Source organism: Ambystoma mexicanum, chromosome 8 (assembly GCF_040938575.1).
Source record: "Ambystoma mexicanum isolate Mex_15411 chromosome 8, UKY_AmexF1_1, whole genome shotgun sequence".
Classification (NCBI taxonomy): domain Eukaryota; kingdom Metazoa; phylum Chordata; class Amphibia; order Caudata; family Ambystomatidae; genus Ambystoma; species Ambystoma mexicanum.
In genome coordinates this window covers 379741837-379886015 of record NC_090929.1, presented here as the reverse complement: position 1 = coordinate 379886015, position 144179 = coordinate 379741837, and the positions used below count along the sequence as shown (strand labels likewise).

At 45.6% G+C, this 144179-nt stretch overlaps 1 protein-coding gene across 2 annotated transcripts; it reads left to right on the top strand.

The window, feature by feature from the left end:
• The first annotated feature begins 43221 nt into the window (after positions 1-43221).
• On the top strand, positions 43222-110326 carry RNF208 (ring finger protein 208). 2 transcript variants are annotated; one of them, XM_069609842.1, is made up of 2 exons: positions 43222-43411; positions 103183-110326. In XM_069609842.1, exon 2 carries the CDS (start codon positions 104144-104146, stop codon positions 104945-104947), a length of 804 nt encoding a protein of 267 aa, XP_069465943.1. In that variant the 5' UTR covers positions 43222-43411; positions 103183-104143; the 3' UTR covers positions 104948-110326. The 2 variants fall into 2 exon arrangements, with proteins under 2 accessions (XP_069465943.1, XP_069465944.1); XM_069609843.1 differs by lacking the exon at positions 43222-43411 and adding an exon at positions 44530-44892.
• Positions 110327-144179: the final 33853 nt, after the last annotated feature.

Genomic DNA, 144179 nt, shown 5'->3' with positions numbered 1-144179 from the left:
GGCTCTTGCATTGCAACAGGGAGCAGGGGCGGATAGAGATGAGGTCCGCTGGGAAAGAGAGACTCCTGACCATAACCGCAGGAGCCCTAACACCAGGGGCCTTCATCTCCCCCAGTCCCTGGACTCTACCACCCCCATGTCCCCTGGCGCACATGAGCACAGGGCCGCAGGGATGGCAGATTACTATCCAGCTAAGAGTATGGGGCTCATAGGCAAGTACCACTCAGGAATGGAGGGGTGGGCATCCGGGTATGGGCACCCAAGTCCAGTACAGTTCAATGGGGAACCCCAGGAGAGTAGGCCCATTAAGGGCATCCTGAAAACCTCTGCCCAGTTAGGTCAGTGGAGGGGGTACCCATCAAATCCTGGCAGCAAGGAGGAATCTGAAGACTCCTCTGAACTGCGCAGGACACAGGAGACCAGGTCCCCACATTCGGCCAGCCATTCCCAGGCTCGCAGAATCCGGGAAAACCTGGAAGAACAGACGGGAACCTCTGGGAGCAGTGCCTCTGAGTCCGAGGAAGAATGGACAAGGGTTACCCGAACTAAAAAGGCCAATAAGGCAAAAAGGGCCTTGCTTAAGGACCCCTTAAAGCAGATTAAGGCGATCAGGAGCGTCATCACGCCTTACCATAAGAACGCTAAGTATTCTGTTTGGGAGCACTTAGAGTTGTTTGAACAAATGATGGAGACTTTCCATTTGAAGGACAGCCAAAGCTGTATTCAATATGTAAAGTGGACCTTCTCCCCGGAATACTCCAGTTTCTTTGCGGGGCTGGAGGACCAAAATCATTCAAGATGGTCCACCTATAAGGCGGCCATCTTGAAACATTTTTCTGTTCACAGAAATCCTCAAGAGGCTCGCAAGGCAGCCTACAATTTGCAATGTGGGGAGGATCAGGCCCCACAAGAATTTGTGCAGGAGTTAAAGCGTGCACAGACCACAAGAAGGGTGCGCACGGATAGCAGGGAATTTATTAATACGTTTTTCCATGCCTTGCCCAAATATATCATGACCCAGCTCGTGAGGGATTTTCACGAGAAAAGATCTTTAGACTGGGTCATTGAACAGGCTACCCGGATCTATGAGGTGCAGAAACCGGTAGATAGCAAAAGTAATGCCCAGAAAAACCCCAAAGCCAACAGCACCCCTGCTGCTGCCAAGGTGGCAGAGGTAAAGGTCACCCCCGTTTTGGATTTGGAGATGGGGGGGCCCAAAAACCTACCTGCACCTAATAATGCTAGGCCCAGAAGGTCCTCGGGCCAGTCACAGACAGGGAGCCAGGGAGGCAGCCCCACAAATGGGGTCCCTCGCTCTCCTGATTATGTAAGTCCCCGTTACAAGGGAAATCGACCCATCCTGGGTTATGTGTGGACTCCTCCAGCCCAAGGGGGGGGATCCAGCCAAGCACCTAACCCAGGGAACCTCCCTCCAAACTTCCCACAGGAGGGCAGAAATTTACCAAACCCTGGGCAGAACTTTTTCCCCAGATATCCACCCGACTTTCAGCCCCAAAACCATCCATCCTTCTTTCCCCAATTCCCTGAGCCCAGACCACTGAATCCGGGAGAGGGGAGGCCAAGGGTGGAGGGGTACCCAAATCTTCCCAACCCGGGGTATTACCAGAGGAGGGACAGCTACCCTTCCCGGGATCAGCCCAGGGGAGAAAACAGGGCCCCGTATCAGCCTGAGCGGGTTTCCCAGTTAGAGCGCCAGGTTCAAAACATGGCGCGGGATCTGGGTCACATACTGAGGGCTCAGCAGAACCCTCAGATGGGCGTGCCGGCGCAGAACGCACCCAACTCTGGACCTGGTGCTCCAGAACAATGACGGGGGCAGCACCCCGATAACTCACCGGTTCCCAGGGAGGAGGCACAAAGGGAAGGGGGGTGTAAAGCCTTGGAGGAAGCTTCCTTCCTCACTTGTAAACAGCCCCTGGAAACCCAGGAACCGGAAACAAAATCTCTTGCCCCTGAAAGTCTGCCTCCTAAGGAGCAGAGGGGGGGTAGGAGAAACAAAAGACCCAAACAGACTCAGTTTGAGGAGGAGGTACAGATCTTCCAATTTGAGGGAGAGGGATCCTCAGAGGATCCTGGGAAAAGGATCTTCTCCTTCAGAGAGGGGGGAACTCCTCCCAAAGAAAAATGGGTCCCTAGGGATGTCAATCCAGACTGGGGAGAGGTGGAGACTGAGCTACCGCCGCCCACCATCTCATCCCAGAACCAACAGCAAGAAAATCCCCTGGTTCAAATTCATCCTGGTGACTGCCTCCAAAAAGGGGGGGGGCGGCCCAGAACCGGAGCCAGGGGAACCCACAATGGCTCTGATCTCCAGTTGCCAAATTTTTCTTTCAGATTCCCAAGGCTCTCCCCCGAATTCTGCCCAAATCTCTTCTCTCGCCATGTCCAAGACCAGAAAGTCAGCCCACCAGTTGTCCAAAAATGTACATTATCTGTGCCCCCTTGAGGAGAAGGAGGGAAGATATTATGCCCCGGTACAAGTACAGGGGCAGGGTACAATCTCAGCGCTGGTGGACACTGGATCTCAAGCTACCCTTCTGTCCAGAAGGGCCTTTGACGAACTGAATGCAGGAAGGGGAGAGAATTACCAAATTCCTCTCACCTCTCTTCCTGGACAACTCCAGAACTTTGACGGGAAGGAAATTCCCGTTGAGGGGACTGCAGACTTGGACATTAAAATTGGGCGACATAAGTTGAAACACCCGGTCATAGTTGTGACCCCAGAGGGCACCCCTTGTTTACTAGGGAATGACCTCCTGAGAAGGTTGTCACCCCTAATAGATTGCGTAAACAAGGTCCTCTGGACCCAGACTAGCCGACCGATAAAATTAAAACAGAGTGTCAACCATGTTAGTTTAAACGGCACCTGCCACATGGTTGAACAAAAATCTGACCAAGTAGAATTTCACTTCCAGAACAACCAAATTCCAGACGTGACAGTCATAGCAGTAGGACAACAGACTGGTGATGGGGGGTCCTCTCTATTTCTGAAAATCAACCTTCCTTCCAGTCTAAAGTGGTATTCCACGCTGGAAGGAAACACTTTGAAATTCTATACCAATCCACAATCTGAAACTCCCACTCCTATAGTCCAGAAAGATGTGAAATCAGCTCAAAGCCTGGCTGATCTTCAGCAAATTGGAGAGCAGTTGTTCATCCCTGTCCAGTTAAATGATGGGAAGGACTCTGTTCTCGCTCGAGTGTGTGTGAAAAACGGTAAGAGCTTCATCAGCGAAGCCATGTTTCGCCAACTCCCAAAAGATCCAGCCATTCCCACCTTCAAACTGATAGACAAATGGGAAATGGACCTGGAAGCACCTAATTCCAAACATCTCCTGCCAAGCAGGTGTATGCTCAAAATCTCCATTGGCAACAAGAGCATAGTCCATAATTGTTGGGTCGTGCGAGACGTCACTGCCGCCTTTTACTTAGGCAGTGACATTCTCAATCGCTTTGCCATTAGTTTGGACCTAATAAACTTCAAAGCTTGGTCCCGATTAGCGGATAATCCCATGGGCTTTGATGATCCAGAAAAAACATTTAGGTCAGCTCAATTGCTACCTTATGCAGTTGAAATTCAGATTAAAGAGGAAGTCACCATCCCAGAAAGGACCCGACAATTCTCCCTGGAAGTGAAAGTTAAAAGGGGACAAGAGTTGAAAAACCCTGATGCTTACATACATCTAAATGCTTCTCTCCAACAGCAAGGGTTAGGGGTAAACCCAACACCATTAGTCAACATAGAACATGACACCATTCTAATAGAGGTGGATAACAGCGACTTAAAGAGTATTACTCTAGCCGCAGGCACCATTATTGGAATGGCGGTTGATGACCGACATTTCTCCATTGATCTTGTAAATGAACTGTTAGGGCCAATCCCCAAGGACTGCGTTGACAGTGACAGTGATGACAATACAACACCAGACAGGATTTTTACCCGGCATGGGGGGAACATCCTGGTGTACACTTCCTGCCCCTATGGTAAGGAAGATGTGACGTGTGACTTCAGGAGGGATGAGGTGATTTTCCAGGTACATGAGGGCTGCCTTTCCCACCTGAAGCCTCCGGTCCAAATCAGCACTCTGACCAGGGACTTCTCCACCCAGCTGGAGGAGGCCGCGGAGATAGCCAAACCAGAAGTCTTTCCAGGCTTCAGGCAGATGGTGGAAGAGAGAGTCAACCTAGCTGATGCCTGTGTGACTCTGGAGCAAAAGCAAAAGTTGAAACAAGTTTTCTTGGATTTCCAAGATCTCTTTGCGGTAGACTCATATGACTGTGGTCGCACTGACATCCACACAACAACAATCCCCACGGACCCTGGCATGACTCCTGTGTTTGTGAAGCAATATCGCTTGCCTCTCGCATCAATGGAGTCCCTTACTGAAATAATTAAGAACCTTGAGTCCCGGGGAATAATCCGTCCCGTCCACAGCACCTTCAATAATCCGGTGCTGGGAATATTGAAGCCAAACGGCCAGTGGAGACTCTGCGCCGACCTCAGGGAGCTCAAAAACGGGTCCATACTTCCCGATGGCCTCTTCCCTACATTGACCAAGGGCTGGCCCAGATTCAGGGGTCACAGGTATTCACTGCAATAGACCTGACCAATGGATACTGGACCGTGCCTGTCAGCAGGGAGGACCAATACAAACTGGCTTTTACCTTTGGGGGCCAGCAGTACACATGGACCCGGACTCCCTTCGGATACCTCAACTCCGGCAATGAATTCAACATTTTCCTACATAAGGCCATGCCCGACCTGGGTGCAAGGGGTAACCTGGCTTATGTAGATGATGTCCTCATCAAAAGTTCATCTGTGGAGGAACACATAGCGGAGATCCGTTATGTTCTGACACAGTTGAGGGCCGCCGGAGCAAAACTTTCCTTTCAGAAAGCACAGTGGTGTAGAACCCGTGTTAATTTCTTGGGGCATGAGATTACTCCTCAGGGCCTCTGTCCCCAGGAAAAGAAAGTGGAAGCACTTCAGAAACTGAAAGACCCCACAACTCTCCGGGAACTAAGGAGCCTCCTTGGACTGACTAATTACAGCAAAAAGTTCATTGAGGGCTACGCAGAGATCACCAGACCCCTGATTCATCTCCTGAAGGGGGGGGTCAAGTGGGAATGGGGTCCAGAACAAGCCGAGGCAGTAAAACAACTCAAAAGAAGCCTCTCACAAGCGCCTTGCCTAGCTTACCCTATCAGAAACAAGGAGTTCTTCCTGGAGACGGGGTTCTCTAATACGTGCTTGACGGCAGTATTATATCAAAAGCATGACAAGGTCAATAAAGTAATCTCCTATGCGAGCAAAACTTTATCCTCTGTGGAGGAAAAATTCAACGATTGTGAGAAGGCACTCCTGGCAACGGTGTGGGCATTGAAGAATTACCGCCCGTTTATCCAGGGGGAACACATCATAGTGGAGACTCCACACCAGCCTCTGCAATATCTCCAAAGTGACAGAATCCGGGCCGGAAATGTGAGTAATTCCCGAATTACTTCCTGGATTCTGTCAATGCAAGGCTTTCCTGTGGAGGTCCGATATGGCCAAAACAAGAAGAGTCCCCTCGCGCAAGGTCTGGCTGACTTGCATGATTGTGCCAGAGAAAACTGCCTCGAGGACGAAAGTCTAAAAATCAAGGACAACATGGAGGCATACCTTAATTCCCCACACAAGGTCTTTGAAGAAGACAAGTGTGAGGGAATGCCCACTGTCTATGTGGATGGATGCTCTTACCATGTTGACAACAACGGGGAGAAAGAACTGGTGGCCGGCGTAGGGAATGCATGGGTGAATGAGTCCCCAGAACCCTCCGCTGGATACAAAATTGGTCCCCGAAGTAGTCAGGTGGCAGAATTGATGGCTGTGCATCAGGCCATCCTCACTGCTGTCCAACATCAACTCCACGAACTGGTCATAATCACAGATTCGGATTATGTACGGAACGGGTTCGTGGAGCACCTGGTTAATTGGAAAACCAGAGGCATGTTATGTGCTAACAACAAACCCTTGAAACATGGGAAGTTGATCCAAAACATTGATGATCTGGTCACCTCGAACGAGATGACCATCTATTGGAAGAAGATCAAGGGTCATTCCAAAGTAGAGGGACCAGACAAAACTGGAAATGACTTAGCTGATCAGTTGGCCAAGACCGGGGCCATCCAAGGGGATCTAATTGAGATTGAGTCCCTGTTGGGGGAAATCCAGGTCACTGCTATCACTAGGTCCCAGACAAATGCTCACAACGACCTTTCAATTGCACAATGGAGTAAGGAGACCCCTGATGCTGATTTGATTACCGCTCAGAAGGGGGATCCAATTATTGGTAAATTTTACCAGCACCTTGAGGACCCTGAGAACTTTCCCCTGACGGATACCGATTACATTGGGAAAGAGGACCTAAGAGTGTTGATGAAATGTCCAAAAATGTTCCGAATCCAAGACGGTTTGCTGGTAAGGAAATCCAAAGCTGGCCACGATCAGTGGGTGGTTCCTACCTCATTCCGAAGCCTGATGTTAAGTCACGCCCATGATGCGGCCACCGCCGGTCATAGGGGGTTTCACACAACATTGGAAATCTTAAGAGAGGTTGCATACTGGCCACACATGGGCCAGGACCTCAACCAATATTTGAAGGGTTGTCTTGTGTGTGCACAATTTCAGCCGACATCCCTCACACACCGGGCGCCTTTACAAAAGAGGGGAATGACACTGCCATGGTCAGATTTACAAATCGACTTTGTAGGCCCTGTGATTCGCTCGGCTAGGGGGAATAAGTACATGTTGACTGTGACATGCTTGTTTACCAAGTGGGTGGAATGTCTCCCAGCCCCAAATTGCAAGGCAGAAACTGCAGCTGCCTTGATGATTAACCACATCTTTTCCCGTTTTGGTCTACCTCAAAGGATTGAGTCAGACAGAGGTAGCCACTTCACCAGTGAAGTAATGACAAAGATGTGGGAGATACTGGGGGTCAAGAGAAAGCTGCATATTGCTTATAGACCAGCTTCTTCTGGGGCAGTAGAGAGATATAACCGGACAATTGTGAGCATATTAAAGAAGTTTGTGGCAGATTCTGGGCCAAGTTGGGATATCCGATTACCTCTGGTCCTAATGGCCATCAGATCTACCCCTTCATCTGCAACCAAAATGTCACCATTTGAGTTGATGACTGGACGCAAGATGGTGCTTCCTCAGCATTTGCTCTACAGGACCCAAGAGCAGACACTGATAAATGCCTCCACTACTCATGAGTATGTAGAGAATTTAAGGAAACACCTCCAACATGCTTTTGCTTATGCTCAGCGGAATCTAGAAAGATCGGCTGATAGCATGAAGACCCATTATGACCTGAAAACTTCCAGGAAGGAATATCAGGTGGGAGACCGGGTCTATCTATACAACTTCCAAAGGAACCAGGCCAAGCAGCGCAAATTTTTGCCTACATGGAAGGGACCCTTTGAGATCGTCGATAAGATCTCCCCTGTGGCCTACAAGATCCGCATCCCCAAAGGCGGTTCGGCAGAGGGGGAAGACAAGTGGGTACACATAAACCAGTTGAAGTGTTGCCATCCCAGGCACACTCTGCAACAACTGGAGGAATCCTCTGGAATCCTAGCGGGTACTGTCTCAGACTAATTCTGTTCCAATCATAAAACATACCACATCTAGTCTCTAAAATATTGTGATTTGCATGAAACTGTCTCTTAGTTATACTGTTTTTTTTTTCAAAATAAGAATGTAATGTTTCGTGATGATGAAATGCATATGCTGCCCCACTATCTCAACGGTGGTGGAAAAACGTCTATGAATAGGTATTGCCGCTCTTCCTTTGTCGTCCTAGGAGAAAGAAAACCTTGAGACGGGCCAAGGAGGACGATCCGGAGACCGGGAGCTGAGACGCAACCGGCTCGGGGTACCGCCCAATATTCCCATCAGGACCGGCGAGGAGAACCGATCGATCCGACCGGATGGAGGAAAAGATGCTGAACTGTGCCATCTATTGGAAGAAGATGAGGAAACATCCCAGATCTTGCGGTTCCCACCAGTGAAGGATCAGATGGCCACCGCAAGAAGGGGGGCTTGTGGGATGTATTTACCCATGCATCCGAGCCCTACCTCAAAACTGTGCAGTACTGACATGGAAAACCTCAGGATGGCCAGAGCTTCCCAGAAAATGCACAGGGAAATGCATGAAGAATAGGCTGCCACTCATTTTTGCCGATGTTATGGGCACAGAAGGACGCTGCCTAAAACCACCATTGGACTACCCGCACAGTAGTCTGAAACCATTGGGAATGGCAATGCTGATTGCCAAATGCAACCTAGAATTGTGGGGAATTCATTTCTTAAATCCCAAAAATGGGTGCAGTACCAGTACTCACCACTATCCAAAAGCCGGCGTTTTAAAACCACTCTGTTTCCCTGAAGGCAAGTCAAAATGCCTATTTTCAAACATTGCAATATGTGCAAAATATTTACTGAACACCAGCAGACATTTGGCAGAATGGAATTTTGTGTGCCTACAAAATCTGGGAAATGAAGATCATAAGACAAGGTTTATAACAAGACTGGCTGAGCTGTGGATTGCAGCAGTTTAAGTTGCACTGGATTTAAAGACACTAAAATCGAAAATGTTTAGATTAAATGAGTGACCTATGTTTGGTATCACATGCCTTTGTAACTGTTGAAATGTCATAGTTTTGCACTTAGACTCAGCATCCTAGTTGCATGTGTAAAATTGCAAGTTAAGTTAAAAAGCAACAAAAAACCTGCCAGTTAGCTGAAGGTCTGGCTTAAGGAACTTGATTTTGCTTGGCAGCTACCCCCATCAGGAGTGAAACTTGAGTCACCACTGTGTTCCCAGGCCAACCTTCCTTTTGCTGCCCACACTAAGGATATGCCATCTATCTGATAATTGAATTACCTGTGCTCTGCAGGAGAGTGAACAAAGCCCTCTTCACTCAGGCAAAGGTTTTATTACGCAGTCGTAAAATGTAGCTTCCTCTTGGCAGGAGCTGGGAGGGGCACTGCCTGTGAGAGCAAGCTGGCTTGGCAGAACTGGATTAACCAGTATTTCTACCTTGTGCTGAGAGAAAACCACACCCCTTTGTAGCCAGAACATTGTTTAGAAAAAGATTAATAACTCATGGTGCGGACATGTGAAAATTTTATAAATGATACCATAATTCTTGTGATTTTTCTGCCCACAGTTTAAGAGGTTTTTAGAACCGGTGGTATGTACAGGGGGGTGTCAGCGGAAAAGTGGATATTACTCTAAATGTGTGCATGTTAAAAATCTGAAACTTCATCAGTTAATGTCCCTACTCCCTGCGCACATGTATGTAAAGTTGGGTCCATGTCAGAAATTGAAAAATCAGTTAAAAAGTCCATTATGTGCCATCTCTGAATGCAAGCTCCTAGAAAGAGCAGATTTGGACAGAGACATGGCTAAATTCAGCCACACCATGTATATGTAATTTCAAGCAACTGTGTAACTGTGAAATATGTTTTTTATTATCAAATATAGAATGTGTGCAATCTGACAAGGGAGTGCCCTCTTGGCAAGCCATAAAATGACATCACTCTGACTCACAGTTCATTCCCCAATCAAGTGATGAATGAAAGCTGGACCAATGACAAGTGAGAGGGGCAAGTCTAGTGATGCTGCATACACACCCACTCTAAAAACACATAAAAGCAGAGAGTCAGGACAGATAGGGACCTTCAAAATCCATCTGCCGCTGGAAGCTCTGCCGGAAAAATCCATACTTTACCTCCATCAACCTCCAGAGAGCCAAACTAGAGACTTCAATTTATCCAGAACTAAGAGACCAGACCAGAGAGAAAGCAGTGCTGTACCCAGAGAGACCCAGACCAGCAGAGAGAGCTGACCCAGATCACTGTGAAGTGCAGAGGCCAGACCAGACCAGACCAGAGTCCAGTCTAAAACCCTGACCAGATCCGTGATGAGGCCCATTTCACTCAAGAATATAGTGTGAGTACATAGCAAACTGTGCAGAACCAATCTCTTAGTTAAAATAATATAATTCAATCCTATTTTAATCTAAGTAGAACTGCAGCTTAGAAATTGTGTTATTCTGCCATCATTTGTAAAGCTGAAAAAGTGTTGCGTTTAAAATTTGCAAAACTAAAAACGACCTCTACTAAATCGCTCATATCTCCGCAACCGTTTGTGCTAGAGACTTGCAGTAACTTTCATTTTGAAGCTGAGATCCTAGGCTTTCCTAGGACCCCAAAACGATAGATAGATGTGGTTCCTCTGTAATAGCACTCGGCGCATCCGCGAATTTTGCCGCGATTTGCAAATTTCTCCACATGTAAAATCAGCTGCTGCTTGCCTTCCATTTGCCAGAAATTCGTTTAACCTGCTAACTATCCCTGCATCCTTGCTAGTGTGAGCCGGGACTAATATTAACTAGATACCACTCACCCTGAACCTCTGAAAGGGAATTAAAAAGCATTTCCAGCATATTTCTCATCCATTGCTAGCACATATCAAAGCATTTGGGCCTGTGTTTTCAAAACTCCTATCTGTGTTTTAAACTTCTGTAGTCTAAGCTTGCTGGGGTGAACTGATTTACATTGATTGCAATTCTGAGAACTGTGTGTTTTCCTTCCATTTCCTTGCATTGCATAAAGAGGGGGGGAGTGAATAGCCAGAGAAAAGTGATTACATGGTTTGGTTGAAATCATATTGAGTATTTTCTGTACTGCATTCATTGAATATTGCATCCACCTGAGCTTACATAAAGCATCCTCTACCACATTATACTTTTGTTCCTATTTACCAGTGTGCTACCTTATCCATTTCATGTCAACTCATTAGTGATTATAAGAAGTGTGCTAGTGCCAGATTCTCCGTTGTTGATCTTTATCATATCAGATTAAGTGTGCTATTCAATTATTAATTTATTATAAAGTGTGATATATATATATTTTAAATTATCAAATAAATCTTTTAAACTTGCAAAACAGAACTACTTCTTGGCTCAGTGGGGTCAGGGGGATTCCAAGAGAGGGGTGTTATACAGGGGTAGTCATCCGGAACGCATGAACTGGACCTAAAGATATATCAATAAGGGTTTTCATTCAGTATTCTAGACTAGGCGTTAACTTAGCTGTAGTGCTGAATTGAATCCTCTTACAAAGAAGGATGTGATAAGAGAATAATTATGAAGATTGAACAATGGCTAACGCTACATTGGTGTTAATCAATCTCAAACATGCTATTATATCTACTGCATTCTGATGTTGACAACAATCGAAATACCACAAAAGTTTGAATTGGTGTTAGTTATCTATGCTTATGTGGTGGATGGTCCAATCAATTTATTGTAGCTGGTGGGCCGGTGAACATTTTCCGGACTGACAGTAGTTTAACAGATGTTCCACCCTTGTTTACAGTTACACATCATACACAGCATTCTCCGGTTCATATATCATCAGTATACTCTTCTGTAGTTATCTTTTGGTCCACACCCCATAGCACCTGTCTAAGTGTCAGTATTAAAATCGTCATCAGATGAAGCATTTGAGGGACAATTCTTCATGGAGCCCCTTCGAGTTCTAAGTGTCTAAAAGGTCTATCCAGAATTTCTCCCTGCGTGAGAGGATGGACTGGTAATCTTCACCTCTGTACGGTTTCTTGACAACTTCCAAGACTTGGAATTTGACCTGGGCTACTGTATGGTGGTTTTCAGTGAAGTGTCTTGCTAGGGGAGATTTTGTGTTCTTGCATCTGATGTTCGATTTGTGTTCAGTGATCCTGTTCTTTACTGGTCTTGTAGTCTGGCCCATTCATAGTTTGCCACAAGGGCATTTGATCAAGTAGATAACACCTGTAGAGATGCATGTGGCAAATCTCTCAATTTGAATTTTCTACCCATTTGGGGGTGTGCAATGGTTTCTCCTTTTGTCACATTGTTGCAATGCTTACACCCTGAACAGGGGTAGGTGCTCTTCCTACGCGTCTTTGGCAGCAGTTGTTTCTCCTTTGGAGGTTTCTCAGCTCTAATCAATTTATCTCTTAAATTGCGGCCTCTTTTAAAAGCCATCATTGGTGTCTTTGGAAAAGGTTTATGGGGGAGTGGATCACTCTGTAGAATACCCCAGTGTTTCTTGATAGTTTTCCCCACTTGGAAACTCTGTCTTGAGTATTTGGATATATAGAGCAGTGGAATCTCTTTGTCCTTTACTCTTGAGGTGAGCACGTGTTCTTTACTAACACTGGATGACCTGTCTTTAGCCTCCTCTAGGACCGAGTGTGGATAACCTCTCCTACCAAATGTATCCAATAATTTTGTGCATTCAACATCAAGTCCGGCTGGATCGGAAATGATCCTCTTGAGTCTCAGGAGTTGACTATATGGTTGGCTACCTAGCATGGATTTAGGGTGGAAGCTTGTGAAGTGTAGGAGATTGATCACATCTGTGGGTTTATGGTAGACGTTGGTACTGATCTGGTTATTTTTTATCTCTAGGCAGACATCAAGAAAGTGCAAGGATGGTGTTCCAGTTTCCATTGTGAATTTAATGCTCTGGTGCACTGAGTTCAGATAATTGAAAAAGGTGGTCAATATTTCCATTTTCCTGCACCAGACACCGAAAATGTCATCTATGAAAAGCGTCCATATAAGTATCTTGCTCGACCATTCTGGATTCTCTAACACATACATGTGCTCAAATCTGTACACAAAGCTGTTTGCGTACACCGGGTCCATTTCTGAACCCATTGAAGTACCTGTTGCCTGGAGGTAGAAGTTTCAAAGGAATCTGAAGTAGTTGTTCAGTATTAAGCTCAAGAGTTTCATAATGAACTGTGGGTCTCCTCTGGTAGCTGGTGACTTGAGTAAAAGCCATTCTGCTGGCTGCTTGAATTCCTGGTATGGATGTGTACAAGTTGCAGACATCCATGCTGAATAATATACATTCTGGACTTAATGCTGTAATTTCCTCAATACAATTGAGGAAATCAGTAGTGTCTTTAAGATACGTTGAAATGTTCTGAATGACTGGTTGTAGTAATTGATGAACGTATATTTTTTTTTAATAAAACATTTTATTGTTTTTCATGACATAATCAGAACAACCACAAAACAAGAAAGCAAAAACAAATCGAAAACAAAAGCACTCCAGGACAGCGTCTTCAATCTTAAGTCAACATAATATTAGTATCACCGACCACCAAGATCCTCTCCCCTAACCTTCTCTCCATCTGTTCATGCAGTGATCACCATTGTCCTTGGCCATCAAGGCCCAGTCTCTTCCCATTTCCCCAATATTTTAGATGCTTTGGTTGGACGGCCTCTTGCGCCATAAATCCAGCGTTCCATCATAGCACATGAGTCCATGTCCAATACCCACTGTTCCAGTGTTGGGGGGTCTGGCACTCCCCATTTTTGTGCGATGTTGCGCTTCATTAGGGCCGCCGCTGTGTTTAAGAGCAGTTTTTCACATTTATTAGAATCCGACTCGTCTGACACACCCGGGACTAGGACCCTCGGGTCCAGTTCAATAGAACGAGTGAGTGCCCTGGACAGTTCTGTACAGCAAGCGTTCCAGAAGGCACGGATCCGGGCATGACCACAGGATATGAAAGAAGGTTCCTTCTTCCTCTCCACATCGGAGACAGTTCGAGTCCGTTGCCCTCTTCCAGCCATACAATGTAGTTCTAGGGTAGTACACTCTGTGCAAGATTTTAAGTTGCACCAGCCTGAGCCTAGAGGAAATGGCCACCTCCCGCGGGTGTATTAGAACCTGGATCCAGTCTTCTGGGTCTATCTCTCCTACGTCCCTTTCCCATTTAGTCTTTAGTCCCTAAATCTTGGGGGTAGCAAAGGATGTGATGGCGTTGTAAAGGGTGGATGTACATTTGGTAGGGATGTACGCTGGAAGCATATTACGTTCTATCAGTGTGTAGTCGGGGACCATGTCCTCTGAAGGTATATGGGCTCTCAGGGCATGGGTCAGTTGCATGAAGTGGTATCGTTCGGTATTAGGCACTTGGAATTTACACTGCATGTCTTCGAACGAGGTTAGTTTTCCATCCCTCAGAATATCTTCTTCCTTCAGAATTCCCGCTCTCACCCAGCGCGGCCACGGTTCAAGTTTCTCGATTTCCTTTAAGTTGCTATTTTGCCATAGGGGTTGCGCTGCGGTTATTTTGTTTCCCCACCTAACAAACACGTGTGCCTGTCTCCAAATGGTGGTGGTGTAGGTCATAGTTGGTAGAAGGAGGGGCCGCTGTGGGGACTGGTATAGTAAATGTAATGGATATGTACCCTGCATGGCATCCACTTCGGCCCTGATGTGAGGTAGTGCCCGGTCTCCATGAAGCAGGTCATTGACCACCGCAAGTTGTGAGGCCCAGTAATAGGTTTGGAGGTAGGTTAACCCTATACAACCCTTCCAAATCGACCTCTGCAATGTTCTCAGTGCTATACGTGATTGGCCTCCACCCCAAATGAGTTCCCTGAGAAGAGTTTCTATACGGTTGAATTCAGAGGTGGGGATCATGGACATAGAGGAATCTTGGAAGTGCCATCATTTTAAAGAGTGCAGCTCTACCCATGAAAGTCAGAGGGAGAAGTTTCCAATGATGGACGTCATAAACAAACCGATCAATAATCGGTTGAAGATTGTGCATTGCATATTTAGTGAGATCAGTTGTTATCCAGATTCCCAAGTACCTAAAGCCCTGCCTCTCCATCCGGTACGGGCATCCCGGTGGGTTGGCCTGCTCTCCCCCCTTCACCGGGAAGAGTATGGATTTCTTCCAGTTGATTCTCAATCAGCTAAACTCCCCATAACAAACAAGCATCTGGGTTACTATAGGGCAGTTCCGAGTCCGTTCGGCCAGATATAACAGGAGGTTGTCGGCATACAGGGAAGTTCGGTCTTCGTGTCCCTCAGGCCATCTAAATCCCATCCAGGCCGCGCTCTGCCGAAGCCACAGGGCCAGTGGTTCAATCGCAAGGGCAACGAGGAGGGGGGAAAGGGGACACCCCTGTCGTGTACCCCTGCCCAAGGGAAAGGATCAGGAGGTCCACCCGTTCACCTTGACCTCTGCCTGGATATTTGTATACAACAGTTTTACCCATCCCAGAAAACCTTCTCCGAACCCCATACGTGTCATGATTTCGCAAAGGCTGTCCCATCGGATTGAATCAAATGCCTTTTCAAAATCAATTTCCAAAAGGGCCAGTGGAGTGTCGAGAATAGGAGCCCGTTCTAGCGCCGGGTGGAGCCGGCGCAGATTCATTCGGGTTGATTTATGTGGCATGAAGCCACATTGGTCCGGATGTATCAAAGTGTCCGCTACGGGTTGGAGCCGATTAGCTAAGAGCTTAGCCAGGACTTTGGCTTTGCCGTTAATTAACGAGATAGGCCTGTAAGAGGCGCATTTCTCCTGGGGTTTATCAGGTTTAGGGATAACTACAATAGTAGCCTTGCACAGGTCCGGTGCGAGGGAGCACGGTTCCCGGGTGCTCCACAGCATCTAATGCAGGGGAGGCGCTATGTTGTTACCTCCTAGTTTCTGCCAGATTTCAACTGGGAACCCGTTAGGGCCCGGAGGTTTCCCCGGTTGCAATTGTGCAAGGGCTTCTACTATTTCAGCTTCCAAAAGGTCGGAGTCCAGTACTGCCCTCTGTTGCTCCGACATGGTAGGGATTCCTATGTCGTCAAGGAGGGTTGGGTCAAACGACAAGGTTGGGGCTTGATATAGTGCGGTATAGAATTGGGCAAAAGCTTCTGCTATCTCAGCATCTGACCAGCATCTCTCTCCCTGAAGGGGTGATGATCTCCCGGACACAGCGCTGTACCTCATGTCTCCTCTCTAGCCAAGCCAGCATTTTCCCTGCTTTGTCCCCTATCTCATATATCCTTGCTCTGGATTCCCAATGGGCTTGCTTGGCGTTATCAAACATAAGGTTCCGGAGGTGTTCAGTGGCACGTTTAAGGGATGTTTGGGTCTGAGGGGTTGGGTCAAGGGTATGTTCATTCTCCCGGTGGGTCACCTCCGCTTCTGCCTCACTTATTTTTCAAAGCCTTTCCCTCCTCCTATTCGGCATCCAGGAGATTATTTCTCCCTGCAGCACGGTCTTATAGGACTCTCATATCACTATCGGGTTATTTTCGCCAGTATCGTTAATCTCGAAGTACTCGGTTGAGACTTCCATGAGGTGATCCAGTGGTTCCGGGCAGCCCAGCTAATAGTTATTCAGCCGCCACATTCTAGGGGGGGTAGTTCCCTGCAGCACGACTCCACCATCAGAGGTGAGTGGTCCGAGATTCCCCGTGGAAGTAAGTCTGCTGAGAGTATTCTGAAGAGGTCTGTGTGCGGACAAATAGATAGTCAAGCCTGGAGAGGGAGCCATGGGCTCCCGAATGGAATTAATAACCTCTGGTTCCCAGATGCAGTTCCTGCCACACGTCACAAAGTCCTAAGGCGGATAGAAAGTTGGACAGCCTCGTGGGGATGTTCGGATTACGTTGTCTAAAATGAGATCGGTCCATAGTGTTGCACATGCCATCATTAAAGTCGCCACCCAGAAACCACTAATCAGGTTTATGCTTGCCCATAAGGGTGGTCAGCTCATCCATAAGTTCTTGCCCCAGTCCAGGTGGGGAATAGATTGAGATAAACCCAAAGTTTTCCCCCCAGAGTGTCCCTAGGACTAACACATACCGACCCCGAGGGTCCCGCTCCAATTCCTGCAAGGCAAATGGGACACGTTTATGTAGAAGAATAAGGGTGCCCCTGGATCCCATGGTATATCCCGCATGAAAGGCAGCCCTGTAGTTGGTCCTCTGGAAGAAATTACAGTATGATCCCGCTAGGTGTGTTTCGGTAAGCAAGGCCACATCGGGGGAGTGTCTACAGAGTAGATGTTTAATCAAACGCTGTTTGATGGCGGACCCCATCCCGTTCACATTCAAGGTGAGGACCTTAAGGGACCTGGGACGTGCAGTCAGTGGCGATTGAGATTGGTCAGGTGCCATCTAGCAAGATTGTTAGAGGGGCAGGCAAATGACTTGCGGGGATACAATCCCGGTGTGTGGTGGTGTGGTATAAAACAAACAAAGATTGGTGACTGAATCGCTGTCCGAGCGTGCTATGGTCCCAACTGACCAGGAACCATACCATCCCCTGAGATCTACAGGAGCAGACTGGTCCTGGGTAACAAGGAACTCCTCCCAACTAGCCCATCCCTCCCCCTCCCCATACTCCACTCCAAGTCGAAGTACCTGTCACCCAAACATTGCTGACACTCAAAAAAGGTAGGGTGCCAGCTTTAACAGTCCCTACTGCAGTTCAACTAGAACAGTTGAGGGGGGTTATTTCCCCAAGTGCGAGGGTAGCAATCCTCCGCTTACCGCATTGTAAGTATGTGAAACGCCTTATGTAGGCTGCCGAGGGCCTGCTGTGGTGTTATCCATAAGGTGGTTTCATGTCAGCCAGGAGGTTGAACCTTCATCGGGGATCAGGGCGGAACCCCGTCTCCCCCGTCCGCCGGTAGGTCCGGTACTGGTGGCTGGTCCGGCATTCAACGTTGCTCCGGTGGTCTAGGGTTTCTATTCCTATTACTTCGGGGTGTCGACCAGTCCCCCGCAATGTATTGCTCCACCCAGCGCCATGCCTCACCGGGGTCGTCAAAGTGGATCGTTGTGCCCTTATGGTAAATCTTCAGCTGTGCAGGAAAAAGCAGGCCGTATTTGACTCCTAGTGTTTGCAATAGTCTTTTAAGCTTCCCAAAGGATTGCTTCGTTTTCTGTACTTCCCTTGTATAGTTGGGGAAAAAGGCAAGCCTGGACCTGCTGGAGGTGATCGTGCCCTTGGTTCGTGCCTGTTGTAAGAGTGCATCCCGGTCTCAGTAGTTTAACAACTTTGCTATCACAGTGCGTGGAGGAGCGCCAGGCAGCGGCCTACCTACCTGTGGGCATACGGTGTGCTCTTTCTATAGAGAAAAATTTAGAGAAGGAATGCGAGTCGAACAGGTCCGTTAGCAGTTGTTCTAGGAAAAGTTCAATGCAAGGCCTTTCCTCTTTCTCGGGAATGCTGAGTATGCGAACGTTATTACGCCTGGACCTTCCTTCGCCTTCCTTGTCCCTAGCCTCCAGAGTCTTGAGTTTGGCCGAGACTCCTTGGAGTTGCTGTTGCACATTATGTAGCCCATCCTCAGTAATTGAGATGCGCTGCTCTGCTTCTCCAGTGCGCACAGACAATTTCTGTGAATCGTGTCTGAGGAGGGATACATCCAGACTTATTCGGTCTATCTTCTGCTCCATAGATGAGCGAGAGTCCGCGATGGCGGCCATGACGTCCTTGAGGGAAAGCGTGTGTGTGGATTCCGTGTCTCCAGAGAGGTGTGGTTGAAGATCCGTAGGTTTTGATGAAGGAACAGTATATTGTTCAATCCTATTCTGCATAATTGTCTTCTTCGTTTTTTCTTTGCCCATGGTTGCCACCCAGCCCGGCGGATGTGGTTTTATGGCGGAGTTCCTGCCTTTCGGTTTCACAGGTTATTACCCTGGACAATCTCCCCTCAGAAGTGCAATGTCAAAACAGTGGGGTTACCCCAGCCCCGAGAAGGGGGAGGAGGGGTGCATTGCAGTTCACTACTTGTTGTCAGTCCGTGGATGTTTGCAGGCTATGGTGCCAAGCCGGAGCTCGCACCTATGCTGGCGAGTGGACCCCCTGTCTCAGACTTGTCAGCCTCACCGGGTGTCTGTGCTTCTCAGGTGGTATTCTCCAGGTATTGCTCGTGGGGGTCTCTTCGATGATGTTGTTGACCAGGGCGTCCTGAGGCTAAGGTTCCGTGTATTAGTCCTAGACCCTCTGTCGCCCATCGTGATACCAGGAAAAATATGAATAGGTATTGTGGTGGAATAGCTCAGCGCCCTACCTATCCCTGCACCCTACTCAGCTCAGCAATGTCACAGGTGATATGTGAGGGATGGTCACCCTCAATTTGTATGGGGACGCCTCTTGCCCCCTCTGGACAGCTCCAGGTCAGCCTGGCGTGCGCTGCGCACTGTTTTCCCGGGTGAACTCAGTTCACTCACCCAGACACCCAGCCTTCCACCTTGCCCGAGATCCAGGGGACAAGTTTGTGCTGCTCCGTACCTTGTGGCTGACGGTCTGCCGTGTCTCACTTACGTCTGTTCCGGTCAGAGGGGCTCCCTGCCAACCCGCTTCGGGGAAGCACTGTTATGGTGTGTGTGCATATAATTGGCTATCCCTCCAGCTCCCTGGGTTGGGGCCAGGGCGTTGCGGGCAGTCCGCTCCGAATCCACTTCCCACTCACAGCACCGTGGTCGTGGTCCCGCTTACCGTCGTCCCCAGACAGCGCTTACAGGCGCAGCCCACCTCCAACACCGGAAGGGTCCCGGGACGCGGTCTCAAACCACACAGTCCACACCGCTCCTCTATCCCCGATGCACCTCACAGTTTATGACTCCTTGGACGCCCCCTGCAGGGTCGTCAGGGACCACAGGTTGCCCCTTGCGCAGGTCCAGAAAGGGCGACGGTTGTCACTGGTGTGGACAGTTGTATGGTAGGGCAGCGCAGCAGGCACAGGCGTCTTGCCAGTATCCCAGCCTGTGTAGGAGTCACGCCGACACTTCCCCGCCACGGCCAGCGCTGCTGCTCTTCGTTGCCGCGTGTGGGTGTACGGTGTAAAAATCTCAGCGGCCGCACCGGGGCACTCTTGGCAAGCTCGGGCAGCTCTGGTCCGGTGCTAAGTACAAAGCCCCAGAGGCGGTCACCGTCTCTGCAGCCCCGCCGCACCTCTCAGCTCCACTGCAGTCGCGTCTCCGACTCCCCACCAGCTCGGCTTCATGGTCCTGGTCGTGGGCGCAAAGATCCGTTAGCGGCCATCTTGTTTCGGAGGCACAGCTCGGAACACCAATTTTCAACCCACCAGGGTTCAACACAGCAGGTGCCCTCGGCACTCTAACTGCACACAGTTGTGCCACAGAGATTCAGCTTTCATAAAGTCCCTTTTGGCACAGCTAGCAATCACATAACAGGCTATAATTACAGGATGTAGAATTCGGCAGCGGGAGCCGAAGGGACTAAAGTCTGCATCGCCTCGCCGTTGGACACGCCCCTCGATTAACGTATATTGACAAGGGATCAAATATGCTATCAGTACCCGCCACTATAGGTCTCAGTGGTGGGTCCATTTGGTTCTTATGTATTTTAGGCAAGCCATAAAATACTAGCGCGTTGGGATGTTGATTAATTAGGAATTGACACGTTTTGCTGCTGATCCAATGCTTCATCTACTGTCTTTTCAATGAGTGCTATTATCCTCATGATTGGATCCCCATCCAATCTGACATATGTGTCTAATAGATTTAGTAATTCCAAGCATTTTCTTGTGTAGTTCTCTGTGTCCATAACCACAATCGCCCCTCCCTTGCCCCCTGGTTTCATGATAAGATCTTCATCTTTAGCTAGTGCCTCGATTTGGTCCAGTTGGCATTTCTTCACATTGAAGGGTGAGGTTATCTGGTAATTAATTATTTTTAAATCCACCAACACTTTTTTTCCCAAAGAGGTTGAGGCTTGAGTTCTGTATATGTGGATCAAAGTTACTTCAGAGTATAAGGTTTCAAGATTTTTTTATCGGCTATTATTTTCCTATGCAGGCAAATTTTCTCATCAAACAGTGTTGTATTGTTGGTGGTGACAAATGACAATACACGGTTCAGCATTTCTAGTTGGCCACTCGTGAGGATCTTTTTAGAAATATTGACGACCAGGTTCTCACGCATTTGTTCCTTCTTTTTTGTACTGCCTTTCCCTCACCTCATTTATTTCTTTGTTTGTCTCTGAGTCCTAAAAAGCCCTGGTACCATGTGGTCTAGGTGATGTAGAGGGCAATCTGGTTTCTATGGGTTCCGTTGGTCGCAATCCCTCTCCTGCTGGTGCTCTTCTTTCTGTGTCAGTGGTCAGGCCTGAAGTTCCCGGTTGTATCGGGTCTCCTACACTGCTAGCACTGCTGTTGTTTCCTGAGTTTGAAGAATCTGGATGTCTTGGTTTCGTTTTATTTAAGTTACAATGATAGTAATATTCTTGCAAGCTGTACACAATATCATTCAGATAATCAAAAGTGTCTCTTTTGAATTTTCTTAAGTTTCCTTTGTTCTATGTCTGACTTGTACGTTGCTAATTTTTCATTAATATCTAACAGTAATTGTGTTAGTTCTTCAGATAACATAAATTCACTCAGTTGTGTTTTCAGAGTGACACTCTGTGTGTCTTTTGAGGTTAGGGATGTAGATAGTTCTTCGATAGTCAAAAGAATCAAATCCAAGGAGCACTTATTCAATATCCGGTCCCACTTTTCCACAAAGGACTTGCTCTCACTGCACAGTGTCGGTGTAAGGTAGACTCTTAATCCCCTCAGGATCTTTTTAGATTTAAAGTATTCCACTAAAGTACTCACATGTAGTTTCTGTGCAATTTCCTAATTAGCTTCTGTAGTTAGAATATCAGGCAATTTGGGCTGACCTTACTCTGTAAGGAATTTTCAGTGTTTTTAATCAGCGACAAGATCCGTTTGGCTTCTTCTGCATCAAATGCTAATGTTGAAGCATGTTTATCCGTAAGTTCATTTATACATGAAGAAGACGTTCTTGTGAGTATCAAATTAAAGAAAATCAGGTGCTTCCTACAAGTTATGCCACACTGATCAGGCATCAGTGGTCAAAACAAATTTCCCCCCTGTGCCCATAGTGAGCCAAGAACCAGGCAGGGTATAGAAAGAATATATATTTATTTTAGTTATAAGCTCAATGATTAATAATTTGTTCAATCACAGCAACAACCTACTTTGTGGCAGAAAACACAGGTTCAATAACAAACACACTTTTCTACATATACTTTTGTCTCACCAACAATGAACACAGGCTAAATAAACTGGTCAAAACTCTTTTCCTCTGAATCTTATTGTATGTCAAACTTCAATAATAATAATATGGCACACCGCTAGAACATAATCTTCAAGGTTTGAGAGGTTCAGGATCAAAACATAAGCACCATTTTCGTTTTTGTGGAAACTAGTTTACCTTCAAGGCTTGCTACATGGAGTTCCTTGCACACTGAAAATGCTAGCAGTTTAAATCACAGATTTGTAAAAATGCATATGGCAACAAGGACTTGACCAGATTTTAGCTTAGAAATAGACACAGGGCTAATTTAAAAACAAGACATACATCACACGTTCAGTGTTGGTTACATGAGGTCTCACTTTAGCAAAGCACTTCTCCCCAGACCCAAAAATCCAAGCATTAATGACATGCAGCACCCTTCTGTTCAAAGGCCAGGTCTAGGGTGTGGGAACAATTTAGAAGTTTGTTTTTTATGAGCCCCCCCACTTTATTTAAAGGCCTGTGTTGGTGAAGTTAAACAGTAAAATGGGGATAATTATGAATTTTGGTTTTCAGACACCCCTTCGCTTAAAGGCCTGTATTGGGGAAGTTGGACAGTATAAAATTTTCTATTTTGTGTGCCCAAGAGGGCCCCTTGGTTAAATAAAATTTTGAAAGAGTGGTGACAGTTGGGAATTTTGGAGAATGGGTTTCAGTGGGGAATTTCTGTTTTAGGGACAAGGATCTTGTGGTTTGAAAGGCAAGGTTTGGGGATGGTGACTGTTGTTAATTTCGTTTTTTGTGGCAAGTATATATTTTGTTTAAAAACAAGTTTTGGCTGGGGTTCAGTTGTGAGTTTTCATTTTCGTAAGGAACACCCTGCCCCATTAGAGAAGTCAGGGGTGAACAGGAACATCAAGGCACCCCAATTACTTGAAATGACTGGCTTGTATTTTCCAGCTAGGAGGGAGGGTGAATGTTTTGAATTCTTCCAAGCTCCCCCCTGTGTCAATTTATTTGGGAGTTCATTAAATTAATATACAGTCAAATATGCTAAGGCGCTACACATTTTTCCACCATCCACTATTGGACGAGAACCCACTAGGAAAGGGACTCGGTGGATTAAATAGATCCCCACACTGACATTTTGTTGGACAGTCTACTTACTTTTGGAAATATCTGGGCTGGCACTCATGGACTGATCAGGTCACTCAAAGGGTTCTGCCCAGCACTTTAGTCAATGGTCCACAGCAATCTTACCTCTATGGTTCCAAGGAAGTCTCACAACTTCAGTTTTCTAGTCTCCAAAGCAATATTTCCACTCACATGAAATTTCAGCAGATCTCCTTTGGTAATTTTTGGCAGCTGTCCCTTAGTAATTTTTTTCCAGCTCTTTTTTTCCATGGTGCAAGACCTTTTTACCCTTTTAAGCCCATCTCCTGGACAATTAACATTAGGCTGTGCTAATTTATGATCTCACAACCCGGATTGGACATTTACATTTCTCTCCATCCCCAAGTCCAGCCTCTCTATAAGGATTGTTTTGGAGTCTAGAACAGAAATATTGTAACTTTCATTTGAAATTCCCCCTTTTTTCCTCATGTTAGCTTTTTGCTAAAATGTACCTACATGGCAAACTTCATAATTTACTAATAACTGCCTCGAGATATATATATTCTGCATCAGCTAGTCATGAGAAATGTAATAAAACAACAGCCTTTTCGCACCATGTTGCCTGTGCAATTGGTGTTTTTTCTCAATTACATGGAAATGATAGCAGTGATTATGAGCAAACTTTACCACCAGTCATGTGATACATTTGGCACCTATTGTCCCAGCTTTCAGCTTCTTCCCACTTTCTGGGGAGCTCTGGTCATTTTTTGCTAGGTACCAGAGTACTGCAATTCTGACTTTTATGCAAATTACCCTATCCCCCAGAACCTCCTTGAAATTAGCTTTCAGGTGCATCTCATGATGATGGAGAAAATCACAAAAGTGTGGTTTTATGTGCCATTCAATAACAGCATACATGGTACATATTATCTCACTCATTCCACAGCTAGTTTCACTTTAGCTATGAGGAGTTAATTTCTTGGTACTCACATGACACAGAGTCTGTTAGGCAGCAATATTGATACTGTCTGCAATAAATACTCTAGCATTTTGCACTTTGAAAGTTAATGGGCTGCTGATCCTAAATAGTTGGGATGCATCAGCCACATAGAGATCTTCCATTGCAGATAAGCAGCCAGGCCGGCCCTGTGATGACCATGCTGACATCTGCCATTCTGCCCTGTTATCTGGAGTTCACCACAATTTTAATCTCAAATCCTTCTATTTTGTGTGTATTTCCCGCACCCTGGGCTAGTTGTCACTTTATTACAGTTGTAACTGGTATGCAGGAGCTTCAAAGGAATTCCCTTTCCAGAAACAGAGGCCAACAGGCCTGAGTGGGGGAAGTCATTTGCAAATTCCACATTTAGACCCAGACATTGTTCTTGGCTGAAATTAACTTACATTTTGCATTTTCAAACATCAGCCTTTATCCTTTGAAATACTTTGGGGGTCATTACGAGTCGGGCGGTAAGGGATACCGGGCACCGGTAAGGAGACCGGTGCCGGTAATCCCTTACTGCCCGATTCTGAGGTCCCTTAGAGGGAACCGTAAGGAACGTGTGGTCTGACCACACGTCCCTTATGGGTCCCGCTAAGGGACCAGGGTGCTAATAACGGGCTTGCCATTCGCGAGCCCATTATTAGCTCCCTCCCCATTCCCATTGAGCTCTATGGGGGCTCAAATGGGAAAGGGGAATGGTTTGTTCAATGGGTACTTACCGGTCCCACCAGGGTCGGACTGCACCGGTAAGTCCCCATTGAACGAGACCGGACACTGGCACGGTATGGGAGGCAGCCATGGTGCTAATAGCACCATGGCTACCACCCATCTCGTAATGAGGCCCTGTGTATTTTACTGATCATGATTCACTTTGCTTTTCCATCAGCGGATTTCTTATTTCTTTGCACACAGCATTGGTTTTTAAATGTGACAGCTGAAAGTAGAGGGTTGTTTATTTTATATTTTTAATTATCTGCTGCCCGTTTCTTTGCTGAAAAGTGGGTCTGAGTTTTCGTAGTGGATCGCCTTTTGATCGGTGGCAGTTTCACTGAAACATGCTGCCTTTCAGTTCGACCTTTCCATTTGTAATGAAAGATAAGCTTTTTCGATTTCCAATGTTTGGCCATTCACATAGCTCTTCCTTGTGCTACTTGCAGAAACCCACATATTCTGCCTTAATAGGGCCCTTTTCAATGTGAAGGTTTTTGAAGACTGTCAGGTCATTTTCCAGTGTGCCTTTCAGTTATGTTTGTTTGTGCCTTTGATTAAACCCCACATGTAATTCCCCATGGTTCTTCTATGATTCTCTCATGGGGAAGAGCAGGGCAGAGGGGGGTTTTCTTCCAAAGTGCTTTTTTTTCTTCCTTTTTATATTTTTTCTCTTGGTTGGAGTCTGTCTCGCTCACTTTCCTTCCTTAGGGAGTGGGCACTGTGGCCTCCATGCCCTTCTTTCTGGTTGAGGGTTGCAGAACATTACACCCTCCTTCTCCTTCCTTTGGGAGTGGGTGCTCCAGCCTCCACCTCTGTCTTTGGGTTGGTGGGTGTAACACAGAACCCCCTTTTCTTCCTTCTTCCCAGGGTCCGTGGGGTCCTCCCCGGAGTCCCCTCTTGCTCCCAGGCTACAAGTGAAGGAAGTTAATTATCTAGCAATAGAAAGAAAAGAACGGTTCAGTAACTTTAAGAAACATATATCCCCAGAAGTTAGGACATTGCATTTGAGACAAATGTTTTACAAAGAAATAGATATAACATTTCAAAACAGAAATATAACACATTTTTCTTAGCATTTCCAAAGAATATTACTTGAACTTTTCATCTTTTATAAGTCTCCATCCGAGGTTTACACCCTTTCCTTTCACTCCTCGGTTGGTTCCTCTGCTCCATTTTCATTTGGCTCCTCAATCAGTCATAAAGCTTGTCTGGGCTGACAACTTTTCAACTGATTGATGTGGACCAATATTTCTTCTATCTGTTCTCCTTTTGGGATGCGGATCTTGTAGGCGACAGGTGATATTTTATCTACAATTTCAAAGGCACCATACCAAGACGGGAGATATTTCCACTCCTTGGTCTGATTTCTTTTGAAATTGTACGGGTACACCTTGTCCTCTACGTCGCACTCCTTCTTGGTGGTCTTTAGATCGTAATATGTTTTCACCCCTTTCAGCTGACTTTTCTAACTTGGGCTCAGCATAAGCAAAATCACGTTGCGGGTGCTTCCTTAAGTTTTCAATTTACTCATGAGCGTTGGACACATTTATCAGTGTCTGCTCCTGTGTTCTGTGGAACAGATTCTGAGCTAACACCATTTTTTGTCTGTCATGATCGCAAATGGAGACCTTTTAGTTGCAGAAGATGGTGTATACCTAATGTCCATCAGGACAAGCGGTAATTGAGTGTCCCAACTGGGTCCAGAGTCTGCCACAAACTTCTTTAAGATGCTAGCAATTGTCTTGTTGTATCTCTCTTTCCCCCGCTCGAGGCTGGATGGTAGGCAATGTGGAGTTTTCATTTTACCCCTAGAATTTCCCACATTTTCACCATCACCTCAATGGTAAAATGATTTCTTCGATCCAACTCAATCCTTTACAGAAGGTCAAATAGAGAGAAGATGTGGTTGATCGTTAATGCTGCAGCTGTCTCCACCTTACAATAGGGGACTGGAAGACACTCTACCCACTTTGTGAAAAAGCATGCCACAGTCAACATGCACATGTTTCCTCTAGAGGAGCGAATCACTGGCACAATGAAATCGATTTGTAAATCTCATCAAAGTAGTGTAATTTCCCTTTTTTGTAGCGGATTTGTGTGTGAGTGAAATCGGTTAGGACTGAGCACACACACGACACATCTTTAGGTAAAAGTTGAGGTCCTGGCCCATGTGTGGCCAGTAGACAACCTCACGCAAGATGTCTAATGTTGTATGAAACCCCCTATGACTGGCAGTGGCTGCTTCATGGCCGTGGTTCAACATCAGGCTACAGAATGAGGTAGTTACCACCCACTGGTCACATCCAGATAGGGCTTTCATACCAACAAACCGTCTTGGATCCGGAACATCTTGGAAAACATCATCAACACCCGGAGATCCCCTTTACCGGCCTAATCCGATTCATTTAGAGGAAAACCCACTGGGTCTTCAATGTGTCGATAGAATTTTTGAATAATCGGATCCTCTTTCTGCCCAGTGATCAAATCTGCATCTGGGGTTTCTTTGCTCCACTAGGCAGTCGAGAGTGCACTATTTGCACGGGTTTGTGACCTGGTGACAGTGACCATGTGGATTTCTCCCAGCAGGGATTCTGTTTCTATGAAATCCCCATGCAGAGCTCTGGTTTTAAAAAGCTAGTCAGTTAGGTCATTCCCAGCTTTATCTGGCCCCTCTATTTTGGAATGGCCTTTTATCTTCTTCCAATGGATTCCCATCTCATTGGAAGTCAACAGATTACCAACTGACTGGATCAGTTTGGCGTGCTTTAAGGGTTTATTTTTGGCACACAGAATGCCTCGATTCATCACAGTTAATCTCCACAAACCCATTCCTGACAAATTATTATCAGTGATTTCGACCAGCTTTTTGAGTTGGTGGTGCACTGCAGTGAGGATGGAGGATGGCTTGATGAATGGCCATTAACTCTGCAACCTGACTACTTTGGGGTCCTATTTTGTAACCAGCAGAGGGTTTCGGGGTATCGTTCACCCAGGCATTTCCAATGCCAGCCACTAGTTCTTTTTACCCGTTGTTATCAACATGGTAGGAACACCCATCCACATAAACTGTGGGTATCTCCTGACACAAATCTTCTTCATAGACCTTGTATGGGGAAGTTAGGTATGTCTCCAAGTTGTTGTTGGTCATTAGACTTTCATCCTTGAGACAGGTTTCTTGACCACAATCATGCATGTCCGCCAACCCTTGAGTTAGGGGAATCTTCTTGCTTTGGCCACATATCTTCTTCATAGACCTTGTATGGGGAAGTTAGGTATGTCTCCAAGTTGTTGTTGGTCATTAGACTTTTGTCCTTGAGACAGGTTTCTTGAGCACAATCATGCACGTCTGCCAACCCTTGAGCTAGGGGACTCTTCTTGTTTTGGCCATATCTGACCTCCACAGGAAAGCCTTGCATGGACAGAATCCAGGAAGTAATTCTAGAATTACTGACGTTCCCTGCCCGGATTCTTCACTTTGTAAATATTGCAAGGGTTGGTGAGGAGTCTTGACAATGATGTGCTCCCCCTTTTTTCTTCCTGCACTTATCAGACCTACCCTGTCTGCTGCCTTAAACTCAGCACTTGCCAATTGTTGGCTGCACTACCAATGTTTGTTGCCTTTATTATTTACTTATTTATTTATTTATTTATTTATTTATTTATTTATTTATTTATTTATTATTATTTATCTTTTTCTCCCCCCCTTCTGTGCACTTTTCCCCTCCCCCTTTCCCATGCACTTGTGCGTTCTCAATGTGACGGCCTAGTAAGATCATTGTTTTGTTCTCCCCTGCTTCCCTACCTTACCTTGTCGTGCTCTGAAACACTTGTGTACGAGCACGATAGAAATAAAATATCAATATCAATATAGCTCAATCCAGATGCCACTCCCAATTGACTCTGGCCTTTAATAGATGGACCAAAGGTCAAGTGACCTCTGCGTAGTCTTCAATGAACTTCCGACAATAATTAGTAAGCCCAAGAAGGCTTCTTAAATCTCGAAGAGTAGTCTGGTCTTTTCATTTCAATAAGGCTTCCACCTTATTAGCTTGAGGATTAAGACCCTCAGGGGTGATCTTGTGCCCCAAGTAGTTCACTCGGGTCTTACACCACTGTGCCTCTGATAGGTAAGTTTTGCTCTGGTTTTCTGCAACTGGGTCAGAACATAGCGCATCTCTGCTATATGTTCCTACACTGTTGAGCTCTTGATCAGAACATTGTCTACATAGGCCAGGTTTCCCCAAGTCAGGCATGGCCTTATGTAGAAAGATGTTGAACTCATTGCCGGAATGTATGTATCCAAAGGGGGTTTGGATCCACGTGCTGCCTTTCGCAGGTAAAAGCAAGCTTGTACTGGTCTTCCCTGCACATGGGTACTGTCCAGTAGTCATTGGTCAGGTCAATGTCAGTGTACACCTTTGACCCTTGGATCTGTGCCAGCCCCTGATCGATGTAGGGAAGTGGCCATCTTGACATGGAGACCAGTTTGTTCAACTTTCTCATTTCTGCACATAGCCTCTCTAACCTGTTTGGTTTGAGTATCACTACACACGATGCAATTCACAATGAACTGTGCAACGTGTTCCAATAGATTGGGAACAAACCAGTGCTCTGCAAAAGTGGCAGCAAGACTTTCTCAGGTTACATGCGCTGGGTAATGCAGCTGCTCAAGTGTGAATTTTAGTCACACTGCTGGCATCACTGACTTTCCAGTGCTTTCGTGTCTCCATAATGCTTCCGTGGGGGATAAAGAACACCCCCTTCGTTTCCATAGTGCCTGCTCTTCTCATGGGGCTCTGCCTTGTATCTCTATTAGTTGCACGATTGACAGTATACAAAACCCCTCACATACTAACATGCTTCTAGTTGATACTTCTTTGACATTTTCAGTTTTGAAACTTGAGATTTCTTACAAATACACATATCTTTTAGCTTCTAAATCTGCAGCTTTATTTCCGCGAGAAATAAAGTCTGTTTGTTTAGTGTGCGCTGCATATTGTATGACTTCTATGGCCACTGGGTGTTGTAGTGCCTTAATGAGCTTGTCCAATAAAGATGTATGTTGCACTGGAGTGCCATCTGTGCAGAGGTAACCCCTTCTTTTCCAATGTGACAGCCTTGCTTGTATGGTTGACATGACATAGGCGGAGTCACTGTACACCATCACTTCCTGATCTTCGTGTTTCTCTAACGCAACAATAAGCGCTACCAATTCTGCTGCCTGTGCTGAAATATGGGATGGTAGTCTTGCACTCACCACTACCTCAACTTCTCCATTTAATCTGTATCTTACAACTGCAAATCCGCTATGGCTCTCCCCACGGGTTTGATAAATTTTTGATGAAACATCAACAAAAATAATCTCCCCTCCCTCTAAAGCGTGAGGGGAGATTACATGGGGTATATCATCATAAAATTCAACATAGTTAGTGCAATCTTGTACATGATCACCTTCTTCTATAGGTTCAGCTACAAACATGGCTGGGTCCACTCTTTTACATCTCACAATTCTAATTGCTTGATTAGAAATCATTACTTCATATGCAGATGCTCTTTGTGTCGTCAATGTACTTTTAGGTTTCTCTAAAGTGGCAAATAAGGCACGCTCCACAGGTAGCGTCATTGCACAGCCCATAGTAATACTTGTGAACTTCTCAATCGCAAATGAAGCAGCAGCCGAAGATTTCTCGCATGGAATAGGTCCTCACATAACAGGATCTAAAATCCCATTGTAATACACCAAAGGTTTATACCCTAGTATTAATGTTTGTGTGAGACCTTCTGTCATTACTGATCCATTCGTGTGTGAAAACAAATAAAACTCTTCACTATAATTGGGAATTCCCAAAACTGGAGCTGCCCCAATTGCTCTTTTTAATTCCTCAAATCCTTCCTCCATTTCTTCAATACAGTCTATCTTTTCATTACCAATTGATGCTTTCTTAAGTGCTTGCAAAAGTGGTTTTGTGTATGTGCTGTAGTCGAACACCCAGGCCCTACAATAATTGCATAAACTCAGAGATTGCTGTATTTGCCTCGCTGCATTTGGCTTTGGTGTTTTCATGATGGCCTCAGCTCTCTCAGGTGTACTTTCTTTCCTTCATGTGAAATTAACTGGCCTATGTACAACACCTCTTCCTGGCAATACTGTAATGTCTTCTTATCTACTTTGTATCCCTTGTCTGCCAATACAGTCATTAACTAAACAGAGTCATGCCTACATTCATCATCTCTTTCACTACAGATTAATATGTCATCTACGTACTGAATTACTACACTTTTGAGTTCAATATTACCTAAATCCATCTGTAGGGCACTATTAAGAATTGACAGGGACTCACAGTACTCTGAGGCAAACTAGTATGTTTTCGTCTTTTTTGTCTGAACGTAAAGGTACAAGGTCCTGTGAGTGTGCAACGGGATCGAGAAAAACACATTTTTCTAATCAATCACTGTGAAGTATTTAGCTTCAACTGGGATACTACACAATATTGCCGCAGGGTTCGGAACTAATGGACAATCCGCTTCTACAATCTGATTAAGAGGGCGCAATTCCTGGATAAATCTCCATGAACCCCCTTTTGATTTGTTACTTGGATACATTGTAGTATTGCATGAGGAGTCCGATGGCACTAGGATTCCCTGTTTCATTGATGCTGAGGTAGCCTCTAATATGCCTTCATCAGCTTCTCGATACACGGGGTAATGTTTTGCTCAGGGTAAAATTTCTCCTGGCATCAGTTTTATTTGAACTTCCCCTATTCCATTCAATAGGCCAACGTCATATGGGCCCGTAGCCCAAAGGACACTTGGCACCTTTTCTATGTCTTCCTGAAAGAACACTGGTCTTTGCTGCATCAGTGCCATTTGCTGTGGGACGTCCATTTTCTCAATCTTTTTCCAGTATGTAATACTTATAAAATAAACACTACCTCCTCATCTATACGTTCATCTCTAAACATATGTTCATCTGCTATATCAGTCTATCTATATCCCTCCTCAAGTGCTATCACTCTTCCCCATGCTCTGCCTTTGTCATCTACTCCTTCAAGCATTGCTATTTTCCCTCATACTATAGCTGCTTCCAATTCTATGGGAATAATCTGCCCGTCTTCCACATCCATAGGTACTTGTGGTCTAAATAAAAATGCATCAGGTATCCTCACACTTTTCCCCACTAATCCATGTAGCCATGTTAGTAAAATGCTCACCCCATACATGAAGACTTCCGGATCTGCTGGAACCCCTCGTGGAGCCACTTGTTCTGTAAATGCCAGTATAAACTCTTCTCCATTTAAATAGTGTATTCCTGGAGTGGAGCACACTATTCCTTGATCAGTGAATGAAATCGTCATGTTATGTTTCATCATCAAATCTCTACCAGAATGTTATCTGACGTTTGTCGCGAATATAACAAGGGGACAGACATGTCACATTCTCTATAGAAACAGGTAATTTATCAGTAAAGGGAACTACATTCATAGCTCCAGAGACCCCTTGAGCATTCATGGGAATACCTGACATTGGGTATTTTCCAACCCTTATATAAGAGTGAGTCACGCCAGTGTCTACAAGAAAAGAAAATGATGTACCTCCTATCATCAAATTGACCCTTGGTTCCGCTTGGGGGTCTGGTGATACTGATAGTACTGAACACATAAAGTCACCCTGTGAGCTGTCCTATTGGGGGCTACAAATTCATCCCTGTCCCTGTAAAAGGGTTTCCTCCTACCACTGTGACACCCCCTATCCTAGGTGCTAGTGTTTGCCCTCTGTTCACATTCCATTGTGCCTACATAGGTGTTTTTGAAATTTCCCTTACGGTGGGTGCATTTACACTGGCCCCTGCTGTGGTGCCTGCTGTGCTTGTGGTGTGTGTCCGATAGGATGTCTGATCATGGCCACAGCCCTGTTATGTTTGTGTGATGCATGGCATTGGATAAACTGTTCCCCCACTTGAATTTTGTACATTTTGTTGCATGTTTCCTCGGCTTCTACATACACACTCAATATGCCCTACTATCCCGCAATTCCAGCTCAATGGGGGTGGCCCTCTGGCAGACCCACAATTAAATCCTCTCTGAGTGTTCTGACTTCCACCCTGGGTATTTTGAAATCCACCTTGGTTGTTCTGAAGTCCATCTTGAGTGTTCTGAAATCCACCTCCTCTTCCTCGTAGCCAAAACCCATACCCACTTTGATCCACTGGGTGTACATTATTCACCTGTGATGCACATGTTGTTTCTTGCATTTCTTCTCCTTCTCCATTTGCCAGGACTGCCCCTTCCATAGCAAATTTTGACAATTTCTTCTGAACTAACTTGGCTTCCTCAACTTTCCTGTTCTCATCTTTCTTTCAATTCTTCTCTTATAACAATCAACAATGATGCACAATAGTAAATTGTATCTCAGCCCATGGCCACACTTCTATTCCTACTTGTTTTTTTTTATTTGTCTCTGTACTTACTTTTTATGGCAATCCCTGACACTGTTTTTTCCCAAGGCTCACGGGTCCCTAGCTGCCATCTCTCTTGAATATCCTGAATAGGGTCTTCAGTTTCTTTTGTTTATGTGTCATATTTGCACCCATATCTGACATATTGAGATACTAGTCCTCCAAACATCCACCCTACAATTATTAAATGGTGCTCCATCATGTCCTGTGTTTTGTGCTGTCACACTTCCATATCCCGCTCATTTCCAAAAGTCATCATCACTCTCTCCATGAATAGCTGCCAACAGACCTTTTATGTCCCCTATGGCCAACGTATTTCCCCTGTCATTTTCTCTAATTTGTATATCCATGTTCCAGCCCCCGAGGCCAAACTAGATAACTTGCCTTTTAATTTATCCTTATCCATCTGAAGCCATGGAATATATTGTGGTCTTGCCCGCCCCCACATCCCATAACTGGACCCAATTATTCAGTTATTCAATGCAGGTGTAATCACCCCTGTTTGTCTTCGTGTTGGTAATGACCTTAACCTACTCACATAGGTTCCTCTCACACTACATGATCATCTTTGAGAAGGTTTGGGATATGGCATAGGATCTGGGGATCTTTCCTTAGGGTTTTCCAGAACTGATCATCTTGTCTCTTTATCCAGATTTTGACATCCCAAGGGGGCGCATACACTCTCCCCTTCTATCTTACGATCTGACTCCCTATTTTCATCTGAAATTGCTACACCCCAACTGGTGTGACTATCATCCTCCTCTTCACTATCTAAATCTAATCTACTCAAAGACAATGCTGTGCGTTTATCAATTAGTATATTTTCCTCCTCATCCCATGTTTTTGGTATCAGGGATCTTCTGCCGCTCCCCTGAGTCCCATGCTCATTTTCCTGCCTTATTTGCTGATATACATTATCAATCCGCTCTCCAATACCTTCTGCATCATACCTTTCCTCTTCATGTGCTACTTTAGGTATTTCTTGAGCCACTTCTTTCATCAGGAAGATTTCTCTTATAGTTTCGCATAGACCATGTATTTCGTCTCTCTGTCATATTCATTCTTTAAGAACAAGACTGAATTCAAAATCTCGCTGCCTTCTATTCTGTTTTTTCCTTCTTCCACTTCCTTTCTCTTGCATCTCTTCTCACCCTCTCTTCTTCTTGTTTTCGTGCTTCCCTTCTTATTTCTTCTCTTTGTTCTTCTTCTTATCTTCTTCTCTGCAATCTTTTTTCCTTCACTCGTTGTGCCTCTTCGTCCTCTCTCTTTCTCTCCTATCCCTTTCTTCTATTTCTTTCTTCCGACTTTCAGACTTCCTTTGTTCCTCTGCCCGCTTTTTGTCTTTCTCTTGTACTTGTTCTTCTCTATGTATCTTTTCCCGTTGTTCCCTGCTTTTCCTTCCTTGCTCATCCTCTCTAAACCGCTTCTCTTATTCCCTATCCTTCTTTTCTTGCTCGTCTTTGTCTTCCATTTGCCTAACCTCCTCGATGTTTCTCCTATCTAACTTGAGTAATATTTGTCCTCCCATCCCTTTGTTCTGTACAAGAGTAATCTCATAGGCCCTATCCTTCTCTCATTTCCATCTCTTAATGTCCTTGTCTATATCTGTTGATATATTCAATCTCTTGTGTTATTCCTCTTTACCTCTTATGAACGTACACGCGTCTTCCTTCTTTTTGCTCTCTTCTGGACTGTCATTACTACTATAAGCAGGGGGTGCATATATATGGTTACTAAACCCTGCCACTGTTTTTAATACTTTTATAGGATAAGATACTGTCTTCTTTGCGTCTACATTCTTAGTTTCAGTTGGAGTAACAGGAGCCGAGGACTCGATGCCCTCCCTTTTATGTTGATTAATAATCCACTCCTCCGGTGGCGGGTCCTATTTCTCCTCTTGATACATTTTCCAGAGTTCTAAAACTGCCAGTCTTTTCTATAATTTCTTTCCTGTGTACGCAGCGTAAACATATGTAGTCATGCATTGTAATGCTGCCTTTGACAATGATTCCCCTTGTGGTCATGGCATAAACATTTTATCAGCTTTCCCCTTTACCCATTCTGCACTGTACTGTTTGAGCTTGGGCGCATGTCGTGGTATGTTTTACAAAGGAGCATGAGAGGAGTGTCCTCCATAATGACAAGTCAAAATTAACTGTCAATACTTACCAGATCGTTACCTTGTTATATTTAATAGATCTCTCCTTATCTCAAGGCTTATTGCTCATCACTTTTAATCTCAAAAACAATAAATATGAGCAAGCACCATCAATCGCCGCTCAACCCTTTTTTGTCTCAACAACCTATCTGTATTCTGACTAGCACCAATCGTTTACTACACTTAACTCAAAACAACTTCAATTCCAAATTTCACAATATATCTTTTCAGAACTTCATACATCAAATAATAATCACAATAATAACACAGTACACATTAAAAACCCTTGTGATCACCTTCTATTTTCTAGTAAGAGGTATCTTCCTATGCCTCCAATTATATTACCCTGTACAGAGTTTAAGGCGTCCCCTTCCACGATCCTGACCGTGGGTATACTATCTCTTAATATTCCAACTGGAATTTGAGACGTCTTCTGCTATCTCCCTTGAAATAGGATTACCTAAGCGTTCCTTTATATATGCGAAATTCCTGTTACCAATTTATTTTCATAAAATATCACTATCCCGCCCCTTTATATTGCCATTTCCCTTAGTCTACTTACATCCATTTAATCGACTTGAGGCCTTCAGGATCGCCTCCTCCTCTTCCAATCCGACCTCTTCACCTTCTGTCCGCGGAGCACCTGTGGATACCAAGCAGTCTTGGTTTTTCTTGCAAGTTTATTTCTATCGGCCGGTCTCCACAGGAAAATCCATGATCTTCCAGCTAATGGCAGAGGATGCCTGATCATCCAAAGCTCTGAATTCAAACTAGTTGAGATCTAAACCATCTGCACCACTACCACATGAGCTAATGGCCCTTGGAAACATGCATCTGTTACTGGATGGGATTACACTAGAATAATTCTGAGTCCAAATAACTGGACAAACTCAAGAAGATGGCAATTTACTGTTTTATTAGCAATTATAAAACGGAGTTTACAACGAACCTCAACAGACGTAGGCTCATTCTCAGTGATTTCCACATGAAATACAAGTATATACTTCTTTATGCATTTGATTGACATCATGCTATGTGGCAATAGTAAAACTCCTATTAAGGGTTGGAATTGGTTAAGAGGCATATCTTAATATGTCTCTTATAATGAATCATTTAGGAGCTAGGTTTGTTGTTGGCTGTCAAATATCAGGTGGACAACTTGTGACTACCTCTTCATACGTGTCATTTATGAAGAATCCGTTACACAGTGCTTCATTGGTTTCTCGAGCTATAAGGTCCTTTGTTCTATGGACTTATACAATTGGTTTGGCACACGTGTGTCATGTTAGAACATTTAGTACAATTAGCAGCACATAAGCCAAGGGCCAGGCGCAAGTAGATAGGACATGAAGCTGCCCTACCACCCAATTAGCCCAGCATCTCTCATCACCCATGCTTCTGCCATGAAATTCTTTTTGTACTTGGCCTTGCAGAGCATTCTTGTCCTTGGAATGCAACTGGAGTGAGGGCACTCATTATCATGTCTGGAACTCCCAGTTCAAGCCTATTTTCAGCCTCGACTCACGTAACAAGAGACCATGATTCTGTTCATTCTGCAAGCTTCTAAATGTTTTAGTGAATCAAGACTTGGCATCTTCTGTGTTCTTTCTTACACCTTAACGTGAGAGGATTCATCCTGTGGACTCATGTTCCTCTTCAGCATAGATAGTTGACCTCGACTTCTCAGTTCTTGACTTCGGGACATACAGCCTCCCAACAGAACTCCAACAACCTGCTATTCTAGTGTGACACAACCTTTCATTTTCTCTTCACGATTCTTTGCCTTACTTCTTTCATGATACCAATTTCCAGTTTCTGTACAATGGCGGCTCTGCTTCCATCCTATTCACTGCTAGTAGCTAGCCTATGCCATAACTTGATCTATCTTGCATTTCAGCGTATGCAGATTCATTATACTTCTAATTTTTGCAGCACTCTTATACTGTGTAATCTTTTTCTTTTACACTTTTAAGGTTCACTTGATTCTTTGTCATTTCTCCTTTAGGATTCATACATTGTATTCATTCCATATTTCAGGAATTTGTGCACACTTTCTTGTGATGTCATCAGTCCATTATCTTAGCTCTTTCTCATATTCCTTCAGAAATCTCCACCTGCAGGCTGTCATCAATTCAAGGGTACATTCGATATGGTTGTTTTAATGGATACCGTCTTCCAAATACTCGCTGTGGTATTGTACATAGCTGGTGTTAGACAGGGCACAGTCTCATGTCTCCAATACAGGGGATTTAGGGGGGTAGGATCTCCTGCGGATCTGTATGTCTGCTCCTCTACACTTTTATGCTGAATCTTCTGAAGGATGGGCTTCTCGTGTGTGAGAGCTCTGCTTAGGAACACATTTGGGAGTTTCCTGGGCTAGCTCATGGGCCCCTCGATGGAGCAGCGCTCCTGAAAGACACATTTTGCTGGAGCTCTGATCTGTCTTGGCCCACTTCATTTATATTTGATTTAATTGATGGGAAAAAACATCGAGGGGTACTCAATATCTTTTTTCACCCACTGAACACCCTTCCCAACATATTTACGGACTGGTACAATTATATAAAAAAACTTTAGCTCTAGAATATTTGGGGAAAGTGTTGGATAGTAGTTAAAAAGAAATATCGAGTGCCTCTCTATTTTTTTTCAGCATTAAAATCACTGGGTACCCACATTCCCTACCTTGTATGCTGCTCATGTCATACCACAAACAAGAGTCACACAAAAAAGTGGTTGTGCTAACTGTGGTTGATGAATACAAAGATTATTTTTAGCACCACCCATTTCAAATTTAGCAACTTTGGGATTTCTAAACACCACCACCGGTGTATGAATGAGCCGTGCATGCATTTTGGAGACCCACCACTGTCGTATGTCGGATGTTCTGAAATATTTGAACACCACCTTTCTTGGAACATAATAGAAGGCCTGGGACATTTAATCACACCTAATGACTTATTTGATCAAACCTTACAGGTTTTAATACCACAAGCGACATGTATGATAGGCTCTGGAATATGTGAGCATCACTCATGGCATGTCTGAAGAGTTCTAGTATATTTTAACACCACATCTAGCACCTATAAACAGCCTTAGATGTTTTGAACACCACAGTGGCACATATGAGCTGCTCTGCACATGTGATTGCTACCCCTGACACATATGTGTAGTCCAGACTTATCTGAGAAGTACTCATGGCCCAATTGAGCAACTGTTGAATATTTTCCGCGCAACCTCTGGCATATACAAGCCAGTAAGATAGCTCATCACCCCAAGCATCTGCGTTCATCTGCAAGTCTCAGGATTGAACCCTGGCAGGGTTGACGCAACGGTTCTATGATAGCACGTAGGAGAGGTGTTCTGGAATCCTGAATGAAGCAATACATGAAGATGTGATATAAGAAACAACGACTAACCAGAGAATTGCTCTTGGGTAATGGGCAGATAGTGTCGTAATTTCTGCCGTTAAGTATTAAACACAATATTTTCATTAATGACAACACTCTTTCTTTTTATAAAGATACAAAGTAATCTTGTAGTTTGCGTGTGTGTGTGTGTGTGTTTCTTTGAAATGTATACTTTTATATACACTTCAGCTTCCCCACTAACAAAATATTGTGCGAAATGTTAACTTGCCAAAAGGAAATGTCAAATGTACTGCAAAATACATTAAGAAAAACATCTGCCGGCTGCAACATACACATGCCTTATCAGTTGTGCAGAAGTATTGGATGGACAAAATGAAATGAAAAATATACAGCAAAAAGAAAGATAGTCTGTGAAATGTGTGGGGTGCATTTAGAGGCCCTAAACAGAAGTCCCTTTCACATGAATAGCACAATTTTAAACACTGAAACAAAAACAGCCTGGCCTTTGTTGTTGTTTTTCAAGTAAAATTAAAGAGCCATGTGGAAAGGGGCCGACCTGTCATTACCAATGGGTAAGCAGCATTTTAATTTACAAAAGAAGGAGGAATCAAAGATCCCAGTATCATGGAAAACAGAATTCTTGCACAATTAAAACAAAAACGGCCTGCGCTTGTGTGTGCAAATAAAAACAGGTTGAAAAAGTAAAAGTGAAAAAAATATCACTGCTCACAGAAAAATATCAGGAAAACAAAACATGATGTGTGGCTGACAAAGAGCAATCTATATTATGTTTCACACACAGCTCTCCAGTGACACTTGAAGAGCCACTTTGTCATCATAAAAAATGTCAGCCCAAGGCAGACCCTTTTGCTGGCTGTGGGCAAACTTCATAAAGACATCTCCGACTTCCAGCCTGGATTTCACATCTCCCATCTAATGACCAACCACAATAAAATGTCCAGCTAAAAGGTGCTGAAATTCAATGGTCTCCAGACCTGCTGGCTCTGAAAGCATTGCCTCCAAGATAAGTTACCACTTAGCTGGAGCATGACTAAAATGTGTGAAAATGGGGGCACCCACTTCAAAGAGCAAGCTTCCAACACAATGTAGACTGACAAAAGCAGAGGCTGACCCAGTGAAAACAAATTAGAGCACTATTATCATATAGGCCTTTTTCTCAGCCATCATAAGGGGCATGGATTTCCTCTATGTGGCATTTTTTATGTAATTTCTAGGCGATTTTGGGGGTACACAGTTCATCTTCATGTGACTCTGGGAACTGTAATGGCCAGTTAAACTAGGTTTCTGGCTGATCTGAACATGTTCCAAATGTGAGAGTTGGTGATCAGGTGGAACATTTAATTAGGGATGTGCTTAATAACTTACATTGTCATAACTTGTGCTTTTAATGGAAATGGCAGAAAGGTGTCAAATGGCTGTGCTACATTATACGGATGTGGTGGTCATCTTATCTAATTCCCCATGATTAGTGGAAACAGAAAATAGTGTGGCAGTTGCTAGTAAAATTATGAAGTTGTGATACATAACTAGTTTTAACCAAAATGTTGAAAGGAGAACAAAGGGGTGATTACAAATGGCAATTGCCATATGTTGCTTCAGACCCCTAAACCAATCCTGGCTTGGAGGCTGGGTTTGGAGGAGAGAGAAGAGTAACTGTCCAATCCTAGTGGCAGGAATTATTGCTGAGTACCTCCACAAGATTGTGAAATTGGTGGTGTCATCACTGCTATATAAGGGGGACTTCACTAGCACGGGGGACACACAGACACAAAACAACAGACAAAAAGACAGACAGGAGTCAGAGAGGTCTGCTGAAAATGACCATCTGGCAGCTGTAAGGAGACACTAGAGGAGATTGCTGAGAGTGCATCTGGGTGGAGCTGTCTATTTCTAGGAATGCCTCAAAGCTGACTGGATCCTATGGTGGAGAGCGGGAAGCTATCTTTGAGAATGGAGTGACCAGACGCCTGCACTTTCTTTCAAGAGTGTGCTGAGATGCAGCTGTCTTTCCTGAACCTTAAACAGTGGCTTGCTATGTAAGTAAAACCGAGCCCTGGGAAACCAAAATGTGGGGGAGTCTGCTTGCCTCGAAATCATTTCCCTTTATAGTGGGTGGGGGGGGCAAGACTGTGTAGATCCTTAGCCTATTTAACAAAAAAATATTAATTTAATTAATTCCCCATTTGGCAGAACACTAATGGGTGAATTTTGTTAAAATTTGAAATTAACATAGTTCACTTGCCAGTATGCGCTGAAAACTATAGCCTATAATTGAATTGGGCAATCCTTGTTGTCCAGCTGATCCCGACTTCTTAAGGAAGAGGGGTGTCTTTGTTCTTAAATCAGTCCAACCTTTTTTTCCAGCTTCCCCAAAGCATTCCAATTTTTCTGTCTGACTTTGCAACATAGACCAAAGCAAGGGGCGCCTGAAAAACAAAGAGATAAATCACCCTGTGTTTATTTTAAAGCAGAAATGTGGGGGAAATTATAATTGGCATATGTATTTTTACCAATCTTGAAATCCTACTGTTCGCCTTTTCAGCCAACAGGAAAATCAAAATGGCACAGCATCAGATGATAACTGCCTTTATTATTGATCAGTGTAATTATTTTGTGAAGTGAAATTTTCAGAAAGTTAAGAATTGTGATTGTGTTCTTTTTAACTCACTTTTGTGATTTATTTATGCTGAGAGAAGTTGATTGTGTTGTGCCATGGATAAAGTGTTTTTGACATTTTTATTCATATTGCTATTACTTTTAATTTAAATAAAGACCAATATATTTCTTGTACACCGGCCAGGTTCTTGGCTCATTGTTAGCTCAGGGAACGGGATCCAAGGGGCATGATATGTGTCGGAGATAGGGCTAAAAAAGAATTGGTTAAGCAGTTTGTTTCATAACCACATGAGTTGGGAGGGAAGGAACTCCCGGTGTTGAGGGTGGCTTCTCAATAAGCTGTCACAAATGCAAAAGATGATCTGCCTCACCCAACACACAGTAGGCTTGGTGCACATGCTCTGTAAGCTCGGAAGGACAAAACAAAATGAAAAATATGCAACACAATGAAATATATACCCTAAAACACTCTGACACACGCAATAACATTCTGATAATGTAATTCAAACACAAATCATACAATACCCTATTAGGAAAACAAAGAAATCAGTGGATAAAAACGAAAAAGATTTATGAATACTAACTATAAAAGTTAAAGTAGAAAAGCATTGGGCATGCTGGCAACACCATGCCATCTGTTGGCAGCACAATGCCATATAAAGGCAGACTAGATACCGGCCTAGTTTATTTTTCTACCATGGAATTCTTATAGAATGGAATACTTATCGGCCTATGGACATGGATTCTGAGACTATCCCCTGAGAATCTAAATCTGGTGTTATTTATCCTGGCACTTGTTTAATGGTGGTCATGTTTCGCTCTGTCGCATCGTGAAGTAGCTTGAATGCTCCTTGCACCCAATCAAAAACGTTCATGGACCCATACTGCAATTGCATTTTTTGTTTTACTTTATTGTGTTTTTCGTTAAAAAAGACAAACTTTACACAATAGTTACTTCACAAACGTTACACAATAGTTACTTCATAAACATTACCAGGGGAACTGGTATCAAAGAGAACATTTTAAAATCACATTAAATATAGATTCCATCCAGCTCATGAACTTATACATGGTTAATATCATTAAAAAAAATAATTAATGAATTAATGTTCATTTCCTTAAACATTAATCTCAAAAAGCGTTTGCACTACTCATGCGATGGAGACAGACTCTCCTTTGGCGAATTATCCAAATATACTAAGAAACCGTTGCCTGGGAGGTGCTTGCAGGGCTGGGGCAGTGGCAGTCCCAAGTGAATCAAGCCATGGTTAACGGTCCTGCCTCGTGCAGCAGAATCCGCAGTATTTGGATAGTCCATGACTTTAGTGTCTCCAGACATGTTATGCTGGTGTGTTAGGTGATGTGTGTGAGAAGAGGCATCCGGCCCGTGGTGTTGCGGCTAACTTGGTGCAGCCTGAGGCCGCCCGCAGGCGCACATATTTCGGGAGCAGCCTTTAGTTCCTAATCTGGCCCTGTCCAATCCCAGAGAACACAAATCAAAGAAGACCGGCCCAGTGAGGCATGGACACAGAAAGCCCACTGGTGCACGTCTGGAATGCGAGGGTGACCCCCACCCCTCGTGGGTAGGGGGCTACCGAGACGTGGAGGCGGGTGGGGATAGTATGCTTTCGGGTCGAGGTGGTGTGTGGGCACTGGGGGCGTGGGGGTCTGTGCCTGGGACGATTTGCGCCCAGAGAGGCGCCGTGCCCGGAGGCGCGAGGAAGGGCGCGATGCCCGAGGAAGGGCTGAGGGCTGTGCCCGGGGAGGGGCTGTGGGAAAGCTTGGCTCGCCCATAGGCTGCGATGCTTCAGTGAGGATGGTTGCATCAGAGAGGGGCAGGGCTGCTGCGCTCCAGCTGAGGGAGTGACAGCTCTGAGCAGAGAGACTGCAGAGGAGGCTGGACGCGGACGAGGGGTGCTGAGGATTTTGAGCTGGGATTGCTGCGGAGAAGGAACTGGACCCTGTTGGGAGACTGCAGAGGGAGGACCTGGGCTCGAGCTGACCGTTCTCGCCCGACTGAGACTGCGGAGAGGAGGTGAGCCCCGAGCAGAGCCTGGGCTGGAGGTGACCGCTCGGAACACAGACTGCAGAGGTGGAGGCGGGGCCTGCGCCGGAGGTGATGGGGGCCTGAGCAGAAGCCCTGTCCCCTCAGAGGACCAGGCTTATAACCGAAACAGCTCAGGCCCCCCTCCCCCAGCACCATGGGCATCACCGGCATACCCCAGAGCAGAACTGTGGAGTGAGGTACATCACAGTTGCAGTCAGAGGCGCGCGCTGAGGGATGTGGCGTCCGGACCCGGATGAGCCAAGCAAGGGGTCCACGGAGCCGCATGACAGGGATGCGGTCCGGTGTGTGGCCATGAAACACTCCCTGCTGTAGGAGGGGTGAAGCCTGCAGGGGGCAACGTTGCCCCAGGGAGCACGTTCCCTAGCTCCATCATTCCGATAGGAGCAGCCGGGGTACCAGGGTCCATGGTTCCCTGCCAGGGGAGTGAAGTCTGCCTGGGGGCATGCCACCTTCCACCTTTGAAGTAGTGAGGTCTTCAGAGGGCCAGCCTGTCTATCTGAGGGAACTGGCTTCCGTTATATCTATTAGGAGTGGGGGATTTCCAGGGCCCTAGTTCCATCCACCTTTGCAGGAGGAGTGAGTTCTCCTAGGGGGTTCCTCCTTAAACCTGGGGGGGAGGGGCGCCATCATAGCTACTGAAGGAGTGAGGGCTGCCTGGTGCCCTACCTGAGGTGGCTGCCCCCTTCCACCTTTGAAGTAGTGCTGTCTGATGTGGCAAGTCACCCGGCAGTGCGAGGAAGATGGCTCCAGCATCGCTACTGGCTACTGTAGGGGCGAGGGCTACCACAGGCCCGGCTTCCATACCCTTTGCAGGAGGAGCGGGCTCTCCCAGGAACCAGGCTCATATCATCTTCGTAGGAGTGAGATCTGCCTTAGAACGCTGGCTTCGTCCACCCCTGCAGGACTGATATGTGCTTGGGGGCCTGTCTGTCTCCATGCACTAGCTGGAGGACTGATAGTTGCTGCGAAGCGTCAAGGGGAGAGTTTCGGAAGGGATCCGTCCTCCACGTCCGTAGGAAGCGTGAGGTCAGCCTGGTGTTGCAAGAACCCTCTCACCCCCCTCATTTTACCCCGAGTGGAGCAGGGCAGTGCCCAGGGCAGTTCCCTCCAGCCACCCACAGAAAGCACCCGGGGGGGCTGGGCAGTGCCTTGGGGTGTTTCTCCACCCCCTGCAGCTCCTGGACTGCCAGAGAGCTTAGTCCAATCTGTGTCGGAGCGGAGGCAGTCTGCCTGGCCATTAGCAAGCTGGCTGGCAGCATACCCCCAGCCTCCACCCCTCTTCCAACGGAGCAGCCCCTCTCTGCCTTTCACACAACCTCTGCCTGCCCTGCCTTGTAAACCCACTGCTGGCACTGTGCCCGAGCAGAAATAAAGCCGGCGATGCAGCTGCGTGTGTGCAGGGCCGCGCTCACGCCGCTTATTTGCATGCAGGAGCCGGTGTCCAGAAGGTAAACAGCGCATGGGTCTTCTTCGCCTGCTGCTGATCTCTGAGTGATGGGTGGCACGGGGGTGGGGGGAGATTCGCAGGGGGGGGAGGCAGCCAAAGCATATCATGGCTGGCGGGGGCAGGTTTGTCTGTCTTTCATATGCAACATGCTTCCTTCGGTGGATCTGCCTGCGGGAAGGGGGGTGTGGGCTACTTCAACGCAGCACTGTCTGTACTGGGCTTTTGTCATTTCGTGCCACCATTTTGTTTAACTGTTCTGTTGCTGCTGGCATTAAAAACACGCTCTAAAGGCCCTGCGTTCATCCCCTGCTTACAGAATGCCCTCAAATAGAATTTCTAGCCTGCATCTAGAAAACAGCTCCCCCGATCAGCAGCCGCCCAAAATCAGGGGTATCCTTTGCCGGGCCTATACCCAATAGGCGTAGCATAACCAATATCATCATTCCGTGAAAACAGGATGCACATTATACATTCAGGATACTAGTCATCACAGGCGATACAATGGAACCGATACAGTGTGTGTGTGTGTGTGCATTTATAACATGCATAACACTAAACATCATATATATATATAAATATATATGTATACATGTCATCATTATTGATGTGTGTACACACCCACACTATTGATCCCATAGTATCTTACATAGGTGCACATTGATTGGTATATCTGCATACATATCCATGTATATTGGGATCCGTGTATGTACCTCGATCTAGATTGCACCTATAGGTCCACCCATTAGACGGTGTCTACCGCCCTGCATTTGCACACTGATTGCTGCACCTGCTCGCTCTCTCTTTAGACATCCCGAGGACCAGCCCCCTCCCAGTCTCCCCCCTCCTCGTGCAGAATTCGGAAGAGACGAATCTCCCCAGTGCAGACAAACATGGAGACCTGGTACGAGAGTGGGTTTCCTCTGGATTTCCTGGAAGACCAGGGCAGATTTCTATCAGAGCGGAGAAGTGGGAGGGGGAGGGGCGCTCCTGTGCTGTGTCAGGGAGGCCTGCTCCCAGCTTCCCAGCCTGCTCTCCTGTCAGATAGGTTTTTACAGTGCTCAATGAACCCGCTGGTCCATTAGGAGGGAGGGAGAAAGGCCGGGGAGCAGAGACAGGTAGCGGACAGCGGTGTTGCTTGTGTCTTGTCTTTAGGCAGCTCTAGGAACTTTCTGGCAATAAACGGTACCGCAGCGCCGTGCATTGGCATAGGTACAACGCACTTCTGATGATAAACAGCATGAACGCCCCCTTCCTCTACATTGGTGTGCTAGCAGATAATGCATGATTTGGGCATTTGGCCTATTGCCCCTGATCGCAAACACTGCGGGAGCTCCGTGCCTACGTGCAGATCTATTAGATGTTTGATATTTAAAAGGCCAGAAGCGCTGAATTCACTTTCTGCAATTGAACAGCACAGGATCGCTGTGCCTTCATGTTCAGTATTCACTTTCTGTAATTGTGCAGCACAGGGTTCACTGTTCACTTTCTGTAATTGAGCAGCACGGGAGCGCTGTGCTTTCATGTTCAGTATTCACTTTCTGTAATTGAGCAGCACAGGAGAGCTGTGCTTTCATGTTCAATATTCACTTTCTGTAATTGAGCAGCACAGGAGTGCTGTGCTTTCATGTTCAGTATTCACGTTCTGTAATTGAGCAGCACAGGAGAGCTGTGGCTTCATGTTCACCATTCACGTTCTGAAATTGAGCAGCTCAGGAGCGCTGTGTCTTCATGTTCAGTATTCACTTTCTGCAGTTGAGCAGCACAGGATCCCCGTGCCTTCATGTTCACTATTCACTTTCTGCAATTGAGCAGCACAGGAGCACTGTGCCTTCATGTTCAGTATTCACTTTCTGCAATTGACCCACACAGGAGCGCTGTGCCTTCATGTTCAGTATTCATTTTCTGTAATTGAGCAGCACAGGAGCGCTGTGCCTTCATGTGCACTATTCACTTTCTGCAATTGAGCAGCACAGGATCGCTGTGCCTTCATGTTCAGTATTAACTTTCTGTAATTGAGCAGCACAGGGTTCACTGTTCCTTCATGTTCGGTATTCACTTTCTGTAATTGAGCAGCACGGGGTTCACTATTCACTTTCTGTAATTGTGCAGCACAGGAGCGATGTGCCTTCATGTTCAGTATTCACTTTCTGTAATTGAGCAGCACGGGGTTCACTATTCACTTTCTGTAATTGTGCAGCACAGGAGCGATGTGCCTTCATGTTCAGTATTCACTTTCTGTAATTGAGCAGCACAGGTTCACTATTCACTTTTTGTAATTGAGCAGCACAGGAGCGCTGTGCCTTCATGTTCAGTATTCACTTTCTGTAATTGAGCAGCACAGGTTCACTATTCACTTTTTGTAATTGAGCAGCACAGGAGCGATGTGCCTTCATGTTCAGTATTCACTTTCTGTAATTGAGCAGCACAGGAGTGCTGTGCCTTCATGTTCAGTATTCACTTTCTGTAATTGAGCAGCACAGGAGCCTTGAGAGCTGTACACATCGATACAGCTTTCTGACAATAAATAATACAAGTGCACTATAGCGAACTGTGTATCTATTGGCTGGCTGGTAGTAGACAGCATTGGAGCACCCTGTCTTTGTGTGTAGGCCGTTTAGCTGTCTGATGCTAAACAGCACAGCAGCCAAGGTGCATTATGTAGAACCCTGAGCCATCTGGTAACAAACAGAGATTGCATCTGGGCTATGACAATTACTGTCTCCAAGTACAAGCTCTCAACCAGCCAGCTGATGGAGACTGTCTCTAGTCTAGGTCATGCCCATCTCATATGTCTAGACTCCCACAGAGACTGCCTAGTCTGTGCATTGCCATGTAGAAACTCCCACCCAGCACATTGCCAGCTTGCAAACGCTGCCTACCGTCTGTGCATTTCCCATCTCATAGCGAGGGACACCGACTTCTGGTTTCCCCGGGAGTGCCGGTGCCCCTGTTCGTAGGTAGGAGCTCGCATCCAGCACACTGCCAGCTTGCAAACGCTGCCTACAGTCTGTTGTGCCCTCTGTATAAGTTCTCATCCAAAGGCTGCCTCTAGCCTGCTCCCTTCCCGTCTCGTCGGTAAATTTTCATCCAGCACACTGCCAGGTTGCAAAGGCGGTCTCTAGTCTGTTTCCTTCCCGTCTCGTTGGTAAACTCTCATCCAGCACACGGCCAGCTTGCAAACGCTGCCCACAGTCTGTGCCCTCGGTATAAACTCTCATCCAGCACACGGCCAGCTTGCAAACGCTGCCTATAGTCTGTGCCCTTGTCGTCTCATAGGTATGAGCTCGCATCCAGCACACTGCCAGCTTGCAAACGCTGCCTACAGACTGTGCCTTCGGAATAAACTCTCATCCAGCACACGGCCAGCTTGCAAACGCTGCCTACAGTCTGTGCCCTCGGTATAAGCTCTCATCCAGCACACGGCCAGCTTGCAAACGCTGCCTACAGTCTGTGCCATCGGTATAAACTTTCATCCAGCAAACGGCCAGCTTGAAAACGCTGCCTACAGTCTGTATCTCATAGGTATGAGCTCGCATCCAGCACACTGCCAGCTTGCAAACCCTGCCTACAGACTGTGCCTTCTGAATAAACTCTCATCCAGCACACGGCCAGCTTGCAAACGCTGCCTACAGTCTGTGCCTTCGGTATAAGCTCTCATCCAGCACACGGCCAGCTTGCAAACGCTGCCTGCAGTCTGTGCCATCGGTATAAACTCTCATCCAGCACACGGCCAGCTTGAAAACGCTGCCTACAGTCTGTATCTCACAGGTATGAGCTCGCATCCAGCACACTGCCAGCTTGCAAACGCTGCCTACAGCCTGTGCCCTTCCCATCTCATAGGCATGAGCTCGCATCCAGCACATTTCCGGCTTGCAGGGACTGTCTCTAGTCTGAGATTGCAGTGACTGTCTCCGTGTGTGCCATAGACCACGTTCAGCACATTGGCTTCCTGCTCGAACTGTCTCTAGTCTGTGTATTGCCATCACAGGTGTATAGACCCCGTTCAGCACACTTCCGGCTTGCAGGCACTGCACTATGTGTATTGCCATCTCACGTGTATAGTCCCGTTCAGCACACTCCCGTCTTGCAGGGACTGTCTCTTCCCATCGATTTATCCCTGTATGAGCTCGTCCCGGCACTTGTTACACAGCTGCAGCTCTCGGGCTCTATCGGGTGGTGCATTTCTCAGAAGGTTCTCTCTGTCCAAGCAGCGGGTCGCATCCTTGACACGAGGCGTAGTCCCTGAAAGTCTCATTGACATGAGCGCCAGTCGTGATCTCGCTGTGTAGGATTGGAAGTCTGGGTGCACAGGGCACAGGGCACCGGCAGGGCTTCTCCGCCAGGAAGGAGGGGGGGGCGGGGGCTCTTTAGCTGGATTCGACACCCTTCAAGTCGTCTGCTTCGTCCATGCAGCAACCTCTTCATTTCTTGGGGGGCTTGGGTTTAAGATGGAGATCCAAAAGCTTCTTTTCGTGGCTGTATCCGTTCAAACCTTCTGACAGACAGGGAGGGCCACCACATCCACACGCTCTAGGCCTTTTCACTAGGAACATACATAGGGTGTGCGTGTGCATTCCGTCGACATGTAGGTACAGAGGCCAGAGCACGACAGGGTAGGGTGACCAGGTGTAAAAAGTTAAAAACCGGGACAGGGCAACTAACATAGGTAGGACTAACAGTGGCTGTCACAACAGTACACTTCAGTAGCAGTTCGAGGAGAAGGAGGTATACGTGGTAAAGTTGGCAGTGGTGGCATTGGAAAAAATGGGAAGGGGGATCCCTCAAGGCAGGGTTCTGAGGAGGTGGAGCTCAGAGGGGTGGAGCTGGCAGTTGACCTTTCTCAAAGGAAATGTTCAAAATAATAGTTTTAAAATGGTACAATTTCTTTCATGCTACTTTCTTTCCAGTAATTACCCTGGCAAAATATAAAAGGTGCTCACCTTTTAAACCCAGCAATCTATAGTGCAATATCCCCTGGAAAACAAAATATCCACAAATGAGACATGTGCTTTGATGACAATTTTGTGTGGTCTTGTGGGTAAGCGTCAACACTGGGAACGGTATAAATCACAGTAACATTACTGCTCATGCTCCTGCTGCAGAGGTCGGTATTAAGCTGCAACTCACAGGCCGCAACCGCGCTAAGATAGCTCATGGGATTCCTGCACCTATTGTAAACATGACTGGCGATAGCACCTTGAGTTCTGCCCCAACCCCAGCCCTTACATCTCCTGTCATGCAAACGTAAGTATCATACTGATCCTTAATTTAGCAAGACTGTGAGATGGAGGCCATGCATCCTTTATTTATTTATTTATTTATTTATTTATTTATTTATTTCAGGAATATGTTTATAGCCAACCAAGGCTTTACATATAACACATAACAATACATCCGGATAGTTAACAGACAATTGTCAACATAAATCAGATCACACATTATTAAATTATCCTATACTAAAAGAATGCCAACAGACAGTTGTTTAAGATCAGATACAATGAGCTCGTAGAATTTCATCATGTGATAAATTAGGTTCATATCATTACCATTTAAGAGTTTGCCATATTACATTCATATTATCAAGATTGCTCGCATTGTCATAAGCTTTCAAATATTTAGATCGTCGCGGTTTGAGGCTCTGGCATTGACAGATAATGTGTTCAGCTGATTCAACAGGCGCTCTGCTTACAGGTCATGTCATGCAAACTTATACTTAAGTTTACATGACAGTGAGCTGGAGGGAATGCACCCTTTATTTGCTGTAGGGCAAGAGTGGCGCACTGGGCCACACACAACACAAGATCTGCAGGGGGCTCAATTGACACGAACACTCTCAGTAAGCGAGCCCTCTGCTGTTCTTGTGTGTGGTCCAGGGAGGCCCGGTGGCAAAACCTTTCTCCCTGTCCCTCAGTTCACTGAATCAAGGGACATTGAGAAACGTTTTTTTGGGTGCGCCTCCGCCACCCAGACGGCGGCGCACCGAAAAATCTCACACAGGCCGTTGTGTGGGATCTTTTGCTTGGACTTAGGCAGAGACAAGCCGGATCCCAGGATCCGACTAGAGATCTGATGCCAGATCTCGGATCCAGGGAGACCCAGCCCATTAGCCAGCGCTGACTGTTGGAATAAACACATTATAATTGATCTATCATAGACTACCACTATCTTAATTTGTAAAAGGCAGCATTTCTTCTCTGTGTGATTGTGCATTCCTGCCTGCCAGCTCTAAATACCTGCTAACAAAAAACCGGCACCACTGTGTTTTCCAATGGAAACACAATCTTGACAAAGGGGGACAGAGTACCTAGTTTCGGGACAGTACCTGCAAAACCGGGACATCTGGTCACCCTACACCCTATGCCAGGGCTAACCCTACCACTGGAAATCCCAAGAGCTGTGACAATATATGGCCACTTCCGTGTTGGAGATAATACTGTCTGGAGTCAGGACGTCAATACTGGTGTCTAAAAGCAGGGGCTGGTGGGGGCAACCCCACGGTGCGGCCACATTGATTGCATGCTCTAACATCAATGAAGCCACCGGCAATCGGCTGGGTCTCCTTAGAGCCAGACAGACGAGGCACCTGGGCTGGGGCAATAATGGGGCACACAGTTTAACCCAAGCCCTGGGGCACGTAAGGTCCGCAGATGCACGAATGAGACATGGCGCCATCTCCTTCTCTGATGGGCAGAGCTCACTAGCATGAGGTCGGGATGTACTAAAAAGCCCAACTGCGCCATGTGGCTTCCCTTCTTACGTCTTGCACTTACTCTCCCGCCTGTGCGTCCTCCCACCCAGCACTCTGGTCAGTATGGAGAGAGTGGGTCCGATTCATGGACTTTTTAGCACAGTACAAAGTGGCTTTGCACTAACAACAAACACCCAGATTCATGGAGCAGTGCATAGTGTATTTTTGCAGTGCAAATGTGCACTGCTCCATGAATCACGTTGCACTGCAGAAATACACTTTATACTGCTCCATGAATCAGGGTGTTTGTTGGCAGTGCAAAGGCAACAGCATTTCCACGAATCGGGCCCGACGTCTCTGTCTGTAAGTGTGCCAGTGCTGTCTGACCTGCGAGCACTCTTGCTAAGCATACTGGCAGCTTGCAGGGCCTGTCGCTAGACTATGTCAATGCAATCTAACTGGTCCAGCGCAAAGAGACTGTCACCGCTGTCTCACACCCCACGCCAGTCTATAGAGTTGCCTCTCTCTGGTCAAGGCTGGTGTACAATCACTCAGTCACTAGCCAGAGTGTAGGCTCTGAGACTGTCTCCTTAAGCCGGATGTGTCTTACTGTGTCAGCCACGCACCTCCACATTCACTGGTGTACACTATGCACACATCTGGCACTGATAATAGGGGGGGGGGGGCAGTAACTCAAATTAACTGCACGTGGTGAACCACTTTCCCCAGTGTATCTCCTATTGAGTCTGTATCAAGGCCTGCTCTCTATTCCTGTGACATTCTGTGCAATTGTATTCATTTCAGAAAAGGCCAGTAATGTCAAAGGAGGCACAGTGTGGGGCAGAGCAGCATGGGCCTGAATGCTCCCCTTCCAAAGGGCGGCTTGCTGCACAGGTATCAGGATGTGCCCCGCTGCCCCAGTGCCTTGAGCTAGCTGTTTATCATTCCCTACACGCACTATGTAGGATGTGCAGCGTGGGGACGGCTATGATGTGACACAAGGAATGTTAGTATTAGGGATGAGTGTCATGCAAGACAATGTCATTATCTGGAGCGAAACATGGCATTAGCTTAGAGCAAGTTTACCTACCTGTGGGGAAAGGCATTGGAGCACAATTATTTTTAGCTAAGTTAATTAACCTTCTGATAGTGAACAGCACAGAAGCACCATGCCTTCATCGTGATCTCTTAGCTTTCCGATGGCAAATAGTACTGGAGCACCATACATGTATAGAGGTCTGATAACTTTTGCATGGTAATCAGGACTGGAGAACAATGTCGTTACCTGAACTATTCACTTTCTTATAGAAGCAGTACATGTAATATGGCATTTGTATAGCACCTATTGGTATGGTCTCAAAGCGATGTGGGTGAACGCCCTCGGGGGTACCGAAGTCCGTGGAGTGAGAGATACGTCAAAGGAGTATACAATGCGTGTGTGAATTTTAGCCAATACGAAGGTTGGTAGGTAGTGGCCAAGTCCCTGCTTGCGGCCCATATGGAGCTGGCTTGTGGATGGGTGCTGTCATGTTATAGGGAGAGTATGCAACTCCAGGAGACGGATTATGTGTCCAGCTAAACCACATTTTTGTCGTGGGACTTAGCTTCATTCTAATAGCAGAGGTGTTGTGCAGTGTGTCTTTGAGTAGCAGGTGAGTGCAGATGGGTGGCCGTGCCTATGGTTCGCTTTCATTCTGTGATACGTACCAGAGTTTATTGTTTGTTTGTTCCCGTCCTGCGTTCTGTTGGAGTCCTTCCTCTGCAGTACTCCGGGCTTTACTTGGGAGTCCCTTTGCTGCCCAAGCCTAGTTGACAGAGGGGCAAACTAGCACAAGAGGAGGAAAGGGTTCATCAGCACCCTGGGGGGAAGAGCCAGGTCTTGAGGGCCTTCCGGAAGGCAAGGTGATCCTCTAAGTGACGTATGCTGAGAGGAATTGCGTTCCATATTGTGAGAGCCTGTATGGAAAAGTAGGGCCCCCTTATTCTTGTCAATTTGAAGAGGGGGGGGTGACTCAGGTTTCTGTTGGGAATGCACGGGGTGAGCTTGTCTTGTATTCTGCCCCTGTCTTGTGCAGCACAGCGTGGGTGTTGCATATAGCTTTGAAAGTGGAACGTTGAACAGGGAGCCAGTGGAGGATGCAGAGGTCTGGCGTGATGTGTTCTCTGGGGCCAACCCCTAGGAGGAGCCGAGCTATGGTGTCCTGGGCCCTCTGGAGTTTTCTCAGTTGAGAAGCAGAGGCGCCCAAGTATAGGGAGTTGACGCAGTCTAGGCGGGAGTGGATGATAGTCGTGATTGCAGTGACTCTATGAGGGAGGAGAGGTAAGGGAAGATGTGTCTGAGAATGCAGTGGTGCAGACAGCGCTATTTGGGCACTGTGTTGATGTGGTGCAAAAGTGTCAGATCCGCGTCCATAGTACATCCCGGGTTCTTTACTGAGTTGGAAGAGGCGAAATAACGTCAAGGAATTCCATCAGTGCCCCCACCTCTCCTTGAATGCTTGTCATTTTGTGCACCTTCATGTAGTCTGTGTGAGAGCACGCCATGCAAAGGTATAGATATTCACAGCCATACGGATTAACAGTCTGGTATGGTGGTGACAGCGTTTACCTTTTTTATAAGCAGCATATATATTTCCTGACATGTTATCCCTCTGATTATAGACTGCACCCGAGTGCTCTGCCATCCCCCAGGTCAATACGCTTTCTGGTTGCTTTGCTACATTTATACATATCCATTTGTTTCCCGATGGTAAACTGCACCTGGACACCTCACAATTTGCCAGATGGATCAGTTTCTTGGGCATGGACAGCGCTTGGCCACCACATCCGAAAGTCGGCCTTTTGTCATTCTGAGGGAACTAGGGACGGATCAGGGATCCTTTCACCAGCTCTATTTGGCCTCTGATTTCAAGTAGGTCTGAATCCCTAGATATCTTCCACAGGTCTATTTATTTCCTGATAATTAGGAGTACCAGCATGCCATGCCTGTATCCACCTCTGATGTCTTTGCCCCATGCCGTGCCTGTATCCACCTCTGATGCCTTTGCCCCATGCTGTGCCTGTATCCACCTCTGATGCCTTTGCCCCATGCCGTGCCTGTATCCACCTCTGATGCCTTTGCCCCATGCCGTGCCTGTATCCACCTCTGATGCCTTTTCCCCATGCCGTGCCTGTATCCACCTCTGATGCCTTTGCCCCATGCCGTGCCTGTATCCACCTCTGATGCCTTTGCCCCATGCCGTGCCTGTATCCACCTCTGATGCCTTTGCCCTATGCCGTGCCTGTATCCACCTCTGATGCCTTTGCCCCATGCTGTGCCTGTATCCACCTCTGAAGCCTTTGCCCCGTGCCGTGCCTTTATCCTCCTCTGATGCCTTTGCCCCATGCTGTGCCTGTGTCCACCTCTGATGCCTTTGCCCATGCCTTGCCTGTATCCACCTCTGATGCCTTTTTACCTGTGCCGTGCATGTATCCACCCCTGATGCCTTTGCCCCATGCCGTGCCTGTATCCACCTCTGATGCCTTTTCCCCATGTCGTGCCTGTATCCACCTCTGATGCCTTTTCCCCATGCTGTGCCTGTATCCACCTCTGATGCCATCGCCCCATGCAGTGTCTGTATCTACCTCTGATTCCTGTGCCTGTATCCACCTCTGATGCCTTTGCCCCATGCCGTGCCTGTGTCCGCCTCTGATGCCTTTGCCACATGTCGTGCCTGTATCCACCTCTGATACCTTTGCCCCATGCCGTGCCTGTATCCACCTCTGATGCCTGTGCCTGTATCCACCTCTGATGCCTTTGTCTCATGCCGTGCCTGTATCCACCTATGATGCCTTTGCCCCATGCCGTGCCTGTATCCACTTCTGATGCCTTTGCCCCATGCCGTGCCTGTATCCACCTCTGATGCCTTTGCCCCATGCGTTGCCTGTATCCACCTCTGATGCCTTTGCCCCATGCCGTGCCTGTATCCACCTCTGATGCCTTTGTCCCATGCCGTGTCTCTATCCACCTCTGATGCCTTTTCCCCATGCGGTGCCTGTATCCACCTCTGATGCCTTTGCCCCATGCCGTGCCTGTATCCACCTCTGATGCCTTTTCCCCATGTCGCGCATGTATACACCTCTGATGCCTTTGCCCCATGCCGTGTCTCTATCCACCTCTGATGCCTTTGCCCCATGCTGTGTCTCTATCCACCTCTGATGCCTTTTCCTCATGCTGTGCCTGTTTCCACCTCTGATGCCTTTGCCCCATGCCATGCCTGTATCCACCTCTGATGCCTTTGTCCCTTGCCGTGTCTCTATCCACCTCTGATGCCTTTGCCCCATGCTGTGCCTGTGTCCGCCTCTGATGCCTTTGCCACATGTCGTGCCTGTATCCACCTCTGATACCTTTGCCCCATGCTGTGCCTGTATCCACCTCTGATGCATGTGCCTGTATCCACCTCTGATGCCTTTGTCTCATGCCGTGCCTGTATCCACCTCTGATGCCTTTGCCCCATGCCGTGCATGTATCCACCTCTGATGCCTTTGTCCCGTGCCATGCCTCTATCCACCTCTGATGCCTTTTCCCCATGGCATGCCTGTATCCGCCTCTGATGCCTTTGTCACATGTCGTGCCTGTATCCACCTCTGATGCCTTTGCCTCATGCTGTGCCTGTATCCACCTCTGATGCCTGTGCCTGTATCCACCTCTGATGCCTTTTCCACATGCTGTGCCTGTATCCACCTCTGATGCCTTTGCCCCATGCCGCGTCTGTATCCACCTCTGATGCCTTTTCCCCAGGCCGTTCCTGTATCCACCTCTGATGCCTTTTCCCCATGTCGTGCCTGTATCCACCTCTGATGCCTTTTCCCCATGCTGTGCCTGTATCCACCTCTGATGCCTTTGCCCCATGCCGCGTCTGTATCCACCTCTGTTGCCTTTGCCCCAGGCCGTGCCTGTATCCACCTCTGATGCCTTTTCCCCATGTCGTGCCTGTTTCCACCTCTGATGCCTTTGCCCCATGCCGTGCCTTTATCCACCTCTGATGCCTTTGTCCCATGCCGTGTCTCTATCCACCTCTGATGCCTTTTCCCCATGCGGTGCCTGTATCCACCTCTGATGCCTTTGCCCCATGCCGTGCCTGTATCCACCTCTGATGCCTTTTCCCCATGTCATGCCTGTATCCACCTCTGATGCCTTTTCCCCATGCTGTGCCTGTATCCACCTCTGATGCCTTTGTCTGATGCCGTGCCTGTATCCACCTCTGATGCCTTTGCCCCATGCCATGCCTGTATCCGCCTCTGATGCCTTTGTCCCGTGCCATGCCTCTATCCACCTCTGATGCCTTTTCCCCATGGCGTGCCTGTATCCGCCTCTGATGCCTTTGTCACATGTCGTGCCTGTATCCACCTCTGATGCCTTTGCCTCATGCCGTGCCTGTATCCACCTCTGATGCCTATGCCTGTATCCACCTCTGATGCCTTTGCCCCATGCTGTGCCTGTGCCATTATGCAGAACTGTCGGCTTTCTTCCGTACTCTGGGCACCATGCAGACAGCCTGATGAACTTAGGGTTTTATGGTAAACAGCACAGCAGCACCAAACCTTTATGCACATCTATAACCCTTCTGGTAGTAAAGAGTGGCCATGGACCATGATTTTCGCAGATCTATCACCCACCTAATTGTCTAATAGTTGAAAGTACTGCCAACGCCCCTCACTCACAAATGGACGCCATTGTGAAACTTCTGTTCTTCTCAGGCGGTAACTTTCTGCCCGGGCCAGGCGGTACTTCCGAACAGGAAGGCGATGAATAAGGCCGCGCCAGCCTGCCAGGAACCCCCATCTCATTAAACACAATGTACGCAGGCGGGCTCCTTGTGGGATGGGAACTTCTGTTTGGCGGATGCCCCTGGCACGGTTACGGGGCTCCTGGCGGGGCGGTGGGGGATGGACGTAACTGAGGAAATGTAACTCTCTGAAAAATTCGGTAGCTAGAGGAGAGCTAGAAACACAATACTTCAACGGTGACAAATGCAACGACTTGTTAGACTGACTTGGATTTTACGACCTGCGGTACTTCATGAGAAAATGAAGACTGCGAAGGGATGGGCGTTTTTCTTTAAGCTGGCACCACGCCCACCGAGTTAGCACCTTCCACCTGAAGCCAGTAAGCAGCACTTACGCCACGTGCAACGCCTTTATCATGGGGAGCCCAAGGAAAGAGACTTTCGAGTACAATTGACAATACAACATTAACACTTGGACTTAAAATGGAAAGTAGTGTAATGAACGCGCTCTTATGATCGCCCTTTTATAACTCGCTTGATATGATGACATAATATGGCATTTATAACACGCCTATACACAAGTGGTTTAAGGCGCAATGAGGCACGGAAGGGGGAACAGAGGGAAGACAGAGACAAAGATCTTACTAGGCCAGGTGACATTGAGATCACGCCAGTGAGGGGAGAGGGGAGAGTGAAAGTGCGGGGGAGGGGAGTGGGGTAGTGCAGTAAATAGGATCAACAGTAATAAATAAATACAAACGATAGGTAAAAAATGCGGCCAGCTTGTGCAAGTGGAGGGGTAAGTGCAGACATCAAGTGTCAAGAGCTGGTGGGGACTGTAGGGGTACAAAAACAGTCCCCAAGTGCAGGGTTTGCCTGGGAGGCAATGCAGGTGTGCAGCTGGCGGGGGAGGGGGCCAGGTCCCGAGATCAGAGGGTTGCCAGGTGACCAGTGCAGATTCAGTCAGGAGTTCAGCAGGGGAGAGGAGGAGAGAAAGCAGAAGCAAAGAGGAAGGTCTTGAGGTGCTTCTGGAAACGGAGATCTTCTCAAGTTTCATGGAGGCAGGGAGGCTGTTCCAGAGGGAGGCTCCAGCCAAAGAAAGAGATCTACCACCAACTTGTTCCTTGAAGAAGCGACTGACCCTGAGGGAGTTGGAGGCGGACGAGCAAAGAGCTCGAGAAGGAAGATATTTAGGAAGAGAGAGTTGAAGGTATTCAGGCCCCAGGCCCCAGAAGGCCTTGCGGACAATGCAGAGGGTTTTGAACTTAGTCCTTGCAGCCACTGGGAGCCAGTGCTGAGATTTCAATCCAGGAGGAATACGATCCCTGGGCTTGACGCCAAGGACAAGTCTTGCAGTCCTGTTCTGGATGAGTTGCAGAGGGCAGAGAGTAGAAGCAGGCAGATTTAGAAAGAGACTGTTGCAGTAGTCCAGCCTAGAGAGAACCAGAGCTCTGGAGACAGTGAGCTTCTGAGGGTAGGAGAGGAAGGGAAGAATACCTCTGAGGAGGTGCAGCTGATAGTGTGAGGAGAGAAGGAGAGTGTGGAGTGGAAAGATGACCCCAAGGTTTTTAGCCTCACTGGGAGCAGGAATAGGGCCAAGAGAGGCCGGCCAGAGAGTGACAGGAAAGGAGGGAGTGGGTGTGCCGATGAGGAGAATCTCCATTTTACTGACATTAAGGCAGAGATCATCGGTGGCACACCACTCCTGGATAGCGGACAGGCAGTGAGAGATGAGAGAAGGAGAAGAGGTGGCGGAAGGGAGCCTGAGAGTCGTCCGCATAGCACTGAACATTGGGGCAGAGAGCGGCAAACCAGAGATTGGTTTCTAAGGTGGGATGGGGATTCGAACCTGCGTTGCCCCTGATGTATCCCCCTCACCATGCTCCGCTCTTGTATAGTGCCCTTCTGCCACTTTTGTGTGCCTCACTGTGCAGTGATCTGTATCAAAAAAGTATTTTTTGAAGAGGTAAGGGGAGTCAGGGGGTCATTAATGGAGCAGTAGGCGTGGCAGATGCGAAACCTCTGGTGCTGATGAAGGTGGGTTGTAAGTACCAGGTTCCTGTGTGGCAAACTGCTTTTTGTGGAGATACATGGGAGCATGTTATACACATGGAAGAGTACAGAATGTGATAAACTATGAATCCCAGTGATTTGACCGAAGTCAAAATTATCGAGGCTGAAATACCCGAAAACAAAGTGTTCGAATTACCAAAAGTTTGAACACTTTGTTTTTGGACATTTCAGCCCTGATAATTTGGCAAAAAGCACACACACACACACACACACACACGCACACGCACACACACACACACACACACACACACCCCCCAGCCCCCCCACCCACACACTCCACCAACATACACAAACCCCACTTACCTTGTCTTCACGCTGGGTTCCTGCAGCGCCGGTTCCCTTTCACAGAAGTGAAAGGGAACCGGCGCTGCAGGGTCCTTTTCTTTTTTTTTTTTTTAAACACGGAAGGCTGCGGGGGTGTCCTCCGCCGCCCCCACTCACTATACCATAAAGTATAGTGGGCGGTGCAAAGCGGGGGCCACCCCCGCATTGCCCCGTTTCCCCGTTTCATTTTTTTTTTTTTTCACAGATGGCTGCCCCCGCTCACTATACCTTTTTTTTTAATGCTACCACCAGAGGATCAAACTTTTGGTGTTCGATACTTTGGTGGTAGCATTTTTCGAACTTTTTGTTGTTTCGAGAATTTTTATTCGGTCATTTCAACCTAAACCATAAACTATAGCGCTTTGGCTCTGATTAACCGCTGATGTGCGAGAGTGCTACAAGGCTACAGAGGAGAGCTTAGCCATGGACCAGTCGGTGTTGATTTGCTACGGGCTAGACCTTTGGAAGCGTATGTGGAGGATTTGTGTGTGTAGCGCTGGGGGAGCCAAGAATTTATGGATAGAGCCATGCCAGATCTTAGCCGTGGGGCCCGAGTTGGCTCTCAGAGCTAAATGTGAGCCAAGTTGGCAAATGCCTTCCCACCCTCAAACAAATACCTGTCATCCTGCTCAACCCCTACAACAAAAGCATGATACCTGGTATCCTTCCCACTGCCCTCCACAACGCAAACCCATTCCTGGAGCCCTGGAAGCCCTGAAGCCGTTACCTGTCATCCCAATTTTGGAAAATACAGCGCAGTGACATTAAATGATTTGTCCAGGATCACACATTTTCTGCCATAGTGGATTCGATACCAGTCTGCACTTTGACACTCGAACACGTATTTTCTCATTTCTAGCTGACACAGATGTGTGTTAATGTACTATTTCAAGGAGCAAAACAATGACCTGTTTCATAAAGATGACTTAAAAGTACACACAGCATAGTATGAACCAATGTGACAACTATAAAAAAAAAACTTGTGTTAAGCAATAAGAGTGATTATAGCTTTGTGTTCACCATCCTGAACTTTACACATACCAGAATGCAAATTAATGTCAGCGTAAACAATGCCTTGTGTTTTCAAACTGTACTTTCAAGACAAACACAGAAAAACAAAACGACATGAAAAGTTAAGTCTTTCAGCAGGAGCAAGGGGTAGCAGCAGGCAGCACCCACATGTCCTGGATAGTGGGAGATTGAGGACGAGTAATGGTCTGGGTGGCAAGTGGAATGTCTCATATCTAGGCAAGCATCCCCCTTGTCCAAGACCAGTGTGACCTCCCACTGCCTCATTCACAAACTGGGTAGTATGTGGAAACACAGTTTGCTAAGGCCCATAGCCTTGGGTACAGTAAAATAAATAGTACAGACAGGCTCCTTGTGCAGTGAATGAAAACGCCGCAGGCAGCCCGTCTTGCCTGCCAATCGGTGTAGTACATCATTTATTTCACTTTTCCCTTAGGAGAGAACTGTGACTCAGAAGGGATAGAGCAAGGGGCAACTTGAGGGATATTTCAGAATGTGGTGTCCTCTTTTTAAATGACAAATATTTGTATTGCCTTTAGGGCAACAACTGTAGTTTAATACAGTGTATGTAAGTGCAGTTTTTTGTGCGGTGCACATTTAACAGAATCACTTCTAAGTGATCCCAATTGTGGCAGCAAAAAGGAACATAACCGATGTAACTAGAGTAATTTGCCCAAGATTGCATATATCGCTATTGTGTTGACGCCAGGTTGAAATGTACAATGTTGCTGGGTTTAGACCACTCATGATCCCATCGCATCTTTCGTTTTGCACCAACATGCAGTTTCTGGCAGGCAATCGATAAGGTACCCTGACCAAGTAGATGATTGCACGCAGTTCTTCTAAACGCCACCGGGTTGCAGTGTCACTTTATTCTACTCTCTGAATGGTGATATTTGGCACGCCTCCAGTTAGGCTCTTCTTTCAGAAATGCACTTGAGCCATGGTTTTGGCTCTAACCATCTCAACCATCCATTGAGTTAATCTCTAATAGAGTGTAAGGTGGTTGGAGATCTTCGAGGGGAGTAGTTTAATCGGGGGAATACGGTAGTATGCCTTACAAGACAAAACAACCTGTCAGCCTACAATCATCCAAGGTCCCATTTTATTGATTGTCACTGCCAACCCTCCTTTCTAGCTCTCTTTCTCCCCCTTTGTCTCTCTATTTCTCCCCCTTTTTCTCCCTCTCTCTTTCTCTCCCTCTCTATGAAACTCTTATTCAAATAGATGCATTGTACCTCATGCCCAACAAAGCAAGCATCTGAGAATTGACAAATGAGGTAAAGGGGGCAGTCTCGAATCTCCACTCATCGCCATAAGGGTTTTGGCAGGAAAGAATATCTGGTTCAGAGAATGGGTTGCTTGACATGTGAGGACCACAGACACTCACATTTCCACCTTGCATAATAATTTGGAGAGACCTTAAACCTCTTGCTAGCATGCGAACGGCCTGCGCTCAGTGGCCTGCTGTGGCTTTTGCTTATCAGGGGGAGCAGCTGTCAGGGGGAGCTCCCACCAGGGACAGTGTAAAGTGCTGTTCAGGCATTGGTCAGGTCAGGGGCCAGAGTCCCTGCTTGTTTCTCCCAGAGGTCTACATTGCTATCTCCCACAAGTGCCAAGCTCCTTTCACACAGCTCTAGGCCAAAATAAAATCCTCCCGGCCTCCAAAGATATTGGGTTTATTGCTCAACCAAAAACGGCTTGAATTCATTTTGCTAGTTTATTTAATCCCATTTTACCACCAAAATGTAAATGGTGTGTTGGGGGGAAAGGCAATATTGGTGGGGGTGTGTTAGATGGCAGGGGAGGAGTATTGGTGGTTGCAGAGTTGTAACAAAACTTTGAAAGGAATGGTACCGTACTGTACAAATGATTATCAAAAGTATATCAGGGGACCCTTTAATCAGTAAAACAAAAATAGTGGAACTCAGTTCGCATTGGCTCCCCACACTCCTACCTCTGGCCTAAAAGAACTTGGGGGGTGACTTTAACAAAATGATTAGAAGATGCCCAAACTGACCATATTACACGTGCATTCCTTTAGCATTTAATGGGGTAGTGGAGTGGACTCATGTGCCTGCTTCACACAGGTCTTTGTGTAACCACTCGGTTACCAGTTTGTAGCCTGTTGGTATGGCTCAGCCTTTCATCTTTCCTGGTTTGATTGAAGCAGTACCATTAATTTGGGCACCAGTGACATCGCTCATCACAACCATTGCACACCTCACGTAAGAGCAAGAACTATTTATAAACAACAAATCACATAGTATGCTGTTTTATATTGTCAATCTGGAAAAGGCCACAGTACTGTAATACACATCTGTGAACAACTGTTTTGGTGGCTTTTTTCCATAAATGGTTCTTTGGTGAGCATAATTCTTTTCATGTTCATGCACACCAACAGACTTAAACTCTGCACTTGTATTACATATTACAATCAGGTAAACAAACTATAAAACACTACAATATCTCTATGTCCCAATATCTCTATGTGTTCTCTCCTTACACCTCCAGTGCAATAAGACGGGTTGTAAACACTGCACTTTGGTAGCAGGTGTAAACTGAAAACAGATTGTGTACACACTGCAACATCCGAAGCATGTGCCCAGTGCAACTAGCCAGACTGCGAACTGCATTCTTTTTAGGATCTGTTCAACCTCATATGGACTGTGAGCACTGTACTTTCAGCCACACTTGCTTATTTAGGAAGACACACAGAGAGCCTTTTAAAACAAGACTATTTTCTATCAAGTTCTTTTGTGTCTCCATTATTTCTGTCATGTATCTAGTATAACCAGATACACTTGCAAACTACAAACACAACTATGTGCTACACACACACACATACACACACACACACCCCCCCCACCTTGTACACACTACATTATTTGTATCATTGTCTTGGTGTAGGGAGCCACACAGACTGTAAACACAGCATTCTATGTATCATGATCTTAACATAGGCAGCCTCACAGACTTTAAACACTGCATTATATGTTTAAGATTCTTGGCATAGGCAGTCACACAGACTGTACATGCTGTATTCTTTGTATCATGAATGATGTTGACATAGACAGTTGTGCAGACTGTAAACACTGTCTTTTGTGTATTGAATTCTTTGCATAAGCAATCCAAAAGACTATACACACTGCATAATATACATCAGATTCTTGGCATAGGCAGTCACAGAGACTGTAAACTGTGGATTCCAAATTCTAGGCATAGTCAGCCACATATAATGTAAACACTGCATTATATGCTTCATACTCTTATAGACAGCCACACAGACTGTAAAGTCTGTATTCATCGTATCATGATCATGTTATAGGCAGGCACTTGGACTGTAAACACTGCATTCTGTGTCTCATATTCTCAGGATAGGCAGTCACACATACTGTAAACACCACATTCTATTTATCAAATTATTGGCATAGGTAGTCACACAGACTATACACACTGCATTCTATGAATCATGATCTTGGCAGAGGCAGTCGCAGAGACTGTAAATACTGCATTCTTTATATCATAATCTTGTTATAGGCAGTCAAACAGACTGTGAACACTGCATTCTGTCTAGCAGATCCTTGGCATAGTCAGTCATACAGACTATAAACACTCCATGCTATGCTTTATATTTTTGCTATAGGCAGTCAAACAGACTATAAAAAACGTATAATATCCTTCATATTCATGTAATAGACAGTCACACAGACTGTAAACTCTGTATTATATGTGTCATGATCTTATTATATGTAGGCAAGTAGACTGTAAACACTGCATTCTATTAATCATATTCCTGGTTTAGGCAGTGGCACAGACTGTAAACTATGCATTCTATGTGTCAATTTCCTGGCATAGGCAGTCACACAGACTGTAAACTCTGCATCATTTTCTTGTTATACACAGTCACACGGATGAGAAACACTGTATTCTTTGTATCATTTTATTTATTTATTTTTATAGTTGTAAAGCCCTGGCAGCCCGGAGGCATCACGGCTCTTTTTCAAGAATGTGACTTAGTTACAGGGGGGTGTTGCTGCATATATTATACATTGTTTACAGGCAGTGTTCCAGTGGTCGTATGCCTTACAGGTTGGCATGACGAGCAGGAGCACAGAGAGGATCATGATCTTGTTATAAGCGGCACGTAGACTGTAAACACTGCCTTCTATTTATCTAATTTTTGGCATAGGCAGCCACTCATACTGTAAACCCTGCTTTCTTTGAATCATGATCTTGGCCTGGCAATTGCACAGACTGTAAACACTGCATTCCCTGCTTCATGTACTTGGCATAGGCAGTTGCACCGACTGTAAAGAATGCATTCAATGTATCATATTCTTGGCATAGGCAATCACATGGTCTGTAAATGTTGCATTTTATGTATCCTGTTCTTGGCGTGGTGAGCACACAGATTGTAAACGCTGCTTCCTATATATCATGCTCTGGGTATAGGCAAGCACATGAACCGCCTGTAAATATTGAAGGCATGTATCATATTCGTGACATAGGCAGGCACACACACCGTCTGTAAAAACTGCTTTATTTGAATAATTCCCTTGGTATAGCTAGGAACACAAAGCAACTGTCAACTCTGCATTCTATCCATCGAGTTCTTGGCATGGGACGGTACACGGGCCGCCTGTAAGTGCGCATTATATATCATGCTCTAGGCAAAGGCAGGTAAGCAGACTAACAATAAACTCTGCAATCTATATATCCTGTCCCTGGTATAGACAGGCATACGGGTCACATGTAAACCCTTCACTATGTATATCATGTGCACAGCAAACAAAGAAATAAAGACTGTGCACGCTGCACTGTTTGATTATTTAAAGTAAGCTATACAGAATGCACTGATTTTCTGATATGTTAAGTTCAGCCAGCCATACACACAGACTGTGCATGCTGCCCTCTCAGCATCATGCGCTCAACCCACCAAACGCACAGGCTCTGATGAATGCAATGCACCTGTAAACACTGCACTCTTTTCAACATTTGCTTGCTGTGACTAAACACAAAAACAGATTATAAACACTGCATCACTTCCTTTACGTTCATAATCTGTAAACACTGCACTTACGAGAACTGTACTATTTGTATTTTGCTAAGTGCAGGTGGGCTCACAAGTAGCGCGCAAAGGCTCCACAATTTGTCGTATGCTGATAGTGCAGCGTGGCACTCAGATGGCCATCTCTATGCCATGTGCACCATATATTGAGGGCGGAGACTCACGCACAGAAGAATGTACGCCCTGTAGTATTATTAGCCTGCGTGATGCAGCTACACATGCAGCTGGATAGCTGTTTACATACTCTAAGTGAATGGCCATGGTGCAGCCTGCAGATAGATAGACATGTAGTGCGTACTATTTACGTCATGTGGCCAGGGTAAGCAATAAACACGGCACTGTTTATTTAAGCCGGCAAGAAAGTGCTCAGCGTAGACATCCCCAGGTTCGAGTCCTAGAAGAGGCAGCTCATCCCATCATCCTTACAATGTCGACCAATTAAGCACCATTACATGGGATAACATTAGAAAATGCTATCACAGCGTTTAGAAGAAGGCGGAATCTGGCATGAAGCACTATATACACTGTGCTATTATTATGCTATCATGTGCACAGCAGAAGTGGATGTACAGATATTCTGTAAACACTGCACTTTTTGAACCGTCTTCTTGGTGCAGACAAATATACAAAGAGACTGCAAGCACAGCCCTATTTGTATCTTGTGTGCAGAATAAGCCAACACCCCATTGACTTAGTTTTAGAACCGAGCGCTGAGTGTACTTAACCCTGCAGATAGGTGTGTGCTGGGTGCTGTCTCTGTTTGAATAAAGCGTTTGTAGGTCTTGGCTCAGCTGGGAGCTTGTACATTTGGTTCACTGCGAGGTTTTGTGGAGAGGCCCATTTTATAAACATTTATGGGAACAGTCCGGGCTGGAAATGTACATGCATTGTATTTAACTAAGTAAGTAGTTTTTTATATAGCGTATCTCTCACCCAAAGGTCTGCACACAAACAACGGTAACAGCAGCACAAAACACGCAGTTTATTCCGGTGCCTATGCCATATACCCATATGTGACTCACGTGACACTCTAGCAATATTACACATCTGTAAAGATGAACCAAAACACACATTCAATCATTCCTTTATGCATTTTGAATACATGCGGCAGATCCTAAGTAACCCAGACTCTGAGATTTATTCAAAATCCGGAGACTTCTGACAAACAAGAGAGATCCCAGGAATAGGAGTGGTTTCCCTAAACTCCGGGAGTGTGGAAAGTGGAGAGACCGGCCTCATTTTGAAACCTGAGAGTGGAGGTGGTGCCGGGGTCAGCTTCCACTTAACTCACACAGCAAGATTAGCACTTATGCATGGCGCTCATTATGAATTGGCCGGTGTGGAATTAACGTGCATCGGTATTGCCATATACTGGCATGTTTCCGCACCGGCCAACTACAAGTTGGCCCGTGAGGTGCCTGAATTACCTCCAGCTGAGAGCTGGAGGTTAGTAAGGCGCCTTACTGGCATAATCCCCCATGGAGTGCAATGAGACTGCATGGAATTGGGATTTACATCCCTTACTGCCCGCCGTAATCCGGCGGTAATACCGCCAGGCTGAGTGCCGGTAACAGTATTACCATTTGCCAGTATACTGGCAGATTTACTGGCAGGATACAAGCAAGGTTATAATGAGCCCCAAAATACTGCCTCCTCATAATGCTGGTTTTGTGCGGGTCCCTTGGCACATGTCTGCCTCTTCCCTGGCACTGTCAGCTTCCATAATCACCAGCCGTTCAAGAAATCTCTGACCTGCCTACAGGTGACCGTGGCCCCATGGCTAAGGTTTCAGAAGCTTTATAAAGGCAACTACTCACATGAATTATATAGCTAGTGGTTTATTAAGTGACAGGTCCTTGGTGGTGTTTACATCAATGGAGGAAAAGTTCATAAATCATGAAAAATCTCTATGCGAACATTAATAAACACTGACAAAGCCAATACATCTGGCTTTGTAAATATATACAAGAGGATACGATTAGTCTCTAAAATCCCCACAATGGAAAGAGACGTAACCTCTACATATGCAAAGCCAGAACTATTCGTTTAGCCAATGCTTTCACTTCATACAGTTTGACATATTGCTGAGCAACCTCAGCTGCCTTATCTCTGTTTTAATTTCTCTGACCAGCAGTTATTTTTTCATGTTGGGTGGATTACAAAGGGCTGGTATGAAGAATTGAATTACACTATCTTAAGAAAACATGGTCGCCTATAATATAACACAGAGATTACTTCAATATTATGCATCGTTATATTACATGTCAGAGCTCAACGTTAAAACACCCATAGAACATGTGCACCTATAATGGCATGCAGTGATTCAATCGGTACACTGCATAATTGCATGCTGCAATAGAATGCTTTCAGACACACACACACACGTACACAACATTAACATTGTCCAGCAGGCCCCACATTCCAAGTCAACATTCACGAAAATACTGATTTAAATAGGATGCATTGGCCCAACAAAGGGCACTCACTGCATTACAGGGCAGCTGGTTGGGGTGCATTGGAATCCTTGTATTTTTTAATCATACTAACAATGACATCCACAGACACATAACATGCAAGTTCTAATAACACAAAACAAAATGATCAATGTACCAAGCAGCATGAATAACAATAACTGCAAAACATGTAATACAGCACACAATTGTACAATAGATTACAAAGCAGCATAGAAAGAAAAGAAGCTGATACCGGCAGCATTCACCAAGCTCTCTCCCCAACATCAAAAGCTCCACTTAGAAGATGGCTGCGATGATAGCAGAACTTTCACCAAGATGCACGTGCTTGAGCAGCTGATTGATGCCACTGTCACTCTAAGTCTTGGAGAGAGCTAATGTTCGCTATAGCTGGATGCACACAGGTCTCTGGGTAGCCTAGATAGTCAATGGTGGTCTTGAAGTATGTGTAGATCTAGGCTGGAAACCACTTGGAGGCGAGTAGAGCTGACACACTGATACATTTGCCAAGTCTGGGTTCTACCATTTTCTTGGTTTCTCCCTCTCTCTCTCTCTTCATAGATTGCGCAACATCTTCCATTCTCCAGCTAGCCATTTAAACCGGTGTTTCTCAAAAACATAATTAGGCACAATTATCCTCTAGCAATCTAAGGTCGATAGGGTCGTGACCCACTAGCTTCATATTCAACATTCTCAAGTTTATCAAGACTTACAATTGCTTGATCTGACCCTATCAGATTATCCCATAACATCCTTCTGTCACTCATCTGCGGCCATGGCCCATAGGTTTAAGAAGCCCTGATTAATTTGCCTCTTTTGATATTTATTATCTGACTATTTATATTAGCAGGGGGTTGGAACCATAGGTTAATAAATCCCAGTGTTTTAAGAAAGTGAAACTGGAGAATGAAGCATGCATGGTGAAAACTAAACACTTTTCCTCTGATTGGCTGTGCGTTGCTCAAGCCAATCGGAGTTCGAGATTTCAAAGCGTTAGCAAACGTAGGAGCTGTATCGTATCCTCCAGACAATTAGGGGCACCCAGTGTGGAATGCACTTTGGTTCTGTTTAATTGACATGAGGGACATCAATTTAGGAAACAATAGTGCACAATGTGAAAAAATACAAATGCTTAACAAGGGCACTGCCCTATTCATGGGAAGACCGCTGTCTCAAACTATACCCACTCCATTGCAAGATCTGCCTTCTTTCCAGTGTTCGACCCTGGGTGTCCACTGCAAGCGAGTGTGGGAAAGCAATAGAGCACTTGTGTTTAACAAACGCATAGTAGTGAATACCACCATGAAGAGGCATGCACAACTGAGGGGCAACCTTTTCAAGCACAGTTTGGAAACACACTTTTTCTAGACACATTAGAAGTGAAAAGGATTTCAGTACCAGCTTTCTCAATCCTCTACGGCTTACCCCATAGAAAATCTTTGACCGGATGGACCAACGCTTTGGGCCAAGTACATGAAAGGCTGGAGGGAGAAGGGGCTGCTCTCAGATGCAAAAGCATATATAATACCATGACAGTAAAGGGCAACCAGAGACATAACACAACATTTTTACTTGCTGACTGCATAAGTGCCCCCCCTAACTGTATGAACATATATAATATTGGCTTTGCCCCTCATGTGAGTATAAAATACCACACCACAGAAAGAAAATGTCTAGTCTGCACGCTCCACTGTGCTATAAAGCTCCTACCCCAAACCCTCTTCTAAGTAATAACATTCATCACATTGGCTTTGCTCAGCATTAGCAGCAAAAAGTGGGAGAAAATGTCCATGCGCCAATGCCGCTTGTCTGGGCCCCAGCCATGTATACACACTGTAGCATTATATTGAGAGACCACACTTAACCTGGGGAGTTCCCACCCACCCCCCAGCCCACATCAAGGAGCCGTACAACACTTTGCTTAAGTTATTTAGCACTGGCCTTATTGAAGACTCATATATACCACATAAATCTCCCTCCTTTGCCCACAGTGAGCCAAGAACCAGGCTGGGGTATAGAAAGAACGTATGTTTATTTCAATTGTACGCGCAATGGATAACAGGTTGATTTAATCACACACGGCACCTTCTTTGTGGCAGAAAACACAGCTTCAATTACAAAACACTTTTCTGTAGGATATTACTTATAAATGCAGGCTAAATAAAATGGTAAAAACTCTTTTCCCATTAACCCCGTTGTAAGTTGAATTTCAATAATGTTAATATGGCACAATAGTAGAATAGAATCTTCGACATTACTGGCTGAGAGTTTTAGTGTTAAAACATAGGCCCAATTTTCGTTTTATGAAAACAAGTTCACCTTCAAGGCTTGACACGTGGAGAACCCTGCACACTCAAAATGCTAGTAGTTGAAATGACAGATTTGTAAAAATGTCTGTGGCAAATATTACTTCACCAAAAGTTAGCTTAGAAATAAACACAGGTTGATTTTAAAACAGGACATACTTCACACGTTCAGTGTTGGATACAAACCACTTCTCCCCCAGCCCCAGAAACCCAAGCATTAATGACAAGCAGCACCCTTCTGTTCGAAGGCCAGGTATTGGGAGTGGGGACTGTTCAGGAATTTCATTTTTCAGACCCCCACTCACTTAAATGCCCGTGTTGGGGAAGTTAGACAGTAAAATGGGAATGATTATGAATTTTATCTTTCATCCCCCCCTTCACTTAAAGGCCCATGTTGGGAAGTTGGACAGTTGTGAATTTTCGTTTCTGGGGCACCCCTTTGTTAAATACAATGTTGAAAGAGTGGTGGCAATAGGGAATTTCGTTTTAAGATATGGATACCTTTTATTTAAAAGCATATTTTTGGGACAAGTATCTTTTGGGTTGAAAGGCAAGATTTGGGGATGGTGACAATTATCAATTTTGTTTAGGAGGCAAGTATATCTTTTGTTTAAAACACGTTTTGGTAAGGGGTATCAGTTGGGCATTTCATTTTAGAAAAGGACACACCTTTTCATTAGAGAAGTCAGGAGTGAACAGGAAAATCAAGACATCACAATTACTTTAAAGGACTATTTTGTATCTTTCTGCATCAATCTGTTTGGAAGTTAATTAAATTAATGTAGTGAAATATGTTAAGGGTCTGAACAATTTCCCCCCAGCCACTGATGAAAGGGAATGGGTTAATTAAATAGATCCCCATGTTGACATTTTGTTGGACAATCTATTCACTTTTGGAAATATCTGGGCTTGGCACTCATGGAGACCAAGCAGGGTTTTGCTCTTGGGAACAACATGATTATGGCCGGAATTCAGTCAATGGGATTCCACAGCAATCCTCCCTCTATAGCTCCAGTGAAGAATCACAGCCTCTGTTTTCTAGTCTCCCCAGTAGTAGAAATGTCCAGTCCTCCTCCAATATTTCCACTCAAATGAAATTTCAGCAGATCTCCTTTGGTGATTTTTTGCAGCTCTCCCTTCTTCAATAGTGCCTTTGAGATTAACATTTTTTTCATGTCCAATTTTAACCAAAAAGTACCTAGATGGCAAACTGTTGTAATTTACCGATAACTGCTATGGATATATATATATATCAGTGAGACAAGGAGGAGAAAAACCGCACTCCAAGCCTGAGGTCTGAGAGTCCCAGGAAAAAAGTGACAAACTCGAAGCAAATAAGCAAAAACGAGTTTAATAAATGGTAAAAAAAGTAGGCAAAACATACAGCAAAACAACACAGGACGCCAGGGCAGTGTCCTGAACGACGCGTTTCGCACTTCCCTGAGCGCTTGTTCATATTAATATTACTCTCCTCATGATGGATCAGTGAAGCTTAATTTCATTTCGGCACCTTATTGCACAACTGCATTATAATTAATTTCCCTTTTCACAAAACATATAATAGTTATGAACATGCAATTTATTCTCCAGATACCTAATTTTATGCCCATCAGCCCACGAATTCTTAAATTCAGGACATTTTTCGAAGAAGCCTGAAACAGAATTTAGGTGATAGCATAATTTTCAAAAATCACATGTGAATCAAATTTACATCAGAATAACCAGCTTCTTAAACGCTTTCAAATGACAAATGAATAGACACAGTGCGACTTATCGTTGGTGAGAAAATTACTAGTTATGTTATTCCACTTAAACTAATGGGCACGCTTCAGTATGTCTGCACATTTTAACTCTCATTTCTCCATGTAAGTTTAATTTTTTTGCAAGCATGTGACCAGACCTTCTTGGGTAGAATATTTGTTTAAGGCCAGGGTAAAAACCATTAGCCTCTTTGTTCTTTGAAAGTTGATGGACTGAGGAGATCCTTATTATGCAGCAGACTGTTTACCTCTGCCCTGTGAGGCCACAAGGCCATGCTGAATTCAGGCACTTTGTCCTGTTATCTGAAGTCGACCACAATTTTGATCTCAAAACCTTATATTTCAAAGTATATTTCCTCATCCAGGGCTGGGTCTATGTTGATCTGGCTTGTAGTAAATACTTGGAGTGTACATTAGCTTCACTGAGAATTCCCTTCCAGATAAGGAGCCAGGCAGGCCTTGAAAATCTGCCCAGTAACAAGCAACAAGGTCTGTCTTGGGCCGAAATGAGATTTACGTGTGACCCATGGAAACAAAGTATCCTTTTCAATTGTTTACAGTGTTTTGCACGTGAACTCGCCAACAATGTACAATATCTTTACTAAACCTCTGTTCGACAAATTGGACAGACTGGGTGTCACCTACACAAATTATGCAGACGACACCCAGATCCTCAACCCCCTTTTGGGCAATTTCACTACGGATACAGCTTTAGTAAACAAAATTTACACCCTCATTCAGGCATGGATGGTAACCCCTGGCCTCTGCTTGAATGACAAAAAAACAGAGATCCTCATTCTAGGCTCACCCAATAACTTAAAAAAACTTGCTTCCAACTACAGCTCCTTCAATATCGATGGCAATATAATCCCCATCGCCAAAGAGGTGAAGATCCTTGGTTTCTATCTGGACTCCACCTTGTCCCTAAGGAAACAAGTGAACTCCCTAGCCTCATTCATCGCCTACACCGGCAAACTTATTAAAGCATGCAGACCCTTCCTCTCACCAGCTAGCTGCATTATCTTAGCCAAAGCACTAATCCTCTCAAAACTGGACTACTGCAATGCACTCTATGTAGGTGCAAATAAATACATATTCAATAAACTTCAAACCCTACAAAACAACGCGCTCAGAACGGCCCTGAACCTCCCAGCCAGAGAGCACATCTCTAATGTGCGCAGAAACTACAACTGGCTAAAAATCAGCGATAGGATCACTTTCAAAATTGTCACACTAACATTCAAATGTCTGAACAATGCAGCCCCCCCATACCTTAGGGATAGAATAATACGAAAAACACCTGTACGATCAACCAGATCAGCCAACTCTTTCTGCCTCCAAACCCCTAGATTCCGACTAAAAAAAAACGGAGGCAAGAGCTTCCCTGTGCAAGCAGCTCAGTACTGGAACGCCCTACCACTTGAACTAAGAAGGGACCAGCCCTATAACAGTTTCAGGCACCATACTCGCACCTGGCTTCGACGCAATGACCTCTGATACTTGTGACCGCTCACACTGTGACTCTCACATGCAATTGTACATAACGTTTTCTCACTGTTTAATATGCTACTCTCTATACTTACATGTAAAGATTGTATATAATGTAATTACTGTATATAATTTATGTTACCTACAACCTGTAATCAAGCTCTAAGTATTCTTGTTATTCTGTGCGCCCAGCTACCCAAAGGTTTTCTGGCACCCTATAAATAAACAAACAAACTGTATTACATATTTTAATACATTAGATCTTGCCCCCACACATCCAGTCTTTTCCCTGATATCTTTGTTTTAGCAGGGGAACTTTTTTTTCCTGTCTTGATTTAAAACTGCAAAATGCACGTGCACAGCCATTTTAGTTTCAGAGTTTGAAAACCCTGCCTTTCATGTAGAAGGGGCCTTTGATTTTTCTCTTGCAAATGTGAATTAAAGGCTGCTTTTCTGTTCAACCTTTCCCTTTGTAATGAAAGATAGGCCTTTTGATTTACAATGCTTGGCCCTTCACATAGCATGTCCACTCTATCACAACTCTTCCTTGTGTTACTTGCAGAAGCACACACAGTCTGCAGTCATAGGCCCATTTTCTGTGTGAAAATGTTTGAAGGCCGCCAGGTCCTTTTTCCAGTGGGCCTTTCACTAGTATTTGTTTGGACTGTGATTAAACCCCATGACACATTGATACCCATGCACCCACCAACCACTCATCCAGTGGCCTTGTGTGGCTGCTGAAATTTTTAATTGGAGGGTCGTAAACATTTCCCAAAAATATACCAAAGTGACTGAGCATAGAGAGGAATCCCAAACCAAACAAAGGGAGATGGAACCTCCCAGGATTTTCTTTAAATAATGATTTAAAATGGAGCACTATAGCGCACACTTTCTGTGAAAAATTGGGTAAAAAAGTCAGGAAGAGCGACATTCCAGTTGCATGCACTCCGACTTCAGAAATAAAGGATTTCTTTCTGAAGCTTATTGGGTCCCCCCCAGAAATGGTGTGGCAGAACCCACTGCACTGCGGGTCAGCAGTGGTTACCGCTTTGTTAGTAGGGATGACACTTAAACCAACAAGCTCAGTGCTCACGGATTTCATTAACTTGTCATATCTTAACCTTGCCATATAAGAAAGTACAGCCTGTCGGGTGGGCGTTTACACAGAAGCTCCTTGTTTTGTGAATGAAGCAAGGGAAAATCATGCTATGTTGTTTCTCCTTTCATAGGCAGTATCTATAAAGAGCAAAAGTTAATTGTAATAAAATAACCTGCCAGCAAACCCAGTTACTTAGGTATTAGAAGTTATATTGTCAAAGACACACCCAGACTTCTTCTACAACTGCAAGCAATTGCACTTTGATCCTAAATAATGGGGATTGTCTATATTATCAGCACATCGGCCAGATCCAATAGTAGAAATGAATATGAAACTCAAGCCCTCTCCTGGCCAAAATAAAAGTATACATTATTCTATTAAACACCAAACAGCAAGGTGACAGCAGACAGGATGTCAGGCGCATAGTTAAAATGAATAACGGCGGTGCTCCGTTGCTCGCTATACGTAATCGAGCAATGTGGAGAGGGTGGTTCTGCGACTATTAGTCATTGGTACTCTCTTCTGAGAGATGTCCTTAAATCTGGGCATGAGAACCCTTCCGCTATGAGTAGCCTGCACATGTGACATCAGTGTCTGAATTGCATTGAACACTCAGGATCCGCATTGCAACAGCCTCGTTGGACAAACACGGCTGAAGTAAGCACACCCCTTCTGCACCGACAGCTCTGCAAGGCCATACTAAGTAGACCTGGGCATCTACTCCTGAAGCTTTGCGTGAGCGCAGTGCAAAGTGTGCGCTAGTCCAAATATGTATGAATACATTGGGCCTCATTATAAGTTTGCCGGTCCGGGTACTATGGTACCGGTAAGCTTGCCAGTACCGGAGTTCCCAGACCGGCAAACTACGAGTTGTGCTTGCGGGTGCCTTTCTGCCCACCAGGCACCTGCGAGCACAGCATGTCAGATGCACCGGCATCCTTATAAATGTTGCCAGTGCATCCGACTTCCCCATTCCCATTCAGCCTGTCACAAAAAAGCCACAGTAAAACCTCTCCTAGGGAAACCAAATGCTGGCTCCATCATCCCCTCATTCTTGACACCCCTCCTTCTCTCCTTTCTTACCACCCTAAAATTATTGAGAGCGTTGTCTTGCACTGCATAGTCAACTATCACCAAGTGCACTCACTTACTGGGCCCTACAATGTGGATTCCCGTTGAAAAACTTGACCGAGTCTGCAGACATCCACTACGCCAATTCTCTTACCAGTGCTCACCGATACCACCTCTCATCAATTCTCATCCTTCTAGATCTTTTTTTCCCTCCTTCAAACTCATTCTCTCCTTGGCCACCATACTCACCTGGGTTTCCTGTCTCTCTGAACATGTCTCTTTCCCATCTCGGGATGGCCCTACAGGCAAAATTGCACTCTCTTTAAATTCCTGCTACATGACTATAAATCCACCCATGGCCTTGCCCCCAACTCTGGGTTGAATGCACCTCACTGTATTCACCTTCTCCTCCCAATCAGTCCACGGCCCCTCCTGCGCCTCCTCCCACATTTGCCCCTTTTGCCTACTTGCCTCGCTCCACGGAAGTGTTCTCCCCTGGCCTTCAATGCCATCTCTTCAGTGGTACTCCTCAGATCGAGGCACAAACTCCACCTGATGAGGGCAACGGAAGGAGCTCCCAAACACCCTGCACCATCCTATCAAAACTGCCCAACCCACATATAAGGAATTCTGCCTTCGAGACTACCCCTTGAAATTAGTAAATATATACATACTGGCCTCATGCTCTAAATGCTAAAAATAATGTAATGTTCTCCAGTCCCTGTCTGTGGTATATGTTCTTACTCTTACCCTTTCACCACCAGGTTCGCATCATTCATTGCAAATACACCCCTTAGTAATGGCACCTGACGCTAGGACTGCCTCTGCTCTGTGTTATTGCCTACTTTATGAGACCCTGTTCTTACTAATACAAATACAGGGAAAGCCATCAATTAGAAAGTTGAAGGAGTAAAAAGATGAGTTCAGGTAGGGTGGAGTAGGCAAAGTATACAATTGTTTCATCTCCAATAGTCTAAGCAATATTTTATAAAATGCTATTTTCTTTCAATTTTTTATATATAATTTTTAAACAAACTTACAAAAAGATTCCACGTCATCAATTTGCGTACATTATTTCTGATCTAAGACCACTTTGGAAGGTAGGCTAAGTACATTCCTATGTGGGAGGTGTGGAGCTGGTCCACGGATCCGATGGTGAGATCCCTCGTCCACTCTCATGTTCATCTGGTGATTCCATTCCTGTGCCTGTGCAAAAGTACATTCCTATGTGGGAGGTGTGGAGCTGGTCCACGGATCCGATGGTGAGATCCCTCGTCCACTCTCATGTTCATCTGGTGATTCCGTTCCTCTGCAAAAGTACATTCCTATGTGGGAGGTGTGGAGCTGGTCCACGGATCCAATGGTGAGATCCCTCGTCCACTCTCATGTTCATCTGGTGATTCCATTCCTGTGCCTGTGCAAAAGTACATTCCTATGTGGGAGGTGTGGAGCTGGTCCACAGATCCGATGGTGAGATCCCTCTTCCACTCTCATGTTCATCTGGTGATTCTGGAGGTCACCAGAGGGACAGGCTATCGTTCCTGTGCCTGTGCAAAGCGATGTCTTGAATGTTGCTATTATGGCCAGCACCAACCCTAAAAGCCACCGGGAGGAGTCAGAAAGACATGGATGCAGCTTATTTGGACGCAAGGGACAAAGGGACTGACATACAGGCTAAAACAGTGTGGGATACAAAACGTTCTCATTTTACAGCGGTTAATGCACCCAAATCACAACATTGGCTCCGAAATGTCCACCAAAAAGCAGATTGTGATACCGCTCATAAGAAATATTATGCAGAGGTGGAAGAAGGGATCCAGTTTTGCAGTCCCATAGACTTCTTCATCAGACGCTTAATACCCAGAGGTTTCTAAGCATGAACCCGGGGATCGAACCTGTCATGCTCCGTGTCGTCTTGCTTCCAAGGCGAGCATGTTGCCCTTAAGCTATCCTCCCGAGACCTCTACCCAGTAGCTCTGGAGTCAGAGGCACTGCATGTTGTATGAGTGGGATAGGTTGAGTTAGTTTGGGGAATAATGATCATCATTATTCCCTTTCCTGTGCAAAATATCAAGGTGGGTCCATCCTAATTTGCCCCGATGCTCCACATCTAACACAGGGGTATGTAACGTGTTTTGCATTTGAGCCGTAACGAGGAATAAACCCGCCTGTCCCAATTCCCTTGAAATGATATTGGGTTTTTGGGGTAATGTTAAGAAGGGCAGATCATCCTAAAGCGAAACTATTGGAGTCAATTGAATGACAGGGAGAAGACAGGCAGATCTCTGTTGGTCATGTGCTTTCAGGGCAGTGTGCAGCTCTCTCATGGAACACGAGTGGCCATCATAGCATCATTCAATCATTGAAACCAGGGGACGACAAAAGTATTTCAGTTCAGTTTAACACATCGTCGGAAATCACACTCAGTGTAGGCAGAGTACAGGACTTCCAGAGTTTAGGCCTTGGCCTTACAGCGTGGGGAAGAGAAACCAGCAGACATGTTCTATTCAGTGAGGTAGAACACAAGAGCTGGACACCTTTCTGCTCGATCTTGGCAGTGGTACACAGAACCACTTAAAGCACTCAGTAGCACTGAGGCCCTGGGAAGGTCTTTGAGGTTTCTTGTTAGCGGCATCAAGTCTCCTCTTGTCTCTATCGTTCCTGCCAATTACCTTGACAAAAACATTTCTCCCTTTGTCTGGGGGTCGGTCTGCTGAGCTGGGCTTTCAGAAGCGAGCACTCGCTTTGTTCTGGAGACACCTTCCATCTCGGCATCCCTGCAGCCTCTAGCTTAGGCCGTTCTACGAATATACAATGACGTCTCGCACATCTTCACTTGCAAGTGCAAGTAACCAGAATTTGTAGAAATTGATCATCAGGTCAGAAACTTGCCAGGCAGGGCTTTGGTCCCACCCTGTCTTGTGAGGAACCCAACCTGTAGTTTTAGAGGTAAGTGTTACCTAAACTGCACAAGGCTTCAGCTTACAACCTGATAACAGCCCCCAACACCTCTGCATCTAGTAGGCCAACCCCGAGTAGATATCAGAGATTCGCCCTTGGGGGTAAACAAGGTGCCTCGTCTTATTTACCTTGGTTACCCTCCATTCCATTGACACCTCTGCAATTGGTAAGCCTCGCACTTGACTTCTAAAATATTACACTGAGTTGTACTCATCCATATCCAGGCAATTTAACTGAATCAACCTGGTATCTAGCACTGTGGGGCTAGTCTAAGTGGCTTGTAACGCAATGTCACAATCTTTGAGGCACAGACGCCGCCCTCCTTAATCAATTCTCTAACTCTCCCATGGAGATGAAGGTGCACTCCAGAGTTCCCCTCTCTCTTGGAATGTCTGAGATCTGCTTTTCTCAATGAAGTATATCTTCTCAGTGTCCTTTAATTCATGTGGGACCCTAAAGTCTTCCATTTGTGCAGTGCAAGGGTTTCTGATGTCCATCTCTGGCCCAAACTTGTCCGGCACAAAGGTTGCTTTTTCAGAGCAGTGCAATAGGAAGGAAACCCATTATACGCTCTTCAGTGACGTATTCCACACAAGGTTTTAGTCAATTGAATACTGACTGTGTCGGGATCAAAGAAGACACTTTCCACAAACTGGCTCTGCACTTTGCGGCACTGGGTGAGGCTTAGTTGCCGGATTGATAGTCAGGACCACATCTACGACTCCTAAATATTGAATCAGCTGTGCCTCCTGGCCTTATTCATTCTTACCTTATTGGCAACTCCACATTATAGGAAATCTGCGGTAAGACTCCTCCAGAATTGAGGTTATTCAATGCACCTGTCAAACAAAGTTAAACATTCTGGAGCTGGAATGTGTATTATTTTTTTGAAGTAATGCACAGGTGTGCCACAAGAGCAGCCACCATTTATTCACATTTGATGCTCTTGACTATTATGCATTATTATTGTGCAATTGCATATTGAATTCTATTTCTATCAATAAAGAGAGTAAAAGCGAAGAGTAAAGATGATTTTGCCTTGGTTTACAAGTGAATTTTCTTTTGTTTATTGAGATTTTTCTGCAAAATACAATAGTTTAGTGGGAGATTTATTGTGGGTATATTGAGGCCAGTGTATAATATCATGATCAAAATGCAAGACTGTTTTGGTGTAAGTGTTGTTTCCTAAGATGTTGGCATGGAATATGTAACTGTGCCCTCAACCTGTGACCCTACACATTTATATTCACACACATATGTGTTTGTTAACTGCATTGTGTCAATAGTAATACAGTCAAAGTTTGTTCAAATAATTTGAGTCATTTGCCCATCATTAATTAATATATCAGTGCATTGGTGCCAGTGCAGCATTAACATATGTATTATTGCCTGCAGCTTAACAGGTGTGGTGCACTCTTAGATGATAAATAGCATCTTAGATATATTATTGTAATAATGTTGGCCATTTACAGCATGGCACGCCATTGAACACATGCCACGGCGTTACATTTACTAATTAAATATGACATGACAAAAGATGAAGGATGCTTATTTTCATTGCATAGTGCAGAGAAAGATAGGCAAAGAAATAGTGCTCATTTAAATACGAAATATGCCACACAGATCATTCTAATGGTTAGAGGACTGCAAGTGTCTCATAAGTCAAGCATGCCACCACACCTGGCTGGGAAAGTCAATAATTAGGCATGCATCCCAGGATCTGAAGATACAGGACCTAGAGCACACCTGGTTCTTACTTTGATTTTATTTTACTGCATTCAATTGCATGTTGGGTGGCTCCACTGAAAACACGGAGCGGATTCAGCTCTTGGGCGGACCAGCCTTTGATATACCTGCACTAACAAGTTCCCAGTAGGCGGCATTATAAAAAGGGAATTCAGATGGACAGGTTTGGTCCTTTTCAAGTCGCCCACTAACATCTGCTGGGGTAGCAAGGAGCTTAACAGGAAGCATCGGGCTGGCGAGGCGGGCACGAAAACACTGGAGAAGTGGAAAGCATAGGTTTGGTGCATCACAATGGAACATATTTGTTTCTATAATGCCAAAGCTAATAGGAATTCACTTAGACACACCCCTCCTGCTCACACAGCTCCTGGCTCCTTTGGGAGGCAGAGACACAAAGCAAACATATACAAGGCCACATTGGTTCTGTGTACCATAGGCGTATATTTAACCCCATGTCTCAGAAGAAACCCTGGGGGGAACCCCTACATGGCATGCAGGTGTCTGGGCATCCTTTGCCATTGTCCATAAATCTTGGTAGCTGCACTGCCACCAGGGATTGTTTGTCAAGGTAAACGGAGGCAGCAGTATGACCACGTTCTTGTGCTGGCCAGAATCAGGAATAAAGGGCTGGTGCCTTAACACCAAAAAAAGATCAAGTTGCAGTCAGCGACTGTCGAAGTTTGACAAAGTCCACTTATTATCTATATGCAAGTGATGTAGAACCCAATACACACGCTGTTGCCATTTCTGCTTAAATGCTTGGTGATATTATTTCCCATATGTTTCTATAATAGGTGGTATTGTCCCCCAACCCAAGGACACCAAGGCGCTCGTTCTCGAAAAATTGTAAATTGCACTGCAAGGACCATTTACACCAACACGTACACTTGTGTGTAACCAGCAATCTCTGTGCAATTTTGTTATTTTGTTATGGGTGGAGTGTACATTAGACATGTAAATCCAGGTGATCCTGTGTTTACGTGTTAGTTTGTATCCCTACAACAATGGTGAATGCCCCTGACAGTGTCCATGCAGTGCGGATGAAAGTTACAAGACTCCTAGGGAATTCTGCCTGGTTTCTGCAGGTGCGAAAATCAGGTGGGATTGCATGCAGATTGTTGTCTGTAAACCTCCATTAAAATACATTGAATATATATATTTTTTTTAAATGAAGATTGCATGAAGGGGAGTGCCAGCATTAGCACTTACATGATGATGATTACCCTGCATGCCATTTTAAACATTTACAAGGAGGAGTTTAAAAACTGAAGGATACAACCAGGTGAAATCGCCTTTACTCTTCAGTTTTACTCTCTGTCATGTATAAAGGGCCACACCAGCCAGCTGAAAATGACACATTGCAGGCAGTGTTTTCTAATGGATTCCTATGGAATTTGGATTTCTTCTAGCAGTTATGATGGAACATTGGTGTTAAGTTAATTGCACAGAGTATTATGCATCACTCATTTCATTTGGTTTATGTTGCAATAAGAAACATTTATAAAAGACAAAGAAATACTACTCCCAGAAACGCCTTCCCACTACGCCTACACCACCCAGTAACCAATCCCCCTTCACTAAGTTCTATGTTAATGCCATTCTTCCATTTCTCCTTCATCTTTTCTTACCCACATTCAACAATCTTCATGCTATCTTCGGAAAAAAAGTCAGGAAAGCCAGTAATGACCATGGCCTTCTGGGGTTGTGTGACACGTAGTCTTCAGAAAAAGTCTCAGCCGCTGTTGAATTGTCTGCAGCTGAAACACAGAAAACTAAAACGGAGGGGGATAATACTGACCTCTATGCCATTAATGGAATCCCCACGCGCCATCATAACTTAGGAGTAATTGAAATTCTATGACATGGCAAGGAGCATTCCTATTAAACACGTTCAAAGTTCATCCACCACAGACTGAGCAGTGTGCACAATGTGCTTACAAAAGAAAGTATGCCCAGTCTCTTCATTAGACCAACCAGCTGCCTTCAGAATGTCCTTCAAACAACCCTCTAGCTCAAAAGCCTTATGCAAAATAGCCCCCTCCTGCAGCGTGAGCCCCAAATAAGGATTTATCAATACCCACATGAGACATCATCCACTTCACCAATCTACCCAAAGTCGGTGAGAAACTGGCGTGAAAGGTTTGTGAAGGGACATTATGAATGGAGATAGCAAACTGCTCGGGAATGTATGAGACTCCTATTCCTTCAGGCATTGAAGGGAAAGGTGGGAAAATAATGAAACGGGAACCAGATTTAGTCCTGTGGGGCACCCTGCAAGACCCCATCCTATGAAAAATGTCTTCCTGACAGATCTAGACCCCTAACATGCCTCACTCTTCTGAAGGGCAAGTGGCACATGAACATGCCAAGTTCAGCTGACGCGGACGGAAGAGCTAGGCCACCGTTATCCGGCCAATCCCTAAAAGGTGTCAATACTCCATTCATGTCTCATGATGTAGAATAAATAGGTGTAGGCACATTTTGCATCCTAATGCTCCTCAAAAAAGTACACACCAATGAATGCTCTCGCACAGGAGACGCTCGATCAGGCGGTGCTTGGAGGAGATAGCCAGGTGTATTTACAGTCGATAGGCAAAACACACAGCACTCGAGGCCAGAAAATGTACCACCTGTGATAACTCTGATTGAAAGACACCCAGATACCTTGGTACGTACTAGCCCACTCAGACTTTCCAAGCTGATTCATAGGCTTGGAACGTGTCTCGGGCCCAAGAAAGTTGAATGGGTCTAGACGTTTCTGCTGTAGAACCTGCGGTAAACCACCTACACCTGGAAGTCTCTGGGGCATGAGTGGAAGAGTGCTGCCCTGAATCATAGAATGGGGCTAATCGAAAGGACCCACCAGGAGTTCTCTCAAAATGTGTAACAGTACTGATATTGCTATGCTCACCTACAAGGCCAGCGGATAACAAGCATGAGCCTCCACAACAGGCATTGCGAGCACCAGGTCTGTGCCCTGCAATGAAGCCTGAAACAAGGTGTGGGCAATCATTGCAAAAAGGGAAACAGGTGTTTTACCACACCCCCAAATTTGGAGAAAAAAACTGCTATTGCACTAGAAAAAGGGACTGGTCTCCAGCTGAAAACCTGGAATCGGAATGTTGACATGAGACACAAATAGGTCTTAGTGAAATGGAACCCATTGAATCTGAATTCTCAGAAACAATGGCTTGTGAAACTTCCAATCACTTGTATCTGCCCAATGCCAGAGCGCCAATCTGCCACTAAGTTGGTGGTGTCCGATAGATAGTCCACCTAGACCTTGATGTGAGAATTGTGGCACAAATTCCAAAACAGAGGTTCTAGCTGTGATAGGGATCAAGCTCAGATCCCCCCTAATCTACTGGCATAGCACACTGATTTTCTTTTGCCCATAAATAATCTATGTAGTGGGAGAATCTTCAAACGAAACATCTGAAACTAAAACACGTCAAGCAGTTCAAAAGTGTTGATATGCTAACGTGTCTCCTGTAGAGACCATGGCCTCCCAGTGTAGCCCCGCCCACACCTGACATCTCAACCCCTTAGCCTTGCACATGAGTGCAATTGAAGAGTAGTAGTAGAAGTGAACATTGCCCTGCAGTTCCAGTCTTCCATGTGGTGGATCTGCCCTTTTTACTCTCCTTTAGGTTCTAAAGAAGCACAACCCAGTTTGAATAATCTAAGCCTGTGCCTGTTTTAAATATTAGAGGGCTCTGTAGTAAAGAGGATCCACACAAATGGGCCGAAGGGAAAAGCCTGTTCTGAGACTGGATAGGCACCTTTGGATATGTAAATCTGGCTACATCACCCAGTCTTCTAGCCTCAACACATCTCTGGACTCGGCAATAGTGTTCATCCTGAAGAGCTGATATATCACAATCTTGTTCATCTACCTCATGTTTATGAGCGGTCTGAACCCCTTGGTCTTCTTCCTCACCAGGAAGCTGTGCCTGAGGGACTGCTTAATGTGGTAAAAGGCCCGTTTGATGACCTTCTTCTTCAATACAACCTTGATCGCCAAAGCTATCAAAGCATGATTTTACTGTGAAAAGAAGACACTTTTGTTCCCCATTCCTGCACTGGCAGAGATACAAACACTTTCCAAAACCCCTGGAGGAAAAAAACAAGCCACCAATTTGACATAAGAACAATTGACCCCAATTCTGGGGCCTGAGACAGCTGAGTCAGTCTGCCCTACCTTGATTGAATCCTTCCCTTCGGGAGGATAGCTCAGTGGCAACGCGCTCACCTTGGAAGCAAGACGACACGGAGCACCACAAGTTCGATCCCCGGGTCCGGGCTTAGAAACCTCTTGGTATTAAGTGCATTATAAATAACCTATCATATCCTTTAGAATATCTTGGCCCTATGCTTCTACGGGTAGGGATCTTTGAGGAAAGAAGCTCCCGAACCACTGCAGATTTTTCTGGTAGTCTTCCTGTCAAGGTCCAAGGGGAGCTGCATTAGGTCCCTCAAACTATGATCTGCTTGGGAAGAGACCCATGGGGAAAACATCTTGCACAGGTAAGACTGGACATTTTCTTCCAATTTTTTAATCATGAATTTGGTGGCAACGTACAGAGCCCCTGAGCCAGTTGGGGTGCTGTGACTCCACAAGTCTACCTAGCTCGAGGCTATTCTTTAGAGGAATAACCCTCCTTCGTTCATGCAAGATTGAGGCATTGGCATTGCCCAAAAGACATAGGAGTTCTTTGAGCACAGCTACTCACTATTTTAGTGTCCAGCGGCTCCCCAGCGAAATGTAGCTCTTCTGCTAGATCAAGGTTCTGCACCAAAGGGCCTGGCACATTAAGCACCCTGTTCTGGCTCTTGCACCGTGCTTTGTCAATCATTTTAGATATATCCCGACTCCACCGAGGAAAAACACCCTCATACTTTGGGATCAACTGTAGGTGCAGCATCTGAATTATCCAAGCGAGATGGCCTTGGTCATACAGTCTTCACTTTTGCCTGAGATGAGGAGTCATGATAGGCGGGCAAGAAGGCGTCTCAGTATTCCCCTACTACCGAGCTGGGAGACCACTCTCGGGAACTGGAGTGAGAAGTAGTTGTGGGACAAAGCATAGGATACCCGATTGAATCCAAAAAAGTAGAAGGACCCTCTGCAGAGACGAGGACTCGGTCCAATCGAGTGGAGGAATTAGATCCCTCAGATCGTCCATGCCTCCAGCAAAAAAGGGCAGGTACCCTGGATCCGGCTCCCTAGCCAATGGCACAAGTGGTACTGTAATCCTGGCCTTCCAAGCCTCCTTCTGCCACGCCCCCAGTCCAGGGTGTCTGATGAGGGCCCATGACAGCTCTAATACAGAGGGTGCTAGTGACGGCTCAGCTGGGGGGGGGGGGTTGACGAGCTGAGCAAAATCATCCTGCCTCTACTGCCGGCTCCTGCAGTTTCCTTGTCATTGGTGCTTTTTTGCCAGTAGACACCAGCCCCACATTGCCTGTGTTAGCTCCTTGAGAAGGGGGAAGCTTGCTGGGTAAACCATATGCAAGTGCTGAGGAGATTTTTTCTTTGCAAGCATTCCTGAAAGTTGCCACCCCCTACACTGAAACTCGCAAAAGCGTGTGGAGCCCAACTCTCTTCAGTACGAAAGAGAAGGAATGAGCGGCTATAAACAGTGAAGAAACACGTACTCGCTGCACACACATTTTTTCTGGAATGAATTTATAGATTCAAGATAGTGATCTGAACCAGATTCTCGAGCAGTAAGGTAAGAGGTAAGAGAAGAAGGACATTGATACGGACTTAAGTGAAGGGCATTGGTTTTTGGATTAAGTGTAGGGTGACCAGATTTAAAAAGTAGAAAACCGGGACACGCCAACTAACATAAAAGTAGGACTAACTCTTGAAAGTGGCTGTCAAGGCAGTACACTTCAGTAGCGTTTGGAGGAGATGTTTTTTTTTACTATTCAAGGAAACACATGTTATAATTAATTTATCACAAACTAACACTATCTTAAGTTGTAAAATGCAGCATTTCTTGTTTGTGACATTGTGTATTCCTGTCTGCCAGCTCTGAAGACCTACTACAAAAAAAACGGGACCACTGCACTTTCCAGTGGGAACATAATCTTTAGAAAGGGGGACAGAGCACCAAATACTGGGATAGTCCTGGCAAAACCGGGACGTCTGGTCACCCTAATTAAGGGTTTCCGGGAGTAGTATTTATTTGTCTTTTATACATTTGTCATACTGCTCTGTAATTAAAATGAAAGGAGTGACGCATAAGAGGAAGCCTGCGCTCCATGCCACAGAATCCACCTGCTCTGTAGATTACATAAGAATTCACTTGCTTTACCCCTGCAGACATAAAACGAAGTCCGTACACAAAAACGGAGGAGGAAAGCACGGGAGGAACTCCGCTCCGGGTGACTTCTTCATCTTGCGCGCACTCGAATATGGGCTAAGAGGGACATGGAGGCGTAAAAGCATTACACCTTGCGTTTCCCGCACTGCCCACCTTACAATGATCCCCAATAAGGGTGGAGATGCATGTGCATTAACTGCATGCAGCCGCTAGCGGAGGGATGCAAACTTTGCAAACCACTGCTAAATTCCGTGTAGAAAATAGACAAAAATGGCATGCTTTTTAATTTATTGGTGGAGACCTTTATGGAGTGGTGCACTGATGAAAAGACACACAGTTGTGAACTTATGACTTTAATTGCAGTTCGCATATGCAGGGTGTTGCAATAACAAATGGAGAATACAGTCTCTCAATCCTCCACAACAGTTACTTCACTGCTTCAGCTGGTGGGGATTGTATTGCAGTCTATATGTGGTTTAAATAACTTGTGTGGACACAGGCACTGGCGTAACAGGGGCCCCCGCAACCCCTGTGGTGTGGGGGACCCTGCCAGCACATGTCATGGGAGGGGGACCCACTGGAGAAAAAAAATCATTTGAATTTACTCTGCATTCATAAAGAAATGATTTCTGTAACAGAAATAATTTCTTTATGAAGGCAGAGTGACTTCAAAAAGAAACTTTCTTTTTGAAGTCTGAGGGCTCTACCCTCCCCATGGCATGGAAGACCTTAGGCTGGAGGGCTCCATGTCATGGAGTGGGAGGAGCCCTCTGACTTCAAAAGGAAATAGTTTATTTTTGAAGTCATTCTGCCTTCACAAAGAAATTATTTCCGTTATGGTCCGGTCCTTAACGGAAATAATTTCTTTATGAAGTCAGAGTGACTTCAAAAGGAAACAATGGGCCTCATAATGGGTTTGGCAGTAACCGTGCCGGTGCTACCGGCAGGTTGCTGCCAGACCCGTCATGATTTACTGGTACCCGACTTCCCGCTAACACGGGGGGATTACAACCCTAGTGGTCCGGGAAGTCAGGCGCTGGCAAATGGTAAGTCCCCATTTCCCTCGGACTCTATGGGAATGGGGACCACGAAAGCACTGGCATCATTAATAATGGTGCCAGTGCTTCCGTGAAAACTCTACGGGTGGGTGCCGTTCTACCCGGCCGGTCTGACCTGCCAGGTGGTACGGCAACCACCCGCAGAGCTGTAATATGCCAGTCCAGAAACAACGGTGCCGGTAAGCTTACCGGCACCGTTGTTTCCAGACCAGCATAGTTGTAATTTCTTTTTGAAGTATTAGGGCTCCTCTCAACTGCATGACATGTGCGTGTGTGAGTGTATGGTGAAAGGGTACACACTTAAATGTATAGGTGGCTGCCTGTGTGAGTGTATGGTGAAAGGGTGCACATTTTAATGTGCGGGTGGTTGCCTGTGTGTGCCTGTATGGTGAAAGAGTGCACACTTAAATGTATGGGTGGCTGCCTGGGTGTGCCTGATGGTGAAAGGGTGCACACTTTAATGTATGGATGACTGCCTGGGTCTGCCTTTATGGTGAAAGAATGCACCCTTAAATGTATGCATGGCTGGGTGTGCGTGTGTGTATATGGTGAATGGTGTGTGTGCTTGCTTTCAGGGGTGCAACAAAACCTACATTTCAGGGGGCTAACCCTTCAAATGTTGGGAGAGGCACTAACTTCATGGATGGTGGGGGAGGGGCAAACTTATTTGTTTGGGGGCATCTAATTCCTTTACGCATTTTAATGAGACTATTCTGGTGCAGCTTCAATGTTCCAAGCAGTTCACTCTCGCCTTTATGGTTGAAAGCACCCACTTATGGACTGCTGTGAGAATGTGTGGTCTCCTGTCCCCTCTCTACCCTTCCAATCACTCCCCTGGCATGCAAGTATTGCACCCACATCACGATTTCAATTGCCTAAAAAATGTGGCATTTGAAATGCTTTGTTAGTAATTGCTGGGCTATTGTTAACAGCAAAACCCAGGTGCCATTTAACATCTGTGTCCTGTTCTGTCTGGCAACTGCTCTGAAGGTCAGTCAGGTCGAGTCAACATAGCCCAAAATGTCAGGGGGGGAGTGCAAAATCCCAGTCAACTCAATGGTTTTGCACCAATACTTGTGTTTAATGCCTTTATTAGTCATTACTCCTAGCCCTATTCTTCCTCGTCCCAGTGTGTATGAGACAGTACTTGTGTATAAGGCACTCTGCCTCATATACAAGTACTGGGATGAGGTACATGGAGGTAATGCCTGACTTAGCAACCTGCAATCTTCATTACTCCTAGTCCCACTCTTCCTCATCCCAGAACTTGCCTATGAGGCAAAGCGCCTCATACGTAAGCTCTGGGACAACAAAGAGGGACGTGGAGGTAATTCTGGGCCCAGAAGCTGATTTTAGAGGTTGGGATAGGGTTGGGAGGGAGAGGGGATGTGTGGGGGGCAGGATTGTGCAACAAATCATAATGGCTGTCCATGTCCAGGCTAAGCAGGCATGATATGTGGTATTAGTGGATAGAGAGGCATTTTGGTGCAGCCAGTCTAGTCATTGCTCAGTTTGATATGACTTTTTATAACTGGGCATTTCTGATAAAAACAGTCCTGCTAAGTGAATTACCTGGCTAGACTGCCATTTGGGTGCTGCCAGTCTAGCCATTTCTTACTGTGGCATTGTATATTTTTCTGGGCACCTGTGATGAAATTATATGATATAAGTCATTTATAACGTGCCAGTACACAAGTGTTTCTAGGCGCGATAAGACAAGGTAGGGAAGATAGAGGGAGGACAAAACAAACAATCTTACTAGGTCTTGCGTCATTCAGATCGTGAACGAGAAGTGCAAGGAGAAAGGGAGGGGGGAAGTGCAAGGGAGAGGGGAGGGAAAAACAGGGCAGCAATGCTCTGAGTACGTGTAGCCAGGGCAGCACAGCTCTGGTTAGTGCAAGGAGAACAAGGGACTGTAGGGTTACCGTTACAGCCCCTAAGTGCATGGTAGGCCCAGAGGCAGTGCAAGGGTGACTGATCGAGAAAGAGTCTGGACTCAGTGAGACTCTGAGGGTAGCCAAGCAACCAGTCGGTACAGCAGAGAGGTAGGTCAGGTAGGACAGCAAGGGAGGGAGAGAGAGAAAGGAGAGGAGAAGAGGAAAGTTTTGAGTTGCTTCCGGAACTTCAGGTTCAGAGGAGAGAGATCTACCCACCACTCTCTGCCTGGAAAAGCGTCTAACTCTTAGAGAGTTGTAGGTAGCTGAGCAAACGGCTCGAGAAGGAAGATATTTCGGAAGAGAGCGTTGGATGTAGTGCGGGCCCCAGGCCCAGAAAGCCTTGTGGACGATGAAAAGGGTCTTGAACTTTATCCTTGCAGCAAGTGGGTGCCAGTGGAGAGATTTTGGGGCTGGAGAAGAGATCGGATCCCTGGGCGGATAAGTCTTGCAGTCCTCTTCTGGATTGGTTGCAGAGGGTGGAGAGTAGAGGAAGGCAGATTGAGAAAGAGGCTGTTGCAGTAGTCCAGCCTAGAGAGAACAAGGGCTCTGGAGACAGTGAGCTTCTGTGAGGAGAGAAAGAGAGAGTGGAGTTAAAGATGACACCAAGGTTGTTTGCCTCACAGGAAGGCAAAGGAAGAGGGCCCAAGGCGGGCGGACAGAGTGAGAGAGGGAAGGCAGGGTCAGGAGTCCAAATGAGAAGGATCTCCATCTTACTGACATTAAGGTAGAGATCGTTGGAGGCACACCAATCCTGAATCGCGGATAGACAGCCAGGAAAGAGCGAGAGAGGATAGGAGTTTGAGGGGAGCCTGAAGGAAAGCGCAGTGTCATCCGCATAACACTGAAAGTTAGAGGAGAAGGTAGAAATCATGTGGGCCAAAGGGGCCAAGTAGAGGTTGAAAAACCAGGGTGAGAGGATGGAGCGGAGATAAAGGGACCAAGTTGGAGCTTGTGGGATGTTTTACCCATGCATCCAAGCCCTGCCATAACACTGTGCAGTACTGGCATGGAAAACATCATGATGGCCAGAACTCCCCAGAGCGTGCACAGGGAAAACATGAAGAATAGGCTGCCACCCATTTTTGCCTATGTTGTGAGCACAGGAGGGCACTGCCTAAAACCACCATTGGGCTACAGACACAGTAGCCTGAAACCATTGGGAATGGCAATGCCGATTACCAAAAAGCAACTCAGAACTGTGGGGATTTAATTTTCTTAATCCCAAAAATGGTTGCATTACCAGTACTCACCACTATCAGAAAGCCGGCGTTTTCAAACCACCAGACTTTTGTGTAAAACTGAACAAATGAAACAAAACCAGACCAAGGAAAGACTTGCTAAGAGGTGGATACAATGTAAAACTATATTCTGAAATGACTTGAAGGAAGTAATTATTTAATGTATAGGTACAAATTGTCAGTTTGAGTTGAATGTAGAATACTGGGAACAAAAAGTTACATTTAGCTGAAACCTGGCTTAATGAAACTTAATTCTGCCTGACAACTACCCCCGACAGGAGTTGAAACTGGATCAACAGCCACTCTTCCCAGGCCTAGCTGCATTCTGCCGCCCCTTGCCAAAAGGAGTTGACACCTCTCTGATTAGATTAGGGGTGGAGCACCTGGGAACTGGAAGGGACCGAACAATGCAACTTCCTTGTCTCAGGCAAATGTTATATTGGGGGCGTCGTAAAATAGCTTCCTCTTGGGAGAAACTGGGGTGCAGCTGTGCCTCTGTGAACAAGCTGGCTTGGGGGAAGTGGATAAACCAGTTATTCCACCATGTGATGTGGGAAGCCACAACCCTTTTTGACCAGGGCATAATTTAAAAAAAGATGGATAATTCATAGTACGGACTTGTCAGAATTATAGAAGTAACACCATTATTCTTGTGATTTTTCGGTGCACATTTTAAGAGGAGTTAGGACCCTGTGGTGTATTCTGGGGGGTTGCTAGCGGAAAATAGGGTCTCACTCCAAATGTACGCATGTTAAAAATCTGACACTTTATCATCTGCAACCCATATCCCTGGTGCACATTTGTGTAAAATCTGGAAAGGTTTAGAGGTCGTTATCTGGATGAAAAGGGGAGAATTCTGTCATCAGTGGACACGACATCGTACAAAGACAGGGATCGGATGGTTTGGTGCTACAGAAAATATGTTAACTGGACCTACAATATTAGAAAAATGGTACATAGATAAATATGTATTTGGGTCAGAAATAGATTTGTGTGCAATCTGACAAGGGGAGGTTCCTCTGACCATAAAACCTACAGCATCACTCTGACTCACATTTCCTTCCCCCAATCAAGGGAGAGAGGAGGAATTGGCCAATGATAAGTGAGAAGGGCAGGTTTAGTTATGACCAACGCACACACCCACTTTCCAAAACACATAAAAAGAGACTGCTGGGAGAGGTAGAGACATTCAATTCCATTTGCTGCGGAGCATGCTGACCGACGACTTCACATCCAGAGATCCAGACTTCAAATCCATCAATCTCCTGAACCTGTAGCAGAAATTAACTCCAGAATTTGTAGCAGAGAGGCCTGAATCCACCAGCTGAATCCTCTTCAGCAGGCCTCAAAACTAACCAAACTATTTAACAGCCGGGCGAGCTGTTTGAAGTTTTGCCGAGAATTTTTGCAAAAACCTGTAGCAGTACCCAGAAAGCAGTGTTACATCCAGAATCCAGAGAGGCTAGACCAGCAGAGCAGAGCTGACCCAGATCGCTGTGAGCAGAAGTGGTGCCTGATTGACCCGCCGAGCAGACAGAACCGCAGCAGGACGTGTTGACCAGATCCGTGACGAGGCCTAGTTCAAATTTATATTGTGAGTACCTAGCAGAACTGTACAGAACCAATCTCTTAAAATAATCTAATCTAAACTATTTTAACCTAAGTAGAACTGCCTCCTAGAAATCGTGTCATCTGTCATTTTTAAAGCTGCACAACTGTCACCTGTCAATTCTGCAGCTGCAAGCTGTCACCTGTCATTTTGAGTTTACTTTAAATCCGAAAAACTACCTTTATTTAATCGTCCGTATCTCTGGAACCGTTTGGGCTAGGAACGAAATTTAGGCTTTCCAACGAACCTAGAACCGACTTCCTACTCCGTATACTTTTCCCGTAATTGCGAGACACGCACTCGCGAAATTTACCGCGATTTGCGATTTGGCCCGATTTCTTCATCTGTAGAAATCAGCAGCTTTTTGCTTCTCTTTGCTAAAATTCATTTGCAATCTGCTAATCATTCATAGAGTATTGTTAAAGTGAGCCTGAACTAATATAAAGTAGCCATCACCTATCCTGAACCTCTAGAGGGAACTAAAAGCAATTTTAGCACCTTTTCACTTCCTTGCAAACCACATTAAAGGAATTCGCCTGTGTTTAAAACTCATCCCTGTTTTCTCTAAGCTTGCTGTGAGAACTGGAACTGTGTATTGCATTATAAAGTGTGATTTGTTGGGATTCTTGAAGACTGTGTGCTCTCCTTCCATTTCTGGTATTGCATAGGGGGGGGGAGTGCATTGTCAAAAGAAAAAGTGATCACATTACCTTTTGCTAAAATCATAACAAGTTATTTCTGTACTGCATTTTATTCCACCTTGCGTTTCCTTGAACCATATAAAGCATTCTTTCCCACCTTGTTCTTCTGTTCCTATTCATAGTTACCTCTTGCTGATTACTGCTCATATTCACAAGTGTAATATCCATTATCAATTTATTTATAGAAGTGTGATATACATATTGTTTAAATTTTCAAATAAACCTTTTAATTTGCAAAACAAACCTACCTCTTGGCTCAGTGGGGTCAGGGGGATTCTAAGAGGGGGGTGTTATACAAGGGTTGTCATCCAGAGTACTGAACTGGATATAAAAATACATCAATAAGGGTTTTCCTCAGCATCCCAGACTAGGCATTGACTTAGCTGTAGTGTTGATTGAATATCGCTTACAATCTGGGAGGGGCTGTCCAAGAGGAAGGAGATCAGACACTCAAGGGCCTGATCCGTGATGCCCAGGTTCTCGTGCAGTCGATTGATCAGGATTGATCAGGATGGCGTGGTTGACTGTGTCAAAAGCAGAGGAAAGATCAAGGAGGATGAGGACAGAATGAATACTGGAATCAAGGTATCAGAGAAGATCTTCACAGGTGTTCGGGAGAGCAGTTTCCTCAACTCTGGCAGCTCTGAAGCTAGACTGAAGGTCATGGAGACAGCCAACAGATTCCGTGTGAATAGTAAGCTGGGAGATGGCCAGCTTTTCCAACAGTTTGCCCAGGAAAGGGGTGATGGATATTGGGCGATAATTTGCCGTGCCGGCAGGATCGGCAGATGGCTTCTTGAGGAGTGGGTGCATAAGGGAGTGCTTAAGGGGAGAGGGGAACGCTCCAGTGGTGAAAGAGTGATTACAGAAATCAGCCAAGGCTGGAGCAAGGTTTTCAATATGGTCCTTGATGGTAATGGAGGGGTAGGGGAGCACCTGTTTGGATGACACTTTCATAGATCAGACTTGTCTAGAACCCTTGTCAGGTGTTGTCAGAGAGAAAGAGGAAAAAGGAGGAAGAGAGGTAAAGATGGCCTAAGGGGGTCTGAAAGAGGAAGAGGGAGAGGAAGAGGAGATGGAGGACAGGATGTTCTGAGTTTTAACAGAGAAGTGAGATAACAGAGCCATACAGAGGACCTGGGAGGGAACATGAGAGGTAAACACTGCAACAGGATTGACCAGTTCCTTGCAGTTTTTAAAGAGTTTGTCCATGTTGTTAGAGGCCAAAGGCTTGAATGTGTGTTCTCTTCTTGATGAGTGTAATTGCTTCGATTGACATTTTGGTGCAACCAGTCTAGGTATGTCTAAATCTGGCCTGGCATGCTTTACTGTAATGTTATTACATGTCTAAACTGGTCTACATTGTGCAGCCAGTTGGACATGTTTTCAATGTGGCATGGCATTTTTAATAGCAAATCATTAATGTTCCTTTGCACTGTTGGTGACTTGCATCTTTTGGATTGGCGTTGCCCTACAAAACAATTGCAAACACTCTGGCTTTTTAGCCAATTTTTCTCAGAAAGTGTGCTGTATATCGCATTAAAAAACAAATATTTAAATCTTTCTCCTAGTGCCGTGTGCATCATTTCCCTTCAGCAGCACGTTTGTGCATATTGCGCAAGCGTGATAATCTATGACGGCCCAGAGTGTGGCGCGACCGGTGATTTGTTGCCGAGCTGGGGGGCCCTCAGCATGGCTCGCAGGGTGACCCCTACATTTTGTGTTACACCACTGGACACAGGCCACAGCCCAGTGTGCAGGAGCGCCGGGGAGCATCCACTTATCTCCTGGTCCGCTCTCTGTATGGCGCGCTCCTCGGGAAGCTCGCGCATGCATCATTGATGTCTCGCAAGATCTCGGCGGCCCCAGAGATCTCGCGATTCTGTTCCCCACAGGTTAACAATCCCTTCCTCCTCTGCTACTACCAAAATGAGCCCCTCACTTTTTCGAGGTGACAGGCTAAGCGTGCACCGTCTGGACGTAAACTTGTGCCAAATCTCCTCAGTGGGCTCATTAACCCGCTAAACTATCTTACTGACGCTTAGTTGACCTTCGGATATGGAGGAATTCATTTGAAGTTCGAGCATTTCCGTGTGCGCTGAAGTTCACCCGGGCTTTTGGGAATGTTTAAACTCGGCTTATTGGATATAAAGGCTCTGCTTTCATGTTGGCTTCCTTCCGGTGGCATTGTGGTGAGGTTGTGTGTCTGATTCGGCTGATAAGTGTCCTGGGAATCATGTTCCCTCCAGACGGCTGCAGCTCTGCAGGGCCGCGTGTACTCGTGCGAGAATTCACTTTCGTCCCAGCAGCAATGCGCAAAATAAAGTCAATGTCAATGGTTTTTGTCTTGCGCACAGCGGGCATTGGCATCATCGCACCTCCACAAGGTCACACTGCTTACAATTTGCATTGGCACAAAAAGTATTACGGTCAGTTTCGACCCACATTATGGTGCTTCGTAATTGAGAATGGAGCAAGCATGTCTCTCTACTGCCCTTTTTTTTGTAAGAAAAAAAGTGGTTCAAACGAGAACACTGCAAAAGTAAATATTGCTTTCCCATTTCCGGGTGCTTCACAAGCACAGCCTATAGATAACCAGGGCTGGACAAGATGCTGTTTGAATTCTGCTGCGGGGTCGATTTAACCTTTCATCCTTCTGAGGTCAATGAATGAAGCAGCGGTCAAATGGGGCAGGAATAGCACGTATTATTACAATCTAGGATGAAGCGCTATGTAAGAGCACTCTCTCAATCCGAACCCTTATGACATCCGTGATATCCAGGAGAATGGCAACAGAAGAGAGACAGGAGTTGTGGGCAAGCGCAAGACCATTGAAGCCAGGATTAATCAAAGTTTCTGAGGCGTGTCTGCTTCAGACCACCGAAATGAGGAGGATCACCCACCAAGTAGGCAGTGATATAACTGAATATCACCTTCTTCAGAACCTTGACGTAAGGGGGTAGAAGGGAGATACGCCAGAAAGCAAGCGTGGATGATCTTCGAGGAGAATAATAGATTGTGTGTAAAGGGGTGGAAGCAGGTTATGGGTGCTAGTTCCTCGGCTGTCTGGAGATAAGGATGGGTTGTCAACCGGAGGATGGTCAACAGTTCAACTCAGGTGGTGGGGAGGGGCTTGGATGATTGAAAGGCAATGGTGGACATTTTCCATGGTTAGGGGGAGAAGGGAGGATGGAGAGAGCGACAGGTAGGCAGCATGACTTGTAGCTTGCTGGTCTGTATGAAGAAGTAGACGGCAAAGTTGTAGTAGAAAGAGAGAGAGGGAGAGGGTGGGCATGCATGGGTGGAAGCATCATAGCTAGCTCATAGGGTGGAGGCCTAGAGAAGAGATGGGACTGAAATGCTAGGTGGCCCTTGCAGCTTCTAAAGTGATGTTGGGAATAAGCAAGGAATACTAATAAGAATGACAGTGACCAGACAGCCACTTTGTGCCAATTGTACATGTTTGTATTCTGTTGATGGGGAGGAAAAGCTAGGAGGATAACAGTTTTCAATGGAAGAGGCCAATGGCAAGTTGAAACGTGAGGTCTACTCAGTGGGTTTGGCAGGGGATGGGGAGAGAAATGGAAAGGAAGTCCTACCTTCAGGTTGGCATGGGCTCATGAAGTCAGGGGGGCATTTGCATTTAGCGATGGGGCAACAGAGGCCATGAAATGGAGGAGAGAGTGGTTAGTGGTAAAGGAATCAACGGAGGCGCCAAAAAAACGAAACAAGGCAATAGGAAGACAAGGTCAACTGAATTTCCCTGATCGTGCGAGTTGGACAGTTCAGGGCATTCAGAGAGGAACGAGTCAATCAGGACATTTTGGACCAGGTTATTAAAAGATTTTGCGCCACAGCAAAAATAGAGAAATGGCTTTCTGAACCCATTAGACTACGTCTTTGAAGATTATATTTCTTATAAATAAATGTAATGATGTAATAGGATGCTGAAGAAACCAAACCAGCTCCACGTGTTACGTTGTTGCATCCTGTCAAGCACTTCTTAAGCCACTTGCACGACCTCTTGGTATTGTGGGTCCTCCAATCGAGATGGCTGGGTGGTTACCAGGGCAGTGGGAGAAGAGCTAGGTTGGTGTCGCTGAAATGGTGTTGCGACCAGATGCAGGTAAGAGTCTATGTGTAAAGACATGTTTGTGGATGCTCATACCCCAGGTTTATATGCCAGGGGGGGTGGAGTTTCTTAATTCCAGATGACATCCAGAAGGATCTTTGCAGCCTATTTGATTTAAGTGTCTGGGACTGTTGAAGCGCTCCTGTAGGGCCACTGACTGTGCCTTAAAGACAGAGAGACTCTTGCATGGCTGAACTGGCCCCAATGATTTCCCCTTTCAAGGGCTACTAGACTAGGAAGATGTTAATCCCATTTGGGGGCTCCTAGGTGTCTGGGTGCTCTTACACAGCTGTCCTTCCTGTCTCCCGATGATCGATTCAGGGGGTAAGGTGGCTCACTAACCCCTATCTAACGTTGGCAAGGTTTGTTCTTGCTGCACAAAAAACAAAGAAAGCTGTTGATCCTAACCGAGGTGATGTCCAGAATACAATTGTGTATGGCCGTCTTTGCGGGCATCTGCCCAGAAAAATCCCTTGCTAAACTTAAGCGGTTCAGAATTGGGCCCTCCAGGTCCTCTCAATGGGGAAACATGATAACCTTATAACGTCCCTTACTTCAGGGAACTGGTAGGTAGTGGAAGACCACATGTAAATGTGTCCTTTAGCACAAATGTCGAAAATGGTCACTGATGTGTGCCTGGCTTACGTTCCCAACCTGGTGGAGTGGTTCGCCCGTGTATGATTTGTGCACTCCATCAGTAAAGTAAAGCCGAGAGAACACAAAAAGGCCAGGAAAGGGATGAGTGGTAAATCCCTTATTGTGAAGGGTTTTGCATTTTGATATCAACTTGCCCTCAGGATTTCGGAGTGAAACTCTGAAATTATAATGCAACAGCATCATGTATCAATGATGTCCACAGTAATAGTTGAATTGCTATTGAGATCTGAATCTTGCCTTTTGTTGACTGGTCTGTTTTAAATATGACATAAGAATGTTTTTGGTGTGTTATGCCTGCTCACTTGCCTGTTGCATTGTATTTGAATGTGAACGCTTTGGAGTGGGACATGTTTGGCAATTGTTTGCTGTTAATGAATGTATTTAGTACCACTACTAGGCCTACTCTTACTACTTCTATACAACAACTGATACTACTACAACTACTTCTCATATGGCCGCCAATGTTTGATTGTCACAACATGTCTTAATAGGCAAACATGTACACCTTAGCTCGTTTCACTTAATTCCCTAACTTGTAAACAGCAAAAATAAATGGATTTGCTCAATTTCTTTTTACTAGTGCAAAACATTTAATCAATAAACCCATGGCTTTAAGTGGGCCGGGGCCTCCCGGGGCTGAGCCCCGGCAGTCTCCGAAATTTCGTTTTGAGGCGGGGCCCTGCCGGGGCCCAGTAATCTCCCCTGACAGCCCCGGCCACTACACGAAAAGGCATTTTTTTCTACAGCCTGAAGCTCTCGCTCGTGTGCGAGAGCTTCAGGCTACAGAAAAAAATGCCTTTCAGCCATAATGGTGGCGCCGCACCTGCGAGGCATCCCTTTAATCAAGAGATTCCCGTCGGCCGGCGCCACCATTATGGAGAAACGTGAGGCCGCTGGAAGCAGAGGCCTTGCTTTCTAAATACTGGAGCTCCCGAGGATTCGCGGGAGTTTCAGTATTTAGGAAAAAGGCCTCTGATTCCAGTGGCCTCACCCTTTCAGCCTTAATGGTGGTGCTGCCCCTCCCCAGCTGGCGAGGGGCAGCACCACCATTAAGGCTGAATAGGCAGGCGCTGTCCCCTGCCAGGCAAGCCTACACAAAATAAATGCAGAGATCCGCACCCTCTCCCCCATAGGGGAGAGGGTGCTAATCTCTACAAAAGGCTGCCTGGCAGGGGTGGCAGTAGCCCATTGAGCCGGGGCTCGTCGAGGGGGCGTGGCCTAACGGGCCATCAAGACCCCCGCTGTTAGGCCACGCCCCCTCGATGAGCCCCGGCTCGATTTGTAGTGCCACTTAAGGCACTGATAACCTTATTACTAGGGCAAGGTAATGTTCCGGTTCCGAGTTAAGGTCTTCCCAAACGAAGTGAGGGCCTTAATATTAGCCCCAAGACATTACCCCAAGACAATAATGCCCCTGCCCCGAGGGATTTATTCCTATTAGCATACTGGAATGCTTTTCCCAGGATGCTAATAGTTGTTTTTTCAAATTGAGAAACAGCCTGGTTGGCGTTTCTCAACTTAACAAGATGTCCACCATGGACAAGGTTGGAGGGTATTACACTTAGTCCCTTCTCCCTTTCCATGGTGACCAGTGCTGTGACGGGGAAGGGCTGGGAACACTGAAGGCCTGATTCAAAGATCGTTTTCCTATGGGATTGCACCATATAAAACGCTTCTGTGAAGCAGGCCCATAGTGTTCCTGGCACCAGGGAGGGGCAAGGAAGCTGCAGATAAGTTGTGCAGAAGGGGGCATGTGGGAGGGGTCGAGGGAGGGGGATATTGGGGGTGCGGGCAAAGGGCCACTTACCTGCTGTCACGGCATGGAAGATGGCAGCCAACTCCCTCCGGGGAGGCTCGGAACACGGGAAATGAAGGTATTGCTCTGTTTGTGCTATTGCAGAGAAGAAACATATGAGAAAGGCATTTTAATTTGTAGCATATGCATTGTATGCCCTTGTATTTTGATTGGTTTGTGTTACTCAAATATAACAGTATACAATATACATTTCATGAAGAGTAAAATCCAGTTGGGTTTTGAGAAAGAACAACTCAATATGCAAATGTTCTACAATGATATTCATTACATGCAATCTTATCCCATACATTTTCGTTGTCGAAATCCTGCAAACCCCATTAGGTTTTGACTATGTATTCAATCAACTCCAAACGGTCTATTGTTCTCAAAGGGTGGTGATGGTAGTTTGACAGCCAGGGTAAAGCAGGAGACCAAGTCAGCTCACATTGTGATTTGATAGTTCAGGAAGTGAAGAGAAAAAAAGGCGTGACAGTTTTTTTCATGTTACTTTTAATAAAACTATTACCAGCTGATGGCCCCGTTGCACTGTACACAGGTTCCTGACAGCCAGTGTGGGGCACTTTTCTGGGCCAATAAAGGTCACTTTAACACCTAAGTGCACTGTGCAGCTGGTGATTTTAAACAATATTGGTTGATTAATGTACTTTGAAATGCACCATTTCCCACACGTTTCCGAAAACTTTGCACCAGATACTACACACTGGCGGGGAAAGTTAGAAATGGCCTACCTTGGATGGGGACCATTGTTTTTGAATGACCTCGACTATTTGTTGTCCGCGTTCAGCCGTTCGATGTACATATGATTCGTTCCAGAACAAAAGCATATTAATATAACATAACATACAGTGTGTGATAAGGGCCGAACTCCATAAGAAATGTCGCTTTTCAATTAGCAACTATCAAGCAAAACATACATTCAAGCTTTCGGCATCGGGTAATTTGCTAGCTGGCCACTTTTCTGTCACCTCATCAAATGCAGATTTAGACTCCTTCCCTGTTGTCTGCTCCCCGCCCCCATCCTCACTACGCAGAACCGGAAGTGCAGGAAGGCTTGGCATCTTTCACTCGTGTGAGAGCTCTTGTTAAAATACTCCACCCCAGCGTAATAATAACAGTGAGAGGACCGTGGAATATCATTTTTTTTTGTGGACATTTCTTGAGAAAACGAACCACTTTGTCCACTGGGGCACTCGGACCCTGGGGCGCAAAGAACCCTGCCCTTTAAGATGGAGATTGGCAGGCTCCAACTGGCCTGTAGGGCATTAGGCCCAAGGCCGAACCAAACACGCACAATGCTGGTGTGGGCCTGTGTTTTGGTCAAAGTGGGCCACTTTATTTGGCCAATTTTGTAATTTGTACCAGTTTGACGAGTTAATTCACTCCGTGGCTAGTCCTTTTGACCAGTGTTGCGGAATAAATATCCTTTAAAATGCAAAATTTGCATCAAACTTTATTAAAAAAAAACTCTGCCTTGGTTACTATTGAAACACTGTCACAAAAGGAATTAAAAGTGATTTGCAACTGTGGCCACTTTTTCATTGGTGCCTAAGACAATTGTATGGCCCAGTCCGAACCTGGAGATTGGATACTACTGCCTGTGAGAGAGGCACAACAGGAAGTGGGGCAGGGCCAGAGAAGCATTCCTGCAGAGTGTAGGACAAGCCACCCCAAAAAGTAGAGGTCAGACAGATGTGCCAAGCGGCTTTTGCTTAATAAAAATAGTTGGTAATCATGACTCAGACCAGCTTCATTATTCCAAGCATCAAGAAGGATATTACAGAAGCGCCAAGGCAGTTCCAGAAATTGTCAATTGTTTTGGCCGCATGCTTAAAATAGCGCTCCCGTCTGTTGTGCTGTTGGATCAAACAAGCGAGTACATTAACCACTAGCTACCCACCTCTAACACACCCAAGGGGAAGGCTATTTATCAGAAAATATCCTCACAGTGGAATTTTCATACAATTCTGTCTACCACCACGGTCAAAAAGTTATCTTAAACATATTTGAATCAATATTTACTCCAAACATAACAGTAAAAACAACATAAAAAGCCATATACAGTGTTCATCATTTACGAAAGCCGTAATGGACAAACTATTGGTATAATGACGCCATTATACCATATTTGTGTATAATAGTTATGCGATTCAGTCACACTATTACTAACATCATGCCAAATAACCAATGTTGATAGATCGTAAACATTGTGATATGAACTACAGCCATAAGTGTGAAGTGTTGTTTTCTTTCCATCTTGTCCATTACGGCTTTCGTAAATGATGAACACTGTATATGGCTTTTTATGTTGTTTTTTTAAAAAATATGTTTAAGATAACTTTTTGACCGTGGTGGTAGACAGAATTGTATGAAAATTCCACTGTGAGGATATTTTCTGATAAATAGCCTTCCCCTTGGGTGTGTTAGAGGTGGGTAGCTAGTGGTTAATGTATTCGCTTGTTTGATGTATCCTTCCTCACATACCACAGCCCCCCTTACAAAAAATTGAGGAATCCTGTGTGCTCACAACATTTGTTTACCTGTTGTGCTGTTGGTACAGCTGTGATTGACATAACCCTTCGCCGGCCATTTTCTCTAGCACTAGTGTGGTGAGGTGTGGAGCTAGGGGCAAAGCCCGCCCTCTTTTCCCCGGGGACCAACCTGACACTCTCATGCTACAGCACAGTACACAGGCACGCCTGCCCTAGGCCCAGAAGCATACAGCGCACAGGCCACCATGTCACAACTCCCTGGCTAGGCTATTTTGAGGCACAGGTCCAAATTTGAGGTCACTGGTGCTCTGCTTTTTGATTGGAGGGCATTACCAAAGATTTTGAAACCCGTATAGTTTAAATGCATGTAATTCAAAATCTACAACGTTTGACTATACATGTATTTATATATGTTAACCCCCCCTTTTTTTACAGTAACATTTCTTTTGTTTCTGTCATTTTTTCAGATTTTTTTATCGCAAGATTGTATACCTGTGAGAAGCGGAACGACCCCCACTCTGGAGCCCCTGACCGCTATTCTGCCGCTGCCCCCCCACTGTCTTCACCTGCCCAAAGCAAACTATCTGCCCATCTAAGACGAGCTGCTGGATTCATGAAGGGTGCCGCTGTGGTGGTTCCGGGCACCGCCTTGCAGAATCAAAAGGAGTGGGCAACGATTTGCCACAGCTGGGGGATCCAAGGGCCCTGGTGCAACCGATCGGAAGCTGGGCGTGAAGGCCAAGCCGGCGGGAAGGAATGCGCCCTTGGATTCACCACCTGTGTTTGGAGACGCACATCAATATAAGTCTGAAGGGAACGCGTTGAGAGGAGCGAGAGCACCTGCCCAGAGGTGCACACTATCCCTGGAATTCAGCTGTGTCCGCCGTGGGTATCAGTCGGACTGCATTGGCTGCATTCCTTCCTGAAGTCATGCTGGCAACTACAACCGTTTCCCTGCTGCCGCCGCCCACATAGGCCTCAGCAATCTCCAAAATACTTGGCGCCGACCTCACGTAGCCCACATCTCTAGTCATATCAAAGTTCATCAGAGGCCAAACACATATGAGCATATCAGAAAATTATTGTTTGATGCCACACCATTAAATACATTAAATAGTCTTACTTGCATCAATACAACTTAGGATATGAACTGGGCTGAGAATGTGAGACCATCCGGTTTGAAGGCATTGCTAGCAGTGATTTCTTGATTTCTCTGTCTCCGCACAGGACTAACTACTAGGTTTAGGTAGCGCAAGTGCTTGAGTTTCTATCAAGTCGATTCAGGATTTGTAATGGTAGCATTGATCTCTCTTACTGAAGCCTCGGCAACTTGTGCAAAAATGGGCCTCTACAATCATTGCTTTCAGATTTCCTTCTCTGGTCAGAATCAATTTCCGTCGAGGAGCGGCATGACACTGCTGTAGCCTCATGCAGTCTGCCCTTGGAGAAAACAAAGTCGCGGACAGTAACAGTAATGTGAAAAGAATCCTCATGTCGTGTCTGAAAGGGCAACAGGTCATCATCAAAATGGAGGCCATGAAGATCATCCAGGCGGAGAAGTTCTCTGAGTGCCAGAGCTCTCAGCCGCGGTACGCTCCCCCACCACGGAGGGAGCCGCCTTTGGTTGCCAAGCGCGCCTGGCCATCGGAATCAGAGATCATAGTGAACCAGGCCTGTGGAGACATCCCTGTTCTGGAAAACAGCCAGAGCTCCCTAGGTCTCACCAGGACGCCACCGCCGCCCCGCCGGGAGAAGATCTACCCAGGCCACCGAAAAACCAGCTCAGAGATCTGCTTCCATCGCAAAACCCCCTCAGATGAAGTCATTGTCAACCAGTACGTGCTTCACCCATCGACTCCTTGTGAGCCCCTGGAGTGCCCAACATGTGGGCACATGTATAACTTCACCAACAAGCGACCACGGATTCTGTCCTGCCTCCACTCAGTCTGCGAGGAGTGCCTACAGATCTTGTACGAGTCTTGCCCTAAATACAAGTTCATCTCCTGCCCAACCTGCAAGCGGGAGACGGTCCTGTTCACGGATTATGGCCTTGCTGCCTTGGCTGTGAACACCAGTATTCTGAACAGATTGCCGACTGATGCCCTGTCGGCTAACCCTGTCCAGTGGAGCAGCGACACGGATCGGAGCTGCTACCAGACCTTCCGCCAGTATTGTGGGGCAGCATGCACCTGCCAGGTCCGAAATCCACTCTCTTCCTGCACCATCATGTAGCCCTCGCCACGCTCCAGGCGCCCCACTGGAACGGGCAGATTAGACACACACCCATCTCCAGTAGTAGAGCGTTGAACTGAGAATCAAGGAGTATCTTGGGCCTGGTTTGAAAAGTCAGGCTTGCTCTTCCCTTCTCAATCCTTCCTTAGACCACAGTTTGAAGTCCATTCTGTCAAGTAAATGACGTTCTGCTTCAGTGTGTGTGGCTGTTTCCTGTCTCCTAGCTGCTGTGCTCTGCGTCCTCCTCCCGTTTGTCTTGTGGTGTCATGCCGCCATTTGTTCTGTGTCGACCTAAGGATGTTCTTGAGGGCCATCGGCTTCTCCGTTTGTTTTCTGTCATCTCTCGTTCTTTATCCTCCTCCTCCTCCACTGAGCGATGTTGTATGAATGAAGCAGCTTGCATGGTATGACGCGGACATTGACTGTGCAATGCTAGGGGGCTTTCCATGCACCGAAGGAGCCTCCCAGGTCAGCGCCAAGCGACCATCATAGGGCGTGGCCAGGGTGGGCATGGACTCGACATTCTATGTAAAAAGATATGCTAGGTGCAGGTTGGAGCCTGGCAGCTTCGCTATGGCCTACTGGACTGCGCAGGTTCGTGAAAGTGAATCAGCGGGGCCTCCACATGCAGCTAAATTCACCATCCGAATTTTATTGCCAAAGCTTGGTTTCAGTAGCTAACTGGAATGCATAAGATACAAATTGTAGACTTATTTAAATTATTTCCATCAGCCACATGTCATGAAAAGGACAACGTATTCCCTTTTTCCGACGTCCATCCAGGCCCGCACTGGCAAGCGAAGTTTATGTCCTCATTCTCGAGGATCCGTTTTGCATCCAATGTGCCTGAGCTTCTGAATTTATTTTTTTAATTAATTTAATATCTCAGTGATGAGTATTTCACTGAGCACATGTCTGTGTTTATTTGCCAGGGTTTTGGCTCTTTTGATGAAAGAATGGTTTGATTCAGGTTGTCTTAGAGGTGTTTTTCATGGTTCGCTTCTTTATTGTCTAATGTTCATATTGTGGCAAGCCGCAGTGAGCTTTGCAGTTCTTTCCATGCCGGGCCCGAGTGACTCTGAGAAAGGGGATTCAACAAATCAGGTGGAATTCTGGTCTTTTCTGCATGTTGACAGATGTGATCAATATCTTGACCCTCAGACAAAAGCACATAGGAGTCACTGCATCCTTACTATACAACATATTGGTTGTTCTCCTTATATAGGGACTCCGCTTTTGGCTGCCTCAAGGCTATACAAACGGTTTGTCAACCTCTGGCTTGCCAGTTGTTTTGGACTACAACTCCCATTAGCCCTGGTCAGCACGTTCAATGGTGCGGGATCATGTGTGTCATTATCCAAAACATCAGCAGAGCTGCAGGTTACGGTTCCTAAGCTAGAAACCTGTTATGGATAAAAGACAACTAGATCCTTTTTATTTATTTATATTCTAAAAGATGATTCATGTACAGTAACTGCAGTCTGCTGTAAGGTGTCTAGTTGGCGAGATAGCAAGGATGTGAAGGTAATATCTAAGTTGTGAGAATGCAGTGATCTCTGGCTTGAGGCCAAGATTTGGAACTGCGCCCTCTGGCGTTCAGCGAGTGCTCTCTACATCGAAGGGTTAGGGCGTTGATAAGTGAATAGAACGCACATGCGGCACGTTTGGGAAAGGACCAGAATTCCACTTTGGTGCACGCGTGGCCAAGTCCACTTGTTACAATAGCAGTCAGTGGCTGGCCGCAAATCACTGATCAATGACTCACACGCAGCCAGCGATTGATCCACCTGAAAGGATCCCAAACTCACAGGAGTACATGGCATTTTATTTTTTTATTTCCAGAGAAAGTATGCCTTCTGCCCCACCGCCCCTCCCACATCAAGTCATCCTTCAAGGAGTAAAGAGGGAATGAAAATGTGCTGTTCTGTTCTCAAAGCTGTTTTTGAAGGCCTGCTTTGCCCGTTTCTTGCCAACATATTGGGCAGAAGTCATGCTTTACAAAACCCTGCTACATTACATTACACTTTGCTTGCGCCTCCCATGTGTGCCAAGTAGTATTCAGCAGACCACAAAGCTCTTACAACATTTACACAAGGCGCCTAGCCTATCCAGAGTGGCTGTGGCTCAGTGCACTTAAGAGGAGTCTTGGATGCTAACGCTGAGCCACCAGACCCTTACCCACCTTATCCACCCTCTCAATTCTCTGTCCTTAGTTATATGTACTGGTTCCTCTGAGGAAACATATGGTATTCCACTGATTTGTTTAGGTTTCCTCCCTTTATGGAAAAATGCATCTTCCCCCTTGTACTTGTCTTGCCTTAGCTAGCATGGTGGACGTGGGTGCGTTCTCCCTTTAGTTACCTGCAATCAGAAGCAAGATGTGTAGGCAGTGGTGTAACGGACACCGCGCCTCAAAATATTCCCCCCAGGCCTATGCATCTCTCTGGGTGGTGGCAATATCACGGGCATCTCCCCATATTTTGTAAGTGGGAGGGTGCTTGATTTTGTGTTATGCCAGTGTTCGTAGAATGCCTTGCATTATTCTCGTCCAGGCAGGGGACAGTGGGTTGGCTTCCAATAGGTCTCCTGATCATGGTAGGGTATGACGACTCTCACTATTTTCTCCTGGCCTCTGGAAGGCGCAATGGCTTCCAATGCTCCGGGAGGTGATGTTATGCTGATTGCTTGTATAGTGCTTTACATCAAAATCAAGTAATGTATATGTACAAGGGGGTCTTATAATATCGACCATTAGTGTCCTGTGCTAAAGGGTGAGTGTCGGCTGCCCAGTAGAGTAACGGAAAGGGTCCCCCTGCTCCGGTAGAATATGAAACGTGTTCAGGGCTCTGAGAACCCTTCTCCACCTAAGATGCAGCACCAAAGATCAATAATACTCCACACACAGTGATTGTGAGAAATAAGCAAGTATTTAAAGTGCCCTTTTTGAGACACGTGTTTCGGCGACAAACTCGCCTTCTTCAATCAGGGCTAATAGGTGTGAATATTAGTCAAATTTGCAATTTGTTGGTTGCCCTGTTCATGGGATAAATCCCGCCTCGCAAGAGGTGAATCCTTTCTCAAGCGTTGGCGTCAGCAACAGCAACTGATCCTTGCATATAATTTAACACAACACGGGGACAAATGCTGCTCTCAAGTTGACTGCAAGTTGGCCACCCCTTTATTAGCTTTGATGGGGTAGACTAATCTAAACCTTTCTAGCAAGACGTCCATCACTCAGGATGTCCTGAGCAGTTAAGATGGCAGTGCCCATCTAGAATTTCTGGGCATAGTCATACTCTAAAACCTTCTCTGAGCAGTCCCAGGACTCCTAGGTGGCGTCCATGGTGAGTACTTGCATTTTAAAATAAATGTTGCAGGAGTTCATCTTTACTTGTATGCAGCAACACAAAAGTGTGATTGTAAGATTTAAGCTAAGGTGTCTAAACCACTAGAAACAGCCATGGGTGGCATGTTGTGACCCTTGAGTTGGTCTATGCTATTTGTGAATAGTGCTAACCGTATGGAAATCAGTCTCACCTGCAAAGAAGCAGTGAGGGCAAAACTGCAAGCAGGCAACGAAGCAGCCTTGGGAGCAGTTCATACTCATTGTGCTTCATTTCAGACTCAAGGCACGCGCCAAGGGATCCTTAAATGGTTAGTCCCACTCTGCTAAAGGTGACCCAACACAGACATGAAGGAAATGCTTTAATCTACCATTTCAAAGACACGTGAAATTCCTTGAGGGCAACATTTGCCTTGTTTTTAGTTCATCTGTGCCAACAGAACGGGATCATTCTGCTAACCCTAGCCCAAAGACTGCTGTGTCACGTCCTCCCTGAGCAATACAAGAAGATGCCCAAGATGTGTCATCTTTACTAACATGACAGTCCCATTTAAGAAAGTTCTGAAAAAGAAATGCAGTTTCACACCGTTTTCAAACTGGACTCTTATTTTAGTATTATTTTCAATCCAAACAAATACATTTGTTAAACATTTCTAATGCTTCCTTCCCGAAAAAGCCTCCCTAGGGAACAGGCACACACGTTTTCCACATATTTGTGCATGTAACTGGTCAATTTCATGTTGGCTGAAAAGAGCCCTCCAAAATGACACCTCAGAGCCTCACTTGCAGACTTCCAGACTGCCTGCTCACATGAAGCATGTTGTTAATGCTGACTCTGAGAGTCAGCATTAACAACATACCAGCCTCTCACTTGGAAGACCTTCTTCTGCCCTAGATGTTCCGCCATGAGCGGGCATGGTTCTAGTCCATATCTAGAACTATTGAATTTTCTGCAGCCCCAATGCCAGCAAGATACTTCTGCAAGTTAAGTGCTCCCTTCAGGCACCGAGAGAGACAGTTCACGTTCCGGGAGGTTTGTCTCAGATGTGCATCATTCCCAAGTGCGCAAACTGAGCACTTACAAGCCAGAGGAATGCTTCATGAAGCACCTTACACCAATGTGATGATGTTACTATTTTCCCGGTGGTGAGGTGTGCATTTCCAGACAATTACAAAATAATTGTTGGTGGTCCAGATCTTGAATTCACATTTCGCTTTGGAATAAGAACTACAAATCAAGAACATGGAAAGGACGACCAAAGTTTCTCAAAGTAAATCGTCCTACTCCCCATGTGGGGAGGGGGATTTACATAGTGAGGAACAATTTCTACTCACCACCAGACCCTTCACTCACAGTCGTTTTCTCAGATCTTATGGAAGTTCCAAATGCCCAATGTATAGTGAAGACAAATCCCATTTGCCTACATTTGGTCAATTCACAAATCTGGGTGCATGGAACAGCATCATGAAAATCCCTTCTTCCACTTCCACTCAAGTAAATATCTCTGGTCCTCCGGTAATAACCCCACCCATATGGCTGTTTCCAGAGTAAATGCGTATTCCCGCTGCGGCAGGTGGCGCACCAGGATGTGTTGACTGGGTCCTGCATGTGGGGAGTTTGGAATCTCTCTGTTACGCTCACCTCCACCTGCACTTTATCAGCATTCTGTGGGCCGAGAAAAAATTCTCCCTAGAAACTCATGGGCATGCACGTGTTGACCCTTTCATCACATGCCCTACCCCCTAATCACCCATTAACATACACCTCACTCATAGACACACACTATCACACATGTCAAGCCCCATCAGTTTTGGTCCTTCTGGGGCACAAGCCCGTAGACATACCCTACCAGAGGGAGAGTAGTGCTTTCGCTGGGCCAGGTCCCCACAGGACGGACAGAAAACACACTTGGAGAACCGAGCGGCACATTTTCCGGTAGCTCTGCTGATTCCTTGTGAAACGGGTTGTGAAAATACCAATGTTTTATACCTGCCCTTGTTCCGTTTCCCAAATAAAGATTATATTGGAACTATGACTTTCGAGTGCCTCTCCAAGTATTTTGTTCTAGGTGAGATCATAACAGGAGAGGGAGCTTAAGGGTGACTAAGGGTGACTAAAGGATGCAACAAGTTAAGAACACAAGTTAAGCACTGCATTGGTTACTTCTGCGGTGAAAAAGGGGATGCGTGCATACGCGATGCATAGTGTACCTGACTAGGCTAATAATATTATTTGTATGACCTTTACATGTATTGCTCTTTTTCCATAAACAAGTCAGTTGGGTTTTCATAATGATCATAAAATTAAACAACTATTCTCCAGCCTTGAAGTTCATTTTATGTAAATGTCTCCCAAGAGGTTCATGAAGACAACCTACATTCTTAGCTGGATTTGGCAATTTGGCAAGTAAAAAAAGAGCCCAGTCGCACCGGTCAGTCCAGAACTTAGGACCAAAGGTTTACCTTAATGTAAAGGGTGCTTCTTTGGAGTGCTGGTGCCTTTGAGCATGAAGTCTTCCTAAAAACCAGCGTGGAAGCAAAACGTTGCTGTTGACCCTGGCCAACTGTTTGGAGGTGTCTTCTGATGGGTGAACACCACCTAACCATTAATATCCCTTCTCCCCGGTGGTGAGATACAAGGCACAAGGCTAATGTGTGGTGTGGGAAGAAACAAACTGCAAATTTGTATGTCATCAATGTTCTCAATTGTTTGTAAGGTATCATGTGCCTTGATCAAAAACCAACTTCAGAGGGCAGATGGTTGCTTATGGGCAGTCTTTGAAATATCCCCAAAGGATACTCCACCCACCTTATGCAAAAATATACTTGATGAAGAATCCACAGAGAACGAGGGGTGCACCTTATATCAATCTATATAGGATACTCCAGCAAAGCCCATGACTGAGAAGTAAACTGGTATGAACTAATGACATCTGAAGGTTGATGGTTGTAAGTTTAGGAATTAATCTTAACATCTGGTATTGAGCTGGGAAATCCTCCAGACCATTGTTTTTCTGCCTGTCGTTGCATTATAAAAGGGGAAATTCCATATGAAAATCAGACTTGATGTCACTCCAAAAGAGGACGCCCAGCCCTAACTGCAATTTCACATACCTTCTGCACAAGACCACAAACAACCCTTAACATTTTTCATCCTCATTGGGCATCGATAGTGAGGTTTAGTTTGGATATCTTCGCCCAGCAGATTCTGGACTCACCTATGGGCAGACCCATCCCATTTGGTGTGACATTAGCAAATCTGAAGGTTAATGAGTGGACGGTTTTCAGGAAACATGAGCTTGCAGTTCAGGCTCAACTGCTCTTTTCAGTGTAATACCAATAATGTATGCTCCAGCACCTTGATGTGACAAGTGTGCTAGATGGAATTACCAATAAAGACCGCAGACCAAATAACCAGACATACTCAGAATATATGGCAAAATACTACTATATTCTCAGGGCGAACTAACAAACAACGGTCTGATACTCACACTCACACACAAACTTGATTATGCAGGGCTTATTTACCCCAATATGCATCATACACTACATGATCCTACGTGGCAAACTGTAAAACCTATTGACGAGAAAGATTGGTTAGGGGAACATATGTACCTATGGTATATATATGCGTTAGTACTTAAATGGCTGCCCTTTATCTGTAGGGCACACCTTGAACTACCTCTAAATACTTATAATACTGATAACAGCAAAGAAAATGGCTGCGGATTGGTCTATGCAACATTGTATTGGTCTATGTAACCATTTTCTTCTGCTGTTCCATTATTATGGCGGTGAGGGGCAGGTGCTAGGGAAAATGCATCCAAAAGTTCCTCTAAAACTGTTTTGCAAGTGCCTGGTCCAGTTCCACAATGGCACAGACAGGCTATAAAAGGTGTCGTGGAAGGTTTCACAAATCTACTTCAGTGGTTGAGATTAATTGAAAACATTCCACCCATCACATATTTTTGTTACAAGAGTAAACTGGGTCATTTCATGATTTTAGGAGTGCACGTGACCCAACCACACCCAACATGCTGGGAAAATAAGGAGCAATAATTGTATTTGAATTTTGTATTTGTATTTTTTTTATTTGTAACGCACACCATCCGGCGCGGTGGCATCAGGGCGCAAACTTGTGCACAGTTGCATACAGAGCATATAAACATACATAATTTTAAGAATGGGGCCAAAGTACATACATAGTAATCAGCGAGTGTAACAATATACATAATTTACAGGGCAAATATATTACATGAGACAAAGAGACAAAAGTGTACAGTAGGCGAGGTAAGTGGGCCGATGCTGGTGGAGCTATGGTGTGCAAGGCATGTTTCAATGCTGATTGAAGAACCATGATTTCGTTTTGGACTTGAATACGTTAAAATAATCTTCTGATCTGATGGTTATAGGGAGGGCATTCCATAGCTTGGAGGCAAGGACACAGGACTGAGACAGCTCTAATAGATCTCAAAACACAAATAAAAGTCTTGAAGGACAAGGGCAAACTAGCCATGTTACTTCTCCTCGACCTCTCCATGGCATTCGATCTGGTCAATCACCTAATCTTATGCAGGCACCTCCACTCTGCTGCCCACTTCTCGCAGTCAGCCACGGCCTGGATCAAATCCTTTCTGAGTAATAGATCTATGCAGGTCTTTTCTCAGTCTGCAGCTGCAGACCCCTCCCCAATTCTCTGTGACGTCCCTCAGGGTTCTTGCGTGTCACCTACGCTCTATAATGTCTTCACTAAACCTCTCTTTGATGTACTTGACTATCTGGGTGTCTCTTACACAAACTACGCAGACGACACCCAGATACTCATTCCCATTACTGGAGATTACCTAGTTGACACCAAGGCCCTGAACGACGTCTACCTGGTCATCCAAGCCTGGATGGCCCAACACCAGCTATGCCTTAATTATGACAAGACAGAGCTCCTCATCCTGAGCACTACGCAACGCCTTAGCAAACTCAAGCCGTCCTACCAGTCGTTTATCATTGACGGCAATACCATCCAAGTTTAGAAAGACACAAAAACCTTAGGATTTTACCTTGACGCCACTCTATCCTTATCTCGACAAACAAATGCAGTCAGATCAGCCTCTGCATACACCTGCAAACTTATTGCAGCTTGCAGGCCATTTCTGACTACTCCAAATAGCGTCACACTTGCCAGAACCCTCATTATGTCTAAAATTGACTATGGTAGCGCCCTCTACCTAGGAACTAGCCAAGAGAACCTTAATAAATTACAAATGACCCAAAACAACGCTATTAGAGCTGCCTTAAACATCCCTCGAAACCATCACATCTCTGAAACCAGAACCAATCTACAGTGGCTACCCGTTAAGCAGAGAATTTCTCTGAAATCACTTGCCCTCACGCACAAATGTCTGGCCAACAAGGCCCCCCGTACCTCTGCAGTCGGCTATCCCGCCATGCGCCTACCCAACCTCAAAGAACCGTCCAGACCTACTGTTTATCGATCCCTAGGTTCAAACTTCAAAAAGCGGGGGGCACAGGCCTCCCTGTCCTTGCTTAATTGTAGTTAAGATGACTTGACTCATTCGTTTCATCGCAGTGCTTTCACATAATTCCATGCTATTCTGTATGAGCTTCACTCATTGTACCTCAATGGCCATATGACTCTGCACGTGTCACTAAGCCAGTAAATCCAGACTGATGCCCGTGGGGTGGCTTTCACCTCTCTCTTGCCATCTCTCCTTTCCTTCTCTGCATCCAATAGAACACAGCCGAGTACCATGACAAATTCAGTCCAGCTGTAGATATAGCTTTTCTGCCTTTCCCTCTACTCCATCCCATGCCTTCTAGAGCCTCCTGTGTATCCTTACTCTCATCCCATCTATATACAATGATTTCCCTTCTCCCTCTAGTACTGTTGAATGCTCCTTCTAAATCCTCCTCTGTCCTCTCGGACATCTCGGACATGCAAAGCTGTTCAACGCCATTAATTATGACAATATGTGCTATACAAATGCAAGATAACAGAACATATTATAGGTAGGGACACATGGTTAATGTAAAAAGGAAGGTGGTACCTTGATTTCTTTTTTTTAAAATGTATAGCACCACCCAAACCATGGGGTATCGCGGCGTTCATACATAAATTGTTAGTAGTATGTTACAGTAGAGAAGGATACGTCTGAGTGACTGTTCAGAGATGACAATTCAGGACAATACATAAGACAGGTTGTTACTCATACTTATCAAACAGCCAGGTTTTGGCTATTTTTTTGAAGGCAGGGAATGAATGTTCATTGCAAATGTGCACTGATAGAGCATTCCAAAGTGTGGGAGCTATGTCGCGGAAGCTACTACCTCCTGCTCTTTTTCTCTAAAAGCGGGGTGTGACCAATGACATACCAGAACTGGATCTGAGAGAGCATGTGGGGACAGATTGGGTGATACAATTGTTTAGATTCTAGGGGGTGTCCTTGTGCACGCAATGATGCATGATAGTTAGCGTTTTGAAGTCCACAAAGGCTTTGATATGGAGCCAGTGTGCTTCGCGTCTAGTGGGTGAGATATAGTCAGATCTTTTGAGGCCGAGGGCGGCGTGCATCACTTTATTTTGGAAGAGTTGGAGTTTCGATAGATTTGTTTTTGAGGTTCCCATGAGTAGCACATTGCAATGATCTAGTTTAGACAATATCAGTGCTCTAGCGAGAATGATGCCGTTAGTTGGTGAGAGGAATTCTCTACTCAGGGCAATGAGTTTTGATGTATAGGCTGTGGATGATGATAGGGCATTGATTTGTCTGTTCATAGAGATATCAGCTTCATGGTAGAATCCTAGTGTCTTTATTTGCTTGGAAACCGGGATGGGTGTGCTGTCAGTGCAGAAGGAGGAGAAAGTGTTGTCAAGGTGTTTGATCCAGTGCCATGAGCCAATGACGAGGAGCTCGGTTTTCTTGTCATTTAGGCAGAGGTTGTGGGTGGCCATCCAGTTTTGGATGGTGCTATAAACTTCATTGATTTTGGGTAGTATCAGCAACATAATCACAAGTGAGCGGGACGAGAATTTGAGTGTCGTCCATGAAGTTGGTATGAATGATGTCACTGGCCTCCAGTATGCCAAAGAGTGGTTTTGTATAGGTGTTATACAGGGTGGGTGAGAGGCAGGACCCTTGAGGTACACCTAGTATAGCTGGGATGGCATCAGCCGCCGAGTCCCCTTTGGCCACTCGAGTGGTCCTATCACTGAGAAAGGAATTAATCCAGTCTGTAGCTTCAGGTGAGAATCAGAAGTGCTGGACGAGGTGCTGGCAAAGGATGTTAAGATAGACCAGGCCAAAGGCCGTGGAGAGATCGAGCAGTCGGAGGATGGCTAGATTGCCTCAGTCCCTGATAATATACATCTGTATTTTTAAATCTAATAAGGGGTTTCTGTGCCGTGTTTAGGTTGGAAACCAGATTGACTTGTGCCTAGCATGTGTTTATTTTCTAGCAATTTCTGAACTTGGGCATAGGCTGAACAGTCCAGGATTTTTAGTAAAAATGGGACGGATCTGATGGGGCGGTAGCTCGTCAGGATTGCAGGGTCGAGGGTAGGTTTCTTTAATAGTGGTGTGATCTAGGCTGTTTTGATTGAGGAGGGCACTGTACAAGTTGCGAATGAGGCAATTGCAAGTTCAGTAATCATTGGCGCAAGTGATGGTGAGCAGAGCTTTACAATTTAGGCTGGGCAGGATTCGCCTTTACAATTGGATTGTTTGAACGCTCTGATGGTTGTTGCTACTTGCTCTGGTGTAACTGGAGAGAAAGTGAACAAGGTGATGTTCGGTGAGGGAGCCTCTTCAGGGTGGCTGATTAAATGCGGCACCAGTGGTTTATTGGTAAGGATCGCCTTTTTGTCATTAATGTTGATCTTAAGGGACTCCATTTTGTGAGAGAGTGCATCCTGAATCGTGGTGCACCAAGCTTGTCATCACAAATATTGGTGATTGGGGCAATTGGTGTTTACAATTTACGGAGGATGGCAAAGAGTTCTTTGCTATTGGAGATGGCATTAGAGATTCTATCGTTAAGGCTATTGGCTTTGGCCTTGATAACCTCTTTCTTGTATTTGTCAGGGCAGCGATGGCCTCACAATTCGAGGGGGAGGGATTTTTATTGGCAACAGTGTTCGAGGGATCTTTTTACCCTCTGTAGGTTTATTAGCATTTCGGTGAACCCGATACTGTTCATTTTGTGGGGTTTTGGCTTTTTAAGTTTGAGCAGTGCATGTATATCAATGGCTCATACAAGACATGCATCATATTTAGAAGCTAGGTCCTGCACTGAATAGTTTGTGGGCAATATATAGGAGTCAAGCGCTGTGATGAGGGATGGTTTTACATCCTTGTGTGTATTGCAGACTAATCAGTGACTTTGGTGTCATTTTATGAGGTTTGATAAGAGGGAGGATTAAGTGAATGATGCAGTGATCAGACCAGTGTACTGGTTCAATGGCTGACCTTGTGACGACAGGATTGGTGGAGAATATCCAGTCCAGGATAAGCCCTTTGGATTGAGTCAGGGTGGTGACAGATTGGTTGAAGCACATGCCGCGCATGGCATTGGTTAAGGCTGTTGCCTGGGTGTCAGAGGCATCGTTATATCCTAGGTTGATATCTCCCAGAATGATGCATTTGGTTACAGATTTCAAGAAGGGGGTAGCCAGAAGTGGGATGTTGAGCTCTGGGTGGCTTGGCCCATTGGGTTGCCTGTACAGGAGGAATATGTTAACCATGGTTTGTGGGTCTGTGGCCAGCTTGAGGAATAGTGTTTCATACCCTGGGGTGGTGTGCAAGGGACAGGTCCTGAATTGTAATGCAACTTGAGCTATGGGGCCACTCCCCCTCATGCTGCATCTTGAAGATCGTCTCTATAAATAATGTAGTTAGTGGGTATAGCTAGGGATAGAAGTGGTCCTGAGGCCTTGTGAAGCCATGATTCTGTGATAGCTAATATATCAAGTTGCTCCTCCAGGATGAGGTTGTGGATTTCAACTGCATGGGCTACTAGAGATTTGGCATTAATGAGGGCACACTTAAGCAAGTAGTCCGCGTGAGTATTGGCGAGGGTGCTTGTGTATGTCAGTGGTTGTGTCTTAGATGGGGAGGAGGTTGTGGAGATAGTGTACTGGTGCTAGGTAGAAGACTGGACCTTCCCGGTGTCGGTAAGAGTGGGGTGGTTTCATAAGTGTGCGTTCTGGATCGTAGTCTGTGGAAACGCCATTCGCCCAGTCATGGTCTGGTTTTTCCTCTGATTGGTGTGTTGTTGGGCGGTGGTGCCTGCTGATATGTGCATCCTGCTGTTCCATGGTGACGGGTAGGCAGTTGAAGGCAGTCATTATGCACTAGAGTTCGTGTAGAGCATTTGAGTAGGTGTCCACACATGGTGGAGCATAGGCTGTCTGAAGGCATCAGGAGAGACCATTGTGGGCTCCGGTTTAGACATAAAGTGATAGTTCTGTCCATTTGATGTGATATGTTGCATTTTGCTCCTATCCATTTGAGCCTCGGTAGAAAAGGTGATGGTCGGAGGGATCCTAGGGTGTCTGCTGTGGTGTGGTGCAGGTTGCTGTGGTGTGAAGAGACCTCACGCAGATCTGGTGATGACAGCTAGAGTGGTCATCTAAGATGATGTTCGTAGTATATGAGTAAAGGGCATAGGAGTGTCGAAGGGAGGTTGTGGCAAAAATCCCCATATTTAATGATGTCAAATACGGCCTGATTGTGTCCCGATGAGCAGGTGGATGCTTACAGGCTAGGATTGCCACTATGGTAAAGTGGGAAATTCTGTGCTGCACACTCTGGAACCTGGTCACTGGGGCGATATGTCGGAGATACTAGCGGGTTGGCGGGTGACCAGATGATCACATGTCAGTGGGAATCCACCACTTTCTTAGCTTTCGTTTCACTAATGATTGATATCAGGTGTGTAAGTCTAATTTCTTCAATTCAAGTTCACCAAGACTACAACCTCCAGTATGGCTTGGTATGTTGAAGGACAGTCCAAGGCAGCTATGCACAATCCTTTGTTGAAGGCAGTGGAGGGAGCAGAAGACCCACTTGTTCACAGTCAGCCTGCTTGAGAATACCCATCTCGACTCAGGTTTCAGAGCTTCTCTTACACCCCAACATCACCTTTCCCTGTTTAGTTCCATTATCAAGGTTTGTGCCTGGACTGTTCTACTTTTGCGATTCTCGTGGGCATTGTGTGCCGCGGGACAGCTAGCACTTTAGAAAAGTCTTACGTAATATGCATAGCTCTCAGCTCACACCTTTTTTGCAGCTGTCACCAGCCATGGAAATAATTCAATCACCCGCCAAGCCCCTTACCCACCCATGCAGTTCAATGGGCTCCCATCTGCCCGAAATGAAATCGTCTGCTTTCACCCGCCTTGGGGGACTAAAAGGTTGAGAGGTATGAATATGTGGCCTCTCCTTTGGGCACGGCCTTAGTACATGTGGCATTGACTGGGGCATGGCACTGCTGGTGTCAATGTTGACATGGCGGGCGGGGCGCTTGTGATCCATGACTGAGCCATCAGTCCTCCATCAATTCCTTTCCTAAGGGCCTCTTACCGGCAAGATCCCTATCGCGGGCATTCTCGGAAGGGCAAGGCTGGCATGTGTTCCAGGAGCTCTTATTGTTTATGGTGCCTGGATCCTGTTTTACTTAGAGACTGCGGAAGCCACAGCCTCACGGTTGTTATTGTTTTTGTTTTGTGGCATGGCCGAAAGGGCATGACTATTACATAATGTCTGGAAGGGGCAGTGTGGTCTTCCTTCCTGCCTTGTTCTTTTGTGGCCGTGTCGGATGGGTTGCGAGCCGCTGCTCATCCAGCCGCGTTCTCTGGCTTCAATGCAGCCGGCCTGGCCAACGGGAAATGGCGAGATTTCACGGCAGGTTGCTGCCTCGGAAATGCATGGGGCAAGGGGGTAGCCACGCACTGCAATTACCGCTCGGATGTGTCTGGCTGACCCTGCTCTCGCCACACCGAATTTCAGAGGCAAGATTCAAACGAGACGCATTGTTCCCCAGCCATGGCCTTGCTGTTAGCCTTTCACAGAAATGTCTGACATGTGACAGATTATGCCCCAGCCCCGCCAGACTTTCACATATACTTCTTGTACGTGGCTGACTCTGACTCGGTAATGCCAGCTCATTGGCACTAACCTGACATGTGACTATGATTTGGACCTCACCCCTGAGAGTGCTGCCACATCCCCTTGAGCTATCTTGCAGCTGCTGGCTTACTGTTGCTTATTTCATTAGCCTGCTTGGGACATAAAACCCATTCCAGAGCCACCTCATAGCCCATGATCAGCATATACCTTCGGCATTTAAGCACTACTAATGTGAAATTGCTGCAGGCACATTTGTGTGTGTAGGTAATGTGTCGGAGGGGTGGATTTAGTCTTTGGTTTGTCCCTTAAGAGGTGTGAATAATGGGTAATTAGAAAGGGGAGGGTGTATGATGCTCCACTTTGTGAGGCGCAATAACTGAAAGTAATGCTGGTCGATGAAGATGCATTTTTTTACTGTGTTTCTTTGAGTCTCTGCAGTAAAGTTGGAAAACATTATTGACCCGGTCAATAGAAAAGTGTGCATAGACCCTGCAAAGTTTGCGCGGTGATAAGGACTTTCGTGTTCCCTCACGCTTAACGCACCTGTGGGCGATGCACGTATTCACGGAATCTTTCCCGCAAAGTAACCCTATGTGCAAGTCGTGGCTGGAATGCCCCCGACATGCCCACTGCAAAGCAAATGTAGCCACCAATACCTACCTATGCCCAGTGCTCGGGCGCAAACTCATGCACCCAGGTAATCCTGCATGGGGTCCCCTGCAACCAACCCAATACCCCAGCGACACTGCATAGAGTCCGCCCTTAACTTTTCACAGCACCTGACAACATGTGCACTATTTTCTGTAACTCGAGCAATTTCACGGTCAATCTGCGTGCAAACCTGCGTAAACTGCGCCTGCACCACACTACTCTGCTTACACACACCTATCTGCGATTAGCACCCCGACTGTGTGCACATGTCCTTGTATAGTACCGATCGTGCCTTTCCTTTGCCCGGTGCGATTCGGGTCTTATGCCTGCTTTCACATGGCAGATAGATCCAGGGCTTTGCGTGCTGAATCCCCTGACGTGATGCTGCACGGTTGGTTCCTTGATTTCGCTTGGTTATGCGCAGTTGGGGGCATGCGATCACCCCGTGCCAGGTCGTCCCTCGACACGCCCACATTTTCCCTTGCTCTTCCTCATTTTGCATGTTCTATTCCCTATTTCGGCAATGCACTCGACTGCTCGCAGAGGTGTGTCAAATTCGACGCAAGTATCGGAAAAGTCCCACGCAGTCGATTCCATGAATCAACGAACACGGGCATTTGCATTCAGAATGGCGCGCAAAGTCATGATTTTCTGTATAAATAATTCCATGTATCGGGCCCTATGCTTGGTGTAAGGAAAAGCAGAACCCAGGTATGGGGTTTGTACTGAGCAGGCCGGTTGGGACCGTAGGTCCACTACTTGTTTTGTACATTTCGACCCTTGTGTACAACTGGATGTGGCTCCCCATCCATGGGCTGGTGCTCATAGCCTTTCAATGCCCCCAGCCTGACTCTGGACCACCCGTCCTGCCTTTTAGAGGATTCATCTGGGCTAACATGCCAAGCCACTTCAAGAGGGACAACCAACACTGCAGCTGGTGATGCAAGTAAAATCTGCACTGCTCGAGCAGAATTTAGGAGCAGGCCTTTGGATTAATCCATCACCAGGTAGGAGTTCTAAAAAGCACAACCTGGAACCTGTTCCTCGTTTTGCTAGACACAGTCTGACTGCAGCGAGTCATACGAAGCTGTTTTATTCGGCATCGAACACAGAATGTATTAAACCACCACCTTAAGTAAACCCAAGCAGGAAACGATTTGAAAAATTCCTTCTTTTCTGTAGCGTAGACAGTCGTCCAGATTCTTTACTTCAAAATCATAGAAACGATATTGTCTTGAAAATCCCCAAACAGGGTGAAAGCTGTCTGTGATTAGCAAACAGATTTGAAAAATGTTCACATCCAAGCCACAAATAAAGCGACTCCACTTTCAGGGACGTCATTTAGGGGTCGCCAGAGGTCGCAATTGCGACCTCTGAGGTCTCCCTTGCAACCTCTGTGGTCTCCCTTGCAACCTCTAAAAAAAGAAGAAAAAAACCCCAGTTTTTCCGTTTTTTTGTTTGTTTTGGTAATGCAAGCTCCTGGGCTGTGGCCAGCACCACGTGGCTCTTTACTTCTGGCGTGGCTGGCTTTCTTGTTCAGACCCCTTAAAAAAAGAGAAGAAAAGTAAGAACAGGAGTGCCAGAAGTCTAACACTTTCAGCACTGACCCTAAATAAGAAAGAATAGGACTACCGAATAATGTGTCTTTCTGGAATTCTAAACAATAATTGCTAGACTCATTAAAGGTTTATTTCAGGCACACTTCAGGGGGTGAGTCACTGATTTAGTCTGTTCTTAAACGCCTCAACTCAGCCTTTCATCCTTCTGAGGTGGACAAATGAGTACCAACACAGGTTGGGTGATTTTGGGTGTATATTTTTTCTATATAAAGAGCTTACGCGTAAGTGCTATATAATAACATATCATTATCATTTGGTCATGGACGTCTGCTTACATTCACATTAATTTGGTAATATGGGCCTATACACAATAATCTTAATGATACATATGGCGTCCCATTGTTGTATGAAATGTACATCACATTATAGTGATATCGTAACCATATTTTTCGTAGTGTACAATGCTATGTGATGCCATTTCCTGTTTTGTCAACGGGTGAAATGTCATGTTCCATCGCTTCCTGCGATATCACTTCAGGGTGGGGTCAAATGACATCACTTCCTGTGATGTCATCAGGGAGTCAAGGGTCATGTGATGTCACTTCCGCTACCCCAGGCATTTTGGTGAAATGACGTCCCTGTCCACTTTTCGATTACGAATCAGAAAAGGTCACACTTTCCATTCACACTGCTCCCTCCTTTGCATCCAGGAAAACCCTGGAAATAAAGGGCTGACCTGTGTACATGTTGTGGTGACGTAGTCACATTACGGCCCCGGAGGAGTGATGCAACTCCATTGCGGGAATAAAAGGGGCATCCCGCGCATGCGCAGTAGAGAGCCGGCAGAGCCCGGACGAAATACTTGCACCATTGTCTGTCTTTGGGGGGCCTGCAGGCTACCATTATACCAGGCTGTGTGGCCTCATTACAATGGCGACAAGGAGGTCGCTCATTGTTACCCATGTGCTGAATCAGCTGAGCTAACAGGCATCTTACCAGTGAGCGATCTGCTCGGTAGCAGTGTCAGCACACAAGGGGAAGGTGAGACACGCCCTGTAATGCCAGCAAATCAGAGGTTGCGGCTTTCCAGCTAAGGGAGCACCTCTGGAACAATTCTTGGAGCACTTGAGAGTGTGCATTTCCAACAAAGAAAAATAACATGTTTTTGTTTTCTTTTCTTTCTCATGTGGGAGTTGTGTAAGTTTTTCTTTTCCTCCTAGTTTATTTTTAGCATTTTGGACCTGCAGCTGGGTTCGTGGAGGATCCGTGTGAAGACCTTATGGTGGTCCCACTGAGTTGCGGCCCTCTATCCACTGGGGGGGGGGGTGCCTGTGTGCTCACTGTGAGCTTGCTGAGCGGAGTGCTGCACCAGCGTGCAGCATGACCAAGCGGCAGGCTGCAGGTGCTCCAGCAGTTGTCCAAATGCTTCGTCAGTAGGGTTCACTGGCTTCAATTCTAGAATTTGATATATCTGGGGCACCGGCAGCTCTGGGCCCCCGGTGGAGATGTACTTCGCAGCAGTTGGGGAGGTGAATGATCAGACAAAGAATTCAACCCTTTTGTATGCTGCAGGACCAGTGGTATTGAACATTTTTGAGATGTTGCAGCTGGTGGATGACTTCTACGGGGTGGCAAAGTACTCTCTGAAGGTCCATTTCATTCCACTGGTGTACGTGGATTACAAGAGGTTCGTAATTTGCGCAGCTAAGCAGAAGGAAGACGAGTCGCTGGACTCTTTCCACGTCAGGGTGAGGCAACAGGCGGCCACATGGGCTTGGAACAATGAGGAGGAGATGGTGCGCAACCAGTTAATTGAAGGGTGTGCCTCCGGTAAGATGCAGCGACAGGTTGTGAGGGAACCAGGGCTCACCCTGGTGCAGATTCTGGAACTAGGGCGGTCCTATGAACTGGCAGACTCGTGGGCTTCCTAGTTGAACAAAGCCATGAAAATGGTGAAGCTGGAGGATGTCTGCGCGATGGGGTGCCAGCAAGGTGCCAGGGGTGTACGGCATGGAATGGGCCCTAGAAGAGACAGGGGACATGAGATTCCAACTCATTGCACTCTGTGCAGATACAACCTCCCACACATGGTTGAATGTCCTGCAAAAGGGCAAGTATGCAGGAGATGTGGGGCAGTCGATCATTTTGCGCCTATGTGCAAGTCCCCGGGACAGTAGTCACACCAAGAGGCACTGCCAAGGTGGGCATGTCTGCTCAGAGACGTTTTCCGAGGTTATCCCAGGTGGATCAAGATGAGGACCAGCCGAACCATGCACCTGACCCAGAGGACGAGAAGGAGGACGTGTTCTTCATCTCACGTCTCAGTGACCTAAAGGGCAAGAAGAAGCGGCAGCAGAGATGTGTGGTGTTGGTTGATGGATATGAAATCCGGGTACTGATCAATACGGGGGCATCCGTGAGTGTGATGGCGCTGGACCACTATGATACATTGCCAGGCCTGCCAGTCTTGGCTCGGGCAAAAGTGAGAATGTTTACCTTCGGAGGTACACAACTGCTGCCGCTCAAAGGAACATCTCTCGAAAGTGGGTAGTGTGCCCAACACCATCAAGGTCAGATTCTTTCTCACTGATGTCAGCATAGACACTCTGCTGAGCTGTGCTGCGGCAGAGGCCCACAAGATTGTTCGTTTTACATATGGGGTCCACGTGGAAGGCATTCACAAGGTGCTGCAGAAGTTCGAAAGTGTATTTGTAGGTGTAGGAAAACTGGTGGGTGAGACAGTGATACTGCATATTGACGCTTCCGTCCTCCCGGTGGCCGTTAATCGCAGGAGGGTGCCGTTTCATTTTAGGGAGCAGATGAACAAGGAGATAGAATGCCTTGTGGAGATGGACATCATTGAGACAGTAGAGGGGCGTCCCTGTGGGTTTCCTAGGTGGTAGTGGCATGGAATCTGAAACAACCAGAGTCAGTTCGGATTTGTGTAGATGTGCACCTGCCCAACAAGGCCATCAAGCGGAAAGAGCACCTCAGACCCAACCTGGATGACATCATTGCAGAACTACAAGCAGCAAGGTTTTTTTCCAAACTGGTCCTGAGGGCGGGCTATCATCAGGTGGACCTGCACCTGGAGTCTCGGTACATTACAACTTTCACAGCTCATAAGGGCTTATACCGATATAAGTGACTCCTTTTTGGTGTATCATCAGCCGCTGTGGTTTTCCAGAACATTATACATGGAGTGCTGGCTGACCTGGCGAGGGTCATAATATAAGTGATGACATTTTGTTTTTCTGCGGGTCTGAGACTGAACATATGGTGAGGCTAGAAAATACACTTGAGAGGATCAGGCTGCTGGGGCTCCCCCTCCACAGGGAGAAATGTGAATTCTTCAAGGAGAACATTTAGTTTTTTGGTTTCGTGTTTCAGCAGGGAGATGAAAGACCTCAGGAGGCAAATCCCCGTTAGTCAGTCACAGATTTGAGAAGTTTCCTCGGTATGCTAACATACTGTGGATGATTCATCAGGAATCTGGCGACCTTGTCAGAACCGTTACATAATCTGACGAAGAAAGACACCGGATGGCAGTGGAACCCATTGGAACAGAATGCATTTGAGGGAATCAAGACGGCCCTCGCGACCAACAGCGCTATGGCATTTTTTAACCCAGCCATAGCATAAGAGATCATGGTGGATATGAGCCCTTTTGGACTTGGAGCTCTGGAACCCGAAGGGGGAGGTGCAGCCTGTGGCATTTGCGAGCAGAGCCTTGACAGATACTGGGCAGTGGTATTGCCAGATTGAACGCGAGGCACTAGCGGTGCTCTGGGGGTGCACACATTTCAGGCTTTATGTGTTGGAAGCCAAGTGACGGTTGTGACCGACCATAAGCCATTGCTACCAATCATGGCCAGACTGTCATCCAGGCCACGGGCTCGGATTGATTGTTTGGATGCTGGCCTTATTGGAGTGCGACATCTGTTTGGTGTACCGGCCAGGGGCGAACATTGCCACAGATTACCTATCCAGACATCTAGGGAAGTCTGAAGTGGAGTCTGGGAAAGGAGAGATGGATATTGAAGAATTTGTCAGGCTGGTGGTAGAGTCCATCACTCGGAACTCCATGTCCATGCAAGAGCTGGTGGAAGGTGAGGAACGAACTGTCCTTTGTGGAATCAGGGCTGCTGTTGAGAGGCCAGAGGATGGTTGTGCTGTCTGCGTTGGTCACCAAAGTAATAACACTGGCTCATCAGGAGCCTCAGGGGTTGGCCATGACCAAGTCATACTTAAGGATCAAGGTGTGGTTCCCCAACTTGGAACAGCTGGTGGATGAGTTTGTGAAGAACTGTGTATGGTGTCAGGCTGCAGCCCCCGTGCAGAGAGAACCCCAAATTGAGTCGATTCCCAGGGGCACTGGACCATGGGAGGTGGTGCACATGGATTTTAGATCTGTGGGGAAAGATGTGCACTTCCTAGTGGTAATTGACGAATGGAGCAGGTATCCAGAGGTGGAGTTCATGGAATCAACCTAATTTGAGAACATTGTGCCTGTAGTGGAGAAGGTCTTTGCATCTCATGGATTTCCGGAAGAAATGTGTACCAATAATGGACTGCCGTTCCACGGGGAGAGTTTTGCAGGCTTCTTGAAAGAGTGCAGAGTCAAGCACAGGATGATATCTCCTTTGTGGCCCAGAGAAAATGGGTGGGCAGAGCACTTCATGCAGACTCTGAACGAGCTGTTTAGGATCACTCATGGACAAGGGCAATCCCTGCCTCGGGCGCACTATCATTTCCTGAGGGAATAGAGGGCCACTCTGCACTGCTCCACAGGAGTTGCCCCCACAGAAGCCCTGTTCAGAAGGTGTCCACGTGGGTTTTTGCTGGACAGCAAGGATAGGGCACCAGGAGTGATTGATGAAGAGCAGGTGGCCAAAGAACAAAGGATGCGCAATGAGAGAGAGAATATCAGATGTAAACTGTGACCACCAGACATACCCCTGGGAGATGAGGTGCTGGTCACGAATTGGCACCCGAAAGGCAAGATCTCACTACCATATGACCCGAAGCCATTGAATGTGGTAGGAGCAAAGGGGTCAATGGTGACTGCATCCGATGGGAGGACAACAGTGACACATAACTCAAGAAGCTAAGTGGCCGGAATATAGTCGACCCGTGCTCCATGAGCTGCGAGGCCGACCACACTAATGATCAAGGGTGGAGCCTGCAAAAGCTGACAGATCCTGGCCCAAGTGTAGAAGAAAAGTCTCAGGGGGAGCACAGGTAGGAGGTACCCCCAACGGGAATCCAGGTGCCGTCTGTCCTGTTTAAAGGACTATGTGGTGGACGATTAACATTCTGCTAGTGATGTACTGATAGAAACCAGAGGCTGGTGTGGTGTGTTTATTGATTTCAACAGCATTGCTAATGTGTGTTTAAAGTGTTGACAGTTTTGGTTTGCATGTCATGTTAATTGTTATGAAAAAGGAGGAGTGTGGTGACGTAGTTACTTTACGGCCGTGACGGACTGATGCAACTCCACTGCGGGAATAAAAGGGGCATCCCCACACATGCACAGTAGATTGCAGGCATAGCCGGATGGAATACTCGAGTCAGTGTCTCTCTGTGGGAGACCCGGGGGGCTACCGCTATATGAGGCTGTGCTGCCTCATTAAACATGTGACCAAACCTCTTTGCTTTCATTTTCAATGTGTGTAATATTCATGGAAATGAATGCCCTGATTATCAACAGGCAAGGTATTGGTTCAACCACTGAGCATAGACCATTGATCAATCCTCTCCTTAATATACAATGTTATTAATAGGCACCAGTATTCTTTCCAAATGAGAGTTTTCAACAGATTCTTCATGTTCAAATTTAATTTCAATTGGTGATTAATATGCTCCAGCCAACACATGTTTCGACCTAACAGAAAACAGGTCTTCTTTAGGGCCAATGTATCACCTTTTAACATTACAATGATTAATAATAGTCAACATAAAATACTCAAAATAGAAAATCAACATTATCTACCAAGCACAATCCAAGTACAGAACACGTGTAAACAATATTATTCAAAAAGTGATCAGTGTTTGTTGTCAACAATAAAAATACTGCATCATAACAAGCGAATCAGGAAACGTTTTGCATCCAGGGGAAGAGGTGTCATTATCAACCGTTGATATAAAAAGAAAGAAAAAAAATAATACTACTGTAATATCAGATCCCAGTGATGGTGATGGTGACACAGGAGAGGGTGCAGGTGCAGAAGAGCAGAGGGGGTGAAAAAAACAAAGGCCATCATCAGACCCTGAATCCTCAACCAACTGCAACTCTGCAGATGACACACGCACAACACCTCCTGTCCTGGGATAGAAAGACCTGCATTGTCAGTAATGTGTCTTTGGTGGACTGGAGATCCTGTGAAGGGGTTGGGTGGAATTTTTGTTGTTCATCAGAAACCCATGAGCAGTTAAGTGGTGGTAAGTTCTGCAGACACCATTGAATATGCTTGTAGGAGAGGGGCCTTGACTCAGTAGAATTGTAACTGTAGGGGTAGGCGGTCTCCCACTCCTCATGCAGCATCATCAACAAGGATGCCAGGATTTTGCAAAACACCCTTGGGGCCAAACTTTTGCTGACGGGAGGACAATAAACTAGAAATGTTGGTCCCAGGTGGTGAATCACATGAACCGGTGGTGAGCTCACCTAATGGAGATGCTGGGGTAGATGTCCTTGAGGTACAAAAATGAGAGCCAGTCTCTGGATAACACCAGGGGGATCATCTGCTGCAATGTCTCTATTTTCAAGGTGATGTTTGCGCTTATCTGTTGGTCTTCTTCAGTTCCAGGTTCAAGCTGTAGCCTTAAGATGACATGGGGACCAGGAAAAAGGTGAATAACACCACTTCTCAGCTTTGAGCTGGAGAAACCAAGGAGACGGTTCTCTTTGACAGAAAATCCCAAATCTCCTGTTGCAGCAAGGTCTTCTTCTAGGATCCCTGGGCCAGTGAGTGATCATTGTCCCTAAATTGGGACAACGTCCCTGACTCCATTGTCTCTAAGATTGGAGGAAGAGATGTGAACTTGATGACCTAACCAGTTCTGATGCAGGGAAAGACCCAGGTATCTGATGTGAAGTAGGGCCACCAGAAAGAAATTGCCCCTGCCTGCTTCCAACCAGACCTGGCAGGAGGATCCTGGCCCAGTCAGGACCGTGATGTCCTGGGTTGAGATGGGTTCTGGTCTTCTGAAAGGGTAGTCTAAGCTTGTGCCTAGTCACACACTGCTGAGATCTGCTGAAACCTGAATAGGAGGGCTTGGGTCTAGAAGAACAGTATTTCTTTATTTGATTAATGATGTTTGTAATATGTAACAATGCAAAATGAGAGATGTAACTATCTGGGCTGAATGAAAGACACAGGACTTAATAAAAGGATGTGAACTGGGGACAGCCCTTTAAGATGAGTAGCAATACCCTTGAGATGGATGGGGATGCAGATTTAAATCTAACATCAAAAATTCAGATGACACAAATAGCTTGGCAAAAGTTTGTCCGTTTTAATGCAAGTAACTAAGACAGGGTGTACAACGAACATCAGCAATCGCTCGATACTCAACTCTCAATCATTTCATTAAAAAGCTGCTTTCTTAAATCCGTATTGGTCACAGCTGACATGTTGACCTGCATCATTACCAACCTCATCCTATGAGGGAAACTTCTAAAACCTATTTGGAAATGGGATTGGTTCTAAGTGAATAACTAGGCATAGGTGTTATATCTGTATAGAGTACTGAAGAGACATAATTGGATACTTAACATCAGGTGGGGCAACTAAGCCCTCCCTTCAAAATGGCCACTATGAACGTCACTAAATGTACATCGTCCCATTGGCTACAAAAACTATAGGACCCCAACTACGTGGTCATCTACAATTGGTTGGCTACTAACCCCCGTCAATAACTTTTCACCTACGTGAGCAGCATGCAGACAGAACAACCAGGTGCGAGTGAGCTTGTCTCGATACCAGCTTCCCACCAATTAAAAGTGCACTCCATCATCCCTTCAATGGTTCAGTGTCAATTAGTGTTTGAAGTTAGCCTTGAGTCTGTACTGTTCTCTGAGATTTTTTAAGAAGTATGGGTACTGTCTGGCTTCCGTGCATAGGGGTGATCTCTTCATGCGTCTAACTTTCTTCCATCACATAACTGGACACCACGATTTAAGCCTTTCTGTGTATTTGATTTTATTCTCCAATGGTACGTCTTTTGTGGCCAGCTTCTTCGGAGAAGGGAATAGTTCACAGTGTCAAAAGCTGCTGACAGATCGAGCATGATTGATTGATTGATTGATTGATATTTTATTTCTATCGCGCTCGTACACAAGTAGTGAAAGTGCACCTTTATCTGTCCGAACAAGAATACCATCCCATACGCAGAATAGGGCTGTCTCTGTGAAGTGTTTAAAACAAAAACCGGACTGGCAGATGGCAATAAGATTTTCCACTTCAAAGAATTTTGGGAATGAGTAGTCGCAACTTTTTCAAGCACCTTGAAAATCCAGCAATAGGTGGGTAATTAATTTGAATCAAGGCGTAAAGTGACTCGTTTTCAGAAGCAGCATCAAAACAGATTGTTTCAAGGCTCACAGGACCAGACCTGAAGACAAGGACTTATTGACACAAGTATTTATTTTTGGAGCTAGGATGGAAGCACATTCTCTAGTTGTACATAAGGGTACGGCATCTGGGGGGTTTAGGATGCATGAAGGTTAGAGATAAAGGGGGTAATGTTCTTCATCACGCTCTCCTTGAAAGACAAACAGGTAAAGTAGCAGTAGACTGGTAAAGGAGGATCCTCCTCAAAACCTATCAGTTCTGATTGATATCTCAGTGTCCTCAATTTCTGGTTATAAAATAAAAACGTATTGTCTTTGGATGGGGTTAGAACATCGGAGCACAAAGTCCTGAATCACTTGGAAAAGTTATTTTGGTTTTTAAAGGGAATTAATATGAAAAAAATGTTTTGGCATTCAAAAAGGCTGTTTTAGTATATAGAAGGGCCTCTTTTAGCACAAGCTGATATGAAGTAACATGGGACACTCTTCGTTGTTTTCCAATTTCCAGCAAGTGCATTTAAAAATTTGATAATTCAGGAGAAAACCAAGGGGAGGATATGTGTTCAAAATTGGATTTTGCTAACGGGGCAACTTTTTATGTCGCAATTTGTAAAGAGCCCTGCAAATCATTAAAAGAAAGGAGCAAAGCAAGCTGGTGTAGATAGCTCCAAGATTAGGAGGACAGACATCATTTTAGCAGACATTTATTTGTTTGTTGCAGAGTGGTCTTGACAGAGAGGACCATTTGGTTGCAAGCGGTTTGATATCAGTGTCAAGATAAGAAAACTGTATGGCATGATCTGACCAGGAGATCACACCAGTATGAATAGGTGAAATGCACATAACTTGGGACATAACTAGACCCAAACAAGGACCTTTGTTGTGGGTGAGGTAGAAAGCAAAGAGATTTAATGGAAAGAGAAAACATCCAGAATTTGGTGCACACAGGCCCGGAAAGACAGTAAAGCCAAGATTAGAATCTCCCGAAAGAAGAGTGAGGAGGAGAGTAAGCCCATGAAGAAAGAACCTCCAAGTAACTCTCAATGAAGTCCCGATCAGGCCAAGTGGAGAAAAACAAACACACATATGCAGACATTCCTTAAGATTAATAATAAAATGAAGTGTCAGAAATGTGGCTGAGGATAGAGAGGTAGGAACGGTATTGAGAGAAATCTGCAAGCTTTTATGAAATATTACAGCTAAACCTCCTCCACTTTTGTAGGTTGTATTAACTGAGATACAACTGAAACCCTATACCTCTTATGGAGTGTGCCCAAATACTTATTTTGCTTCTGCAAACAATGCGCCCTCTCTTCCAGCTGTTGTGTGAAGAGCTGAGACCCTGGAAAGGGTAAATTAGGGGTAACAGGTGCGTGGGTGGCCTCCGTCGTCCAGTCCCTCACGTGCACATGCCTTCTGCCCAAGGAGGAAATGAACATGGTGTGGGCGGAGGCTTTCAGACTGTGGAGGGCCAGGCCAGGCATATAGTCTGCTTCTCAATGCATAGTGTTCATTAGAGCTGCACATCCTCTACCCAGGGACGTCATTTCACCAAAATGCTAGGGGTAGCAGAAGTGACATCACACGACCCTTGAACCCCTGATGACACCACAGGAAGTGATGTAATTTGACCGCACCCCAAAGTGATATCGCAGGAAGCGATGGAACACAACCTTTCACCCGTTGACAAAACAGGAAGTGGCATCACATAGCATTGTACACCACGGAAAATATGGTTACGATAACACTATAATTTGATGTACATTTCATACCTGAATGGATCGCCATATGTATCGTTAAGATCAGTGTGTATAAGCCCATATTACCAAATTACTGTGATTGCAAGCAGACGTTCATGACCAAATGATAATGATGTGTTATTATACAGCACTTACGTTTAAGCACTTTACATAGAAGAAATATACACCCAACCTGTGTTGGTACCCATTTATCGACCTCAGAAGGATGAAAGGCTGAGTTGAGGCGTTTGAGAACAGACTAAATCAGTGACTCACCCCCTGAAGTGTGCCTGAAATAAACCTTTAATGAGTCTAGCAATTATTGTATAGAATTCCAGAAAGACACATTTTTTGGCATTCCTACCCTTTCTTATTTAGGTTCAGTGCTCAAAGTGTTAGACTTGAGGCCCTCATGTTCTTTTTTTCTTCTTTTTTTAAGGGGCCAGAACAAGAAAGCTAGCTACTCCAGAATTAAAGTGCCACATGGTGCTGGCCACAGCCCAGGAGCTTGCATTGCAAAAAAAAAAAAAATATATATATATATATATATATATATACATATATATATATATGTATATATATATATATATTTTTTTTTTTTTTTTAAGAGGTTGCAAGGGAGACCACAGAGGTCGCAACGGAGACCTCAGAGGTCGCACTTGCGACCTCTGTCGACCCACAAATGACGTCCCTGCCTCTACCCTTTTCCATGCAGGAAGAGAGTTCTCGGAAATCTTCTATGAGGACCTGCGAGGTACAAGATGCGTAGGGTCCTGTGTGCAGGGAAAGATGCGCCCCTGCACAGTAATTTTGAAGGGCGCCACACACAGTTTTGCCTACTGGATATCGGCATGCCACTTCCTCCTGGGACACTGAAGGACGGCCAGCAAGGTAGGCATTGTCCTCCCCTTCCCCTAAGGGGGTTAAAGCTTTCACATTAAATCCAGGGATTGAAATTCTGTCTGACTGCCTCCATTCCCTACAGATCTTCTTTCGGAGATCAGGAATGAGAGGCACGCCTTTCTTCTCAATTCTCTTAAATTGCCGAACCCTAGGCCTGGTCTTTGGATCCGGTAACTCTTCCCTTGCTAATGTAATTCTTTGGGCCACTCAATCCAGCACCTGTCCCACAGCACTGCAGTCCAAAATACTTCCCCTTGGGCATTTCTCAGGAATCTTCACCTCTGGAGGAAACGGAAGAAGAAGTGGAGGAGGATGAAGAATAAAAGATGGTCTACCTGAACATGCGCCCTCTACTCCTGGCCCTGCCTCTGGCCTCCCGTTCCTCCAACATAATCTCTCGAATGAGGGCATTAAGCCTGTCAGAAGAACTGACCCTCTGCCTCCTGCTGCGGCTTCTGTTTGATGAAGAGGAAGAGGAATCAGAAGAGGTCATTGATAAGTGTGGTCTCGTTACAGGTATACCTGTGTAGTCTCTCGGGAAGAGCTTGTAGTATCTGTGATTTCCAGCCCTTTCAGTAACTCTGCCCACACCTCGATGTGATTGGCTACAACCAGCCACATATTAGCCAATCACATCGAGGTATGGGGAGATGAGCGTAAATCTCACTCACATTGACGCAATTTGACGTTGATTATTATTTATTTTTTTAAATGTGTGCGGCACGGGCTGAGTCTAGTGGAAAGGGGAGCAGGCGTCCGAAAGCATCATCCTCCAGGTTTTTCATTAGCAAATGTGTAGGCATGGAAGGTCACAGCATGCTTTCTCACCACCATGGTACTGAGAATCACACACAGCAGCAGCAGCTCACTGTGGAACTAAGGGAGCCTATGGGTTAATGACTTCCCCTAAAGGCCGGCATTACCGTTTACTAGGAGGCCAGCGCACTACCTGCCTCTCTTTGAGCACGTGTCGAGATGGGGAATGCTAGTCAGGAGCCTAGCATCTACATATGCGAGCTGTGCTTCTGTCATTCCTCCCTGCATGATCCAGCCACTGCGGCGGCGAGGCAGGGAACATATGACCAAATCCCTGTTTCCCTAGCCTCCCCTTACCTGATTAATCAATCCTCCTCCCCTTCTCACCAGTGAAAAGCAGAGGTTGGCGTAGACAAACCGAAAAGCCCATTGAAGCAGCCTTCTGCAGTGTCAGAATCAGCCCGACCACAAGGAGCTCCCTGCCCGTGGCCTAACTCGAGCTCAAGAGGGGGCCGCCATCTTACCGGGGTCAGCACTGGACTGCAAGCACAGCAGGGGACCAGGAGATAGAGGATAATGATGTGCTATTTATATAACTCATTGTTATGCTTCTAACGCCAGACACAGTAGCATTGGCAAAGTCTTTACTTACACGTTAATATCATCAAAGACCCCCAGCATTTCGGGACACAACAACATCCAATCTTATTGGCCTACAACTGTCATCCTCCATAACCCCTGCAAATGTAAACACCTAAGCATTAGAACACTATGCAGGGAGCACTCCACATGACATCACGCCATTCCAGCTCAGCCAACACTATAACACATCTCCCTCCATTTATACTGCCCACACTCATACCACACCTCTCTTCACTACCACAACTCTGTCCTTCATCCACACCTGCCCAACACCCACACGCACTGCCCCTTTCAAGACAGCCACTACTCTCACCAGGCTTGAATACAAAGATTCACCCTTCCTACTCACTACACCGTTCTTTATTCTCACCATGCCACCACATTCAAATCTCAACACCTTCCTGCCTCTTCTTGTATTCTCTCGAGCCACCCATTCCTCCTTCTTCTTCTTCAACATTTTCCTCACACCATCCATACTTCTACCCAACCAGTGTGGGCTAACCATGGTATTGGGTTTGCGACCCCTCATCAACTCAAACGGGCATAATCCTGTAACTGTATGCGCCGACATGCGCAAGGCAAACAACCTCTCCTGAATTGCCACTTTCATATCACACCCACATTCCTCAGCCAATCAAATGCTCTCCATAACACACCTGTTCATTCTCTCAACACATCCATTTGTCTCAGGGTGGTATAACGCCTATCTCTTATGTTTCACCCCATACTTCTCCAGATACTTGACAAAACACCTGCCTGTGAATTGTGTACCATTATCCGTAAGAATACTTTCAGGCACTCCCTCCCTAGCAAATACCTTGTGAACCATTTTAACCATGGATTCACCTGAAATATCTCTCACGATACTGAAGTCACACCAACAGGAAAATAAGTCCATCAATAACACAATGTTTGTCCCCCTATCATAACCAAGGTCCACTGGCCCCAAAATATCCATCGCCAGATCTCTCCAGACACCCACTGGGACATCTACTTCCATCAGAGGCTGCTTCCTTGCCTCAACTCCCTTACCTGATTTAAGACATAAGTGACACGCCATCAGCCTCCTCTCAATATCCTTATTAAAAACCCGGCCACCAATAGTCGCATCCCAAAACGCCCTTCGTTTTCGTTATCCCAATATGTCCACCATGGACCAAATCATTCATTCTATGGCATATGCCATTGGGAACAACTGCTCGCTCCCACCTGAACAATACCCCATCAACACCGCTCAACCCATTCCTCACCTCCCAAAAAGGTTTTACATCCTGCTGTAGATCTACCTTCTTGGGCCACACCGATGACTCAACATACGCCATCACCCGCATGATGACATCATCCCTTCTCTATTCCTCCATCCACCCTGGAAACAATCCCTTCAGTATTGACAAACACCATTTCCATCTTATCCTCCATCCCTTCAGAACTATTCAACACCTTCAATCTTGATAAACTGTCAGCTAAAACGTTTTCCAATAAAATATCCTAACAGGTCAATGGCATCCTGATTATAACCCCCAGGTCTTATGTCAGGAAATAACAGACTCTGAATGTCACCCTTTACATCCCTCTTAAATACCTTCCTAGACATGAGATACATTTTTGACCCAGAGTCCGCCATCATCCAGACCTCTCTACCATTGACACTAACACATGTATACAGGTGCTCACACGTGTCATCATCTCACTAACCACAACATTGACAGTGTTGACGGTAATGTTCTCTACAGGGTATTACCATTCTTCATCCGACGACTTTCGTACATCTTCCTCATTGACATAAAGCACTCTCCTCTGGTTGGTTTGATTGAATTGATCATTTTTGCACAGTTAGCAAAATGTCCCTTCCTTCTACATTTTGCGCAGGTGGCTTTCCTTCTCGGACATATCGCTGATCCAGCAAAGTGGGAATTGCTAGCACAGCGAAAGCACAAACGTTCCTCTCTGTCCCCTTTCTGTTTACTTGTCTTGGACTCCACCTTGCCTCGAGCCATCTGTTTTTCTCTAACACATGCCAATGAATGTTCTACCCTCCCGGCTATGTCCAGAACTTCGTCAAGGGTGGGACCATCTCTTAGCCATAACTCCTCCCAAATTCTATCTGAGCCACAGTGGGTCATAAATTGGTCCCTTATGTGTTTGTCATACCCCCCCCCTGAAATGTTCACGACAATGCCAGGTGGCGTAGAACTGTGACATACTCTCCGACGGACTCACCTGGCTACTGCACTCTCATGCAAAAATTGAATTGTTCCAAAATTGTACTAGCTTTGGGAATAAAGTGTAGATCTAGTTTGAGTAATGCGCTTTCAAATTCATTTACGGTGTCATCTCCACCATCATAAGAGGGTTGTGGTAGAGCCTTGTATATCCTTTGTCACTTGTACCCTAGGTAATCCATCAACAGAGCCAACTTTCTGTCGTTAGAGAATGAGTTGCCACACGCAGCCTTGATGTGGTGCAAAAAAGGACTTTTTTCCACTGCAACCACTTAATTCTTACTGGTCCAGGCGTGTCCATAAACATGGGTGGGCCTGATACACTTGATATAGCCATTCTGACAGTAACTTTTATGGCACACTCTAAGCTGGGTATGTCTTCCTGTGCCCTTGATATGTTCTTCCTTCCCTCTCAATTCCTCCACTTGCATTGTTGAGGGCTTTGAAGATTTCTCTGCTGTACTGTGGAGTTCCTTCTGCAGGTGGGGTTTTCTCCACCTCTTGTAACTGTGACTCTAACACCGTTTAGCTTCTTGACACAGTTCCCTTAGCCACTGCATCTGTCTTCCACTTCCACTTTCTTTTTGTTTGTTCTGGTGTTTCTGAATGGGTGTGCTTTGGCCCCCTGCTCCTTTTCCCCCTCCTTTCACTTTTGTGTATTCTCCTCCCTTCTGCTCTTTCTCTTTCTTTCCTTCTTTACCTCGCGGTGTGGGAAACTGTCAGCTCAATGCCCTTCTCTTACTCGTGAGTGGGACACGTGTGTGTCTATACCGCATACTACAGTAGACAAGCACTGGTGTTCTGCAGCTTCCCAGCGGTCGGGACAGCAGGCCAAGTCTTTATTTACAAGTTAATATCATCAAAGGCCCCCAGCATTGCAGGACACAATAACAGCCAATCTTGCTGGCCCCCAACTGTCGCCCTCCAGAACCCATGCAAATGTAAACACCTAAGCATTGGAACACTATGCAGAGAACACTCCACATATTTTACGAAAAAAGGGGAGCCCCCAGCGTGTTCAGTGTGAGTTCGGGGCAAAGTGTAAGGTAAACAATAAAAGTTGTAACTCTCACTGTAAAATGACCATAAGGTTAAGGTCCAGTTTTATACTTAGTTTTCCAAACCAACGAATATTCTGCTCCTAAAGAGTCAGAAAAATAGGAAAGTACCAAGGAGAACAAATGGAGCAAAACAATTGACCATTCATTTTTTAATGATAAAAAGGGGGACATTGGTTCAAATGTCCAATGTACAACCAGAAAGAGATGAAAGATAATAACTCTGGACAATGAAGTTAAGATTTTTCGCATAAGTTATTCAGAAAACATAAACAATGAAAACAGAAATAGTTAAATGAATGATTAAAACATGTTCAAACAGAGATCAATTCAAATTATAAACAAAAGAAATCACATTAAGTATACAAATTGCAAAATTAGACTTAGTATTTTATATTTGCACAGTATTATTCAAACTGTCTTTTGTCAAAGGTTCTTATCCTTTGTGTGTATTCATGATCAAGGTATGATCATGTTTGGTAAAGCTGCCTGCGTGCCAGTCTTGAAACTGTGGGTAAATAGTAGTGCACACAAAGACCATCAGTTCTTGCAATTTTGATATATGTGCTGTACTAGAGGCACGTTTCAGCTATTGCCATCTTTCTTGACATTGATTGAAGAGCCTTCCTCAGGGCAAATTGGATCTATATGGGGTCCAAAAAGACAAAAAATTGTGAGGTGTAAGGCAGGTGTGTAAAGTATAAGGTCAATAAGTACAAAGAATACTATCAGCCCAATTTGTCAACAGTATTTCTTATTTCGGTTAAAACATTGTTGGATAACAGTACTGCTAATTAAGATAAAGATGAAAAGACTGCACTATACTCACCGTGTATGTGACACAGAGAAGTGCAGACATTTCAGCCTTTATGATTTGTAGGTGGCAGATTCCTTGTCAACCTGGAGTTGCGGGGGAGGAGTCTCCGAATGAAAACCCAAAACACTATAGAGTCCAAGGATGGATGCACTATTGTGGGGGAAAAGTGAAATAAATTCACGAGTTTAAATTTAAGAGAAATGCAAAGTAAGATGGCATACATCAAGAGTTAGTGGTGACCGTTCTGAAAACTCGGAACAGGAAGTTTTTTTTTTAAAAGGCACCTAAAGCCAAACTTCTCCTAACGAGGCGATTGGTGGTGACAAAATGGAAGATAAAAACAAAGTGCATACCGGAATGTTGTTGTCACAGAACAGCAACCCGCTGTTTGGCCGGGGCGCTCGTAGGGTGTGGAAGTCGCTGGGCAGGGTGTCCCACGCGATGGCAAGGTTCATACAGGGTGGCGAAAAACCGCCTTTATAATCACATACTCGTGTGTCGCTAATCCTCCCAAATTCTATCTGAGCCACAGTGGGTCATAAATTGGTCCCTTATGTGTTTGTCATACCCCCCCTGAAATTTTCACAACAATGCCAGGTGGCGTAGAGCCGTGACATACTCTCCGACGGACTCACCTGGCTCCTACACTCTCACGCAAAAATTGAATTGTTCCAAAATTGTACTAGTTTTGGGAATAAAGTGTAGATCTAGTTTGAGTAATGCGCTTTCAAATTAATTTACGGCATCACCTCTACCATCATCAGAGGGTTGTGGTAGAGCCTTGTATATCCTTTGTCACTCGTACCCTAGGTAATGCATCAACAGAGCCAACTTTCTGTCGTTAGAGAATGAGTTGCCACACGCATCCTTGATGTGGTGCAAAAAGGACTTTTTTCCAATGCAACCACTTAATTCTTACTGGACCAGGCGTGGCCATAAACATGGGTGGGCCTGATACACTTGATATAGCCATTCTGACAGTAACTTTTATGGCACACTCTAAGCTGGGTATGACTTCCTGTGCCCTTGATATGTTCTTCCTTCCCTCTCAATTCCTTCATGTGCACTCTTGAGGGCTTTGAAGATTTATCTGCTGTACTGTGGAGTTCCTTCTGCAGGTGGTGTTTTCTCCACATCTTGTAACTGTGACACTTATACCGTTTAGCTCCTTGACACAGTTCCCTTAGCCACTGCATCTGTCTTCCACTTCTACTTTATATTTGTTTTTTCTGGTGTTTCTGAATGGGTGTTCTTCGGCCCCCTGCTCCTTTTTCCCCTCCTTTAACTTTTGTGTATTCTCCTCCCTTCTGCTCTTTCTCTTTCTTTCTTTCTTTACCTCGCGGTGTGGGAAACTGTCAGCTCATTGCCCTTCTCTAACTCGTGAGTGGGACACGTGTGTGCCTATACCGCGTACTACGGTAGACAAGCACTGGTGTTCTGCAGCTTCCCAGCTGGCGGGGACAGCAGGCCACTGCGCAGTTGAAAGCTGACGTCTCCGGAGCCTGTTCTGCGCTTTCAGGAAGGAGTTCTCCTGAAACGGAGCACGAAGTTCACAGGACCTCACCTATTTGGCAAAGCCAGTGGGGAGGCACCTTCGCACCTTCTGATTACTGATTACAACGCAGGGAGAGGGCGGCACATTTACTTGGTGAGCAACGGCTGCTTGCTAACAGAGCGGCACAGCAGGCTCTTTGTTCCTTCTCGGCGGCAGTCCCCCGTTGGCCGTTGCAACGTTAGGTAACGGAGCGGCACAGCAGGCTCCTTCTTCCTTCTCGCTGGGAGTCCGGGTCCGAGATCCTTGTCGCCAATGTTATGCTACTGACGCCAGACACAGCAGCTTTTGCGAAGTCTTTATTTACAAGTTAATATCATCAAAGCCCCCCAGCATTGTGGGACACAATAACAGCCAATCTTGCTGGCCTTCAACTGTCGCTCTCCAGAACCCATGCAAATGTTAACACCTAAGCATTGGAACACTATGCAGGGAACACTCCACATGACATCACACCATTCCAGCTCAGCCAACACTATAAAACTTTACATACAATATCACCCAAATTGTTACTCATTTTTCGACCTCAGAAGGATGAAAGCCTTAGCTGGCCTTGCTGGGATTCGAACCTGCGACCTGCAGGTCCCAAACAGATCACAGATTGCAGCAGCAGGCGTTCAGCCTGGTGAGCTATTTTACCAGCTGATGTCAGATGTATGAAGCAGAGGGAACAGAAGCCCAACAAGGTCCCTCAGGAGAACTGTTCTGGAATAAGACCAGAAAGCCAACAGGAGGATTGTGGCAATATCCACTCCGCTTTTGACTTGGATGGATGGGGGGTAGGTGGGAGAAGTTATAAAGAATTGTATTGGAGTATATTCTTTGGGAGAATGGGGGAAGGCGGACTGGACTGTATGGACTGGAACGAGTAATAAAGGACAGGGGGCAATTTTGAATTCATGTGAAGGAAGCTCTTTATAATGAGTGGTGCCAACCACTGCTGGCATCACTGTTGTGATGAGTGCATCCCTGACCCAGTAAAAGGTCACCTCCAGCACTTAACTTTGGTCAAATGTTCTCAGGTCTCCTAAATGATACAATATTGTTAATCTCACAAATGGATGACCCGGACCCCTATAATGCAACAGTGACCATCTTCCTAAATATTGACATGTGACTAATTGTAATCCATATATATATATATTCAGTGAAAACACTTTGTTAAAGGGACGTTATGGTTCCAAGTAAAACCGAAAAACCCTTGAAATTCGCCAGTTATGGTAAGCTAAGCAACCATAACTCGCGCCACCACCGTGCACTGCTAAGACTAACACCCAGGACATCAAAGATGACATCACAAATGTCATTGATGACATCACTGATGACATCACCTGTGTATGTACTTCTCTTGAAATATGTGTAGAAGGGATTCTTATTATGTTGCGAAAAAAATGTCAAGAATCATTGCAAGAAATATACCCTAATAAGTGCATTGAACGATGCATTGATATAAATAGCATCCTATTATGGGGTTCTATCTAGTATACTAGGCTACTCATACAGAAACATAACATTGTGTGCAGCGTACAAGATGAAGGTATGATATTCGTAATGTTAATATGTTGAATAATGAAATGATAATTGTTTTCTTAATAGATTTTTGTGTACTGTGAAATATGTAATAAGTAGCTAATAAAACCCATGTATTACATAATTGCATTACTATAGACAAAACAGAAAGACACAAGAACACATACCAATATGGGTATATACAGGGAAAGTGAAGTTAGCAAAAAAGCACAAGTAGTAGCAGAAACAATTCATAACTTAACTGATTAGTTTCATGCAAATAAATGATTGCTCTGTTTCAAAGCTGCTATGTACCCTATGTATATGTATCACTTGATGTGATTGGACCCTAAGGAAAGTAGTGTGAGTACAATGTATACAAATATGACCATATACAGGGAAAGGACAGCCATAAAAAAAACAGAACTATCAGAACGTGCTCATAAGTCTAGTGATTATCTTTATGCACAAAAAGGATTGCTGTCTTTCAAGCTTGTGTTTTCCCATATGTATATGTTTCATATGATGTGACTGTACTCTAAGGGAATTACTGTAAGAACCTACCAGAAGGATATGTCTACAAATAAAATAAAATTCTTAGTTTCTGACTATTACTGAAGAAAACCATGTGGCCTAGATATGTCAGCAAAAGAAAACATAGTGAGCCAGACATGTGATGTCATCAGTGATGTCATCAATGACATTTGTGATGTCATCTTTGATGTCCTGGGTGTTAGTCTTAGCAGTGCACGGTGGTGGCGTGAGTTATGGTTGCTTAGCTTACCATAACTGGCGAATTTCAAGGGTTTTTCGGTTTTACTTGGAACCATAACGTCCCTTTAACAAAGTTTTTTCACTGAATTTCATAGGTTTTTAGTAGCGCAACTTAACCATAACGTCCCTTTAACAACGTTTTTTCACTGAATTTCATAGGTTTTTAGTAGCGCAACTTAACCATAACATCCCTTTAACAAAGTTTTTTCACTGAATTTCATAGGTTTTTAGTAGCAAAACTTAACAATAATGACTTTGACTTTATATACATGTCATATGGAACTGACTAGATCTCTTCTTATGAACTTGATGTCCACGAACTTATTTAATGTTCGCGGACATGTTCGGAGAACAGTACCACTGTGGGGTATGTTTGATTGTTATATCATAATGTAGGAACATTTAACAAATTCAAAAAGCAGCACATAAACACATTATATATAGTAATACATAAGAAATGGAACCCATATATGTAACACACTAACCATTCATTTAACTACAATATGTTCTGAAATGGAATATACCACAAGAACATAAATTGGCTTCCAACATAATTACCTCACAGACACAACAGAACTGAGAACAAGACCAGACCCACTGAATACATAGGACCTATCTTACCAGAAATAGTAAGTGTACTTCATTTTACTCATATATTTATAAACTTTCTGTATTAGATTAAAAAATATATTATCTTTTCTTTTTTTTTTCTCACAGAAATGTCTAGTACTCTGGAATGGCTAGAGGACAATTTCCCACATGAAGAAATGTCACAAGATAGTGAAACTAATGGTAAACACTTTATAATATAAACCATTTAAATATTATTATTTTGTATACATTTAACATATATATTTTTTTTTATACAGAGCATAACAAAATAGAAACTACCTCTGAAGAAGCTGTTATGGAAAACACGCTTGACAACATAAAAGAAAAAAATGATTTATTGTTGACCAATTTTAATAATTTGAAAACTTTTGTTGAAGATCATTTTAAAACAAAAACGTCATACCATTGCCCCACATGTACTTGTCCCTCCTCACCATATCCCAGTCAATTATCCCCAAACCCTCTCCATAATCCAAAACGTTTTGATGAGATTTCCATCCCTTCCTCACCTAATACCAATCATGTTGAAACCCCAAATTCTCCTGTTTTTGTTTCTGTTTCTGCCTCACCTTCTCTGTCATAAATTATTAATATATGTTAAAGTTTAATTTTTATATTGTATTGTGAACAGTTTCCGTTTTTTTTAAAAAAAACAATAAAAGTGTCCGCGGACAGTGCGAGTGTTCTGAAATGTTCGTACATAAACGAAAATGGAGGTGTCCTGAAGAACACCACACCTGTTCGTACTGTTCGCTAGCAAGTTGAAACTGTTCTAAGAACACACGTGGTGTCCTGAAATGTTCGTAAAGAAACAAAAATGAAAGTGTTCTAAAGAACACTATATCTGTCCGTAATGTTCGCTATCAACTTAAAACTGTCCTAAGAGCACAATTGGTGTCCTGAAATGTTCGTAAATACACAAAAATGATGTGTCCTGAACAACAGTACAACTGTTCGTAGTGTTCGCTACCCAATTGAAAGTGTTCTAAGAACACAATTGGTGTCCTGAAATGTTCCTACATAAACTAAATTACACGTGTCCTGAAGAACACTATATCTGTCCTTACTGTTCGCTACCAAGTTTAAACTGTTCTAAGAACACACGCGGTGTCCTGAAATATTCGTTTCACGTGTGACGCACTTTTAATTACTTCAGAACCCGAACAGTGTCCGTAGGACATCAATGCGCATGCGCTAACCAATCTCCGTGCACTTCGCAGACTAGTTCGCAAACAGATCATATGACCGCGCCCACGCTCATCGTGTGTCCTGAAATGCGGACACTGTTCGTGTCCCCGAACAATTTAAAAGTACATTTTCAGTTAATCCATAATATTTTTCAATAAAATCTCACCATGCCACAAGTCCCACATAGCAAT

What these genes read in the sequence shown, in the direction of transcription:
- RNF208 (XM_069609842.1), top strand. Translation starts at nt 104,144, where the DNA reads ATGCAGTCTGCCCTTGGAGAAAACAAAGTCGCGGACAGTAACAGTAAT.